Source organism: Girardinichthys multiradiatus, chromosome 14 (genome assembly GCF_021462225.1).
Source record: "Girardinichthys multiradiatus isolate DD_20200921_A chromosome 14, DD_fGirMul_XY1, whole genome shotgun sequence".
In the NCBI taxonomy this organism is placed as follows: Eukaryota; Metazoa; Chordata; class Actinopteri; order Cyprinodontiformes; family Goodeidae; genus Girardinichthys; species Girardinichthys multiradiatus.
Window position 1 is genome coordinate 37055458 of NC_061807.1, and position 144179 is coordinate 37199636.

At 39.5% G+C, this 144179-nt stretch overlaps 2 protein-coding genes and 1 long non-coding RNA gene across 5 annotated transcripts in view; 2 read left to right on the top strand and 1 right to left on the bottom strand.

Annotated features, from left to right (window-relative positions):
• Window positions 1-25643: 25643 nt before the first annotated feature.
• Window positions 25644-26375, bottom strand: LOC124880069. The gene is made up of 3 exons (XR_007041225.1): window positions 26245-26375; window positions 25792-26153; window positions 25644-25713 (listed from the first exon to the last, which is right to left on the bottom strand). It is a non-coding gene; the product is annotated as an uncharacterized LOC124880069 (long non-coding RNA).
• Window positions 26376-34356: 7981 nt separating this feature from the next.
• On the top strand, window positions 34357-91410 carry ndrg2 (NDRG family member 2). Of its 2 annotated transcripts, none has more exons than XM_047385674.1 (16): window positions 34357-34661; window positions 69116-69201; window positions 73421-73465; window positions 76596-76701; window positions 76796-76916; window positions 77459-77521; window positions 77688-77748; window positions 81363-81449; window positions 81671-81727; window positions 81842-81945; window positions 82022-82060; window positions 82137-82188; window positions 82277-82324; window positions 82413-82448; window positions 83700-83751; window positions 88142-91410. In XM_047385674.1, exons 2-16 carry the CDS (start codon window positions 69127-69129, stop codon window positions 88303-88305), a joined length of 1110 nt encoding a protein of 369 aa, XP_047241630.1. In that variant the 5' UTR covers window positions 34357-34661; window positions 69116-69126; the 3' UTR covers window positions 88306-91410. The 2 variants fall into 2 exon arrangements, with proteins under 2 accessions (XP_047241630.1, XP_047241631.1); XM_047385675.1 differs by lacking the exon at window positions 34357-34661 and adding an exon at window positions 35325-35631.
• Window positions 91411-125861: 34451 nt separating this feature from the next.
• The window catches only part of LOC124880150, an 18487-nt gene continuing 169 nt past the window's right edge, over window positions 125862-144179 (top strand). Inside the window, exons 1-30 of one of the 2 annotated variants that reach the window (XM_047385091.1) lie at window positions 125862-126014; window positions 129515-129565; window positions 130118-130171; window positions 130257-131234; window positions 131305-131406; window positions 131524-131646; window positions 132195-132257; window positions 133921-133980; window positions 134098-134133; window positions 134216-134278; window positions 134356-134406; window positions 134495-134563; window positions 134752-134814; window positions 134900-134995; window positions 135136-135195; window positions 135352-135402; window positions 135527-135592; window positions 135675-135725; window positions 135843-135899; window positions 137716-137772; window positions 137863-137958; window positions 138194-138256; window positions 138357-138452; window positions 138558-138602; window positions 138689-138751; window positions 140400-140474; window positions 142363-142402; window positions 142484-142541; window positions 142852-143197; window positions 143350-144179. The exon at window positions 143350-144179 is cut by the window's right edge and continues 169 nt beyond it. In XM_047385091.1, the coding sequence (XP_047241047.1) occupies window positions 125994-126014; window positions 129515-129565; window positions 130118-130171; window positions 130257-131234; window positions 131305-131406; window positions 131524-131646; window positions 132195-132257; window positions 133921-133980; window positions 134098-134133; window positions 134216-134278; window positions 134356-134406; window positions 134495-134563; window positions 134752-134814; window positions 134900-134995; window positions 135136-135195; window positions 135352-135402; window positions 135527-135592; window positions 135675-135725; window positions 135843-135899; window positions 137716-137772; window positions 137863-137958; window positions 138194-138256; window positions 138357-138452; window positions 138558-138602; window positions 138689-138751; window positions 140400-140474; window positions 142363-142402; window positions 142484-142541; window positions 142852-143197; window positions 143350-143754 (3459 nt within the window). In that variant the 5' untranslated portion in view covers window positions 125862-125993 and the 3' untranslated portion in view covers window positions 143755-144179. The remainder of the gene's footprint in view (window positions 126015-129514; window positions 129566-130117; window positions 130172-130256; window positions 131235-131304; window positions 131407-131523; window positions 131647-132194; window positions 132258-133920; window positions 133981-134097; window positions 134134-134215; window positions 134279-134355; window positions 134407-134494; window positions 134564-134751; window positions 134815-134899; window positions 134996-135135; window positions 135196-135351; window positions 135403-135526; window positions 135593-135674; window positions 135726-135842; window positions 135900-137715; window positions 137773-137862; window positions 137959-138193; window positions 138257-138356; window positions 138453-138557; window positions 138603-138688; window positions 138752-140399; window positions 140475-142362; window positions 142403-142483; window positions 142542-142851; window positions 143198-143349) is intronic. The other variant, XM_047385092.1, reaches the window with a different exon arrangement.

Below are 144179 nucleotides of genomic sequence, written 5' to 3' on the forward strand. Positions count from 1 at the left end.
AAACACTAGTCATCAAAGTTTATGACATTAAAAAAATGCTTAGTTTATGAAGTACGAGAACGTTTCCATAAGTTTTGTCTGCCTGTGACTAATTGGAGATTGAATGAAATGTGCTAAGAGCCAAATTTCCAATAAATCATATCAGAGGTGAGACATGCCGACACTATGTTAACACTTCTGCAAACTTAGTAGCATGAAAACATCCTCAGCAGAAGCAAAATATGAGTGAATAAAAGATGGTGTGTTTTCAGGACATCATAGCAATTTTCTGAACCGAGCTAACCCTCTGTTGACGCAACATATCGATACTGTCAGTGGAATTTCAGGTGGGATACAAATTTCTGTCCAGAAAGAAGGATACGACGGTGCCATTAAAGCTGGCAGGCCGTGTAATACTGCTTAAAAGTAGTCGCATTTCACTGCACTGCAAATCTACAGAGGTAGCCTATCTAGAATATACATGGCACAGCTTTTTATTTACTGTAATGAAGAATGGGAGTAGGATCTAGTATCAACAAATCCTAAATTACTCGCATCCGCATCAAGGACAAACAAATTCACTTGTATTAACATACAACCCTCTCCATAATTATTGGCACCAAAGCTAAAACTGTAAAATGTCATAAAAATCATATTTTAGCAACACAATCTCACTTAAAAATGTGAGCTCTCTTTTTTATCTCCCTTACCATCCTCTTCAGCATCTTGTTTGTCACAGTTTCAGTTTGTATAAAGATTTTTATTATTACATAGATCTGGACTAAGTTTTGACATCTAGCTATTTCCTGACTTTTCTCTCTTGTCTTTTCCTTTTTTTAAAGTGAATGGGCCTCTGTTTCAAGCCAACAGGAAGTTCGGTATTACTAATTCAAGGCTCCACATTGATCAACTTTCAGTAGTAAAATGTATTTTTATTTATTTTTATCTAGTTGTAGTTATTTTACAGCAACTGTTAGTGGCCCATTTAGTTTTTTAAAACCACATGGCATTACTTTTGCCCCACAGAATAAATGCATTCAAATAAAAGGTCGGATTTTATAAAATAGCCTTTTCATAAAATTTCACAGCAAGTTCGTCACACAGTGCCTCTATACACATGAAAAGACGGACATTTTACAGTAGAAACTGGTAAATATCTTCCCCAGACCTGCCTGTTTTTACATAACCCTGAAGATAATTTTGGTAGCAGCACTTCCTGAGTTGTAAACAAGAAGAATAATGTTGCACAGGACCGGTTTGTACGCTGTGGACCACAGCTTGACTTCATATACAGTGGTTTGTAAAAGTATTCATACCCCTTGAACTTTTCCACATGTCTCCTTACAACCACAAACATAAATAGATTTTATTTTGTGTGAAAGACCAACACAAAGTGTTATACAATTGTGAAGCGGAAATAAAATTATACATGATTTCTTTTTTTTTTACAAATAAAAAACTGAAAAAGACATTGTGCAAAAGTATTCAGCCCCCCTGAATCAATACTTTGTGCAACCACCTTTTCCTATATTTACAGTTATAAGTCTTTTAAGGTATGTATCTACCAGCTTTGCACATCTAGAGACTGAAATTTTTGCCCGTTCAGATTAGATGAAGAGCGTTTGTGAATGGCAGTTTTCAGATCTTACCACTGATTCTCGATTGGGTTTAGATCTGGACTTTGACTGGGCCATTCTAACACATGAATATGTTTTATTTTAAACCGTTCCATTGTAGCCCTTGTTTTATGTTTAGGGTCGTTGTCCTGCTGGAAGGTTAATCTCTGCCCCAATCTCAAGTCTTTTGCAGACTCCAACAGGTTTTCTTCCATGATTGCCCTTTATTTGGCTCCATCTATCTGCCCTGTCCCTGCTGAAGAGAAGTAGCCCCAGAGCATGATGCTGCCACCACTACAGGTCCTTCTCAAAATATTAGCATATTGTGATAAAGTTCATTATTTTCCATAATGTCATGATGAAAATTTAACATTCATATATTTTAGATTCATTGCACACTAACTGAAATATTTCAGGTCTTTTATTGTCTTAATATGGATGATTTTGGCATACAGCTCATGAAAACCCAAAATTCCTATCTCACAAAATTAGCATATCATTAAAAGGGTCTCTAAACGAGCTATGAACCTAATCATCTGAATCAACAAGTTAACTCTAAACACCTGCAAAAGATTCCTGAGGCCTTTAAAACTCCCAGCCTGGTTCATCACTCAAAACCCCAATCATGGGTAAGACTGCCGACCTGACTGCTGTCCAGAAGGCCACTATTGACACCCTCAAGCAAGAGGGTAAGACACAGAAAGATATTTCTGAACGAATAGGATGTTCCCAGAGTGCTGTATCAAGGCACCTCAGTGGGAAGTCTGTGGGAAGGAAAAAGTGTGGCAGAAAACGCTGCACAACGAGAAGAGGTGACCGGACCCTGAGGAAGATTGTGGAGAAGGGCCGATTCCAGACCTTGGGGGACCTGCGGAAGCAGTGGACTGAGTCTGGAGTAGAAACATCTAGAGCCACCGTGCACAGGCGTGTGCAGGAAATGGGCTACAGGTGCCGCATTCCCCAGGTCAAGCCACTTTTGAACCAGAAACAGCGGCAGAAGCGCCTGACCTGGGCTACAGAGAAGCAGCACTGGACTGTTGCTCAGTGGTCCAAAGTACTTTTTTCGGATGAAAGCAAATTCTGCATGTCATTCGGAAATCAAGGTGCCAGAGTCTGGAGGAAGACTGGGGAGAAGGAAATGCCAAAATGCCAGAAGTCCAGTGTCAAGTACCCACAGTCAGTGATGGTCTGGGGTGCCGTGTCAGCTGCTGGTGTTGGTCCCCTGTGTTTTATCAAGGGCAGGGTCAATGCAGCTAGCTATCAGGAGATTTTGGAGCACTTCATGCTTCCATCTGCTGAAAAGCTTTATGGAGATGAAGATTTCATTTTTCAGCACGACCTGGCACCTGCTCACAGTGCCAAAACCACTGGTAAATGGTTTACTGACCATGGTATCACTGTGCTCAATTGGCCTGCCAACTCTCCTGACCTGAACCCCATAGAGAATCTGTGGGATATTGTGAAGAGAACGTTGAGAGACTCAAGACCCAACACTCTGGATGAGCTAAAGGCCGCTATCGAAGCATCCTGGGCCTCCATAAGACCTCAGCAGTGCCACAGGCTGATTGCCTCCATGCCACGCCGCATTGAAGCAGTCATTTCTGCCAAAGGATTCCCGACCAAGTATTGAGTGCATAACTGTACATGATTATTTGAAGGTTGACGTTTTTTGTATTAAAAACACTTTTCTTTTATTGGTCGGATGAAATATGCGAATTTTGTGAGATAGGAATTTTGGGTTTTCATGAGCTGTATGCCAAAATCATCTGTATTAAGACAATAAAAGACCTGAAATATTTCAGTTAGTGTGCAATGAATCTAAAATATATGAATGTTAAATTTTCATCATTACATTATGGAAAATAATGAACTTTATCACAATATGCTAATATTTTGAGAAGGACCTGTATATCTGACAGTGGGGATGGTGTGTTCAGAGTGATGTGCAGTGTTAGTTCTCTACCACACAAAGTGTTTTGCATTTTGGCCAAAAAGTTCAAATTTGGTCTCGTCTGATCAAAGCACCTTCTTCCACATGTTTGCTTTCTCCAACATGGTTTCTGGCAAACTACGAACGGGACTTCTTATGGTTTTTTTTTTAACAATGGCTCCGTAAAATGTTCAAAGCTTGGGAAATCTTTTTATAGCCTAAGCCTGCTTTAAACTTCTCCACAACTTTATCCCTGACCTGTCTGGTGTGTTCCTTGGACTTCATGATGCTGTTTGCTCCCCAGTATTTTCTTAACCAACCTCTGAGGCCGTCACAGAGCAGCTGTATTTGTACTGAGATTAAATTACACAGAGGTGGGCTCTATGTAGTCATTAGCAATCATCAGGCAACTTCTGAAGGCTATTGGTTGCACTCAGAGTAAAGGGAGCTGAATACTTTTGCGCACCACACTTTTCAGTGTTTTATTTGTAAAAAATATTTTAAATCATGTATAATTTTTGTTCCACTTTGTGTTGGTCTTATAAATGTCAGCCAGTCATTTTTTACCACTTATTCCATAGTGGGTCACAGGGAAGCTGGTGCCTATCTCCAGCAGGAGGCAGGGTACACATCTGGACAGGTCACCAGTCCATTGCAGGGCAACAAAGACACACCTAAGGGATGTAGAGAAACCAATTTACCCAACAGTCATGTTTTTGGACTGTGGGATGAAGGCTGGAGTAGTGAGAATGCCTGCATGGGGAGAAACTCCACACAGCAAGACCAGGACTCGAACCCCTAACCTTCTTTCTGCAAGGCAACAGTGCTACCGACTAAGCCATTGTGCAGCTTATCACCAATGTCTGTCATCAGGATATTATGTGATGCAATGGAGTTCATGATTGTGGAGCGAAAGGAAAAGGATAGATGGTATTCAGTTTTGTTATTAATTAAAAGCAGAAACATGTGACATGTTTTGCAATCTGTCCCCTTTACTCTGATACCTCTTTGACCATTCCCACAGGAAACATGGTGGTGGCATGGAATTGCTACGCAGACCACATTTTGTAGCCCATTTATTTGTAAAAACAAAAATCATAAATAAAAGAACACGTCTCATTTTCCTTCAACTTCACAATTACGCAATGCAAAGTATCACAGAGTTCAACTTCAACTGTTTTTCAGTCTTTGCTGTTGAACAATAGTATTTGAACACATGTTGTCCTCTGCCGGAATGTCTAATTGCATTTATATAACATGCTGCCAGGAATCTTTGGACAACTTGGAATTTAGCAAACAAAAGGGAAGAAGAACAAAAATCCAAGCTGGCTGCAGTAAAAATGAATGCTAAAATGGAAGAACTGCTCGATAAGCAGTGGTCTTCATTGGGTTGGGGGATCAGAGAAGAAGAGCACGGATGAACAGATGGAGGGACAGCTAACAGATGGAGAGAAGGCAGTAAGAGCGGAAAAGATTTCTCGGCCCTTGCTTGGGGGGGACCTAAGGAATGTAGAACCTGTGTAACAGGACTGTGGCCTCTGTTTGTAACACTGCTGGATGCTCTTACACAGTTTTTCACTGTTTGGGTAACCTGACAATAAAAGAATATTTAAAAGAATCAATAGTCTTGAGCATTTGAACACACACACACACACACGTGTCTCCTCTTAAAATCTATAAAAGGTTGGAAATCTTAGTGCGAACCCACATGATAGCAGATTCCTATAACAACACTGTCATATTACACTGTGCCTTATCAGATGACAATATCGCTCCTGCTGCATCAGCGTGGCCGCAAGGACTACCTCTGAAATTATAATGAGCAGACTACGTGCAGCATGAGCATGAACAGCTGCTGATGTGTGAGCGTTCTTCTGTGGGGGTCAGATTTCTGAGTCCAACAGCGTGACTTCGAATGGGGAGCGGTAAGGAAGTCTGCAGGACATTATTTCTTTTCTTTTTTTTGACATTTTAAAAATCATGCAGTTGCCATCAGGTCTGCAATTGTTAGGTAATTACAGTTACACCTAAAATGATTCAACCCTAACTGCAAATGTGACAAAACATACAAATTAGCAGGTGTTTGCAATAAACAAATCAAACAAGAAAACAATTTAAATTGCTTAACACAATAGCAATGGATTCTCCAGATACTTTGGCTACTACAGTTTTTGACATTTTTCAACCCCTTCATGACAAGCATCTTTAGTACATAATAGAGCCTCCTCTGGCTGTTATAGCCTGCTGGAAATATGATCCATAGCCACACACCAGCCTCTGTCAGTTTCCCTGAGGAATCTTGGCCCACTTCTCATGGGCAAAGACCTCCAATCCAAAGATGATCTTGGGTTTGAGTGTCACAACCACCTTTTTCAAATCCTACCAGAGGTTTTCAACAGAATTCAAGTCAGGTGACTATGACGGCCCCTTTTTTACCCTTCGTGACTTCATGGACTACAAGGCTTTATCAAAGACAGCATGAGATTTTCTGCCAGAATTTCCCAATTCTTGAAAGAATCCAACTTTCTCTCCACACAGAGTAGTTTTCATGTCCAAGTGGAAACAATGCAGTTCCAGAACATCACTCTACCTCAGCTTCACTCTAGCCATGGTGTTCTTCTCTTGTTGAAATGATTAAGAACATAATCAATTAAATTCAATAATTCTGTTCAAAAAATAAAAACATTTATTATTTATTTGTTGCTAAAGCAGGTGGTCACTGCTTTAGCAACACTAAATATTAATAATATTAATTATATTTATTAATTTCCATATTAATGGAACATTTAGTGGACGGAAAATTTGTGTTAGGAATTGGTTTATAACATGAACCACTACATCAACAGAGATATCTGCAGCCCTGAGAAGATAGTGAACCAAAGCCCATTTAAGAGTTTCTGGGAGGGTTTATGAACCAGACTCTTAAGCTTATGTAACAATATATCGTCATAAGGTTATTGTCTGGACTTTCAATAGGCCTTTACAACATCTTGATTATTTTCCTTGTAACGCATTCGATTGTAGATTTGCTGCAGTGTTTAATGACAGAATTGGGTCCAATGCTTCATCAGACAGATGGCCTCACATTTGACCCGAGACTACTTTGGTATACAGAGGAGTTTATGGCCGAGTCAATGACTGCAAAGAGTCCAAGTCCTGTAGCTGCAAAACAAGCAGCTTATGTGACGTATTAGGTTCCCATTAAACTTGGTGGACTTCTTTGGAAATTTATAACCACATGTTGCCAATTCTTACCTACCTATTTTCATTTTCACTTTAAGTATTATTGTGGTAAATTTAGGAATTAACCGTAATTAATGCATTACCATTAATTTAATTCAAAAGATGTTTTCTGATTATTTTATTTTAATTTTTACTGATTGTGGTCCTCCATTTAAGTCAGTTGACTCTTAGAAAATGCAATAAATTAGGATTCATTATTAAATCTGAATTACCACAATAGCCATCCCCCACCTTTAGGTGTACTTTATTTTGGGTCATACAACCAAATTTCTTTACAGTTGAGTCGATTGTAGAAAACTGGGCTAAATAATAACCGTAGCTTGAGATGACTTGACATAAAACAACCTGTGGCAACTGTCGACGACCCAAAAAAGACACATATTAAACGACTAAATCTGTAAAATTGCAAAATGGCAAGGAGCAAAAATGACCAGCATCCACCCCAGATACTCCACCCACAAATACATTTTCCTTACAATTATGGCACCATCTAAGGGGAATTCGACAGGCTTTGAAAATGTTTGGTTTATTGCCAAGAAGCATTGTTACAACATGGAACAAAAAGAAGTTTGATCGACCAAAATAAATTTCCTTACTTTTTGTGTATAATAAGCAACACCTCCTACTGACTCCCCTCATAATGGTCAGCTTGTCCTGGTACGACCCATTTAACTGTGCCAGCTGAGCCCAGACATCCTGGCTCAGCTGGCACACATCAAGGTGGCCAAGCCATTAATAATGCTATTAGTAACACCACAGAAATATTCCTAATGGCTTTCTTAGGATGGTTCCTGCTGGGACAAATTCAAACACCCACTGGGAAGATGATGTTGTGGGTCTTAAAGTAATTGGAGATAACCTGTTTCACTGAACCTCTTCCACAGAGTGAAACTGAACATGATCAGATGGTTAAATGATTCTGCATAATAATCATAATGTACTTTTGTTCACACCACACTAGAGAACCAGTTTGCTCACTTTCTATAGCATTAGCATTTTAACTGCTATGTAGCTAGTGGTAGCAATGGTCAACAATCACAGTCCTAAAGTCCTAAGGTTTTGTCAATACCATTCCCATTTCTTAAAGTTTTGTTTTGCTCTATTCTAGTATACTAGTATTTTTTTTTTTCCCAAAAAACAAATCAAAGAAATAAAAAAAATAATCACAACACGCTCTCATGGTCAAGTAGAAGGCCTGGTATAAAAATAAATTAAAGTTTGGCCTTTAGAAGTGAAATGAAAAGACCTTGGCACCATGCTGTTGATAATAACCATTCATCCATCCATTATTTATACCCACTTGTCTATGCAAGGTCACAGGGAGATTGGTGCCTATCTCCATCGGTCATTGGGCCAGAGGCTGGGTACACCCTGGACATGTCGCCAGTCCACCAGAGGGACACACAGGACAAACAGCCATGCACGCACACACTCATACCAAAGGGAAATTAAGAGTATCACATTAACCTTACAGTCATGCTTCTGGACTGTGGGAGGGAGCACAGTGCCTGGAGAGAACCAAGGCATACACCAGGTGAGCATGAAATCCTCATGCAGAACGACCCCAGGCTTGGATACAGCAGCGCACAAATCAATAGAATGAACTTCGTCTGCTTGGCTGTTTGCAGTCCTTTGCCTTTTACCGTAAACGCCACACGGCACAGGCACCACTTGTTAGAACAAGCCACTCCCTCTTTGCAAGCTGTGCTCTGTGTTTTGCAGAGAAAGAATGCACAATTCCTGTGCACATTAGGAAGCATAGAGTAATGAATGACACAGCAATACATCAAATGGCGTCTGCATTTCTCTGCACCACAGGGTTCTCATGAGGTTAGCAAGGGCTGTGTCACAGAGCTGAAGAAATTCTTGAATGAATTAAAAATCTGGTTTCTCACTGAGGGTTAGAAAAATGGATATGACTTGGGATCTGGGAAAGCACACAGATATTAAGGCTGTATTGATCATCTGATCATCAATACTTTGCAAGATAATGAATAAGCCCATTTAGCAAAAAGTCAAACCACTTCCCGAATTGTAAGCTGAACCAGTCAGGATCGATTTGGTGACTTGTAGGTGAAGGGGCATGTGGAGGTTGTGGTGAAAATGGATTGGTTGACTGCTGAAGCACATTTTACAGTTGGTATCAATGCTCATATGCAGAATTATATGGATAGTTGTTCACTGTAAAACTGTTAGATGGATTTGACATTTTTCAAATACTTAAAATACATTGGAAACAATGCAAACATATAGCACAGTGTGCAGCCTCCCGGGGTGGACAAAAGCAGATGTAAAGAGTAGGAGATAAAAGCATGGCTTTAATCTGAGCATCTGCAAGGTCACCGTAGAGATGGAAAGAGGGGGAAGGGAAAGAGCAAAGGATGCAAGGACTGTGAAAGAGGAAAGGATCAGGAAGAAAGGAGCAAGGAGTGTTGCAGGGCTGCACAGTTGTTGACAAAAAGAGAGGAGGGAGGTGGAGAGCTGGAGGTATACAGCCGGAAGCCCCAAGGGTGATTTATCGGCTCTGCTGGGAGCTCTTAGTATAAAGGTGTGGAAGCACAAATGTATGTATGTGAGAGAAATGTGAAATATAGGGGGCTTGGAACAACATCAAAGCATAATGTAGGAGACAGAAAAGTAGCAGAGCATAAGTAAGTTTGAATTTGGCACGTGTGTTCTCATTTGTGCATGGCAGTGTGTAAGAGAGGGTTAGAAAAACAGTGAAATCTGAGTTATACATCAGGGGAGAAAAGATCAATTCCAGCAGTAGATAGCTGCTTAGTTTCATGCAAAACACTTAACCCTGTGTGCATTTAGCTGCATATTTGTTAAAAAAAAACAGCAAAATATTAAATACCAAATATACAGTGCCTTGCAAAAGTATTCATACCCCTTGCACTCAGATTGTTGTCCATTCGTTTTAGTAACAAAGGATCAATATAAGTCATATTGGGTGGAGAATCTCTGTGGACATTTTTTTAGTTTTGCCACAGATTCTCAATTGGATCTATGTATGGACTTTGACTGGGCCATTCAAACACATATCCTATAGCAGCTTAGGATGTATGTTTAGGGTCATTGTCCTGCAGGAAGGTAACTTCACCCCAGTCTCAAGTGTTTTGCAGCCTTCAACAGGTTGTCTTGCAAAATAGTTGTGTATTTAAATCTTTCCAGCTTCACTGTCCCATTTTTAAGAAATGTATCCCCACAGCATTATGCTGCCACCTCCATGTTTCACCGCGGGGAGAGTGTGCGGAGTGTCAAAAATAATGCACATTGTGGGCGCTGTGGTACGTCTCTTTAAACACTTGTCAGTTGGCACTTTTGACACACATTAAATGGACAGCTGAAGTACAGGACACAAAAAATTACTGCATCCCAGGATTGCACTGCCGCTTCTAAACAGAAAGGGTTAAAAAAAGATTGCTGCCCACCAGACACAGTTGGTGTGGGTTGTTTCATATTAAACAATAGGGTCATGTTCTCTGACGTATGTTTGAAGCTGCTCATTGGCATTGCCCTTAAGTTTTCTACCACACAAAACATTTTGTGTCTCATATGACCTGAACTTGCCATGTCCCCTACATGGCTTATACCAAACTGCAAACAGGACTTCTAATGGCTTTCTTTCAATATTTGGTTTGATTCTTGCCTCTCTTCCAAAATTATCTGATGTGTAGAGTACACACCTGAGTTGTTCATTCAACAGATTCTCTGCTCTGAGCTGTGGATTTCTGCAGCTCCTCCAGAGTAACTGGAGGCCTCTTGGCTTCTTCTCTGATTATTGGAGGGATTGAACAGAGCTCTGTGAGATGTTCCATACTAGAAAAAGTGTTTTATAACGTAACCCTGCCTTAAACCTCAATGCCCCCCCACCCCCCCACCCGACCTGTTGGTACTTGATTTTGATTATGAGCTTTGTTTACTAATGTTCACTAAGAAAGCTTTTAAATCCTCACAGAACAGCTGGATTTATACTGACATTAAATTTCACATAGGTCGAGTCTGCTTATTAACTGGGCAAATTGCAGGAAACTGGTTCCACTGGTGGAGTTTGCAGGTTCTCCCGGTGCATGTGTGGGTTCTCACTGGGTACTCCGGCTTCCTCCCACAGTCCAAAGACATGCCTGTTAGGTTAGTTGGTGTATGAATGAGTGTGTGCATGGTTGTTTGTGTGTTGCCCTGCGATGGACTGGCGACCTTTTCAGGGTGAACCCCGCCTCTCGCCCATAGACTGCTGGAGATAGGCACCAGCTTCCCCGCGACACCACTTTGGAATAAGGGGTAGAAAATGACTGACTGACTGGTTCCACTGGATTTTATTATGAGGCATAACAGTAAAGAGAACTAAGTATGTATGCACACCACACTTGAGGTTTTTCTTGATAAAACTATTTGCTTTCATGTAAAACATGTATCATGTCCTTGTATTTCAGGAAGAGGAGGGGAGGTGAGTGGTGTGTTTTAGCTGGACAGAATTGTTTGTATGAGTTTGAATGATTTGATCTTACTTTTCTGAGGTTGAGGCTTGACAATAGCAAGGAACAAGCAGATTCTGGGAAGTGTTGGTCTGTGTGGTGAGCCGACACAGTTAATCAGTGTTACTGATTAAGGTTCCAGCAGAGCATTAAACGGTGGGCAGGTAAGAACTTAGAGGTTACAGGAGGAAGAAGCTGTTAGTTGTTGGTTGTTAGGGTACGTTGTCAAGAGGGTTATTTTGCAGCAGAGAAATTCCAAGTAAGAGCAAGGCAAGAAACCTTGCAGAACACAGAGTGAACAGGGTTCGTCATGAAGCGAGGGGAAAATCAAAGAGATAACTTAGTCACTAGTAAGATTCATGGAGGGTTAGAAGTTATATCGGCTGACAGCCACTCAGGCACCAAATGACCAACACACAGGTCCTCTAAAGCTCCACCTGATTGGGCTTGATGGATTGCAGGTGTGTGGGAACACACTGCTCAGCCCCGCCCTATGGGGCAACCTACAGCTCAGTGGAAAAAACACCACAACCCACCTTAGATCCAGTTAACCCATGTGTATTACTTGTGTGTTTGATCAGTCTAACAGTCACAAAACTTTGCCTTTGTGTATTTTTTTTATTTAAGATTTTTAATTATTGTTATTAGTGGCAACAGTGTCAAAGCAAAGCCATTCCAGCAATTTTTAAATCATTTAGCAAAGTTACTTTAATTATACCAAGTGAAGCCCCACTGTATCAGTGTGTGCTTCTTATGTTTTAACAGTTTGAAAACTGCATTGGTTGCCCACGACTGGGGTGAATATAAATGAGAGAGAAATGTGGCTTCCACTAAACACAAAGGAGCACGAGAGGAAGAAGAAAAGGAAGAAGATGAAAACGAGCAGGAACAACTGCTGTTAGCTGTTTTGCCTCATGGTTCTCTGGGGGATGTGGAGATGAGTCCCCTCACTCATTGTAACCCTTCAAAACATGTAAGACCATTTTTGATTTACTGGTATCCCCATGCCTTATGCTTCCCATTCTCTTAATCCCATCACACAGTCCCATTTCCCAATTTTTGCAACATTGTACTTCTTCTTTTAACATATCTCCCTTCTCCTCCCTTTAAATCTTATCACTCTCATTTTCGTTCATCTGACCCTGCAGCTGTGATTGGCCCTAAGCCTTCTTTCTCATCGGAAATAATCTGCTCTTATTTGCCTAAGGAACAATCTGCTTATACATCTGTCTTTCACTGTAACAGAATCATAAATACATATAAATGCCTTGATGTTAATGCTGCTGCCTTAGAGCAAAAGAACACGCCAACAATAGATGAAATTAAAGCAGCACTATCACAGTACAAGAGTACTGCATAACAAATCCAATTCTGGATTCTGATTTTTCCTTCAACTGGTAGAGCTGCATTACCATTTGGAAGGTTCCAACCAAGAAAGGTGAGTCAGGTGTGTGTCGTAACACAAGGCCCAGGCTAGCCATAGACCAACAAATAGCTTTAATGTTGGATCAGTGTTGAAATGTTGAAGAGAGCTAGCATTTGTGTTCTCCCATCAGCACGCTGTTGCACTATAAACTATTGATTCTTAAATAAAGTGCAAAATTACAAATGCACACTGCTACTGTACTAAGCTGGGCAGGTTTGGCAGTGTACGGTGCTGATTACCAGAGCCCTCATTTTAAAGCTGCATATCTGTCAGGTAAATAAACAGCCTTCTGTTATCAGGGCATTTAAAAACACTATATAACTATTAAAGATCAGCTCAGTGGAATGTGCATGCAAAACCTCCAAATAGATGATTCCATGAAGGATCTTAATCAGGAGCCCCAACCATCTCAACTGATTACTTTAACTGCACAAAAGCAGTGGCTCTACTTTGCAAAACCCCCAGAGGACGAGGCTCCTCATCCTTTCCATAAAGCCCAGGAACTCATTCTTTTGGTAATTTTGGTTAACAGGGCATTCAAAGACACTACATAACAACTAATCGTCAGCTTGCCAAGCCCCAAATGTTACTCTGCTAGGCATTGGACAATAGGAAAAAAGTAGTAGACTATCTGGTCATGGAGACAACAGGTCTAGGAGGGAAACCCAGATGTGCCTCTTCGTAGTAACACCTTCCAAGTCATTCTGCAGGCTTTCCAAGTGTTACCAGGAGCCTAAAGTACAAAAGAGTTTCATACTAAAAGTTTGCAGTATGGAGAAATTCTGAAACTTGCAGCACAAAAAAACATTTTGATGTATGAAACCATGCGTAGACATGTCACCACATACATTGCCTTAATACATCTCAATTTGTGGTGACTTGGGCGAAGCTGCACATGGCGCATGAACTGCCATTATTGTTAATTGAAAACGTTTGCATGGTCTACCGCACACTTTCACACAGTGTTCATTTTTGTACATGCTGAGCTGTGTATGAAACATTGTGCCCCAAGGTTTTTGTGCATACGCATGCTTCGTACATGAGCCCATAGGTTCTCCAGGGTTTTCTGGGTCTGCCCCAGGGGATCCGCTCAGTGGGATGGTAATTATTCATATCTCTTAACCACAGGTGAGGGATAGGAACTTTTAGGGACCAATGCGTCACAAATTTAGCTTTATGGTTCAACTTGTTTTTCATCACAACGGACCAGAGCAGCAACTGCATTATGACAGTTGAGGTCCCATAACATCTATTTATTGTCTGCTCCATTCTGCCATCTCTTGTAAACAAAACACCAAGTTTCTTGAACTCCTCCACTCGAGACAAAGACTGACACCCAACCCAGACGGAGCAGTCCACCTTTTTCTTGTTAAGAATCCACAAACACATGTGGACATGTCCATCCAAAACTGGATTGGACAAGAGTCTTTGTAACTACTTTAGTGACCTCTGCTACGGCGATGGACCCACCTTCTCCTGAGACCTTAGGCTCTGTCTCCTCTACTGAAGGCATGGTGACTGGATTGAGGAGATCCTTCCGCGGCTCTTTCATCAATAAGTTTTTGCAGCTCCCCTTGCAACCACATACTGCCTGGGATGGTCTGTTTTTCCCATTTCTGATTTGTTGAATGGTTTTCCAGGATGTTCTCGGGGTCAACCCTAAGTCCTTCTCCATAGTCTCTCTAAATTTCACCCAAATTATTTCATCTGCAAGCATAGAACCTTCTGGTCAGACAGTGCCTGTCAGCCCTTTTAAGTATTCCCAGAGAAAACCAATACCTAAAGTACTTCTGCTTTGGCAGCTTCCATTACTGCTGGTGTCCAGAAATTGGTCTGCTGGTTGTTGCCAGAAAAGGCACTAATGACCTTCAGGCCACAAATCCTGAAAGCCACATTTGCAGTGGAGGTCTTGAACTCACCCATTGTTATTCCATGTCCCAAACCTCCCCATGAGAAAATGAGAAAAACTCAAATGATCTGCCAAACAGGTTGGATCAAAATGAATCATTAGCCTTAAGTCCAAGGTGGCCTGGTACCAAGCACACTTATGAAACACCTTATGCTTAAACATGGTCTTTGTTATGGACATCTCGTGCCTTCAGAGAAGTACAACATGTTGTAAAACAGTGTTATTTCTGCTCAGAATGATCATACGTTTTTATTAAATTACAGAAGTCATATAATAATTTTAGATAACTCCTAAGAAACAAAGTCTGATTACCCTATTCGTAGTAAAAATATGTCTTGCCATTTCTCACTTCTATAAAAATGAAAGAACACTAAAAGTACATCGAGTTGAACTGGCAGTACCTTTTAAAACTCATGTACCTTGAACTCTTACATTGTCACATTACAACCACAGAATTTTATGTATTTTTATTGTGTGATAGACCAGCACAAAGTAACATATAACTTTAAAGACACAAGTTTGACCTTTATGAGTGAGTGGCACATCAGAGATGAAAGAAAGAAATTAGAAGTCCTGAATGCAGCTTGCCACACGCCATTCAGGGGACAGAGCAAACATGTGGAAGCAGGTGCTCTAGTCACATGAGAACTGAACTTTTGGTCTATGTGTTAAAGAGAAACTTCACACTGAACACACCATATTGTGTGGCACCATTATGCTGTTATTATACACTTCAGTAGGGACAGAGTGGCTAGTCAGAGTTTACCCCAGACAATCTGAGAAAAAAAAACCTGTTGGTGTCTAATAAAAGTGTGTTAGAATGGTCCTGTCAAACTTTGGACCTACATCCAACAATGCATGTCTCAAGACTTGAACATTAAAAGTTTACAGAAATTCCCCATCCATTGTGGCTGAGCTTGAGCCTTTCTGCAAAGAAGAATGGGCAAATGCCTTTGTCCATTTGTCTGAATGTCCAAAACCAGTAAAGGCATCCCGAAAAGACTTACAGCAGTCCCTGCAGATTAAGGTGGTTCTAGAAAATATTGACTCATGGTGCTGTATACAGATACACATTTCATATTGTTGTATTTTTAAAATATATTAAAAACCATATGTCCTTTATCGACATCTCGTGCCATTTGAGCACTCCATTGCTCAAAAGGCACGAGAATCACTTAACAATTAGGAACTGCTTTGTGCTGGTCTGTCTCATAAAATCCCAATAAAACACATTAAAGTTTGTGGTTGTAACGTGAGAAAATGTGAAAATGCTCAAGAGCTCCAAATAATATAGTCCCACAGCCATGGATTGTGTTCTTATACAGTTTTGCACCAGCCTTGTACAGCATGTGGTATTTTTCACCTCCTTGCATAACAGAACAATGTTACTGTCTAACATTAATTTCATACATGTCCACTAGAAATACACACAGCGGCACCAAGTCACACTGAGCAGTGGAACGTTCTGTCCATATGGTGGAAGCTTGCCTCCTCGTTTTGTAACATCTTTAGGGCCAGCGCTGCTTTCCAAGTTCCTGCGCATTAATATTCATCAGGATAGCTTTAATCTCTTGAAAGTGGGTTATTGGCAGTGGTAGATGTTTCTCCTCTATCCTCTCTGCCTCACTCCGCTGATTAACTCAGCTTCTGTGTCTCAGTGGGATTATAAAAAGGGGAGAAAAAAGTGTGTATTCATGCAAATGATGAGGAGGGAGGTGGGGGAAAGAATTGTATAAGAGATTTGAAGTGGGTTATAGCAAACAAGGGAGACGGAGTAAAGGAGACAGCTCTGACGTCACGCTTTAACTAGGTCAGGCATGAAGTTGTGATGTCACTTACTCAGAGCCATCCCACTGGGCCAATCATCAGCAGGGACACATCCCCTTTTTCTCAATTGCACCCCCATCTCCGCTCTTGTTTTCAGCATCTGTCTAGAATCACATACATAAAGATGCACTCTCGCAGCTGCACACACATCTATACAGGCCTGCGGCTGTAAACATGGATGCTGCTGGGGCTTCTCAAAGGACAGAACAAGGAATGATCTACAGTAGTTCTGTAGTTGAGACCTACAGCAGGTCTCAACTACAGAAGCTGATAGAGGGTTTTGGGAAATGATTTCATGATATTATGTTCAGATGATAATGTAATGCTTTCCTGTGATTATTATAATTGTTACTATATTCTCTATAGACACTGCGATTGAAGATGCTATTGCTGCGTCTACCTCTGTTTTGTATCAGGGGTGTAATGGTACATAAATTAACACAGAAGATTTTCAGTACAACCCTTTTGGTTGGATACGCATGCACACCGGTCAAACACAGTGTTGTTTTAAACCTGAATACATGCAGAATATTTACGTGCAGAACTAAATAAGCATTACTGCAGTCCATTGAACAACTTTAAAAACCAACACAAAAAAAGAGTAATCTGGGCTATCTCTATAGTCTGTTATTTGGAAACATTAAGGTTTCTTATTCAGCTACAGTGAAGACAGAGCAAGAACGGTGGAGCAAACCCAAGCATTTTTCAACAGCGATCAGGTAGGCCTACATAAGCTAGCCTGCTCTACACTGAACTTAATTACGCACCTGAAACAACTTCAAGCCGAATGTAAACACCACTGGCACTGGAGATCCGAAGCCATGTGGAATCATTTAAAGAGAAAGTGAAAGTTGAGCATCAGATTGGGAGTTTTAAGAGATCTAGGAAAGCATGAAGAATAAAAGGAGTCAACTCAAGTACTTTTAAATTTATTTTCTTTGCTCCGTTTTTGCATGACTTAATTACCCTAGACCACAATCAAGTCTTCATTTGTTGTCCCCAACAGAGGAAATTTTTCTAGGGGCACAAATGGTACATATAGCTGCAGAAATAAACCCCATAATATCAGTACATGCAAAAAGCAAATGTAAGCAGACTTTTGACCTGACTTGAGAGAAGGAGGGAGTAATCAGTTTCTCAGCAGATTTACTGTGGCCTTCACAGTTCACCCAACATCATCTGTGGACGAATGCTTAAAACTTTTTTTTCTTAGAAAAAACAAATATTATTTGACATTATACTTTCCAAAACCATTTTAACAGTAAGTCTTCTGGAAATCTTTGCTCTATCAGAACCTGGCGGACAATATTCTGCAAGCCTTTATGAGTGTGATGCAGAGAAAAATCTGTAATTCTTTTCTCATGTCCTGTTTTTTTGTCTTCATTCTGCTTCCCTTCTCTCCCCTCTGCTTCATCTCATACATTTCAGCTCCCAACCTAAGCCTCTTCACCATTTCAGACAGCACTAAAAAGGACGTCAGCTCCACATACAGGGAACTATTTCTGATGTTCTTTTGACTCAAAGCATCAAACAAATCCACTTGGCCTTCATCAAGACACGATAGTGAAGCACTCAAGCCTTGGTTTGTCTGGAAGAGTTGGAGTCTGAGCAGGGGAGGAGAGATTTATACAGAGCTGGAGGCAGAAACTGACTCGTCTGTGTAAATACTTCATTAGACTTCAAGACTGTGGAAATGGTGGTGGACTTTTGGAGAACACAACCCCCATGCAACGAATAATCAGTACTGCAGAGAGAATAATCAGGGCTGACCTTCCCTCCATCCAGGACTTATACAGGTCTAGGGTCAGGAAAAGAGCTGCTAAAATCTCTGCAGACCCCACACACCCTGCACATAAACTGTTCAGTTTTACCTTCAGGCCGCCGCTACAGAGCACTGTTTACTAAAACCAGCCGCTATAGAGACAGTTTCTTCCCCCAGGCTGTTTCTCTGTTGAACATTCAATAGAGTACAAAACAATAGCATACAGATGTTGCAAATGCACCTTATTATTTATATAAGTGTATATTTGTATATTGCATATATGTATATTCTGTGATGCAAAAATAAAACCAGAGAGCAGAGTGTACCGGAGTCAAATTCCTTGTTTGTATGTACGAACTCGGCAATAAAGCTGATTCTGATTCTGATTCTGAGATAGGAACATAAAAAGAATAAAAATAGAAAAAACACATTGTGGATGTCATGCCTTTAAGATCATTTAGCTTTTTATCAAAAAGCCAGAAGTATCTCAATGTATCAAAAGAGAACACTGAAACAGGCATCATAATTATCACTCTAAATGCAAAGATCAGTGGATATACTTTCTTTGCTGTGCAAGAAGCTGAGCATGCTCTCACCTTATGTGCTAAATGACAACATTAGGTGCAACAAACACCTCAGTTGATTGGATCAGCTTCACATACAGTCCAGAGGTGATTTGGGGGTTTCACTTCAAGTACCAAAGAATTTCCACAAAAACCTATTTATTTTCAATCTTAAACCTTATGTAGCTGCAACAAAGTTTCAGAAATTTTTTTTTTGGAAGAAAACAGATGATAATAGAGTACAAAAGGCAGAGATGTGCAGTACATTCTGTTGGGAAAAAAAAAACAAAAGTGAAGAGCAAAACAAGAAAACAAAGTGTTGCTCCAGACTCCTGCTCATAAGCACATAGTGATACCGAGTGTTTTAAGTCAAGTTTCCAATTTATAGGAGAGAACATTAAGATCAAATGGGAGTAATGACTGACAAGAGAGAGAATAAGTGACAATTTATTCTCATTTTGTGTCCACCCATCCATCCATCCATCCATTTTCTTCACCTGCCTACTCCTTGGAGGGTCATGAGCAGGTGGTGCCAACCTTTAATTGGTCAATGGCTATTAGGCACAGTGCAGAGTACAGGTCTATTGCAGGGCCAAAAGTATACTATGAAATAATTTTTGTCTCTCTTGTTAGGATGATATTAATGAAGTAGATTTTCCCTTGATCGAGATCAAACAGCACCTCGGGCAGGGGCAGCGCCTGTCACATCACAAGCAGCAGGAGGATGTTTGCTATGAAATCGATGTGTTGCTTTTGGTTAGCAACATTTTCCGACCTGTCCATGTTAAGTCTTTATGATAACCAACTGGTTGGTGTGAGGTGATACTTTCTAATTTCTTCATCACTGCATCAGGTTTTAGATCACACATTCAACATAGCATTAGGCTGCGTTGAACGCACCAGTTGACCATACACCCTCTTCTCCAGAACAAGCCTTTCACAATCTGCTATAAACCACTGAAAGCCATCCTTACTTCCATCAAATCATAAACTACAGAAGCTAGGCATTGGTTTGTATGATAGTATCATGTTCTTTAGTAAAATACATTCCTATTTTGCTAAATACTCATTTTGGGGCTGCATAGGGGCGCAGTTGGTAGCACTGTTGCCTTGCAACGAGAAGGTCCCGGGGTTGTACTCCAAATGGGGGTCTTTCTGCATGACGTTTGCATGTTCTCCCTGTGCATACATGACTGTTAGGTTGATTGGTCTCTCTAAATTGCCCTTAGGTATGAGTGTGTGCAAGGTTGTTTGACCTGAGTGTCTCTGTGTAGCCCTGCGATGGACTGGAAATCTGCCAGGATGTACCCCACCCCCCATTTGGGCGAGAGGTGGGGTTACTGCTGTAAGGTGAGTTTTTTTTATTATGATTTGAGAAGCCATCGATTTTGTAAATTGTCAAATGTTGCAGTACAGTTTTTATACTGTCAGATGAGGATAAGCTCAAATATTTGTTTAAGTATAATCAGAATCAGAATCAGCTTTATTGCCAAGTTCGTACATACAAACAAGGAATTTGACTCTGGTACACTTTGCTCTTTGGTTTTGTTTTTGCATTACAGAATATACATATTTACAATGTACAATATACACATATATAATAATAAGGTGCATTTGCAACATCTGTATGCTGTTGTTCTGTACTCTATTGAATGTTCATCAGAGAAACAGCCTGGGGGAAGAAACTGTCTCTGTGGCGGCTGGTTTTAGTAAACAGTGCTCTGTAGAAGGTAGAAGGTGCGGCCTGAAGGTAAAACTCTGAACAGTTTATGTGCAGGGTGTGTGGGGTCTGCAGAGATTTTAGCAGCTCTTTTCTTGACCCTAGACCTGTATAAGTCCTGGATGGAGGGAAGGTCAGCCCTGATTATTCTCTCTGCAGTCCTGATTATTCATTGCAGTCTGGACCTGTCCTGTTTTGTGGATGAGCCAAACCACACTGAGATGGATGAAGACAGGACAGACTGAATGATGGCAGTGTAGAAGATGACCAGCAACTCCTGTGGAAGGTTGAACTTTTTGAGTTGCCTCAGGAAGTACAGTCTCTACTGGGCCTTCTTCCGAACAGTGTCTATGTGTGAAGACCATCTCAGGTCCTCACGGATGGTGGTTCCTAAGAACCTGAAGTGGTCCACGGCCGATACATTGTTGTTGAGGATGGTGAGGGGGGTGTATTGGGGGTGGTGTTGTCCGAAGGTCCACCACCATTTCCACAGATTTGAGGGGGTTGAGTTCCAGGTAGCTCTGACAACACCAGTGTACCAGCCGATCCACCTGCTGTCTGTATGCAGACTCATCACCGTCCTGGATCAGTCCAATGACAGTGGTGTCATCTGCAAACTTAAGGAGTTTCATGGACGAGTCCAATGAGGTGCAGTCATTTGTGTACAGAGAGAAGAGGAGTGGGAATAGAACACACCCCTGGGGGGCACCAGTACTTATTGATCTGGTTTGGGAGAAGATGCTCCCCAGTCTCACCTGCTGCTGTCGGTCTGTCAGGAAGCTGTTGATCCACTGACAAGTGGAGGCTGGGACGTTGAGCTGGGTGAGCTTCTGGTGGAGGATGTCTGGTATGATGGTGTTGAAGGCCGAGCTGAAGTCTACAAACAGGTTCCTGGCGTACGTCCCTGGATGGTCGAGGTGTTGAAGGATGAAGTGTAGACCTAAGTTAACAGCATCATCTGCCGACCTGTTTGTCCGGTAAGCAAATTGCAGGCGGTCCAGCAGGGGGCCTGTGATGTCTTTCAGGTGCTTCAACACCAGCCGCTCAAAGGATTTCATGACCACAGACGTCAGGGCTACAGGCCTGTAGTCATTTAATCCTATGATGGTGGGTTTCTTGGGAACCGGGATGATGGTGGATCGTTTGAGGCAGGAGGGGACCTCACATTTCCCCAGTGATTTGTTGAAGATCCGGGTGAAGATCGGAGCGAGTTGATTTGCAACAGGCTTTCAGGCATGATGGGGAGACGTTATCAGATCCTCCAGCTTTCTTTGTTTTCATGCGCTGAAAGAGCCTGTTTACATCTTCCTCGGAGATCTTTAGTGCAGGCAAAGGATCTGAAGGTAGGGGCTTGGTTGTTTTACGGGTCAAATTTGTTCCTGAATGGGATGTAGAGGGGATGATTTGAGATGTGACTGGCTTCTTGTCATGTCTGCAGTAGAAGCCATTCAGACGGTTCGCCAGGCAAGGATTCTGTTCAGGAAGGGTGGGGGGGCAATCTCCACTGCTGTGAGCTTCTTCCTTGTCCCTGCGCAGATTCCTGAGGTGTGGAGTAAACCATGGCTTGTTATTCCCAAAGGTGCAGAAGGTCTTGGTCTGCACACACATGTCCTCACAGAAACTGATGTATGATAGTTGGTTTAGGTCAGTGGCTGAGGTTTCAAAAACAGTCCAGTCTGTGCATTCAAAGCAGGCCTGTAGCATCTGCTTTGATTCCTCAGTCCACTTCTTAACAGTGTGAACCTTGGGTTTGGAAGCTCTTAGTCTCTGTCTGTAGGTTGGGATGAGGTGGATTAGATAATGATCCAAAAAACCCAGAGCAGCCCTGGTATAAGTCATCTTATATGGCTCAGTTCTTGTTGACCACTTGGCTTCAACGTAGGAGGACATATTTTGTTTGATATTTTAATGTAGATGTCTGCTTAATGTTTATTTTCTTTTTTTGTGTCTTGTAAGGGCTGGGCACTTTTAATAGTGCATGATACCTAATAGTAAATAAATAAATAAATAAATAGTGAAGGGTCACACTCCATTAATTTTTACACCATGACTATCTGTCTTTTTCACAAACAGAAATGATTGCAAATAGCCAAATCTGTTTTACCTGTGAGTGAGGTAAACGTGTAGTAGGATCATCCAGTCAACACCAGTGTACAACAGTTTGAGAAGGGGCAGTGATGCCCTTCTGTCTCCCTCTTACAGCCAGAGAAACTACTGTCCCCTCTGCACTTTCACTGCCATGTCATTTAAACATGCTTGGAGTCATTCTGTAAATTTCTCAAGTCAGTCTTGGAATAATCAGTCTTGTTACATTACAATGTCAGTAAATAGGCTCCGCGGCACAGCTATTTAAGCTATTTATCACAGATTGCATTAATGCTCAGGGTCTGGCAATCATCTACTACTTTCAAGTTCTTTCTTTTTGTTGTGAATTATTTTCCTACTGGCCCTGGTTTTCTTGGTCCTTTGTTTTATTCTCTTGGGTGTAAATTATGTTGGAGTGGAAAGATCTCTTCCAGCAGACCAGATGGTGTGATTAACATTCTAAGGTAATAAGACATTGTGGTGAGAGAAGAATTGGGCCTCTGCATGTGCATTCAATCTCCCACTCTTAAAATAATCATTTCACAAGTTAGACCACAGAACAGAATGAAATGTTCACCAGTGGAGTTTGTCCCAACCATCCACGAGAAGTGTTTATTTATTCCGGTTACTCAGCTCACGATTTCTTTTTTTCTGATCCCATCCCAAAATAGCTGTGGCTTTGCATAAAGACTAGTTTTATGTTTTAGAATGTCATGTGATGAAGTATAATTTTTACATTTTTACTTTGTCTTCATTATTTTCTTTTATGGTACAGGCTTTTATCCCCCAAGAGTTCTAAGTGTGTCCTAATTTAGAGTTAATGTGAAAAAACATCAAAAGTGTAAATCTGCAGGCAGCAACAATATGCAGATGTTCTCTGGCAATGACTGAGAGCATAATTTTTCTAACAGAATCGGAGTGCAGTGTACATGAAGGTGTGGCCTCAGTTGGTGATTAAATCTGAATGTTGTTCATTTCTCCGGATACCTTTGTTGTGTGTAGTTAAAAGGTTACAAGGATGTTACTGGTGCAAAATCAAAGGATGACCTTTTGTAATGAGTGGATTAAAGGGAGATCCCACCCACCACCTGCCACCCATACAGTGCTGTGAAAAAGTATTTGTCCCCTTATAAATTTTGTTTCTGCTTTGTCACACATTTCAAAACATTACAAAGATAACCTCATTCAATCCAACAACTACTTAAAAAATGCTACTGTTTTGTAAGGGAATGAAATGTTGAAACCAATATGCCTCTATGTGAAAACGTAATTGCCCTCTAAATTTAAAAACTGGTTGTAACCACTAAAAATGTATGAACTGCCCCTAAGCATGACTCTGTAACATCCATGTGGGAAACTTTTGGTCTGCTTCTTGAGCATAACTTGTAATCATCAGAGGGAATTTAAATGTATTTGTCACATCTGGTTCTTTGTATTGAGCTCCTTCTTAAGTCTTAATGTTCCTAGTTTTTATCTATGCACTGTTTTATGAATATTATTCCTGTTATTCCCCATAGCTATTCTAATCATTTCCCCTCAGCTCTGCCTCCTTCTAGTCATGGTTCCCAACCCAGCTGCAGTACATCCAGTTAATTCGACTTACCAGGGTTACCAATCACCTCCCAAGCATTTATAGGTTTGTCAGTTTATGCTTCTCTTGTTAGAGCCTTCAATTGCTATTCTAATTCTTCAATGCCCTGCCTTGTCCTGTTTCTCTTCTTATGTTTTCCTCTCCACTGTGCTCCAGTTCCTCTCATATCGCATTCTGTTGTCATGTTTTGTGGTGGTTTCCTGACCCACATACAGAATCGTATGAGGGACTTAAAGGATGAAAGACAAGGAGGTTTATTTACACAGGGTTCTATAATAAATGAGCATGACAGAAATATTCTGGTGCTGAGGTTTCAGCCAGGAGTAAATGAGGAAGTGAATATTGTAGAAGGGACTAGCGAAGAGCGGCTTATTGTCTGGAGGTGGATTCAAGTCGTTGAGGGGGAAACGGTGATCCCAGTGTTGAGTGGGAGATGATACAATTAACAGTTTTACAAAGTTTACTCTACATTAAGATGCAGGAAGTAATGATGCAAACACTCTTACAAGTGTTTGTTCCAAAAGCAGAATCCCATATGGAATTATTACTTGCCATGTAGTATGTTACAATGTTGATTAGGTCTAAACATGATTCCTGTCTGGTCTTTAAAATATGTGTGTTGCTTTTGAAGTGCTCCCAGTTTGAAAAGTGGGTGTGGACTTGGATCAAGGGAGTGAAAATCACAGCGTTGTGTTGGCTCAGTATATGGCACATTACTTTTGCCATGATGTCACTTTTTATTCTTTTTTTTTAAATGAGTTTCAACTGAACATTCTTGATTAAATTTCAATGCTCACCGAGAGCTCCAAGTGGTCAGATAATTATTACCTGAATTAATCAGAAAGCAGGTGATGTCATTTGATTCACTTCAAGCCTCCAGCATCTTGAGGTGAGTGTACCGTCATCAGTGCATTTGCTTTCCAACGACATTTGCATAATGCTGCATAAAATTAGGTTATGCATTTATTAGGTAACTGCTGCAATGTTTAACAAGCAGCTATGTAAATACTGTAGAAATGGGTGCACATATGTAGTAAACATGGCAAGTGAGAGCTGCAGTGTTTCCTCTCTGGAATTTTTGGACAGGTCCAAAAACCATCTGTGGCAGCCTGGCTTAGCTGATCAACTCATGCATGCTATAGTGTTAAATGTGTGGGAAAAATATGGTGAGCATTATTTACCTGAAGCCTTGGAAGCCCTTCCATCCACCCATGATGGCAAAGGAGGGCCAGTGGACTTGCCAACAATATCTCACATACTAGATCAATTACTTTTCAAGGAAACATTTTTCTCCATAACTGAACTGACAACTTTTGTTTATGAAGAGAGATCCATGCATTAAGGGTTTAAAAAATATTTGGAACTGGGCAACTGTCTTAACTCACAGGACTAATAGTTTCAATAATAGTTCTGCTGCTAATCCAAACACTTGACCATTTCCAGTTGCTTTCTGGTTGTCATGATTCTAGAAACGGATCTGACCCACATGTAGAAATACACGCAGGAGAATTACACAGATTTTAAGAGGTTTATTTTCACAGGAATGAGTTTGTGGCGAGAGAACCAGGACCAGTAGATCACCAACTGCACAGAGAAGGGGAAAACAGGTAAGTCCAGAGTGATGAAATGACTATTGTAGTTAAAGTAATATGAGACGCTTACAGGAGGAGATGACTCACTGCCAGGGGAAAAGAGATGTGGAGCCTGGGAGCACGAGACCAGAGGAGACTGAGGAGGGTAATATCCAAGGTAAATTGGTCTATGGATGCTTGAAGGAAGTTTTCGGGAAGTCCAGTTAAGCTTAGTCCGTGTTGTGAAGAAAGTGGTGTGGTGCTCTGGGTGGTGGTGCTTGCACGGGAGCTCATTGGAGGGTGAACAGGGTTCGCTTCTGATTGTGGCCAGTTGAGCACGGAGCCAGGAAGCTGCCAGCTTGGAGTTTGTCCAGAGGTGGTAACTGGGGGCTTGAATCTGAGATCCAGAAGTCAGGAAACGAACTGGAAGCTGAGCCAGGGCTTGAAAGCAACCTGAGGAGGGGAATACACGATTGTTAGTCGAAGCACTGAGAAAACACAAAACTTAGTCATAAGAGACTTAGGTTTGGTGAGAGTATGTTACCACTGTTGGCACACACTCAGGCGTCAAAGGGCTGGCAGCCTCCTGCTTAAATGCTCCCAGCAGCAGTCAGCAGGATCAGAAACACCTGTCACCTCTGCACTAATGAGCTCCCACGCCACCTATGGACTAAGCAGAGTAAATAGCAGGCAAGAAACAGAAAACAAACATAAACTCCCAGACCCCAACACTGGCCTAATTTGAAGCTGTAAATATGACTATATCTGAGATCTTGGGTTGGCAACATGATACTCTATGTGATGACAAAAGAGTAAAAACTTCCTTCAGTCTGTAGAGAGCAGGACTTTTGTTAAAACTGAAAATCTAATGGGGGCCCCATATCCTGGGGCTGATTATTTGGTCAAAAACTTGGACTTAGCTAAGGTTGCCCACCGTTCACTTAAGCTAAATTCTTATTTAACGTCATTCTGGTAGATTGTAGCACACAGACTAGTATTTGATTGGCACAGTTGATTATAATAGAAGAGTGGGCATAAGCAACCTCCTGCAAAATCAACAATCTATAAAAAATACAAACTGCATTACTAAATTTAAAACAGACCCTGGTGATACAGGAACCTTTAGAAATGTCCTTGTCAAATGTGTGGGAATATTTTCCTGCTTGCAGTGCCGATTTAGCACCAAGATGCACATTGATTGCTCTCCATGGGTCATTCAATTCATTACCTATCAATCTGTGTGTTTTCATATTGAAAAACATGCATGAAGGCATAATTCATTCCTTTTTCCTTATTAAATTTTACTCTATTTTTTCAGTGCTGATTGACCTAACAAATCCCAACCAGTCACATTGGTTTATGATCAAAGGTGTCTTACTGCATAAGAGTAGAGAATCTCATGAATGCTTAACGTTTTCTATAAAGACATTTTTTGCTGTTTCAGTTGAGTGATTTATATGAAAACCAAACTGCATGTAATGTGGAGGAGTGTCGACTTTGTTTTAATAATCCGGTAATTGATTTACTATCAATTTATTAAGAATGCTACAGAAAATGTTTATTACTGATTGGTTTGAAATTCCTAACATCTATTTTATACGTTTGAATTGTTTCATCAAAGGATGCAGATTAAGGAATGAGTATGGAAACATTGTTTTATTTCATTTTCTTGCAAAAAACAAGTAGCATTATGATCAGAGATCACAGTTAAAAAATTATACGTTTTAAGGATTCAAAAATTGTAAAAAAAAAAAAAAAAGCATATAATGGAGACTTCAGTCATTTTCCCCAGCTTTCTGTTATATTTTACTTTCTTTGCTTTAGGTTTGTCTCTTTTTTATTATCTCATTGCACTCACATATTTAGCTGTTCTCCTGTTATCCTCCTGATAATCAGTAGGTGCAGACAACCAAAACCTGGAGGCACCCTTAATTGATGAGTACAATAAAATGTAATGGCCAAACGACACTCTTCTGTTACACTTCTTCATCTTACCTTGGACCATCCTTGGCTACGTGCATTCAGTTCCAGTCGGGGGGGGGGGGGGGTAATTTACACCTACTAACATGAACTTGTATATCAATGTAAACTAGTTTGGGAAGCTGGTTCACCTCTTCAAGGAGGCCATCGAGCTGATTTTAACCACTTCATGCTGGAGAGGAATACGTCACCCGGATGCCCCTTTAATCCACCCTGGCCCACCCAGCTGGGAGGCCAAGATAAGCAGTGAACACCGACAAGTGACTGCGCAAATTTCAGCAGCAGTGCATATCACCACATTTACCATCTCCGCTTTCAGCACACCAAAAAGTGGGACCAATCGCAAAGGTCAGCCAAACAAAAAGAGCTGCTTTTCTTAACCTTCATGACTTACTTCCTCCTTACCTCTGAATTAGAGATGTCAAGTTTAAGCATATGGCAGAAAATGCTGTATGGACACAGCAACAGCAGCACAATAACTCATTTAAATGCCTGTCAGTGGGTTTCTGGTGGAATGAATATGTGGCTTACCACAACTTGACAGCAAGCACAGACTAGAGGATCATTATATAAAGTGGCTCATGTGGGGCTGCAGGCAGAAATACCAAAAAAACAACTTGACCCAATGCAACACAGCGAGTTTTCTAACCCTAAATCAGTTTTGAACAGTTCAGAAAAGCATATAAAATTTAGAGCATACACATGATGTCTAGAGAATTGTGGACATTCAGCAAGAAATTCTACAAGAAAATCCTCTAATAACAACATCAGCATTATTTGTTGTAAATTCTCAAAGGACTATTACAACATGTTGTTGTTTTCCTCTATTCAAACTGTACCGGGCGAACACTTGTAGGAAACAATGCGGTCAGCTAATGGCAAGACAAGTATGACTCTTAAATGTGTCACTTGGGGAAACTCTGAACCCACTTACATAACCCCAGAGCCAATGAGTGATGCTCTGTTTCTCAGCAGTTCCGCTCCTGGATCTGGTCCACAGTAACATGCAGCGCACACTCAGCTGGGATTACACGTGTCATGTTTATGTTTCCCGCTTTTCTCCTACATGAAAAAACTCGCTGTGGAATTTACATGGAAAACAGATTTCTGGGTGTTCACTGGTTCACAGTTATATAACCAAAGGTTTTTTTTAGGAGTTTAAAGTGTAGGTTCAAAATGTAGAGATGTACACCCACGTTAATATAAGGCAAGTTCACAGCAAATGTCATCTCACAGCACTTTACATGATGAACAGACCCATTTTATTTACAGAAAAATAGAATCAGATCAATCTAATCATATAGACAGAATGAACTTCAGTTACCTATATTCGAATTGGGTCCTAGTTATGACACAATGCACTTTAGTGCAGTTTATCAAGGTCTTTGGTAGAAGGTTTTCTGTTAAATGCATTAATTGCATCAGGTCATAGCAATCCCACATGAGCAAAAATTTCAAAAAATTTAATTGTCAGTAAAGATACTCTGAAATAAAAACTGCTTTAGTTACGTTATAATGAAATTGTTAAGGTAGTACATTTAGATATAGCTGATTTGATATGCACACTGATTCTGTAGATACTGGAGAGAATGCTCTGCAATAATATATATAAAACACTCATAGCTGGCTTCCAGTTTACCAAACCAGGAACCAAAGGACGCTGTAGTGTTTGTTTGTTTCTGTTTTTCTCTAACAAAGTTCTGGTCGTGATCCTGACCAGCCTGAAATATTGAAGATTTGTATCAGAGATCATGTTTAAGACTACGTTCACACTGCAGGTCTTAATGCTCAATTCCGATTTTTTGGTGAAATTCAATTTTTTTGCGTGGTCGTTCACATTTCCAAATATACATGACATGTAGTGATCTCCTGTGTGAACTGCATTCATACAACTTATGTGTCCCGTATGCGCAGTAGACGATGCAATGACGCCACATGTAGCAAACGTGCTTAGTGTTTGCAGAAGTAAATATGGATGGAAATGTTGGACTGTATGTTGCGATTTTTAAGTTGTTTTCCAACCGGAGCCAGCACATGCAATATTTTTAAGAAGATCGAAAAGAAAGTGAGCCACGTCCACCACGGTTGTTGTTTTTCTCCCTGCTTCCACGTAGCAGGACCCAGAATAGTGATGTTTGTCGAGTATCGATGACGTACAGGTCGGATGACTGAGACCTGGCCGTACAGACACAGGTCACATTTGAAAAGATCAGATACATATCAGATTTAGGACCAGATATCCAAGTGGCCTGGGTCGCATTTGAAATAATCGGATCTGTGTTGTTCAGACTGTCATGAAAAATTTTGATACAGGTCACATAAGGGCAAAAAAATCGGATTTGTGTCACTTCAAGCTGCATTGTGAACGTAGCCTAAATGTAGCAAAACAAGAGAATGAACCAAGAGCCTAATCTACAATGAATGAACTACAATGACAGCAACTAAACAGAAACAGAAACGTCCAGAGAAGGAGACAAGGAAACTCAAGCAACTCAAACACCTAACACAGAAGAAACATGACGTTTTTATCCAAAACAATTTGTGTTTGTGATATTTAACTGAACTGCCCCCAAGTTAACCTGTTAAAAATATCGAAAGCTCTTGAAATGAAGCTAATATAATCAGACCAGTATTCTTATACAGATCACCCTTGATACTATTATTCAGGAGATCCTTCTAAATAACTCAAAGTTTAATTTCCAACAACAAGGTTGAATTCATATTTAAAAACAGAGAAAAAAAATTAGTCAAAGATCAACTGCAATATGGGTGTACCACAGGGTCTTACTTTCAGACCACTGATTTTTGCTCTTGTATTTGTAACCTACCTAAATGTTATTAAAAAAATAGGCAAAATATGATGTTAGATATTTTTATACTTTAAAAAAGTTATGTTAGTGATAAGGTAACTTGTGGGACTCTCAGGTGGTTTAAACATCAAAGGGAAATACAAAAAGCTTATTTATTTAAATATTTGGGTGTTGTTTTTGATTCTCAACATAAATTCAAGCCTTAAACTAGAACAAAAAGTGTCAAACACTATCATAATTATTCTATGTCTACCTGTAAAGACTGCCAAAATATATTTGCATGCCATGATTCCCTCACATCCTTCTCATTGTGTAACATTTTGGGCAAAGCAACTGAATAAGTTGTAAAGGCTGTGATGCCCTTGTACAAACAAGCTCTGACAGTTTTGGATCAAAAGTTGTTTTTTTACATCTTCATTTGTAAAAATTTACTCTTATGTGTTATTGGCCTTTTATGAATGCCGTTTTAATGCCAGTAGTGAAGGGGCTACGCCAAGGAGAGAAGTTACTAGAGACTGTAACACAGCAAAACACAAAAAATGATTTGGACAATCTCTAATTTAACATAGTTTGCCAACAGTAAAACATTAAAAGGTTAATTTATGGGTGAAACAATGGCTAAAATGACAAATCTAGGAACAAACTATAATGTACACTCAATGAACGAAAACGTTTCTTCTTCTTCATTCAGTGTTGTTTTCTTGTTGTCCTGTATTGCATTCGTGATACACATTCTTGTGTTTTGTCATTGTTTTGTTTTATTACTTGTTTGGTGTCTTTGTAGTTTTTAAAGATTACCTTTCTTGAAAGTCAAACCCTGGATTGGGGATTTTAAATTAGCCACTGGCAAGAAGGCCTATAAACAGGACTATGATTAATTACTTATTTGGTAACATTGTTTCTATGTTCCATCCCTGTTCAAATCAATTTTTAAAAATGTGAAAAACCAAGATCACAAAGTCTAGTTTTTAGAACTGAACTCAGTAAGCAGAAAAACTGAGTTTCCTGTGCGTGCACAATATAAGGCAAGCCTGTTCAATGGACACTAATGTCATTACTCGAGTCCTGAAAAAAATGAAGAAGACAACGGCCCACCAACTGAAACTGGCTTGCTGACAGAGATAATCAGAGGCTCGTGGCCCAGTAGAGATCAAGTCAAACCAATCAGGTTGGCTCCAACACGTGGGGCCCCTGTGCTTCCCATATCAGTCAGTTAATATTCAGTTTAAACATCGACCCTGTAGGGAGCTTTGAACTTTTTTTGTTGCCTTTAAAAGAATCCTCTTACTGTAGATAACCGTAACATAATTTTAAATACATATTTTTATTACATCTCTACACTACCCTGTAAACATCTGTTACTATCTAAATTGTTTAAGTCAAAAAACTGATAAATAAATAAATATTAAGGCCCAGTTATACTATTGGTTTACGAATGCAGAAAACTCATGTGGTTAGAAAATGTTTTGATTTGTCAGCTACTGCTGATTATGAATGTGTTATTTATATTTTCCTATAGGTAATTTATTCAAAATTTTTATTTCTAATTGTTCGGAAATTGGTAAAGCAAATGGAAAATGAAGTAGTATTAAGCTACACATTTTGTTAGGACCAGACATGAAAATAGTAATAAAATCAGTAAAACTTGTCTTGTCCTTGTCCAGTTGTATCGTTGGCCACACAGAGACATGTCTTATGACTCTTTTCAGCAGCTGTACTGATGCAGGTCTTGCTCTGGCTATTCCCAGTAGGTTTTTTGAGTCATTTGAAAATATTTGTTCCCGCCCGACGTTGAATCAAAGATGATAAAATTAATACATTTTAACGTAATTATTACAACACTTTTGAGTAGAATCTAACAGACCATGCAGACAATTTCTTTTAAAAAAAATCTGGAAAAAAATTTTTAAGTGTAGCAGTGGGCAGTCTCTCTTTCAATATGAATATCAGTTGAGAAATACTGTTACAAACATTTTTGCAAGCAGTGGCATGCAAACATAGTCTGTGTTTGCTGAAAATTGGCCATGCTACATGCAGTTGCACATCAGACAGCCAGCAACTGGAGTCAAGTTTCACCGTGAATTTAAAAACTGATTTAAAGGCTTTTAAAATACTTTTAAAAAGTTCTTTAAAAATGTATAGCAGTATGAAACTGGTTTCAGATTTTTTGTGTCATGCTTGGTTGCATGTTTTTCATATGTATTGTTTTTCATAAGGAAATTATATATTTGACCCGTACGTATTTGATTTACTGGTAAGTGTTGGGTCATTGTCTTTTTGCAGGGTCCATTTTCTCATTTAGAGATGGTCCCACATCTTCCCCAAGCAACGTCTGTTACATAGTAGAATTGATGGTGGGTTCCATGATGGTGAGCTGACCAGGTCCTGCTGCATCAAAGTATAGCCAAACCATGACACTTCCACCTCTATGCTTCACAGCTGGCATAGGTATCTTTTTTCTCAAATGCTGCATTTTGTTGATGCCAAACATGTCCTCTGTTCTGATGTCCAAATAAATCAATTTCAGTCTCGTCTCTCCAAAGAACATTATTCCAGAAGCCCTGGTCTTTCTTTCTGGCAAACTGCAGTCTGGCCTTCGTAATTTTTTCCCAGTATAATTGTTCCCTATTTGCACACCTTCCATGAAAGTTAAACTTATGATTGTAGAGGCATGCAATTTCATATTGACAATAGTGATGAAGGTTTAGGATTTTCGAATGCTTCTTTGAGCATCTTGTTGTCCGCTTTCAAAGTGATCTTGCTTGGATGACCAAACCTGAGAATGGTGGCAGGTTTTTTTTTTAAATGTCCTCCACTTGTAGACTAATTTTATGGAAGTGACTGATTTTAAATTCTTTTAAGACTTCTTTAAATCCATTCATAGAATTTTAAGCTTTTTCAATCTCACCATGGTGGTAAACCTCACCTAAAGAGTCAGGAGCAAACCAAACTATATGCTTGATAGTTAAACAGGGCAAACCCTGTTCGATTCTGAGTAATTATATTCTCATCAAGATGGGAAATGCTTGTGTGGTCTATTGGCTATTTTAACTGGGATTGTGGGAACGTCCTAACCTATTCTTCAAGTTTTAAAAAGTAATTTTTCTTTTTCAATTGTTTAGTTTCATTATCTGAATCCTTCAGAGTTGTTCAAATTGATATTAAATATGCATATGTCAAAATATGTTATAAAAACACACAGGGTTTATTTGGGGTGTCTTATATTTTCATGGTTGTATGTTATAGAAACATGTAAAATGTACATCCACTTAATCATAATTAAGATAAGATAAACTTTGTTGTCCCCAAGGGGCAATTTGTTAAGCAGGCAGCAAGTAACAATGCAAAGAATTATGATAATAGAATTATGCATAATGCTTTTACTCTTTTCTGTTTCACTTTACACACAGTGTGTATTCGTAATGTTTTGATGTGGACATCTGTAATCGGGATATTCAGAAGCAGTAAAACACCCGGAGGCGACACTTTACAGCAGAGTGTGCTTGAGGTCGTAACTGCCGTTGTTGGACTCCTAAAAGTGCAGCCATTGCCCTCCTTTTCCACCCCGACTCGATTCAACTCCAGGTGCGTTTGTTTACCTGCCAGCTTAGTCCCAGGCGGGAATGCTCGCGCACCGCAGAGGCTCTGCTTCGCGAGCTCACAAGGACGGGCTGTACCACCGCGTTGATGAAGAGGAGGGGGAGTCAGCGAGTGAAGCAAGGCTTTTTCTGCTTATATTAACTAAACTATTAGTCTGCTCCCACATGTTACCTCTATTTAAAATCATTCCAAATGTTTCTGAAGCAAAATAACAGACTTTGACCGGTTTTAGTCGTTAGCGGTTTGGCAGATAAGTTTTTCTCTCCACGCCTCTACAAACTCCAAAGCTCCATCTTGCCTTTTGATTGACTGTTACATTTATTTTTTTCTGGGTGCTGAATTTTCCCCCTGCTGGAAAGAAGTACAGCAACAGTGGAAGACCGGAAAGAAAAAGGCACAGCGGAAAATAAAAAGAGGTGGAGTAGAAAGTATAATAACAGGAGGTTCGCGGGAAAACTGGAGGGGCAGCTTGGAAAAAGAGCACGAAGAAACTGACCAAGTGGCAGACAAGATTTGCATTATATTTTCTGAAGTCCGTTCAGTTTATTGTCTGCTAGCTTCGAATTTAAAGGTATGTTTTGTCTGCATTTTTCCTCTGGGTGCACGATTTTGTAGGGAACTTGTTCAGAAAGTGTTTTGTTTTGCCCTAAATGTAAATTCTGCTTTAATAGTAAATAACTTAAACGTTGAGTGCTTAACCAGAATGCATTCAATCTGTACCCTATAAAACAAAATATCTGCTTGCAAAAAATAGTGTTTTTAATTAACGCGAGAGCTTGTGACAGAGAGTGTTATTAATAAGCACATGTGGCACAGCCAGCTCTTTGTTGCTCTCTTTCCTCCAGCCTTTTGCAACAGTAAGTGACCGCGGCACGGCAAGATATAGGCCGATATTGACCTTTTTTTTTGTCGCACGAACTTGTGTTAAATATGGAGCACCCCCTCCTCTCTTCTCTTCTCCTTCTTCCATTTCTTTATTGCCTTTCAGCCGCATCCATGCTTTCCTTTGTGCCGTTAAACACTTCACTGCACAGGGCTGCAGCTCAGGCTGTTTAATGGTTCAGTGTTTTTTATTTACACGATGGCGAGGTTGTATTTTTTTTTTCCCGATGGGAGGTGCTGGGAGGGAGCCGCCAAATATGTGTCAATGTCAAATGGAGGTGTGCCTTCGCTGGCCCCCGTGTTGGATTGGATATAACCACACGAGGAACGGCTGGCATGAAAAGTCACAAAAAGGGGGCTTTCGTGAGGGAACCCGCGAATATCTTTTAGATATGGCCTATTTTTAGGGCGCGTGATATGGGTAGGGGGGCTGTTTGATTCGGTTTGTCGTGCGAACCAAGGACACACACATAGAAACGCTCGCGCGCCTCTTCTCTGAGTCATACCGCATTTGGAGGCTCGCGCTGCTTGAGTGAAGTGGAGCCCCTGCTGATAGCGTGCACGCGCACACTCAGAAGTAGGGTTTGTTTTTCTTCTTTGTTTTTCAATTTAAATTCTTTCAGATGGAGGAATGTAGACTCACGAGGAAACAGGAAACGGTACGTTGACAGAAATTATGGATGAGTAGCCAGCAGACACAGCCACACACAGAAGAAAAAGCCCCTGTCACTGGGCGGTGGTATATATTCAGCACTTACATGACAGCAAGAGACAGTTACCTTCTAAAAATGGAATGATTTAAAACGGGTGGACAACTTTTAGATATTCCTTGAACCAATACATCTGAATCAAAAGGCTAAATTACCTCCTCAGTATGCAGTCAAGTTCTCCCCAGGCCTGGTAATGAGGCATACATTTGATTCAGGTGGGTTGAAGCAGAGGCAAATCTAAAAGTTGCAGGGCACTGAACCTTCAGGACTGGAATTGCCCACTTCTGATTTTAAGTTAAAAGATTTTGAATAACTCTGAAGGTGAATCTGGTTTCACCTCTTGCCTCATACCACTTATTCCAAAGCTAATTTCACAAGTCTTCATTTGTAGGCCCCAACCCTACATTTAGCCCTTCATGCTGGGAAGTTAGAGCAGCCCTAACTAAAGGCGGTGTAGCTTTTGACATGGTCTGACCCGTACTTGGAAATTAACTCACAAATGTAATTTTCAAAAGGCTTTTAACTTGATGTCTTCCAATCAGGCATTGAAACTAGCACCTGCTACGGGGCAAATGTGATTGAATTTACAAAGCAGCTGGTAAATATGATCAACCCAAAACCTAAATTGGTCGGGTTGCAATTGGAATAGTTTAACATTTTCTACTGCTGGCAGCTGCAGCTGCGGCTCAGTGGTAAGACTAGTCCCAAGGAATAGATGTAAGTTTGATTCTATCTCCCTCTTCATGTCCCCAGTTTTTCTACTGATTTGTGTATCTGTGTTTGAGAGTGTGAATGTTTGTGAGGGCAGCTGAATGGAAGGAAGGAGACACATAGTGTAACTAGCTTTGAGTGGTTGATGTGATTAGACAAGCACCATATAAGTTCAGTCCACTTACCATCTGGGTAAACAAAGTGCCTGAGTTGACTCTAGATGGATACAAATGTTTTTATATAGTAATCATCTGGGTCACTTTGCGAAAGGACTTACATGAGACAAAAAGAAAAGTAGTAATCAATGTGGACCGACACAAAGAAGTGAGTTTCAGGGTGATTTGTTGGCCCGAAATATTACTTTACAGGCTGAGCACTTTTAACAGACCCGATGTGGATTCTGAAGCATTTTCATGCAGTCTGACACTTTTTCCCCAAGGACTGAATCTATGAAGGAGATTAACACGACAAAGATCAGACAGAGGGGGAGTTGAAGCTGCCAGGGGCTTAACTTTATATATTTGAGCCAGAATATGACCTGATAGACAAGCCATGATCGATGCTAATGGGGATGCTGAGGCTGACAAATGGTGACAAGGATAATGATCCTCTTCAGAAGTTTAACTGGTGCAGTTTATTTATTGTACTCTTTGAAGTTTTGTGTTTTACTGCTTCTCATGCATATTAACCACTCTTAAACACATTATTGAACTTGTATGGCCTTAACTGGTTATGTGACATGCCATAATAGTCATGCTATTGATCTACAAATCCAGTATATACATAAAGTCCGCTGCAAAGTGCCACAGCAGAGCGGAGGACCTAACTTTGTGCCTAGACTGAATAATTGAATCAGGTGCTGCATTCCTAATGTTTAATTTTTCTCTTGCTTACTCAGTTGTAGCACCGTTTTGTTATTTTTACCGTACAGTGGGTCATGCTTCATTTAGAAGTACGGTGGGACTAACTGGTTCAACTGGACCAATTTTCAGTTCTTGGCATTCTTAACAATTTGGGTGGATGGTGCAGCAGTTTAGCATGTCCCAGCAGGATAAATAATTGGTACTTGAAAATTAAATTCTCTTCACAAACAGCTATCAAATGTTTTTGTTGCTAAATCATCCATTAACTTGTGTGGTGTTTTCACATAGAGCTCAGACTCTTTGCTGTAGTCATACAAAACACCACTGAAGAACAAATGTGAATCAAAATGCTTTTAAAAACACAGACAGGTGCTGGGGATAGAAGATAAAATCAATTTTTAATTCATCGAGATGCAGTCATTGATGACTGGAAATAACAAACATCTTAACTGGATTATCTTAATTTAAATTTGACCTAATTTTGAGAAAAGCTAAAACAGAGCTCAGAAGAGCATAAACGTGGCAACAAGACAGATTATGGTTAACACATAGGTCACATACATTTCATTCTACACTCTGCATCAAAGCGAAAATGACTTGGTCAACAGTGACACTATATTAGCTAAAAGAAAATCTTTTAAAGCACAAGCCTGAGGATCTGGGCTACATGGTTCCACCCAGAGGCTGAAGTAAATCTGATCTTATCTGCCACTGTAAATCAGAAGCTAATTCTGTCAAAGATCCGCCTAACTCAGAGAAGGCGAAGCTAAGTATAAAGTTTATTGCAACTGTTCCCACCAAGGATCTGTTGGAAATTGTTGGGTTTATGGGTGCACCGATCAATCGGCCAGCCAGTGAGTCTGCCTTGATTTCCTTAATTTTGATTGATCGGTTATCTGCAGATACCTACCTTTGAAAATGATCTTATTCACCGATCTTCAATTCAATTCAAAAATACTTTATTAATCCCAAAGGGAAATTAAATAATCTTATCTACTTGTCTAACCTGTTGTGTAAGTTTTGTTTGTTTTTAAAATATGATAAATGAAAGACTAAAGGAACTGCAATGTTCTAAACCTTTCATATATATTTAAGAGACCCAGCTCATGTGAAGTTAAAAAAAAGTTTGTATTGTGTCACAGTATTCGATGTTAAAAAAAAAAAAAAAATGATATTGGAACATTGAAGGTGTACTGGGACCTTATAACACCAGACAGTGTCAGTTATAAAAAAAAATCTATCTGCCAAAATCAGAATGGGCAGGTCAGGCTTTTTAAAGATCGTGATTGGCTAGAAAAGTGCAATCGGTGCACCCCTAGTTTTTCTGTGCAATGGAGGTTTTTGGGGTGACCCCCAGGCACTACAACAACACTAAAACAAAGTGATGGGGTCATAAGCAGGTGATAGCTTTAACCTGTGATGCATGGCCAGCTATTGCCACTGTACCTCATGTCATTGTGAAAGTGCATTTTCTGATGACAGCTAGCATGTTAGGTACACCAAACAAGTGTGTAAAGTATGGTTTCTCATGTTTATATTATTTAGCAACATTACTTCTGTTTTTTACACAGCCCGCATATGGTTTGGCTCTTTCTGTTTTTAACTCAATATACAACTCAAAATGTTTCCCATGCCTATGTGCTTAAGTCAACATGAACATCCTATTGTGCTTTACACTTCAAAGGATTTCTGCTCTTCTAATCTGCAATAAAGCATGGGATATTTATTTAGGTCACGGAAACAAGTGGTTCTGCATAGCATCCTTTGTGTTTATTTAGTTATTCCACAGATGCTGGGCAGCATAAGAGGTCCTTTGTAGCATTTCCTCACCAGTAAAATGGCTTTGATTTTAGGAAATGATATCATCAATAGTCCAATCATCGACCATCCAGTCAGGATGACTGGAGGACTTCAAATTAGTTTTAACATGCTTTGGGTTTCCTCGAGAGACCAGGTTTAACCAAGACCATGCTTGGTGGTACTATGAAGCTGGTTACCAACCTGTTCACTTCACCAACGTTTTCTAAGTATCTGTGTGTTCACCTGAAATGTGTCACACTGGAATCAGAGGACCAATGGCAATGAATAGCTCATTAGCTTTTAATAAACGTCTCACACGTACATCTGTCCTAAGAATAACACAAGGCAGTAATAATCATTGTGTTGTTTAGAAAATGAATCCAGGCTTTGTAAATATAAATTGGCAATATTTATGAAGCTAGTTAACGGTGTTTATGGTGAAATGTTCCAGACAATTTGAACTGTATACTGGATATAAGTTATACATACACACATACACAAATGTATAAGTGAGAGAAAATTTGAGAAAGTTAGCCAGTGTGAAACATAAATTATATGAGAAAATGTCAGTGGTGTAATCATATGTTCAGCTCAGAATATAAGTCAATACTAGATAATAGGCTCTTCAAAACAAAAAGTTTTTGTTCTTTTCTTTTTTTTAGGAAAAAACTAATCCCATTTATTTATTTTACAAAATAGAACAAAGGTTCTATTTTGTAAAATAAACCAAAGCTCTGTTTCAATGAATCTGTTAAAGGTATAGAATGCTTGTCAGGCTTCAGTTTAGCTTTATGTAAAGCAGCAATTTATAACTGACACTATTTCAAAGCTCTTTTATATCATAGGTGATTCCAGTAAAAAAAAAAAAATCACTAAAATTGGCTTATTTATTTTATTTTTTTCTAAGTAGAAAAAAGGTTTCATGAATCTCAAAGTGTCTTTTAGGCAAATCATTTTGATGTTAATATTATCTAGATCAAGTTAAATGTGTTTAAGCATTTCAAATTTGAATAAGAGATAATCAAATGCAGTACAGATTCATTTAGAAACTGTGAAATAGCCATTTTAGTTTAAAGTACTAAGCTCTGAAGCAAATTTTAATGTCACTAGTGTCTAACTAACAACCAGTCACACTATTCTCACAGTTCTTACATATAATTAGTTTTTTTTTTTTAGTAACTTTCACAAGTCTTTTTTTTAATGAGTACTCTAAATGCTTCCTCACAAAAAATATAAAGTAGTGGTGTATGTGGTCATCTTCTTTTGGTCTTTTTCTCTCAGCCACAGGGTCCAAACTGAAGAGTGTTGTTTTCAGCGTGATATTGTAGCATTAATGTTGTGTGTTAACAGATTATACAAAGGTCAGATGTTTCCATTTCCGATTGGCCAATCACCGCTCAGAGCTGGTCAAGCCCGAAGTCGTCCAACTCCGGTCAGCAGCCAGTTTCTAGTATCAGATGACAACAGTCCTCCTATAAGTTTCAGAGCTTGTTTCAGCTAAAAACATGGAGGCAGCCATGCCTTTTGCCATCTTCAGTTCTATATAATGCCCACACCTCTATAGTGATGCTGACTGGAGCTCACAGATACATCTATAGTGACCTTATTTCACTTTAGCTGTAAGCTGATGGCAACCAAGACCAGTTCTGTAACTTTATTTGGTAAGAAGCAGAGGTCATTTATCCCCGCTCCTGTTGTATAAGTTTATGTAGGAAAGCAACATTTAAACTGCTCCCAATCACTGCCAGTGCCCTTAATGTGCTGAAATGAATTGTAATAAACTAAAATCATTGCTGTCCAATCTGGTATGTGTGGCTAATAAATCATGTCACCCAGCATTGTTGTGGGTATGAAAAAAACCCAATCATTGAAGAACTGTTAAAGCAGTCCTAGTTAAATATTTTGCCACTTCTACAGGAGACCATTAATTCTTCATATGTTGGTTTTTATGATGGTTTAAGGAAATATAATATATGAATTACTGTAGTATTTCCCTAAAATGCATAAATGTGTGCTCTCAGACAGTAATGAATTCCCTACATGCTTAAATATTACACAAGAAGCATCATGCCAGACAATCCCGTCCACAGAAACGCCGACCAATCACCCTCTGCCCTGCCAAAGCTGTTGTGATGAACGTTTCACTTTCAATGAGCTGGACTGTAGATGCATCACACTGTTGATTTCTGACTTCTTTCTTGAGTGGAGTCGTAAACATCTGTTGGAGCCAAAAATAAACTCTTGAGCTGAACCACTTGCCCTTTTCCCTTGATACTGCATATCTGAGTGTGTGTGCGGTCTGGGCCCACCAGTAATCCAACGAGATAAAACTTGTTGACATCACTGCCTGGTGGTGGAAGGGAACAGTTTGGTAAGATGGTACACATGTTTGAATCCACTAAGAAACCAGGCACAAACACCAGCAGGATAACTGTGTAGGGTGCCAAAGATGGTGACCGTGTTTGTTAACCTGATCAGCCATGTTCTATTGCCTCTGCAGTATTGAACTCAGTGGCTGCTATTGAGCGAACCTGACCTCATTATTGATTGTTGTGACATCATTTGACTTTTCCAGTGTTCATTTTGCACTCCGGGACGGCGAACTAAAGAGCTGACAACCACGGTTCCAAATAAATATGTTTTTTATTGGCCAAAAAACAAATTTACTTTCTCAGGTAGTACTGAGAATTTACATTGCCCCCTTGTCTGTTAACTATATCAATATTAACATTTACTCCCACAGTGTTTGCTATCCATCAGTGTTTTCTACAGGGAGGGCTCAACCTTTTAGATGAGTAATGGTTGTACAGAAGCATAAGGCTGACAGTCCTGACACTGAATACTAAAGTAACTAAATTATACTAGGACATTTGTATGGAAAAAACACCATTTTCTTTCAGTTTCTTCTTGATTCAAAGGGTTAGAGATTTTGTGTGATTTCGCAAAGTTTTGACCTGCCAGCTTTTACATTATGTTTATATTCCAGTTGAATTTTACATATGTTACCTTAAAGGTGGAGAACGGTTTAGAAATAAATAAACTGGCAAGTCTCAAAAACGTTTAACAGGGATGTGTACACTTTTAAGAGCCATGGGAGTGGTTAGCAGGGTTAGCACAATTAGCATTTTCAGCTGTAAACACCTGCTGCTAACATATGTTAATCCAGCCAGTTTCTTGGAAGCAAAAAGTAATTCGTTCAGTCTCCCTGTTATCTGCTGAAGTCTCACTCGGTCTTTACATAGGGACCTGAAGGGACTCTGTCGTGTCTTCGGAAACAATAGTTTCCTTTCTTAAAGCTTCTTACACCTTTGTCATAATTTTTCATTTGTACTGATACTGAAAATCCTGAACTCTGAGTCTTCTTCCTACATTAAGAACTTCCCTGAAGAGAATTGTTGTTAGAGCAACCTTGTAGGTAAGGGGTATTCAGCACAGTGACAGTACTTCAATTCCGACCCCCAGTGGACTTAAAGTGTGCATCTCTACACCAATCTCTAAACCAATGTTAAAGATAGCAATTTCAGTCAACTACAACTGTTAAACTGAGTGTCACTGAAAAACTGACCAAATATCAGGGTGCTCCTTCATCCTCAACTGAAAGCCCCAAGGGTAGATTCTGTCAATGAAACATCAGACAATCACAGTTGAAAGGTAGATAAATGATGACATTAAAGTGGGCCAGTAAACTGCTATAATTGGAGCAGTGTTGCTTCAGAGGTGGATTAATGTCCCAGAATATCAGCAGAGTAAATGTTGCCATCGTCCTGTCTGCTCAGAAATAGGTTTTGTCCTTCTGTTGAGGTGGTGACGACACTGATAGCATTTCTGCTGGAGTATGTGGAATGTCAGCTGTTGCTTATGTGCACCTCTGTGATACTTTCTATATCAGTGGGAGCCCCAGCTCTGGTTGAACGGAGAGCACAAGTGGTCTGTGGTATACTGTAGTGCATGATGGTTTTCCAGTGGTGAACATGGTGCTGAGCAGCATGTCTGTGGGTGCAATTGCTTCTTCAGAGTGTTGAATTTTGTTTACGGAACTGTAGATCGACTATGTAGTAAAGATGTAATTTCCTATTTCTGTGTATCACATCTTGCTAAGAACTGTAATGGCAGCATTCAAATCAGTTTAACTTTCTGTATCATCTCTGTCATCATTCATTTTTTCCAAGACTACTGAAAGTTAGGAATTATGATTAGGTTTTAGGAACCATCATAATCATGTTTATTCCTCTCTATAGGGAGAGCCTGAGAGGAACAGAATATATCTGTATGGTTTTCCACTCTTTGTTTCTGACCCTGTTTCCAGCGACGGAAATGCCTTGTCCATTTAAAAGGCGGACATGACATGTAGTTTTTATGCTCCTGTATTGATTTCCAATAATTAGCTGCTATCCTATGTAAGAATAATGTAAGCTGTTATATACCTCAATCAGAGTTATATATTGGTATTAAAATGAACTGGGGCATTTAATTTATTTCAGTTGAAGAAAACAGTGAATAATCTTTAGGCTGACAGAAACATTGTCAGAATATAAGTAGTAACACCACTGTACTGTAGCTGACCTTTTAATATTATAGCATGGTCTAACTGTTGCTGCAAAGAAATTAAATGTAGTTTTATTCTGTCCCTTCATTTTCTGAGGTTAAATTAATTTTTACAAGGGAAGGCAGCTTTTGTTTACATAGCAGATAATAATTAGGGCTGAACAGTTTATTGCAAATTTGTTATCACAGTATGCAAATCACTAACAATTTCCTTTGCTGCATTGTTTGCTAATTCTAAGTACCATACATCCAGGCTCTCTATGTCTGTAATATATTTGGTGACTTTAAGAGTGATGTCCGTGTTGTTATTACTATAAAACCTTGTTGCTGAGTTTGAAAGTATGAATTCAGTTTTCTTTCTCAGTAGCTGGATAGACTACTGATTATCCGGGGTCCATGTTTGCTGTGAACCCAAAGACATTACCGCTTCTTAATTATTTGTTTATTGCATGTCACATATTACAATATCCACCAGTATTATTATATATCACATATTTTCATATTAAAATGGTGCAGTCCTAACTCTAATATAGCAAGGACGCCCTATCTGTATTTATATATTTTGTCATTAACTGATCTCTATTTTCAGTCAATAATAACAACTGTAAAGTCTAGACACAGTTGCTCAGCTGAATACACACACTTCTTCGCTCAGAATGTAGTTATCAGACTGACAAAGAAATTTTAGCACTGATTTAAAACAGGTGTACTGATACATCCATCTTATGAAACGTAATGAAAAAATACAAATTTACGTTAAGGAGAACAGGCCAAGACAATATCTTGAAGAAAACTGAAGACAATATTCTGAAAAAAAAACTAAGAAGCCACATTTTTGGTTTTTGTGTACAAACAAAGGTTTTACTAAAAACTGTAATCAGTGTGGAATACGCTAGTCCATATATAGTGATTTATGTGTTTTGTTTTAATTTATGGTGGCTATGATCCCAAAAAAATATAGGAAACAAACCTTTTTATCTTTTCACAAACAGTAGGGTCTATAAATCTCAGACTTTGTTTTAAAGAATCTCTTCAGTGTAAAATTATCCAGTCCAAGCATATTAGATTTTGAACTGGAAAAGATTCAATGTAGTCCAGACTTATTCATGAACAGTTAACTATCAATTTTGTTTGGCACCAACAGGAACCTCAAAGCAGATGCCGACTTTATTGACAACGGTCAGCCAGTCGCAGGTTTCTTACAGTGCTTAAGCACAACTACTTCCTTTTTTAACTGCTGGGTTTGATTTATGCTAAAGTTCACAAAAAATGGTGGAGAAATGTTATTGTTGGAAGAGAAAGAATATTCCAGAGCCCACTGGCTTCAAGACCCTGGCTGAACTACTGTGGAAACTTTCCAAGAAAGAGTTTTCCAGAAGCTACGAGGTGATTCTCCTACAACAACTGCTGTTCATTCTTTTATTGTGCATTGCCCAATATTTCCAGTCAGGTAATACGTTTAAGGATGCGATTAAAGTTAAATGGTGGCAGGCATTTGGGGGAACGATGGCTGCGTCCAAATTCAGGAGCTTCATCCTTTGAAGGACTGGTCCACTTTAGGCCAGGCTCTTTGATGGTCGCAAAAACCGCGAATGCCGGAATTGATCGGCTGTGAATTTAAGCGGTCTAGCCTTCAGCAGCTTGTCCCGCCTTTACCTCGGCGTAACTTGTCACCTAGCACCCACGACAGCGTGAAGCACAGAGCTGTGAAGCTGTCAAAATGTCAAGGCGAGCTGGCTTTTAGAGCATCAGGAGCGGTGATCTCTGAACACATCGCAGCACCTTTGCAACTAACCAATATCTTGGTAAACCGAGCAGATACTTCAGGTTTACACAGCTACAGTCTCACCCAAAACATTGTAAAAGTTAATTTTGTTTAACAGAGTGCAATATATCAAACTTTATTCACAGCTTTTCTCTCTCTTCTGGCCATTGGTACTTCCATTTCAACAATCTGCTTCGACCTGCAATGAATCATGGGATAGTGTGGGCCACGGAGGATACACTGGACCCATCCTTCAGATCTGGGGAAAAGAAGGACGAATTTTGACAGCCTTTGTCGCCTTGCTGTGATATAATCTGCCTAAAATGCAGCCTTCAAAGGACCCAGACTGAATTTGGACACAGGCGAAGTAGGCTGCTGTGTCATTGTTTCTCAGGTTTTCCTTCTTAATACTCAATTTACATGTAGAACAGAACTTATAGTTTGGACGTCGTTTGATAGTGAAGAGTGCTTACATTTGTCAGGTTTTGAAAAAAACAGTTACAGAACCTATTATAGGTGTGAACCCAGAGTCGTGCCCTCACTAAAGAAAATACTGAAATGAGCCATTCTGTTTATTGCCCCCTTGTCTCCATTTGGGGTACACTACTTTCCACAAGCAACTTAAAATGAAAAGCCTTTGACATTTTCAATCAGGTTTCTAGTATTGGAATCAAGTGCCAAAAAAATATAATCATCCACAAACATGTCCAAATAAATTAATTAGTGTTATAGATCATATTCAGAGATCCTAAAACTTGTCGAGGTGTTGTAAACATGAAGTCAAACTGTTCCTGTCCCTTATTTACATGTTCCAGTTCAATCCTGTGCAGCCTGTGTGCTTGCAGCTGCTATTTATAAGGACTGTTTAACTTTACACTTCTGGGTCTTTGCTCTGACAGAAACACAGACTCTTCCCTGTTGATACAAGTGCTCAGCTCATTGTGGTAAAACCTGGCCAGCACGACACGAGGAAGCGTCAAAAGTGGAAAAACACTTCTATTTGTGCTCACACACTTTGGCACAAAGTTTCATTTGAAGGAGTGGAATTAAAATGGCTCTTTTTTCCTAGCAGAGGAGATCATAGCCTGCTGGTTACCAAGCAAAACAACCTACAGAAAGTTCAGTTAGAAATGAGTTTTTTTTCAGTAATTCCACTTCTATAGCATAGAAAACAATATCATTTTTAACACTCTTTTAAGCTAGAATACTTTATAGACACAGAAATGTATCTTCTGGTAAAATATTAAATACACAGGGGGACCTAAAAGTGCTTCAACACTCAGATGTTGCCTCTGCAGCCAAACATCCTTACAGCCAATTACTCCGATTTAGAGTCCTCATGTTTCTGCTCGATGGGATCACTTGTACGGGCTTTTGGAATATGAGCTCAGTTGTATATTTACAGTCCGCCCAGCGTAGAGGAGTATATTAGCTGATGACTGAAATGGCTTGGAACAACGATCACAGTGTTGGTGTTTCAGATCAGTCTAGTCGGAATAAATTCTGGCCTTGTGACTAACGTACAATCTTATCAGATTTTCTTTATCGGTCCCAGTCAATGATAGTGTCTAGGATGTTCCAGTTTGAGGAGGAAAATGAATTTTTGTTATTCTTATCCTGTGTAGGTGTAAGTGTGCGCAAGAGACTCGGCAACTGGGTCAGTGGATATGGATTTAAAGCTGCGTAGGTGTATAGGACTGCAGAGGTTTTTATCTGTGAGCATCTATGTGTGTGTAGGTTTGTTGGGGGGACACATCAGTCCACTGGCTGATGGCCAAAGGCCAGATACAGATAGGCCAGGCAGCACAATGCTCCGTCTGTTCCTACTAGTCCAAACAGCCTTTCACAACATCCTATTTATAGGGGAACATTCAGGCCAAACTCCATTCATACTTTCAGGTTGAATCTTTGGAGCTGAGTGTCTTCCGGCGTTCATCTCTGTCTCCTAAATGATCTGTGCCAGGGAGATTTTAGGTTCTAAACCAATGTGTCCAAATATACTTCCAATCTGTCAGAGCTGATGGTACACCATGTGTAGGTGTTTGTGTGTGTGTGTGTGTGTCACATAACCAGGAGTGTTTGTCAATAAATCGTCTGTCTGATGGGAGAGAGGGGGGTGGGGCAAAAGACCAGCAGGCACAAACAAACATGTCCAATATCCATGTTAGGTGTGTTCATACCGGACAGATTGTGTACATGTACATCACAAATCTCCTAGCAACAAGACATTGGGCCGCTTATCATATAACTCTTGCCACTGATGGCCAGGTGTAGAATAACAGAATGACAGCTGTCAGAAACAGTCTGTGGTGCTAAAGGAGCTCTGTTTGATGTTGGTTACACTACTCTGTAAAAGTCTAGTGGTTATAGGGTTCCCATGGCTTCCTGAGAGGCTTCTTTTGGACTTGGCCTACCTATTTAAAAGGCAAAAGCTGGTTTGAGATTCTCCCAGTATGATAACATTAAGAAAGAATGACAATGTTTTCACTGTGTTCTCACAAAAAATGTAAACTAAAAGTGTATAGCATAATGTATTTGCTTTAACTTACCAAAAAAACAACAGTAATGTTCAACTTTTATAATAGTACAGCCTAATACATGCTTATGTCACAGCCCCTCGCGTTCGGCTATAAAACCATCTCACATGCCCCCTGTAGCGACTCGGGTTGAAATTGTTCCTCTACTGCCGCTGCAGTGCCAGCTTCGGGCATCAGTGAATCAGTGCCTTGAGCCAGCGGCTCGAACTGATAAGGTTCAAGCCCATTGGGCCCCGAAAAGCCTCTCTTAACCTCTGATAATGAGGGGAGTGAAAAATCCTCCACCTCAAAAGATCCATCCGCAGCAAAACTACCAGCGTCGCTCTGCTAACTCTCTATGTTTCAATATATGAAATTAAGCTAGCTGACACTTTCCCTCCTCCTCCTGACCACTCTTTGGTGGAATATTTCCAAATTTGTCTGGCAGCAGAGTTATTCTTTTACATGGGGTTTAATTCCACTTTTACATCAACCCGAGGAACAATTTTACTTTTGGCTGTGAGATGTTTAAAGGTTTTCTCTACAGTCTATTTAATTTCACCCCACAGCATTTTGGATCAAGACCTGATCTTTGAGCCTAAGACGTTCTATTTCTTAATTCTCTGTGAATCCTTGGTAAATTTACTTGAACGTTTTGCTTCATGGTCAAGTTGCAGTATCTAGTTCTACTTCAGCTTTTGTAGTCTCACATTTTCCTCAAGCACCCTCTTATACACAGTAGAGTTCATGGAGGATTCTATGATGGTCATCTGGTCAGATCCTGCAGCAGGAAAGCATCTCCAAAGTATGACACTTCCACCTCTATGCTTCACAGTTGGAATGAAGTTCTTTTCTTGGAATGATGTATGTGCTTTTTGATAAATATGTCCAAATAATTTAGGTTGAGACTTATTTGTCCAAATAAATTCAGTCCAGAACTCCTGGTCTTTGTTTCTGGTAAACGTTAGTCGGCCCTTTGATGTTTAAGCCTCAGAGAGGTTTCCTCCTCCCACCCCTCCCAGATAAGTTACATTTTTCTGATTGTACAGGGTGCTCTTTTATATCAGCAGTTGTAGGAGCCTGCTGTAGGTCAGTCTTCTCTCAGGGTCAACTTGTACTTGGACTTCTGTTCCACGAACTAATTATGTTTTTATATTTGGCACCTGTGTGTGTTATTTCATGTAAGGCGGAATAAACTTGAGCTACTGCCTTCATTCACATATAATTGCACAGAAAAGTACTGTTCCCTCCGTTTATGTGACTTTCTGTTGCTTTCAGTTCCATTTGCCATTTGAATGGGTTAAAAGGCTTTTGTTATTTAAAGACTATGTTCATTTTTCTTGGAATATGTTGCAGAATGACCGGAAATTATTATTTTTTATTATTTATATATATATATTTATATATATAATAACAGTTTGTTTCACTGGTTTTCTCCAAATCATCTGTTCTTTGGCCTTTAGTATATTGTAAAATAAGACGGTTATACAAAAATAAACGTGACAAGATTAAAAACAAACTCAAAACCAGATCAATATCACTAAAGTAAAGTACAAACACCGAATATTTCAGTGAAGAAACAAGAAAACATAGATAATATATAAAAAGTATTGTGAGACACAGATAACTGGAGATGCTGATGGTCTTACCTGAGCTGGTGAGATCTGTTAAAAACAAATCTGCTCTTTCCAGTTGTATTGCAAACAGTGGGAGGCACAGAAACTGGGGTTAAATCATAACTCCTAACATTTCAGCCCTAATCAGGATGAGTGGAGCTCAGAACATTAACTTTAGCGCATTAATTTCATTTGCTGTTTCCTGTGTTAGATCTCTACTATCCAGCTGTCACCACAACAATGGAAAAAAAAAGAAATTTTGAGGACAAGAATAGAATAGTTTAAATAACATTTTGGTCTCTTGTATAGATGACTGTAATCAGAGCGGTTTGGCTCCTGCTCCTGGTTATTAACTCATTATTACTTTGTTTTTCCTGTATGACAACAGGAATACCAGCAGAGGAGCTACTTAGATCATTTACTTTTAGAGTGAATCTCAAAAGTTTACACAGCAAAACTCACCGTTTACTGATGAAACGCCAGGTTTTGTTGTTGATGTGATGTGAACACCTTTTTCATGTCATTGTGCTGTTGTTTCTGTAATATTCAACAGAAAAACACTTTTGTAAAAGTATGACAAAAGGAAAAAGCAATAACTTCGTTGCTTTTAACTAATACTATGTAGAAACACTTTTGGATTCATCAGCTTTTAGTGATCTAGGAGGATTCTATCAGCACACCACATCTTGACTCAACAAGATTAACCCACTCTACAGCACAGATGTTCTCCTGATATCTCACATTGTGAGAATCCTCTTTGTTCTGAACTCTGGCTAGGTCATTCCAACAGTGAAGGTGTTTGTTTGAGTATGGATGTGATACTGAAACCTGAAATCTGTCTTTATTCATGTTTTAGGGCAGAACCGATTGGTTGTTCGAATTGTTCACGCTTTCAACCATCTTGACAAAATTCTTTTGAAGACAAACATTCCCAGAGCATGATGCTGCCTCCCCCATGTATCACTGTGGGTGTTCTTTTGGCGACACAGTGTTGTTTTTTGTGCCAAACCCTTTTGGAATTGTGGCCCAAAAGTTAGGTTTGGTTTGGTTTTAAAGGACCAAACACATTCTCCCATAAGGTATTGGGAGATTTTAGCCAAGTATGGAGGTTTCCTTTTGAAGAAAGTGCTTATGATTTTTCACCTCTAATCGCTTAACTTTCATCTATTTCACAACAACAAAAAAAGCTGCCAATTTAAAAGTAGTGTGTTCACTTTATTTCATTTTCCCCCAAAAAATTGAATCCACTGGTTTCATTTTCCTATCTGACCAACATCATTTGATTTCCAGCTTTGTACATTAATGCAGAATTTGCTGTAATGAAGTAACTGTTTCCTCTTATGTCAACATCAGCCACCGCAGAGACAGAGGAGCTGTAAACGATGGATATTCAGAGGGACTTGTGATGGCGCGTGACGCACTCGCAAGAGCCCATCTTTGGGTGACTCATGTAATGCTCATCATGTGACATGTGTTGTGGATGATGCAAAGATGCCTTTGGGAATTTTGGGAGGACTGTCACATTCACTAAATGTCATAGAGGAAGAGAGTTTGTGAGGAAAGGTTTCACTGTAAAAGGGACACGTGGACATTCCTCATGTTGCTAATTTTCATCCTTTTTTATTGTTATTAGGAAAATTCTCAGGGAGGCAGATGTTTGCAGTTTGCTTCCAAAAGAAAAAACAAAACCTTGTGGAAAGCCTTCTAAGCAGATTAGAGGTTGTTAGACGGGCACATTAATTCTTGTGGTTTTGGACTGAGATCAATGAAATTGGGAGAATAAGCAGAATAGAATGTTTTGGTCTCTACATCTTTGTGGCCGGTCATACATGAGTCCTTTTGAAACACATTGAAGCAAAATTTACACTTTAATGATGGACGCATCTCAATATTCTTGTTTCATTGAATATGTAAAACATTTGTCTCTTAGTGACTGCCTGATGTGTTTCTTCTCATGTATTCTTCAGATTTTGTCCTTTTGAGTTCTTTTGTCCTTCTTTTCCATCTGAAAGTGTTTCTGCCACAGCTTCCATGCACTCTTTGATCATTTCCTAGTCAGTGAAAGTCTACTGTACTCACAGTGAACACTCATATGCTAGCTGTTGCGCTGTAAGAGATTGTGTTATCAGCCCTGTAGCTCGCTCATAATGTCCCCTCAGTTCATTTATTCTCCTTGTCCTACAGTCAGACCCAGGCGGATAGCTTTGGTTAAAGTTCTTATGTTTGGTTTAAAAATGTCTCTCTAGATTTCTAATCTTTATAAGTCCAGTTGATTCAGAATATACACACATGGACAAAATTGTTGGTACCCCTCGGTTAATGACAGAAAAACCCCACAATGGTCACAGAAATAACTTGAATCTGACAAAGGTAATAATGAATAGAAATTCTATGAAAATGAACAAATGAAAGTCAGACATTGCTTTTCAAACATGCTTCAACAGAATTATAAAAAAAATAAACTCATGAAACAGGCCTGGACAAAAGTGATGGTACCCTCAAGTTAATACTTTGTTGCACAACGTTTTGAGGCAATCACTGCAATAAAATGATTCCTATTACTATCAATGAGACTTCTGCACCTCTCAGCAGGTATTTTGGCCCACTCCTCATGAGCAAACTGCTCCAATTGTCTCAGGTTTGAAGGATGCCTTTTCCAGACGGCATGTTTCAGCTCCCTCCAAAGATGCTCAATAGGATTTAGTTCAGGGCTCATAGAAGGCCACTTCAGAATAGTCCAATGTTTTCCTCTTAGCCATTCTTGGATGTTTTTAGCTGTGTGTTTTGGGTCATTATCTTGTTGCAAGACCCATGACCTGCAACTGAGACCAAGCTTTCTGACACTGGGCAGCACATTTCTCTCTAGAATCCCTTGATAGTCTTGAGATTTCATTATACCCTGCACAGATTCAAGACACCCTGTGTCAGATGCAGCAAAGCAGCCCCAGAACATAAGCAGCCTCCTCCATGTTTCACAGTAGGGACAGTGTTCTTTTCTTCATATGCTTCATTTTTCTGTCTGTGAACATAGAGCTGATGTACCTTGCCAAAAAGTTCAATTTTTGTCCCATCTGTCCATAGGACATTCTCCCAGAAGCTTTGTGGCTTGTCAACATGTAGTTTGGCAAATTCTAGTCTGGCTTTTTTATGATTTGTTTTCAACAATGGTGTTCTCCTAGGTCGACTCCCATTAAGTCCACTTTGCCTCAAACAACGTCGGCTGGTGCGATCTGACACTGATGTTCCTTGAGCTTGAAGTTCACCTTTAATCTCTTTAGAAGTTTTTCTGGGATCTTTTGTCACCGTTCGTATTATCCATCTCTTTGTTTTGTCATCAATTTTCCTCCTGCGGCCACGTCCAGGGAGGTTGGCTGCAGTCCCATGGATCTTAAATTTCTGAATAATATGTGCAACTGTAATCACAGGAACATCAAGCTGCTTGGATATGGTCTTACAACATTTACCTTTAACATGCTTGTTTATAATTTTCTTTCTAATCTCTTGAGACAACTCTTTCCTTGGCTTTCTTTGGCCTATGTTGACTGTGGTACAAACCATGTCACCAAACAGCACAGTGACTACCTGTAGCCCTATATATAGGCCCACTGACTGATTACAAGAATGTAGACACCTGTGAAGCTAATTAATGGACACACCTTGATTTAAGTTGTCCCTTTGGTCACATTATTTTCAGGGGTACCTTCATTTTTCTCCAGGCCTGTTTCATGAGTTTATTTTTCTGTTGAAGCATGTTTGCAAAGCAATGTCTGACTTTCATATGTTCATTTTCATAGAATTTGTTTCATTATTACCTTTGTCAGATTCAAGTTATTTCTGTGACTATTGTGGGTTTTTCTTCCATTAACCGACGGGTACCAACAATTTTGTCCACATGTGTATAAGGCAGACTGGCCTTACACCTTAGGGAAGTTAAAAGGAAACGCAGGACCTGGAGAGACTAAATTCAACTTTTCTGCACTCCTACAGACTCCAAGTACACAACAAAATGTATTTAAGGGCCAAAAAAGTGGATTTTGCATTATTTGTCCACTTTAACTGTTCTACACAATTAATATTTTAGTGTATGTAATTTCATCTTCAGCTAAGCCAAGTTCCCACAGATTTTCAGATGTGTGGATCTGTAGAATAAGCTTCATACTGAAATGTTTCAAAATGTATATAGGTTCTACCTAGATGTTGCAGCAATGATCTTATGATAACATTACCAAATTTGATGCTACACTGCACACACTCTATCTGCACTGATGAAGATTTATTCCCTCTGGTATACTGAATACTTGAAGTTGCTCAAACTGCAGGCAGTCTAACCTGTTTCTGATTACCCAATAATTATTCGGTAGAGTTTTGGTAGATCCTTGAATTTCTATCCCCATGGCTGTCTTTAAGTATGAAGAAAATAAAACACATCACAGCACTAGCTGTTTACCCTAACACACTAGCACCATTCATTCCAATACACATGCACTGTTCAAATTGGGGCATGTTATAAGTGGCACACAAAGACATGAGAGGACTTCATGTTTCACAAAATGCTCCAAAGTTCTCCATGTTTGCATAGATACACCAACATAGATAGGGTAGAGGCTGCAAGGATGTTCCAAAAAACATGTTAAAGAGAACCTCAGGAGGCCAGACTATATAGTTGGTTATTCTGATTTTATGCTGCTTTACACAGCATGCTGCTTTAACAATTTTTATACAGAATCTGCCAGTTCTGTTCTATTGTTGACACATGTAAAAAATTATGAAAAAAGTAAAAAAAAATGGAAATATGTGGCAGCTACACTGCAACAAAGACATGGTATCAAGATATACTACAAAACAATTCTTCTTTTATTAGTGTTGCAAAACTGAAACTCAGGCCACGATGTCTAAAATATTCTATGCAATGATTTTGCTCTTTTGGTTTGCTCCTGATCATGGAGAACATACTCCTGATGGTTAACGTTTTAGAAACCGAGCAGATGAGCTTGATATTTGGGAAATTATGAGGGACAAAGCTAACATCTCCATCGAACAGTATAGAAAGGACGATACCAAACTGAGCACTCTGATTTTAGGGACAAAATAGGACCAATATGAGGATTGTACTTCTACTTGTTGAGAAGCAGTAGAATGTTTTCTGACGGACATATGCTGTTTAAAAGGCGAATGTACATTGCTGTATTTGCAATACCAGAATAAGGAGCATCTCAGACTTCACATTAACACCAGGACTTGCTCGTGGAAGGACCTTCAGGTGGGGTCTAATGCGCTTTTCCACATTACCTCTCTAATACATATTCATGCTGATTTTGATTTGTCTTATCCATAGCAACCTCCCGCAAACAGTATTTTTTTACAGGTCATCAAAACAAGCATGCTTGTTGATTGTCTTCCTATGCTGTGTGGTTTGACTCTTTTTCTTCTTCAGTTTGTGTTGCGTTTGGCATCACAGTTTGAACGGGAGTTTTACCATTAGACATGCATTGTAGAAAGTTTCAAATATTTTATTATTTCAGCCGTCATCGGGAATGTCTAATTGTTGCTAAATGGGAAAGATGAGTAAAGAACCCTGTCAAGAACTCGGATGGAAATTCAGTATAATGTTTTTATTTTTTGGAACACAGCTGTAGGAAGGAAGACTTTTACTAATCTGCTTTCATACAGCTCTTCTTAAGCTTCATATTTTTTAGCTCTGCCTCAGCTTTTCAAAACAGGACTCTACCTCTACGTTGTAGTTTAATAGGAGTAAAGAGTTTTCTAGAAGAGAAGCTGGTTGAAGTCGGGCTGCAGCAGAAAATCTGTGCACCAGGCTGTTTATCTCTTTCATCTCACATCCAATGGCCTCACAATATCAATTTACCCTGGTTGGAAGGTCAATTAGTGGAAGCCCGTTTCTCTGTGACTGTGTCCATGATCATGTGCTCATCTGGGGCTCATGACCCAGATCCGGAAGATCAATTCAGCTGTCCAAATCTCATTTATTTCCTCTTTTATTTTACATCCCTGAATAAACACACTCCAATCTGAGCAAGACAGGCTGCCATGCTTTGTACCGCCTCAACATTACTCTGAGTATTCACTGCTTCAGCTCATGCTTTGCTTTGATAAATGTTCCAGCGAGGTTATAGAGCGATCCAACTAAAAGCTTGACAGCCGAGAGAGTTTCTGAATGTGATGGATGAACAGAGAGAAGGCAAGGAGCACATGCTCATCATTATTTTCTCTCCTTTTCAATGGAGGAGACGTCTTGGAAGTTACCAGCCATAATTAAATGAAGTGAAGTGCTGACAGGTTTTATCACTATGTTGGATTGCTTCTTTAGATTTTAAATTGACATAAAGTGATTTAACTGTACAAAAAAGCATCTCACAAGCTTTGAAATTAAATGTTGAAGAAAAAAAATCTGTTTTGTGTTGCTCATTTTTGTGCTTTTGTTATATCTGTAATGGTTGAGCTGCTGCTTAGCAAACATTCCACCAAATCATATTCATGTGGCAAGATTTAAAAACTGCTGTTTACTGATACTCTTCATGCAATCAAAGATGAATAGTTAAGACATTTCTGTATCTAGATGTGCAAAGCTGATAGAAACATACTCCTAAAGCTGAAAATGTTCTAAAGTGTTTTTTTGTAGAGCTGCACAATAATATATCAATTTGGAATCATCATAACATTGTTTGCAATATCACTGATATGATGTCATCACAAAGGACTGCTTTAAGTAGGATAAGATATTTCACGTGTTATTTGCACAAATTCTGCATGCCAGTAAGATATTTGGTGTGTTGGCTAGATTTTTACCCCCTTCAATGCAGACAGACATACATCTTTCAGCTTAGATTGGTGGAGACATTGTGATGAAGGGAGAGAAAGAAAATAAACTGGAAAATGTGGCCTGCCTTTCGGATATTGTATGAAGACCAACCATTGTGTCATAGCTGCCTATAATAGATTTGATTTGTGTCATTATGATAAATGACATGAGGAGCCAGCGAGGAAACATGATGATTTGCTGAAGGCTCATTCACATTGACCCTTTTGAGGATCAAGTGAATCATTATCTGCTTTTGACCCATTGTCGCAAGAGAGAGAGAGCCAGTAAGTCTGCTCAGAGGTGAGGTCATGATGGAGGGAATTATGGGCAGCTCGGAAAAGAAAAGCTTCACAGACCTACTGAGTGGTGGACTTAAAAATATTTAGGAGACGGAGTTAGTGAAAGCTTGGCGTAAACAGGGAGATAGGGAAGTTTTGCCTCCCTTCAGGGTCTCCATGGAGGCTACTGTCATGTCTCCGTTCTGCTGACACATTTGTCGCTCATTTTTTTATATCTCGCGCTTTGTTCTGTCCAGCAAACTGGTTGCAAGAGATTATGTGTGTGTGTCTTGAAATGAGCAAAAAATGTCATAGTACTACTGTGGCAGTGGGGTTTGTCCAGCGATGCATTATGTTAATAAAAACAGCAAAGCCAAACAAGTACAAAAACTGAAAATTCCTGTTACATCAGTGTTTGATTGCAGTAATCTTATGCACAGGTTTGGCATTTAGATCAGTATTCACAAATGTCGCAGTCATTTTTAGTCAGATTAATCTGTATCATGCTTGTGACATTTACCTTTGCACATAACCAACAGAGCCTTAGTGAGCATACAGTGAAACCCTGGGCATTTTTCTTCAAGTATTCATTTCCTTCTGTTTGCGTTCCACCCATATAAGACTGTGCTGAACAGTTAAAAAGAAAGTATGACCTCAGCAAGTAATCTGTGTGCATGACTACACCTCCCGGTGCCCTGTGCACATCTAAAACGGTCACTGTGGTGCCCAGATGTGACAGCACTGAGGCCCAGCAGACTAACAGGATTCGCTTCAAGAGAGCAGACAGATAAAAGTCCTCAAAGTGGCTGTGTATTCAACACCTGGGGCTCTCCACTATGTGTGTGAGCCTTGATGTCAGTACCGGGGTAAATCTGTAGTGCACATTTCACTATTGTGATGGGAAATCCTCTGAGGTTTTACTGTGGATTAGCAATGAAGTGCCAAAAAAAAATGTAATCCATGATTTTTTGTTGTTTTGTTTTTTTTGTTTTTTATGTGAAAACCCTTTTTCCATGACTTTGCTGACATTATTCTAAATTTCCAACACAGACACTGAATTTGTTTCTCTTCTTCAGTTAAACAACCCAAAATCCAATACCCAAACAAATACCACATACCCCCCCCCCCCCAAAACACGTACACAAACCGCAGAATATAGGAAATAAACTTTGGTTATTAATATCAGCCCAATTTTACTTTTGGGACCGTATTAACTTTGTTTTTTGCTGACTAACATCAGCCAGTACTGAAGTTAATGTCGATATATCAGTATAACTAATTTCTTGCTTTACAGGTCCTTCTCAAAATATTAGCATATTGTGATAAAGTTCATTATTTTCCATAATGTCATGATGAAAATTTAACATTCATATATTTTAGATTCATTGCACACTAACTGAAATATTTCACGTCTTTTATTGTCTTAATACGGATGATTTTGGCATACAGCTCATGAAAACCCAAAATTCCTATCTCACAAAATTAGCATATTTCATTTGACCAATAAAAGAAAAGTGTTTTTAATACAAAAAACATCAACCTTCAAATAATCATGTACAGTTATACACTCAATACCTGGTTGGGAATCCTTTTGCAGAAATGACTGCTTCAATGTGGCGTGGCATGGAGGCAATCAGCCTGTGGCACTGCTGAGGTCTTATGGAGGCCCAGGATGCTTCGATAGCGGCCTTTAGCTCATCCAGAGTGTTGGGTCTTGAGTCTCTCAACGTTCTCTTCACAATATCCCACAGGTTCTCTATGGGGTTCAGGTCAGGAGAGTTGGCAGGCCAATTGAGCACAGTGATACCATGGTCAGTAAACCATTTACCAGTGGTTTTGGCACTGTGAGCAGGTGCCAGGTCGTGCTGAAAAATGAAATCTTCATCTCCATAAAGCTTTTCAGCAGATGGAAGCATGAAGTGCTCCAAAATCTCCTGATAGCTAGCTGCATTGACCCTGCCCTTGATAAAACACAGTGGACCAACACCAGCAGCTGACACGGCACCCCAGACCATCACTGACTGTGGGTACTTGACACTGGACTTCTGGCATTTTGGCATTTCCTTCTCCCCAGTCTTCCTCCAGACTTTGGCACCTTGATTTCTGAATGACATGCAGAATTTGCTTTCATCTGAAAAAAGTACTTTGGACCACTGAGCAACAGTCCAGTGCTGCTTCTCTGTAGCCCAGGTCAGGCGCTTCTGCCGCTGTTTCTGATTCAAAAGTGGCTTGACCTGGGGAATGCGGCACCTGTAGCCCATTTCCTGCACACGCCTGTGCACGGTGGCTCTGGATGTTTCTACTCCAGACTCAGTCCACTGCTTCCGCAGGTCCCCCAAGGTCTGGAATCGGCCCTTCTTCCTCAGGGTCCGGTCACCTCTTCTCGTGCAACGTTTTCTGCCACACTTTTTCCTTCCCACAGACTTCCCACTGAGGTGCCTTGATACAGCACTCTGGGAACAGCCTATTCGTTCAGAAATTTCTTTCTGTGTCTTACCCTCTTGCTTGAGGGTGTCAATAGTGGCCTTCTGGACAGCAGTCAGGTTGGCAGTCTTACCCATGATTGGGGTTTTGAGTGATGAACCAGGCTGGGAGTTTTAAAGGCCTCAGGAATCTTTTGCAGGTGTTTAGAGTTAACTCGTTGATTCAGATGATTAGGTTCATAGCTCGTTTAGAGACCCTTTTAATGATATGCTAATTTTGTGAGATAGGAATTTTGGGTTTTCATGAGCTGTATGCCAAAATCATCCGTATTAAGACAATAAAAGACCTGGAATATTTCAGTTAGTGTGCAATGAATCTAAAATATATGAATGTTATATTTTCATCATGACATTATGGAAAATAATGAACTTTATCACAATATGCTAATATTTTGAGAAGGACCTGTATTTTTACAGCAGAATAACCTCACTGGAAGCACTATACAATCTTTCCTGTCTGACCACACCTACATGCTTTTTATCATTCCCTCTGATGCACTGATGCTATACAGCGGGTCTTTGTGACCCTTAAAATTAAAAGAGCCATCTTTTACTCCCCTTTTCACCAAATAAAGTTCTTAAAATAAAACTGATCCTCTCGCTTTCAAAAAAGTCGCCCCAGAAAATCTGGTTTGGCTTTAAGTTGTGGTTCACAGTAAAGCTGATGTCAGGAACACACTCTTAAACAAGAAGAACAACTATGAACTTTAATTGAAAAAACAAAAATGCTTTACACAGGATAACAAACTAACACAGACACTGGCTGAAGAGTTTAGGAAAATAGAGATGAGTGGCAAAAATAATATTCAGCAACGCCAGTCAGGTAACAGCTTGGAGAACGGCAGACAAAAAACTAAAGAACGCACAGAATCCACCAAAGAACCTGGAAAAAAAACTTAATCAGTTGGTGGAATAAGTGCTTCAATGAGGAGGTAAAATCGAGAAAGCAAAACTAAGGGACAACCTCATCAAAAATAAGAGATATACAGCCTCTAAATCAACTTTTTTAAGTAAGTACGTTTATTTTCTGCCATTCTAATGTTAAGTCACATTTAGGACTCCTTTCAACAAAGTAAATCAGGGAAGCACAGACGCATGGAAGAGGGAACACAGGTACAATACAAGGAAACTAAAAATGTACCAAAAGCTCACGGCCAGGACAGTGATAAACTTTAGAGACCAATGAAGTTTTTAAGATGGAGCAGCTGAACTGATCTAAAATCCTCTGTCATTATTATACAACAAGCTGTGACATTTGCCTGGCACAGTGATTGGTCCCAAAACAGCTGTCTTTGTAAAATGTCAGGGACTCATTTTTGTTTTGAAGAGGGTCTAAAAGCCAAAATGACCTGAACTATTAGGCTGCCTTCTGCTTCTGACCTCAAACATTTCATCTTCTGTCTTAAAACCCTTCAAAGCAATGGCTCCACATGTTGAAACAGCCGTGCATGTCTGCTGAATGCCACAGATTTAACGTTTTAACATTTTAGCCTTCAGCCGACTTTCTCAATATAGGTCACCTTAATGCGTGACTGTGACTTCAGCCGTCTGTAGATCTGGATGAGTTCATGAGCAGTCTCTGAGGTCTAAAGGAGGCTTATAACTTAGAGCTGGAGGTGGCAGGGAAAGACCTGATCAATGAGACAAGTCTGCCAATCACAATGTTTGCCCATTTTCTGTCTTCACTTGTCGGCTGCTGAAAAATAATAGAGAGCGAGACAGGAAGATGGATGAAGTGAAACAAAGAGCTACGATCTTTCTGAAATCAGCCTGTAAAAACTGATGAGAACCAATGAGTGACAAATGAAATGTCAGCAACGGAGAGAGTCAGGAACAATTTGAGAGGTGTTAGAAAATCTAAGAGATTGACTGAAATAGAAATGAGATGGGGGAATGGCGGTAAAGTTACCCTGTAAAAGCAGCTGGGTGTGTCAAATTCTGGATTGTTGGTGAAATAAACAGTTTTATTCTGTGGCGGAAACGCTTTTCTCTGTTGAAGTTTCTAAAATTTTATGGAGACCAGGAAGATCTGTACACTAAGATATTCTGTTTAATGCAGCTGTCTTGTCCTGGCAGAAACACAGGCTCTTTAAACTTCAACTATTCTATCTCCGATGACAAATAGCTGAATTTAAAGATTCCTTTTCCTCACTCAGTTATGGAGATTACACAGACACCGCCTTTGGCTCACCTCCTTCAAATAAACGTCCTCTTAGATTTGATTTTATGAGATTGTCCACACATCTTCATTTCTTCACATGTGACATGTGTATGTGTCAGTGTAAATCAAGTTTAACACAAAATGAGTAATCCAGTTGGCTGGAATTGGCCTGGGAACAGGTCCCATCCTGAGTTATTGTCACTGTTCACTCTGAGAAGTTGAGATCAAAAGCAGCAGGAAACATTTATGGAGTGGAGATGGTCAAACGTGCTGCCTCTGTAAGTTTGCCAACATTGCTTTTTACAGTTGGATTACGCTTGATTTATTAACATGTTTTTTTTTTAAGCAGTCATATTATTATCTTTAGAGTTTTCTGATGCTTCCTGCTTCCATAAGTGGTAGGTGTGATCCTTTCTGTACTCATGATTCAATAGACTGATGGAAACCTTCATTTTTTGTTGGTCTGAAGATTAAATTTTTGTACTTCAGTTCATTTTGTTTTACTTAAACTTTACCTGGTGCTTGCTTTACTAAGGTTCTTGTTGTAATGAAGCTGATAGTGGTGCTTCAAACCACCAACAACATCTAGAGGCAGAAATCCAGATTTTTCTTTGATCTGCTGTAGTGGCTGGTGGAAATTTTATAGTTTTATTATTTATTTTTTTAGCGTTACATAACCCAATTCCCTTACAGTAGACATTAATAGGCCAAGTATCAGATGATCAATACTGGAATGCCTTTTTCTCCAAAATCCCTTTTGGAGATTGTGCAGTGGGATAGTGAAATCTCCACAGCTCGCTCCAGTTGACCTGTTTGTTTTATTTAACAAATGACTGCTGTGATAGTGGGGCTAGACCATGGATGATTTTATATATTAGCTTAACACGCCATGTTTCTTCAAAATCTGACAGTGGTGTTTGCAGTTTTTTGGCTGGAACATTCAGACATTATTTGTATGTTATTTCAGTGGGCTTTACTCTGTTGTTTTTATTTTTTACAAGGTGATGCCAAGCCTGCAATACGATAAGTCATATGTCACATGATTAGTGTGTTAAAATCAAACTTGGCTGGCTCTAATGTTCAATAAGTTATATATATATAAAATGGGCCAGATTAAATTTCAGTGATAGAAAATTTCCTGATATCTTCACTTGTCAGAGCGGGTACAAAACACCCAGAAAAGATGCTTAAGCAAAGACCAAAACTACAAGGATATAGAGTGGAGATAGGAAGGAAATGACCACAAATGCTACCCATGGGCTAGGTGTTGGATCAGAAGGTTTAACACGTACAGTCAAAACAACTGTTTTTATAAGCTAATGCGATGTGCATAGCTGTAGTGGAGATTAAGCTTATTAGCCACACCTATAAAGTACAGAAAAAGAGTTGTTAAAGATTTCCTCAGAAAAAACTACTTGCTCTGAGGCTTTGTGGATCTTGATAAAGCATGTGATACAAGAGCTGCGAGAGAGTGGTGAGGTGTGTGGTAGGAGTAATGAATGGGCTAAAGCTTGGGTGGGATTATATCAGGGATCAGCTCTGAGCCCTTTGTTTGCAGCGGTAATGGACACCTTGACAGAGAAGGTCAGGCAGTAGCCACCATGGACTATGTTTGAGGTAGACACTTCGATCTGCAGTAAGAATCAGGAGCAGGTGGAGGAGAGCCTGCATAGCTGGAGGTTTCTGAAGAGAAGACGAATGAAATGCGGTAGAATTAAGACTACGGCAGTTTGTGTATGAGAGCAAGACATGCTGGAGGTACTGAAGGTATATGAGTACCTGTTCAAAGCACAGGCATTGGACAAGAGAGATGAAGAAAAGGGCGCAGACAGGATGTAGCAGATGGATGACGTGTCAAGGGTGATTGGTGACAGAAATAAAGCTGTCAGAGGGTGGGTTTATAAGATAGCAATGAAACCAAGTAAATATCTGGTATCTAAGTCCATATATATTGGTTTCTACCAAGAGAAGGTCTGATTGCATATTAAAACAATGCCATTAGAAACCACACAAGATAAAACTCCTGATATTGGAAAAACATTCATTAAACACAATGTAAAAAATATTTTTGTCTTTTGCTGTGGCATTTTTTAAAATTGTCGTAGTGACTGGATTCTTTCAAAAGAGTGACATCTTTTCAGTTTTATGTTACTTTTTTCAGTTAATGAGTTAAATAAATGAATAACTGGTGGTTCTGCTATGTTCACTGCAGCAGCTGGAAGCCCAGTTCCGAGTCGCTGTGTGGTGACACTGCCCCCAAGGACGGGGACATGGAGTGAGCTTGACTCTGCTGTAGAGATCAGGGTCAGGAGGGTGCAGCCTGACAGTAGGCACTGATAAAAACAGACTGACACGTTGGATCGAGGCGGCCTGCTAACAGGATGGAACAAGCTAATATCACTGGGTTAAAGATTATGAACGCACATAAAACTAATTTGGAAAAATAATCGTACATAGCGTGACGGCTGAGACGTCAAACCTGTTCCGTCCAGCAGATGACCCCGACAACTGTCGTCTGAAAGCTGAAACTTGGAAATGCAGTCCAAAGGGATACGAGACTCGCCTCTTTGCCTTAGGCAGCAACATTTCTCCTCCTCCCATGTCAGCGTCCCACCCCTCGTGCTTTCTATGAAAATCACACCATCTTTCTGTCTCTCTTTCTGTGGGGACAGACGATGCCTCCTGTGCAGTTTAGCAATTATTACACGCTCCGAAACACACAGACTCAAGAGAAGCAGCTAAGATAAAGAATAATGGATGATGGAGGGAGTAAGCCTGATTACATGTTGCAACATCAGCAAACTGTATGGGGAAAGTGAGTGTTTGTGAAAGCGCTGAGTAAATACAATGGCTGACTTACTGTAGCCCCATATCAGTGCTGTAAAATGCACTGTTGCCATGTCACTCCATCCTCTGCTGCCTTGTCATAGAAGTATCACTACACCTTGGACTTTTTGTAAACTTTGGCACGTTACAATCACCTACTTGGTGTATTTTATTAGGATTTGATGTCATAGACCAGGACAAAGTAGGTATTTTGTTTGTGAACAAACATCAGAAAAGTGGAGCATGCATGTGTGTTCAGACCTTACTGTGGTACATTGCTTTGAGAAAACATAATTAGTAAATAAAGCTCATTGTGTGTGATTCAATCCCAATCCCACAGTCCCGTGAAGGTTTATTGGAGAATAAACAACATTATGAAGACATCGGGACAAACCGCTTTAAACATCTCAGAGATGAATCCATCATCCCAAAACAGAATGAAGGTGTGATAACTGCAAACCTTCCAATACATGGCTGTCCACCTATTAAGCTGACAGGCTGGATAAGGAGAACATTATTAAGAGAAGCAGCAAAGAGACCAATGGTAACTCTGGTGGAACTGCAGAGATGGGTGGTTCTCCGGACAACTATTAGTACTGCACACATCAATCTTGCTGATATGATGTGCTGATATGCTGTTTGTAACAGATAGGAAGTTCAGTTTGCAGTTTGCCACAAACCAGCAAACATTTGGAAGAAGGTGCTGTGGTCAGATGAGACTGAAGTTCATTTATTTACATACAAAATACCATTTGTGGTGGAAAACTAATATTGTACATCAGCCTTAACACAAAATCTGCATTATGAAGCATGGTGGTGGGAGCATCATGTTGTGGAGTTGCTTTTCTTCTGCAGCAACACAAAAGCTTGGCAGAGTTAATGGAGGATGGATGGAGCTAAATACAGGGCAATCAAGGCCTAACCTGGGGTGAAGCTTCACCTTCCAGCAAGGCAATGGCTCTAAACAGACAGCCAGAGCTACAATGGAATGGTTTACAGTAGATCAAAGCAAATTCATGTGTTAGCATGGCCCAGTCAAAGTCAAAGGTTATGTTTTTGTCGGTGTTGATTTGTCTGTCCGTCCGTCTGTTTGCCAAATATCTCAGAAAGTTATGAGTGGATTTAGATGCTGACATGCTTCAATGACCCTATTGCCTTGGCAGAGGACTGAGTGTTTTTCTAGTTAAATATGAATTAATCTGCGTTACTGATAAATATATTTACCAGGTTTTGCAGCAGATCATTAGAGGTAAAACTAGAGTAGAACAGTCCAGGCAGTCTTATATATTTATTTATTTATTTATTGCTATAATATCTTGTCCAGCTGATTAGATGTGAAAACAGTCGACCGTTGCTGTACATCTGCAACTTTGTACATAATGCTGACATCATTGACATAGAATGTGCATTTTATGAAGTCCAACCTAAATGGTTCATCCTCTAAAAATGTTTTAATTTTAGTTATAGTTTTTTAGTTGTAATTTTAGTTTTATTTTTTTTAATCAAGTGAAAATTATAGAAACGTTTTTCTTGTTTTTTAATTACCTTTTTTAGAAATTTGTTAGTCTAAATAACTAAAGATGTACAATCTCTTATAAACACAACATTCTTCACAAAATATCCGTGCATTGTTTGGACCCGCTTATCCTTGCAGAGTCGCAGTATCTGTCGCTGTATTTCATAAAATATGAGAAAATGATGCATATTCTAAGTATTTAATTTTAAACTACATTGTGCGTACAGTAGTTGTGAAGAGGTGGGCATAGGCCTGTGTGAAGCTGATGGTATAACAACCATCAGAGCTGAACTGATCAGAATTTGGTGGATAATTTCTGATCAACAGTTTTATAAAGCTTTGACCTACTGAGTCAGACTTCCCGACATCCAGGCTTCCTGGCTTCATTTTGTGATTTATCAAGGGGGAATTACCTTTTTTTTTTTTTTTTGGTTCGGATTGCTTTTTTCCCTGTTAATAAATGAAATCATTATTGAAATCTGCATTTTGTATATACTTTGTATTGATCAGAAACATTTTTGTCCTTCTGTCACTTTGTATCTCATTAAATTGATTATATACAATGTAAAGTCCAACCTCTGTTAGTAAGCATGTCACTACAGCTTTTAAATGGCTAACATGCCGAGAGAATAATAATAGTGAGCCTGGTTGCTGAGCAAAACAATTTGTAAAATCTACTCATTTTCTGACACTGTTATGTTGGCTTTTACATCATTTCTATATCTGACTTCTGGCTTCCAAAGCAAATGAAAAGCACCATTATTGAAGGCACAATTTACCATTTGAGTGCATCATAACTGCTGTAGGGCTGAGAAGAGGGACATCCCAGGATAAATCTGCAGAGCTCTTTATAGGCTGTTGGGCAGAACAAAGTCCAACGCTAACCTGAACGTTTTAATCCTCCTTTCACCCCTTCACACTCTCTTCATTTTATGTTTTATCTCCCACTCTGATAGACTTTCCCATTATGCCTGTTGTGCTGTTTAATAGCTCTACTGCTCTGTTCCTGTTTTTGTAAATAGCAACCTTCTTGTGGAACAATTGATTAACTACAGTATAAACACTTCATATCTAGTGGAAGTGCAGCTAGAGATCAGTAAATGTCTTAAGTAATTGATACCTAATGACATGTTCCTATTTTAGTCAGATGAAGCCAGTGGTGTTCAGTAGATTAAGAATGACAGCACATTAGATCAGTCTTCAGCTGAAATGACCTGACAGGTAAGTGAGTATAATTGTTCTATATAAGTACCCTCTTAGGAATTGATGAATTTTTATTTTAATGTTATATTGTTGTGACTTTTTAAAGATGATATTGTTGTAGCAGAGAGGCAGAGCTTGGCATATGGCCAATGTTTATGTGGGTCATGTACATATGCTATCACATGCAAGTGAACACAGCTGAGCTTATAGGACATGTGACATTGAAAAGATTTGCCCTGCTTGGTTATCTAAATGTTGGAAGACAGTAGCCTTTACAACAATATAAAATGGATCTGACAACTGATGCTTCAAATCTGTTTGCATGGTTTCTTTCCTTGTGTATAGCTTTTATTATGTTTCAGCCCTATGTTTTAGATCAATAACACAAAAGGCAAAGGCAGAGAAGACAAATTAGAGCACTTACATAGGCGACAGTATAGGCACTACGAAAACAAATGTAACAGAAAAAGATGAGGTTAAAAAATAGATTGACAAATGTGTTGGAAGCCTATAAAACACAATATAAAGAGGGAAAAGGAGAGCTGCGCATGCTGGCCTTCTCTGGTGACTAATAGTTTCCGCTAGAGACCCAGTTTTCCCCAAGAGGGGAAGCTGTTCAATTGGTGATGCGTGCACACACAGACACACTAACCCGTCTTCTTCTTCCCTCTGATGTAATGCCAGACCTGCAGACACAATACAGTCATCAGTTTCTAAAAGCATGACTTGTCCGTGCTCATTCACAATAAATGTAATATAAACAATAATGCTTCTTCATAAAGGCTAACACTGCCTTCTAAATCATTGTACTTCAGGCAATAACAATTTCTAAAACAATAATAGCCAATTTATAGATAAAATAGCAACAAAGTAGTGCCAAGCTTTTCTGATATGTTTTGCTTCTTATTCTGTCATGCCACGTTTAGGTTTTTCTTCTGTCTCGTCTTATTTTTGTCTTTGCGTGAAAACATTTAGCACACAGAGTATGGAGAAGAACTAAAGTAGTAACTAATGCTAGTTCTGACTTCTTTACCAGACATCATTCTTTTGTGCTAACTTTTAATTACAAAGGGTTTATTATGACTTCAATTTAGCAGTAATAGTTCTGTAATTAATGTCTGTGACTGACTGTTAGATAAACATTTGACTAATTTAGCATCACTGTGACAATGCGGAAGAGCTACATTAGAAGCTTATAATAATCCTAGCTTCAATGTTGAAGAAAAGTCTTAATTTGTGCTTACTGTGAAAACCCCAGGGTTTAAGAAGGGAGTTTTTAGTAACTTTAGACAATTGTAATCCCAGTATATGTTTGTTATTCTAAGTTTTGCACTATTTGTGCACCACCATTTTTTGGCGGGAAAATTGAGCAGACGTGGTGAGGGAGGAGTGCTAAATTGAAAGCTAATGCTAACTGTTGCTTTATTGTTAGAAAACATTCTTAATTAGCGTTAACTTTGACATTACCTTGGCTTTTTTATTACCACCTTACCTAATCGAAACTTTTGCACAATAAGTCAGCCACCATTTTTTTTTTTTTTTACTTGAGTAATACAATTACTTTCAAGCAAAGGAGACACAATATAAGCAGCTAATCCTAGTGTTGGTTCAGTTATCAGACAACGGTGCCTTGTTATTATGGAGTGTTGATCTTCCCATCATGTTGAAACAGTTAAACTGTTGGGAGTATCTGTATGAACTCCAATAAAGCTACTTCTTAGCTATGCCGTTAGGTGTAGTATTTAGCTCATGGCTGTTCTCATACACTCACAGTAACAGCCATTATCAAGCTGTGGCTGTAAAGGTGTTTTTCTCATTCCTCTGGTTTCTCACAATCAGCCATCCCCTAAGGTTGCTCCCATTTCACACAGCAATGTCATTTTTTCTGCAGCAATATTTCACCCCTTTGAGGCGTTTGTACATGTTGCTGCATATTTATGGTAAATCCCTACCAGATGTGTGTTTTCTACATTTTTATGTGGCCACACCTATATTTTTATGTGTCTATCTTCGCTTCCACCCCTTCAATTGGTCCTTTTTGCTGTGCTTTCTCTCCCCCACAATCCTTTTTTGCTCATCTCTGCTGGCACTAATTACTAATTAACTTTCAAAAGGCCCCACAGCCCATTTTAAGTCCCAGAGGACAATGATTGCATGCAGTATTTAATCACTCCCTGTGTATGTGCCGAAATGCACAAGCTACAATCTGTGTTTGTAGGCATCTTTGTGTAACAGACACCTCTGTGGACGTATCACAGTCTAAACCACAGAGTGAGAAATTTTAGAATGGAGGTAGATTGAGATGTTTTGTTTTTCTTTTCTATCTACAGGAGGAGCAACCATGACATCCGAGATGCAGGAAATCGCCATCACAGAGGAAAAGCCTTTACTCACGGGTCAGGCTGATGCTGCAAAGGTCAGAGATTATGCTACATATAATGGACACGTTTTTATTATTATTATTATATAAGGTACACAGAAAAACACGTGTAGTGATCATTTTCAGTCCGAACCGAGCTTGACTGAAAGATGCTGCCAGAACTTGTGTGTGTCCCAGAGTCAGTGTTTTCACTTTTGGGTCGGAGCAAATCCTCTCATCAGACAACCTGCCTTCCATGCATACATGTGAAAGTCTTTGAGCCTGTACATAAGTGAGTGTTTGTGTTCAAGTGTGTGAGCAGAGCTGCAGAGCTGGCTCATATCTACTGGGTTGACGTCAAACCCTGAGGGAGCGAGAGCAGATCCTGCTCTGCTCTGCAGGGCGACATCAGTCTGGCAACATCAGGTGACTTGTCAATGACACCTGGTGGTTGAAGAAGGAATAGCATCAATAAGCAAAATGTAAAAATGTTTATAGTGTTCTTTGATATCAAGTAAGCAGGCAGATCAGAATCAGAAAAGCTTTATTGCCAAGTACGTTTTTGGACATACAAGGAATTTGTTTTGGCGTAGTCGGTGCAATACAGTACAAATTAAACAGTATAAACATATCTACAATATAATATAAATATATGTGCACAGTTTTAAGTGAGTGAGAGTAAATATAGAGCAGTATAAGATGCAAGAGCAATACAACAGTGCAGGTGATCATTGTGCAAGTATGGCAGGAGTCCAAGCTGAAAGTTAATGTAACGCATAGAGTTACAGGTTACAGGTGTCCTGTCAGCAAAAAAAAAAAGGGGGGGGGTAGGGAGAGTGTCAGGGTGGTTTCCGGGCTTTGTTAACCAGGCTGGTGGCAGATGGGAAAAAAACTGTTCTTGTGGCGTGAGGTTTTGGTCCGGATGGACCGCAGCCTCCTGCCAGAGGGGAGAGTCTCAAAGAGTCTGTGACCGGGGTGGGAGGGATCAGCCAGAATCTTCCCTGCCCGCTTCAGGGTCCTGGAGGTGTACAGTTCCTGGAGCGACAGTAGACTGCAGCCAATCACCTTCTCAGCAGACCGAATGACACACTGCAGCCTGCCCTTATCCTTGGCTGTAGCAGCGGCGTACCAGATGGTGATGGAGGAGGTGAGGATGGACTCAATGATGGCTGTGTAGAAGTGCACCATCATAGTCTTTGGCAGGTTGAATTTCTTCAGCTGCCGCAGGAAGAACATCCTCTGCTGGGCTTTCTTGATGAGGGAGCTGATGTTTGGCTCCCACTTGAGATCCTGGGAGATGATGGTTCCCAGGAAGCGGAAAGATTCCACAGTGTCAATTGTGGAGTCACAGAGGGTGATGGGGGCAGGTGGGGCTGGGTTCTGCCTGAAGTTCACAACCATCTCCACTGTCTTTAGAGCGTTGAGCTCAAGGTTGTTCTGGCTGCACCAGTCCAACAGATGGTCCACCTCCCATCTGTACGCGGACTCGTCACCATCAGAGATGAGTCCGATCAGGGTGGTGTCGTCCGCAAACTTCAGAAGCTTGACAGACTGGTGACTGGAGGTGCAGCTGTTGGTGTACAGGGAGAAGAGCAGAGGAGAGGGAACACAGCCTTGGGGGGGAACCGGTGCTGATGGTCAGGGAGTCAGAGACGTGCTTCCCCAGCCTCACGCGCTGCTTCCTGTCAGACAGGAAGTCAGTGATCCACCTACAGGTGGAGTCGGGCACACTCAGCTGGGAGAGTTTCTCCTGGAGCAGAACTGGGACGATGGTGTTGAAGGCAGAGCTGAAATCCACAAACAGGATCCTGGCATAGGTTCCTGTGGAGTCCAGGTGCCGGAGGATGAAGTGAAGGGCTAGGTTGACTGCATCATCTACAGACCTGTTGGCTCTGTAGGCAAACTGCAGGGGGTCCAGGAGGGGGTCGGTGATGTCTTTTAGGTGTGAGAGCACAAGGCACTCAAAGGACTTCATCACCACAGAGGTCAGGGCGACGGGTCTGAAGTCATTAAGCCCTGTGGTCCTTGGCAGATATACTCTTGATCAAAATATTAAGACCAGGGAAGAAATTGTATGTATTGTCATTTTGTGCTAGACTATCATAACCAGGATACAAATAGAACTTTAAAATGCAAAAAGAAGAAACCGAATCAAGAGACGAACAAAGTGGGCAAATTATTTTGTGTTTTATTTAAAGTTGAAACTCAGACTGTTCATCAGCTGGCTTTCATTTAATCTTCTGTTATGACCCCCTGATTGCAAAGGCAAAAGCCTCTCTGTTCTAGAACGTGGAAAGATGTTGAGGTGCACACGCAAGGCCTCTCGCAACGATCGAGAGGCAGAAGTTGGACACACAACACAAGAGATAAACCTAAAACATTTAACTTGTGCTGAGCCGGAGGATCCAGTGGGGATGCCGTGTAGACGGAGGCTGATCTTTGACTCAATAAAGGTCTTTGCTGATCCTGACTGCAGGTAAATAACCATAGGATAGAATTTACAGAAGAGGGACCCAAAGAACAAAAAAACATATTCAACGGTCATGTCTCCTCCCACCCCACATTACATTGGAGCACTAAAATGGGGCATTGAAAGGTGGAAGAAAGTTTTGTTCTGTGAAGAAAAAAGTTGTTATCTTGATGATATATATATATATAGTTTTATTTTTTTTTAAGTAGAATACCATCCCTCTTTTGGAACATTCTACATGTTCCTCTGATCTAAATCCCATTGAAAACATTTGTGGATGGATGCCACATGGTGTCAGTTCCAGGCGATGGATGCCCTACCATCATCTATGATCTCTTGGGTTTATGATCTTTTGAACCTTTTGACCAACTGATGAAACTGTTTGAATTTAGATGTAATTTCAATCACTTGCATCTCTGTTTTTTTTTTTCTCTTGCTTCTGTTTCTTCATTTTAAATTTTAAAATAGCTCAGTTTACAGCCTGGTTATTATCTAACTGCCTGAAGTTTGAATATTTGTAACTTTTTTTTCTTGGTCTGAAGTTTCTGCCTCCACCACATATCAAAGTAGAGTTGATGTGAAGTTGTTAAATGTGTTATTATTTCTAACAATTTCACTTGCCAGTTTTGATCTCTCTGAGCTATCGTAGAAGAAGATATAAGAGCAGCACTGAAATTCTTTTTTCTAACCTCCATACCATGAGCGATCATTAATCATTTATATTAGAAAAGGAGGAGGATGTCATACCATGTACATGAGAGAGTACTCACTACATCAGGGAGTCACTGTTTTGAAATAAGGACAAAATGATCAAGTTGACATTTTAAATTGTCTTCAGCATTTTAAATTAGCAGTTAATGCAATTAATATTACTAAGACAGGACCCTCTGTGTGTATTGTCTACAGAATTTAGATCCCCGGTTTAAATCTGAGATTACTAAAATGCTGCTAACATTTTAAAAACCCAACTTGTTTCATGACAGACAGACCAAACAGAGCGATTTTGCTACAGCACACTCCATTCAGCCTTCATGTTATCTGCTGAATGTCTTGCTCTCTCTCCTTATCTCGCAGCCTGAATGAAACTCAGACACACCCAATGTGTCGAAGAAAATATAGCTTCCTTTAAGGCAGCTTCTTCTGACTTCATTCTTAAACACATCACTGATAGCTAACACTGAGTTATCTTTACACAGTAACACTACCCACACTGAAGAGTGGTGTCAATATAGTGACCTCATAGCCCTTAGGTATGATACATTTAATGTAAAACAATAAAAATCAAACATATCTACTACCATTTATTAAACCTCTAGATCTCTCTGGTTTTCCTCACTTACCCACTCCTTCAGCTTCACTGCTAATTGCTTGAGTAAATGGATTTAATGATGCAATATAGCAAATTATAAAAAAATCACTTCCAGGCTTCAGCCATAATGATCCCTAAGATGCCACAAGCACCGAAGAAGTTAAACCCACCATCTTAAATGAAGCAAGGCCTTATTTACAAGAATAGAGAACATCAACAGAACATGTGTCAGATTTTTAGATTTTTAGCTTCCACTTTTATTGGTGAACACTAAAGTAACTAAAGAATTGTTTTTGTGTTAGACAAAGTAACACAAATAATAGTGATACTACTGTTTATATAGTTTAAGTGCAACCTAACGTAAGCTTTTTCTTTTGTTATTTTGTGTTTCTGAAAATATATCTTTCATCTGTCTTATGACATTCTTTTATTTTAGTCTGTTGTCTTCATGTGTAAAGAGGAAAAATTGATCTATCTCTAAAAAACCTTTCCTGTAGGACGTTGCTGAACTGGCTGCAAGGATACTCCTGGACCAAGGACAGGTAAGACTGTAAGAAATGATTAAATTAGTTAAATCTGGTTCAAAATCAGTCTAATAGGCTATTTGTCAAGGTTTTTGCTTTCACAACAAAGCAACACTCTTACAATAGAAAAAAGTCATTGGGGTGTGACCTCCTGACCAATTAGCTTAAACCTTTTTTTTTGAGTAGAGTCCCTGAGGTTGGGAACAGTACACCAGAGGATAAAACCTGCAAATGAACGACTAAACACAAAATGTATGGTAATAAAACACTGGTTATTCTTCAGTGGCACCGTGTCCTACAACTGTTTACAAATGAACGTGTCTGGAAGTACAAGGTGTGTTCTGATTAGTATGTTATGAAAGGCTGGAATTTAACCAATTAAAATATTTTAGAGCCCAGATACACCAGAGGGGAGTGTTTTAGAGGAGAAATGTACATTTGGATTGAAGGTCCTGCGGGTTGGAGGGCTGCTGCTGGTATGAGCTGTCATTAGGAAGGGCTAGTTCCCCCTTCCTGGTAGAAGATGGACTGTTTACTTCCTGGTGGTGACATTCTTCAACATTCATATAAGAGTTTTAAACAAGACAGACGGCCATAACACGCAATCAGGAAGGCTTTAAGGATCACCAAAATATTACCTGCCCCTGCACTACAGTCATACTGTGCTGTTGTGGTGGAATGGTCCTTTTCTTATCATCTTTCAGACTCAGCATACACTTCAGTAACATACTTGGAGCATTTCCATTGTCTGAGCTCTTTGTCTTTAAAGCAATCAGTGGAGCTTCCTTAGATTTAACAACAATGTTGTTTGGTATTTTATGAACGTATATTCATTGCACGGTATAATCAGATTGAATTGGATAATAACTGGATCTAAATCTAATCATACTTGATTGGACTATATTAGAATAATAGAACAATAGTATTCTGGGACAGGTTAGGTTTATCTCCATGAATTGGATCCCTGGCAGCGATCCGATTCATTTCATAGGCATGTGCTTCATCTTGATACTTCATCACAATTGATCGTGCATATGCTTGAAAATCTATTATCATTGAAATTACACATAACATTTCATCAGTATCATTTTACTCCCTGATGATGATCCAGGCACGGCAGTCTCTGGTTTGCTTAACACCGGTAGATATTTTATCTAACAGGAGTTTCTCCAGGACAGCCTTAGGTTTCTGGGCCAGTATCTGGCTCTGCAGTCTTAAGGGTTAGGCTCTTGTTTGACACGAGTTAATAATTATTAATTCAACTTGTTACATATTTCAGTGCACTTCCCGTTAATGTGAAGACGAAACTCATTCATAACACTGCTTTGCTATGAACCGTCATAAATTTGAATGTAATGTTTCAGCTGCTCTCTGCCACACCAACAGCTGTCTGACCACAGCAAGCAAAGCAAATCACATGACTGAGCTTAATTAAATTCAACTTATAAATGTATCCTTTTTCTTGTCAAGTTTGGGGTTAGAAAGAAACTTAAGTACAATGACTGGCTGTGACAATAAATTAATAGAAGATAGCCACATAGTCATTCTGCACATTACTGTCAACTCTTATGTATTCTTTTCAGGAAGAAGCAAATCATATTTTCTTTTGTTAAATGTTCAAAAACGTATTTTCTTCCCTTAGAGCTTTGTATTTACTCAACAATAAAATGAATCCAGCAGGGTGGGGCAATCCTAGTTGTTTCATGCAGTGTTACATTAGCTCAGGACTAAATTCAATTTAATGTCTGAATAGTTTCGCAGGCCAGGGTTAAATAAATTCATTTGTTGTTCTGCTTCAATACAATACAACAGCAACACAATAGACTGCGCCATTGTTAGATTGTTTGGATTCAAAAAAAAAAAAAAAAGTATTAATTTATTTTGGCTTATTGGAGCAGACAGAGATAAATTATCCAGCAAAGAAGTTTATTTTCTTCTCCTTGTCCGCTGATTATCAAAGTTTATCAGCCAGTTACTGTAAAGAAGCAAACCTTCCAACTGCCTTTTCAGATCAAATCAATTTATTGGCATTTTATGCCAAGCTTATTACACACAAACAAGGAATTTGACTTTGGTTCATCATGCTCTTGGTCAAGACATTTAAAATATAAATATATAAAAAAGAGAAAACAAAGAGAAGAGCTGTTTCTTTCTTGTAAATATGTACACACAGTGTTTTCACAAAAGGAAGACAAGGTTGAATTAGTCCAAACATACATAGCATTGATCTGGGACTGTTAGTTGTTATCAGAGAGACCGCCTGGGGAAAGAATCTGTCGTTATTTCGGCTGGTCCCCACACACACACACACACACACTTTAATACCCATAAATAAAATCTAGTGCAGCCACCTTCAGCAGTAACTATATTGGTAACTATAGAATTACTCTTGGAGTCCATCTCTGTGTTAATTTCAGTATAAATCCAGCTATTTTGTCAGGTCTCAGAAGTTAGTTAAAGAACATTGGTGAACAAATAGCATCATGAAGACTGCTTTTCTTTAGCAGAGACAAGGTAACTGATTTAAATGATTGTAAGATGGGTGGAGCTAAATACGAAGCAATCCTGGAAAACAAATCCTGCTAAAATCTGCAAAACACTTGAGATTGTGGTGAAGGTTCACCTTTCAGCATGAATAAGACCCTAAAGAAACAGCTAGAACTACAACAGAATTGTTTAGATTGAAGCATATTCATGTGTTAGAATGGTCCAACCAAAGTTCAACTAAACAACTAAAAACTGTGGCAAGAAGTGACAGACGAACTCACATCCAGCCTAACTGAGCTTGTTCTGCAAAAAATAATGAACAAAATTGTCAGTCTCTAAATGTGCAAAGATGCTAGAGTGATACCCACAGAGACAAAATATTGACTCAAGGGGGTTAAATACAAATACACACAAATCTTTTCAAACAATTTTTTTTAAATAAAATGACAACTATGTATAATTCTCCTTCCAAAAGATGATGTACTTCTTTATGCTGGTCTATCACACAAAATCCCAATAAAATACAGTGAGGTTGGTGGCTGTGATGTCACTAAATATGAAAAACTGGTGAGAATATTTGCACGTAAAAGCCATTTCAATAGCAGATCTGTGATTAGAAATGTAACATACAAGATTTTGTGCAACCACCTTCTCTGCTCAGGAGCACAGCGTTGAAACCCCGCACGGCGTTCTACGCGTGACCCTCCACGGAACTCGGACCACCCGCAGGCCCGCCATCCTGACCTTCCACGACGTGGGTCTGGACAGTGAGTAGAGCTCCTTCTGCCTCACTTTCCTCTATTTCATGGCTCACTGCTCCCTGCTCCTCACTCCCTACCTCTGTCTGTGTTTCTCTGGCAGGTAAGAGCTGCTTCTCTTCTCTGTTTAAATTCGAGGAGATGCAGGAGATCGTCAAGAATTTCACCCTGATTCATATCGATGCTCCGGGACAAGAGGAGGGGGCCTCTGCCTACCCTCCAGGGTACGACTTCCTCTCATTCCAATGATGTGGTTATTCTTTCTGTGTCCTGACCTAACCCTTATTTTTGTCAACAATCTTCTGTGCAGGCTTTAAAATAATCCCCTCCAAAAATACTCGCTGTTCCCTTCTCTCATATCTCCCCCCAGTCTGTACGTAATGCTATTTTGTCAGAGGTTAAAACAAAATCTGCACTTTTCTTTCTCCAGACTTCGTATTCCCCCTCCTGCTGGTACCTCTCTGTTACTTCTGCTCTTTGTGTGATTGCTTCAGTTTCTCTGCATGTCTTGTCTCGGGATCTAAGCTGTGACTGCTGATTTATTCAACCAGTGGAAGCTCATGCCCCATTTTATTTTAAATCCCAGCGCACAGAAGAGTCAGCCACTGTTTGCATCTGTAAATCTGAAAATCCGGGCCTCCTCGTGGCGTGCATTCAGAACCATCCACTTATTCTAAGCAGTTTAAGAAGATCTGAGTCCTCCAAAAGATAAGAATATTTCCTCAAACATCTGATCACCTCATTACATTTATTTTTGATGTTGTAGTTACCAGTATCCCTCCATGGAGACCATCGCAGAGATGATCCCTGCTGTGCTGCAGTTTTTTAAGTGAGTAGTAGGAGAGCATTTGACATTCAAATACAGTACATGCTGTGCTTCCGCATAAAATCTCTTTAAAGAAAGCTCTTTTTCTAAAAAAGGCCACTGATTTCATTTCTTCTTCACATGCCTAAGCTCTGCGCTGTCCTAACAACTTACTGTCTCCGTCTGTCAGCTTCCGTACCGTCATTGGAGTGGGGGTGGGCGTAGGAGCATACATCCTCTCCAAGTTCACAGTGAGTAGCTTCTATTGTTTGATGGTAAAAATGACGGCTCTGTGTCCTCTGAGTAGTCTAAAGTAGCTGTCAAAGTCTGATGCCGATTTTAGCAGTCAAGCAGATGAAGAATATAAAGGAAAGTCCTGTTGAAAGACTGAAATACTGTAGAGACTGTTGAGCTGGTGCTTTAAGAGTGAGTTAAGAATGAGGTAAGATGAATATAACAGTACTGGTGCAGCCTCTAACCACAAATGAAAATAGAAATGCTGTAAATGAAAGCAAGCACTCCTGCATTTACAGCGTTCCGTTCCTTTGAACCCAACTTTACGCATTTTGTCTCGTCACAGTGACAGTCTTTAATGGATTTTATTAGTGTTCGATTCATAGAGCATCACCAAGTAATGCATGATTGTGATGTGTGTTTCTAATGAGCATCTGAATACGTTGCCTTCCCTCCAGGGTACGACCTCCTCTCATTCCAATGATGTGGTTTTCTCTCAGTGTCCTGACCATTTCACTGCAGTCACATCTGCAAGTCTCTCTTCACCAACTTATGACATCTAGTTTTGTGCATCCTCCAGGATGTTCTTTTTTCCCGTTATTGTCATGGTTTTAGCTCCATTCCCATGATCTGTGACCACTTTCCCAGTCCTTGCTGAAAAAAGGCATCCACACAGAATGATGCTGCCACCACCATGTTTTACCATGGAGATGATGTGTTCAGGTTAATTTCGAGTGTTTTTGCCACACAAAGCTTACATTTTGCATGTAAGCCAAAAAGCTACATGTTTTCATGTGACAAAATGCGTAAAAGTTGAAGGGGTACAAACTGTTTTGCAAGCCACCCTACCCTGGCCTCCGTTTCATCGCAGAGAGTATAAACTAGACTGCTTTTCAAAATCCACAGTTCAGCTCATATGACAACTTTTCAGTTTGGTTTAAGTTTGTTTATGATGGATAATTGGATGAGATAACCCACTATTTACAATTACGTAAATGCCATGTAGAATGTAGACATAAAAACTTTTGCTTTGACAGTCTGGTTAAAGCTGGCTGTGATTTTTATTTTTTTGATAGTAAATGTTGCTAATTTGAAAATGTTTTCATTTATTATTCTGAACACAGTTTTTTTTATTGCTAAAATACAGTCTTGACACCACCTTTAAGACTTCATTGAGATGATCAGTATTCACTTACTGGAATTTATGGGTTGTAATTACTAATGTATTAATGTTGTAGTGATTTTTAAGTGGAAACAAGAAAAAAAAAATTCTATCAGATTATAGGTAAAGGTTATTACCATTTAGTGGACCATTTAAGATAGGCACTTAATAAATTTAATAAATAAAAACAACTTCTTTGATTTTCAGTTTTTGATTACTTTTTCACTTGCAATTAAAATATAGTATTGTAATATTATTAAATTACGGGTGTTTCTTATCAGAAGTAAAGTGTCACTGTGATGTTTAAAATAAATTAAATAACAAAAATTTAGAAACAAAAAATCTAAAATCCAGCATAGCTGGCCCAAAGGTTTATTTGCAGTTCTACTGTTCGTTTTCACCACAACACATGGTGTTTTCTCTGAAACCATTTTGAAAATGAGTTGCAGAGTATAACGTTTTGAAAACATGTAGATGGGAAAAACTGAATCTTTCTTATGGGGAAGCATGGCTTATGAACATGACTGAAATCAGTAGAAATTAATGTGCACAATGTAACCCACTAGTCTAAAACCCACAGAACAGGAAGATTTCAACAATAACATTGGTGGATTGCGGAGTACTTACTTGTGCTGTTGACTCTTTTGAATCTAATGACGGTTCTCCAACAAAGTGTCTGTTTTGGATGGAATTTTGTCGTGTAAACATGGGCTCAGGCTCCTTGATCTTTACCCCTTGACATTTGCTCAACTGACCCAGCTGCTGCACCAGACAGAACAATAGTTGATTGACAAGAGATTTTTCATAAAGTATTCTATCCCTGTTTTTTTGTCAGCTTTGTTTCATTTGGTAATATATTACACACACACTACCAGTCAAACGTTTTAGACACAGATGGAATTAGGTAGCGAACTTTAAATATGTTATATTTTAGATTCCTTAGATGACTGAAGAATTAACCTTTTGGCCGTCTCTCAATGAACCTCTGAGAAGTTCTTTCAAGACTCTTTGGAAAACCATTTCAGGTGACCACCTCATGAAGCTCATGGAGAGAACGCCAATAGAACAAAGCAGTAATCAAAGCAAAGGGTGAAGAATCTAAAATATAAAAATGTTTAGAGTTATTTCATCGTTTGCCATATAATTCCATGTGTGTTCATTCATACCTTTGTTGCCTTTGGTGAGAATCTACAATTTAAAAGATAATAAATAAAGAGACCCATTAAGTAAGAAAGTGTATCTGAAACCTTTGACCGTTGGTGTATATACATGCATTTATTCTCATAAATGGTGGTGGAGGACCCAAACGCAGACAGGAGGCAGGTAGGATCTTGTCCAATGATATTTAGTGATAAAACTAACAAAAACTGGAGATGACACAAAGCGGAAAATCCAACAAGAAAAAAACAATACATTTGGTGGATAACAGGTGGATCCAATAAAGAGCTAACTAAACTGAAATGTATTTCTGCTAAAGGGCAATTCTAGTACAAGCAGCAAGTGCTTGATGAGTAACAGGCTGCAGAAGAGGAAAGCAGTAAGATACAGTAAAGTGAGCAGATCGCCTGGGGGATGACACTAAATGAATGCACAGAGAACAGGGAAATGTAACTAAATGGAGAACAATAGGATCTTGGCAGGAAAAACTGAAATCAGACAAACCTCCCAGCAGAGGAAACACTGGGAAAAAATAACTCAACATGACTGAAAACTAAGGATGAACTCAATTTAACACAGAAAAGTCCCACAAATCATCAAGGCTGCAATTAAAGCCTAAGAGACATTCCAAATGGGAACATTTAAGGAATGAAACAAATGTACCTTTCTTTTATTTAAAACAATTAGTATCAAGTATGATGTCTGTTGTTACAATTTTCAGCTTATAAATGAATGACCTGGAAGCTGTGAATCAAAACTTTGGGAACCTTCATAATTCTAATGTTAAAGAGCAAAAGCTCAACCTAAGACTGGGCAATTATAATTACCGGTAATATTATTAATCAGTGTTACATGGTCAGGAGATTATATTAGGAAACCGTTGTTTGGTGCTTTAGACTAAAGAGAGCAACACTTAAAGAACAGGATCAGTGATCTCATGTAGTTTAATTAGTGCTCTTGGCAAAGCTTCTCTGATGGCAGCGTTGATTCATAAGAACACAGGAAGGAACTATACTGCTGGAAAGCTTTTACAGGAGTCTGCATGGAGTTTCTTAAAGGTTGTGAGATTGGGTTTCAGTAGCAAATGTTTCAGATAATAAGAAATCTTAAAAGTAGACGTGTGTTTGAAAGACTGGCAAATTACTATGAGAGAATGTAGTGAGCGTTACAAGGTGGTATAAAGTTTCTTCTTAAATCTCTCTTGTTTTAGCCTGAGGTGCAGAAAACTCTAAAGTATTAACAAAACAAAGGAGACCTACTCCATGTTAAAGTCGGGGTTTTATTTGCCTTAACCTTGATTTCTGTCCACAGCTTGCAAATCCAGATTCAGTGGAGGGTCTGGTCCTGATTAACATCGACACTAACGCTCGAGGATGGATGGACTGGGCCGCTCACAAGGTTTGTTTGCTCATCGTCTGACTTGGTGCCTGCTGAGACCCGGACGACAGAAACGGGATATTTTAATGAAGTCTGGCCGCATGAGGGCTGTTCATCAATTTAAGGATATGACATTAGGCGTGTTCTGTTCTGTTCAATGTTGTTATGTGCAAGTCTATGAGATGAGGCTGTATTAAATGAGGATCAGTTTAATTGATCTTTGTTGTTTGTCTCCTCTGTAGCTGAGTTCTGTGACTTCCTCCCTCACAGAGCAGATCCTGTCTCACCTTTTCAGTCAGGTACAGTGACACCAAACACCTGTGTAAACTAAACACCTGGAAGAAAATCCTTCATTTTACATCATTTTGTACTGACTTCTGTTTTTAAAAAAAAAGGTTTCATCCCTGTTGTAGGAGGAGCTGTCATCAAACACAGACTTGGTGCAGTCTCACAGAGAGCGTATCTCCAAAGCACCTAATCTGGCCAACATGGAGCTCCTCTGGAAGACGTACAACGGGTAAGAGTCCTGCAGAGGGCAGTGGACAAACCAGAATCAAACCGAGACTAAACCCCGTCTTTCTGTCTACCTGCAGCCGTAGGGATCTGAACCTGGACCGCAACTACACCTTCAAGTAACTACACCCTTCTTTATTTGACATGAATCTCTTAAGCATTTTTAATGCAGTTTGTAATATGCGTCTTTCTCAGGTGTCCAGTGATGTTGGTGGTGGGCGATCAAGCTCCGTACGAAGATGCTGCTGTAAGTTTCTTGTCTCGTAAGCTTGCTCCTTTGTTCTGTTATTCACACTGACAGATTGTTTTGACATTGTTCTTCCTGTGTCCACCAGGTGGAGTGCAACAGCAAGATGGATCCGACATCAACTTCCTTCCTGAAGGTGAAACGTTGTCTTGTCTCTTAGTTTAGCATCTCTTCTTGGATTCAGTTTCTTTCCCCCTTACTCTTGTTATCTGGTCCTCCCACAGATGGCTGATGCAGGCGGCCTCCCTCAGATCACTCAGGTAACACAAACCCCTGAGAGCGTTAGAAATATCCCACACTGCTGGTTTTCAGCATGGCTATAGAAGCAGAACAAGGATTAAAAAGACCAGTTTGTCAAAATGAAAGCTTCATTACAAACAGCATGGATTTATGGTGAATCTCATCTAACAAATGTAAAAAACAAAAAATACGTCACAGATTAACTGTTTTTGTGCAGATGGATCAAAGAATATGTTTCTACTGTTCTGCATATATCTTATTCTTTTGTAGTAAAAATATATAAAGCAGAAAACTCAGAATGTGTGGCTCTGCTGGTTTTGATGTTATAAGGAAGAAAAGATCCATAGCTCAGTCCTACTTTACAGTAGAGACCAGTCTGAGTTGAAAAAAGCTATAGAACATGGAAATGCACCTGAGTAAGCTGAATTTTAAATGCATTTGATGGTTTTTATACAATCCCTGTTTAGGTTTGAATGTAATTTTAGGATTTTACCCCAAAAGGTTGAGCTTAGGGTAATAATGTGACACTTATTTGGATTTTAAAGTTTAGACACCAAGGGGCAGGCATTCTTTACCTACTTTTTACCCTTAATGTCTCCCTCTGATGTAGAGCTTCTGGTTTTCTATGAAACCATCCTGAAATGCACTGTATGCACATCCAAACCCTAACAGTTATTGAGCACAGACGTCACTCTGCATTGCATTCTGGGATTGTTCTTTCTACTGTCAGCTCAGCTAAAAAGCGTTCTATAGGCAGCAGCCAGAGACATAGAGAGGGTCACAGTTTCAGGGAACATGTCAGTGTTTCATCTCTGAATACAGATGAACACGTTTATTCCCATGACAACAAGAAACAAGGCATTAAGACTAACTGACAATGTTTTTTGGTTGATGCTGGGATCTTAATGTCAGCACACATAACTCTTTACGCTTCTTATACTCCGATCTTGAAGCCTGGATCTACCATAGATGTACGCTGTAGTGAAGCCACCAACGAGATGTGCTGCACGATCTCACTGATCTGTTCATTCTGTTATATTTCAGCTCAAACTTATCTTTTAAAATAAAAGATAAACACTGCTGACACAGAAACATGTACATGAGTAGCTATCAGAACAATCTTGCACTTAGTGTTTTTTTTTTAATATGATGTTTATATTATTTATGCAGAGGAAGTTAATGTAGGGTGGCTTTTCATGAAGTAGCTGCAGCATTTTAAAACCTGTCCTGAAATGTTTACGTTTTTATTTAGCTGTTTTTTGTGTCTGCAGCCCGCTAAACTCACCGAGGCTTTCAAATATTTCATCCAGGGCATGGGCTACAGTAAGTTACCTATTCTGAACATCCATCCATCATTTCGAAGTTAAACATCCTAGACTCAGGATCCTTGATTATGAGTCTTTCCTGTTGGCATGTTTCTTGGTTAACAGAGTATTAAATATGTGTTGTTGTACACATGATATGATTTTTTTGTGAATATCATGAATATGATTTTTTTATTTTCACACATGGGAAAGGTAAGGTTGATCAAAATGGCATCAGATCCCCAGTTTTTGCATCTGAGGGTCAGTAACTAAAGGTATTTTTAACATATCTCTAGGATTAAATGGCTAGATGCTTTAAAAAGACCACAGAGAGAAAAATGAACACATCGCTGTAGTTGTTATACTGTTGATTCATTCCACATTATTATTTGTGGGAATGCAAGTTGATCCTTTTATTGCCCTAAAAAATACAATTCAAACCTCTTATAATTTTCACATATGGTCACCTTACAACCAAACTTTAATACATTTTCTCTGGATTTGATGTGATAGACCAACACGAGGTAGTGCATAATGGTGAACATTTGTAGAACCACCATTTCCTGCAATTCCAGCTGCAAGTGTTTTATAGTTTCCACCAGCTTCAGACGACTGAAGACACTCAGTCTTCTTTGCAGAGCATCTAAAGCTCAGCTTGAGATTGTTTTATAACATAATCCTGCTTGAAACTTCTCCACATCTTCATCCCTGACCTATCTGCTGTGCTCCCGGGTCTTCATGATGCTGTTTCTTCACTAATGTTCTCTAACAAATCTCTAAAGCCTTCACAGAACAGCTGGATTTATACTGAGATTGAATTACTCACAGAGGGAGTGATTACCTGACTGAAGGCAGTTGGTAGCATTAGATTTTATTTAGGGGTATCAGAGCAAAGGGGACTGAAAACAAATGCATGCCACAGATTTTATCCAAAAAAAAAGTGAAACCCATGTATCCTCACATAAAATCCCAATAAAATACATTGGAGATTGTGGTTGTAATGTGACACAATGTTTTAGGATATTTTTCAAGCCAGAGGAAGTTGGTGGGCTGTTCAGTTTGTTTCGGAAATGCCTTAAAAGATTTTGTTTACATAAACTTTAGATTTTAAGCTCTAAACAGATTTGATTAAAAAATAAATGATATATTTATGGGAAAGTTCTACAATGTGTTGTTTTATTCACATTTACTGTGGGGAGAACAAGTATTTGATACACTGCCAATTCTGCAGGTTTTCCCACTTGCAAAGCATGTAGAAGTCATTAACTGTGAGTGACGGAATAAAAACAAAATCCTGAAAATCACATTGTCTGAGTTTTAAGTAATTAATTAGCATTTTATTGTATGACATAAGTATTTGACAAAACTTAATATTTGGTACAGAAACCATTGTTTGCAATTCCAGATATCAGACGTTTCCTGTAGTTCTTGATGAGGTTTGCAGACACTGCAGCAGGGATTTTGGACCACTCCTTCATACAGATCTTCTCCAGATCCTTCAGGTTTCGGGGCTGTCGCTGGGCAATACAGACTTTCAGCTCCCTCCAAAGATTTTCGATTGGGTTCAGATCTGGAGACTGGCTAGACCACTCCAGGAACCTTGAGATGCTTCTTACGGAGCCACTCCTTAGTTATCCTGGCTGTGTGCTTTGGGTCGTTGTCATGCTGGAAGGCTCAACCACAATCCATCTTCAATGACCTCACTGTGGGTAGGAGGTTGTTGGCTAAGATCTCCAGATACATGGCCTCATCCATCCTACCCTCAGTACGGTGCAGTCGTCCTGCCCCCTTTGCAGAAAAGCATCCTCAAAGAATGATGTTTCCACCTCCATGCTTCACGGTAGAGATGGTGTTTTTGGGTTTGTACTCATCATTCTTCTACCTCCAAACACGGCGAGTAGAGATTAGACAAAAAGTTATATTTTTATCTCATCAGAGCACATGACCTTCTCACATTCCTCGTCTGGATCCTCCAGATGGTCATTGGCAAACTTCAGACGGGCCGGGACATGTGCTGGCTTGAGCAGGGGGACCTTGCATGTTACTAATGGTCTTCTTTGAGACTGCAGTCCCAGCTCTCTTCAGGTCATTGACATGGTCCTGCTGTGTAGTTCTGGGCCGATCCCTCACCTTCCTCATAATATTGATGCTCCACGAGGTGAGATCTTGCAGCCCCAGACTGAGGAAAATTGACCGTCATCTTGAACTTCTTCCATTTTCTTATAATTGCTCCAACAGTTGTTGTCTTCTCACCAAGCTGCTTGGTTATTTTCCTGTAGACCATCCCAGCCTTGTGCAGGTCTACTATTTTATCCCTGATGTCCTCACACAGCTCTCTGGTCTTGGCCATTGTGGAGAGGTTGGAGTGTGTTTGTTTGATTGATTGAGTGTGTGTGTGTGTGTGTGTGGACAGGTAATGAGTGAAGAACAGGAGAGCTTCTTTAAGAAGAACTAACAGGCCTGTGAGAGCCGGGATTCTTACTGGTTGTTAGGTAATCAAATACTTATGTCATCCAGTAAGATGCTAATTAATTACATAAAAATCACACAATGTGATTTTCTGGATTTTTGTTTTAGATTCCATCACGCACACTTAAAGAGTACCTATGATTAAAAATCAAATACTTCTACATGCTTTGTAGGTGGGAAAACCTGCAAAATCTGCAGTGTATCAAATACTTGTTCTCCTCACTGTACAGGTCCTTCTCAAAATATTAGCATATTGTGATAAAGTTCATTATTTTCCATAATGTCATGATGAAAATTTAACATTCATATATTTTAGATTCATTGCACACTAACTGAAATATTTCAGGTCTTTTATTGTCTTAATACGGATGATTTTGGCATACAGCTCATGAAAACCCAAAATTCCTATCTCACAAAATTAGCATATCATTAAAAGGGTCTCTAAACGAGCTATGAACCTAATCATCTGAATCAACGAGTTAACTCTAAACACCTGCAAAAGATTCCTGAGGCCTTTAAAACTCCCAGCCTGGTTCATCACTCAAAACCCCAATCATGGGTAAGACTGCCGACCTGACTGCTGTCCAGAAGGCCACTAATGACACCCTCAAGCAAGAGGGTAAGACACAGAAAGAAATTTCTGAACGAATAGGCTGTTCCCAGAGTGCTGTATCAAGGCACCTCAGTGGGAAGTCTGTGGGAAGGAAAAAGTGTGGCAGAAAACGCTGCACAACGAGAAGAGGTGACCGGACCCTGAGGAAGATTGCGGAGAAGGGCCGATTCCAGACCTTGGGGGACCTGCGGAAGCAGTGGACTGAGTCTGGAGTAGAAACATCCAGAGCCACCGTGCACAGGCGTGTGCAGGAAATGGGCTACAGGTGCCGCATTCCCCAGGTCAAGCCACTTTTGAACCAGAAACAGCGGCAGAAGCGCCTGACCTGGGCTACAGAGAAGCAGCACTGGACTGTTGCTCAGTGGTCCAAAGTACTTTTTTCGGATGAAAGCAAATTCTGCATGTCATTCGGAAATCAAGGTGCCAGAGTCTGGAGGAAGACTGGGGAGAAGGAAATGCCAAAATGCCAGAAGTCCAGTGTCAAGTACCCACAGTCAGTGATGGTCTGGGGTGCCGTGTCAGCTGCTGGTGTCGGTCCACTGTGTTTTATCAAGGGCAGGGTCAATGCAGCTAGCTATCAGGAGATTTTGGAGCACTTCATGCTTCCATCTGCTGAAAAGCTTTATGGAGATGAAGATTTCATTTTTCAGCACGACCTGGCACCTGCTCACAGTGCCAAAACCACTGGTAAATGGTTTACTGACCATGGTATCAATGTGCTCAATTGGCCTGCCAACTCTCCTGACCTGAACCCCATAGAGAATCTGTGGGATATTGTGAAGAGAACGTTGAGAGACTCAAGACCCAACACTCTGGATGAGCTAAAGGCCGCTATCGAAGCATCCTGGGCCTCCATAAGACCTCAGCAGTGCCACAGGCTGATTGCCTCCATGCCACGCCGCATTGAAGCAGTCATTTCTGCAAAAGGATTCCCGACCAAGTATTGAGTGCATAACTGTACATGATTATTCGAAGGTTGACGTTTTTTTGTATTAAAAACACTTTTCTTTTATTGGTCGGATGAGATATGCTAATTTTGTGAGATAGGAATTTTGGGTTTTCATGAGCTGTATGCCAAAATCATCCGTATTAAGACAATAAAAGACCTGAAATATTTCAGTTAGTGTGCAATGAATCTAAAATATATGAATGTTAAATTTTCATCATGACATTATGGAAAATAATGAACTTTATCACAATATGCTAATATTTTGAGAAGGACCTGTATATCAGTATGAGAAAATGCTGAATGATATAATCCATTAAACACCTGATGCTGATTCCATCACTTCCCTCCTTCTGAATATACGAACATCTTTCTCCACAGTGGCTTCCTCTTGCATGACCCGCCTGTCCCGCTCCCGCACCACCTCCCTCTCCTCCTCCTACTCCATGGACGGCTCCCGCTCTCGCTCACGCACCCTGTCCCAGGGCTCGCAGGGGGGCCAGATGCCGCCTAGTCCCTCCCAAACCATGGAGGTGTCCTGCTGAAGAAGACCCCACAGGGCAGAGCGCAAAGCGAGGGGGTGAGAGCGGAGAGCGAAAGGAAAGAAGGGAAGGGTGAAGCATAACGCAAGAAAAAAGACGAACGGCTTTCTCTATTTGTCACTAAACGACTCCCATCATTCCCCGCAAGAGCAGAGCAGACAGAGGCGGAAAGAGGGAGAGGGCCTGTCCTCCATGTTGGTCCAACAGAGATGCAGTCTTAAAGCAAAAAGAGATTAAAACTAATAGGAAGGAGGTGCAGAACAGGAATCAGCCCTCTCTCCCTCTGTCAGCCTGTAGATCCCTTTAATCTAGATCCAGAGTGTGGCAGGTAGAAGTTGCAATCATTACAATAACCAGTAGAAACACTTCAGGAAGTAGAATTGATGGTGGTGTTGCCGATAGTGATGCTGAAGCTAATGATGATGTAATAGAAAAAATAAACTGTAACACTTTTCTCTTTATTACATAATGATTTTATTATACCATAGAATAAAAAAAAACTAGAGCAGTTATACTTAATACAGTGTGTGTTCTCTTCAAGCTAGTTTTTCATGTGTTTTTCTGATTTCTTACCTGTCTCAAGTAATGGCTGAACCTACAGATGTGATGCCAGCTAGCAACTACATGTGCATCTCAAAACGTTGAAAAATTGATTTCAGCTGTTTAATTCAAAAAGTGAAACTCATGTATTGTATAGACTTATGAAACAGTGATTTATTTCAAAAAGCATATTGTTCTATCTCTTTTGATGATTGTGGCTTACAGTTTATGAAAATCAAAAATTCAATTTTTCAGAAATCAATTTCTTCCCCAGGTCAATGAAACAAAGGTTTTTAATATATAAATAACTAACTGAAACGTATGTACAGTATCTGGACTCAATAAGTGGTTAGGGCTCCTTTTGCATGAATTACTGCATCAATGCAGCATGGCATGGAGATCAGCCTGTGGTTCTGCGGAGTGTAATGGAAGCCCAGGTTTCTTTAATTGTGACCTTCAGGTCATCTTCATTGCTGGGTCTGGTGTCTCTTATCTTCCTGGTAGATGATTGCACTGATCTTAGATTGGATTGTGAAAACTTAACACTATATCCCAAACAACTAGGATTCTATGCCTCTCCACTCTTCCTCCAAACTCATGGACATTGATTTCAAAATAGGACTTTGGACTAATGAGCAACTGTCCAGTCCTCTCACAGGTACAGTTTATCTCTCTTGCTTGTTCTAATCCTTTGGTGTCACAGTTTTTCCTTCTACATAACTTTCCATTTATATGCTTGGATACATAACTCTGTGAACAGTCATCTTTTTTAGCAACCACCTTCTGTGGCGTATAGAATGTGTTGGTGACTGAAGGACTACAGTCAACAGTCTTCCACATGATCCCATAACATGGGTCTAATACAACAATTAAAGAATCCTTGGTAATGGTCTTATGTAATATCCTAATTTTCTAAGAATCACAATTTTGGGTTTTCTAGCTGTAAGCCATAGTTAACGGGAATAAACACTTGAAATACATTAATCTGTATGATATGTGATTTTTTAGCTTTTGAATCGAATGCCTGAAATAAATGAACTTCTTAATGGTTTTCAAATTTTGAGATAAATGTGTATTTCCACCTCTGTGTTGCCAGGTTTTTTGTCTTCCATTCGCTTTGTTCCCATCCTCACTATTTTAGTTTTGTTTTTCTGTTGGATGTCGAGAGGTTGGCAGTACATGTTTTTTTATCTATTCTCCTGAATCTGCATGCCTGGTATCAGCCCATGTTAATGCTGACCTGATATTTTTCTTTCATATTCTGCTAATCTGTGTGTGTGTGTGTGTTGTTCTGACTTTAGATTGAGAGTCTGAAAGACGTTGCTGGCATTACCGAGGGTGTTTGTTTGCTTCAGCTAAGCTGTTGTCAATTGGAGCCGCACATTATAAGTAGTGCTTCCAACCTTTCTGGCGCATGATGCTTTGGCTGTGTGCAGATACCTCCATATAAACGCAGCCGGCATACTTGAGGTCTACAAAAACACACACTCCTGCTTAAATTCGGCTGCTTCTTTATGGAGGACAGCTGCCTGTGTGTGTGACTGTTGTGTGGAACTAAATGGGAAGGGAGTGGGAGTGTTTGTGTCCAGTTAGCAGACTTAACTTAGCTGAGTAGGAGGAAGAAAAACAGGAGACTGAAGGGGGGAAAAAAGCTCTGTAAACCAGCCCTTCCACTGCCAAAACATGCCAAATAAAAACCACCTGAACCTTGAGCCACACTCTTACAGCTGGTAGGAAACAGCAAACTGCCAAATTTCCTCAAAATAAAAGGGCAGATTTTCAAAATAAATGTGCGCCTTTTTGCCTCATTTACCTGGTGTCAGTGACTCAAATCTCTGTCCAAACGTAAATATTTCAACACGAAGCTGTCCACTGCCCTATGAGGTATTGCCAATAGCCTGATTGTTTTTGTAAAAGAACCAACAGAATATCTGGATGCAGCCCAGAGCATTTTGCATTTGGTTGTATTTAATACGTGATTTGAATGTGTCAGGTGGAGGCAGCCTGTTTCTTGTTTGTGTGATCCAGTTCTGTTTATCCAAAGCTTTTTAAAAGGGACTGAGCTGTGATTGGCTAAGCATGACAGGAAGCCCGTAAAGAAAAATGTAACATTGATTCAGAGTGTTGTTGGTTCTGGGGCAGGCTCTGATTTCTGTCACATAAGGAAATCTACCAGGAGGAATCATGAAGGTAGAAAGCTTGTACAGAAAGTTGAGCAGTACTTCTTTCTTAAGAGTTGAGCAGGCATGTGTGATTGTAAATGCTTGTCCAAGTTGTCTTCTGTGTGTTTCTTTAATTTTTATTTCAATCTGTATTTTGCCTCTCATACATCTCATTTTTTAATTCCGTGTGAAGTGTTAGTTTAATGTCCCAAGTTAGTTACCCGTGTGCTAGTTCTTGTGTAACTTTTTTAGCATTAGCGCCTATAAGGGAGAGTAATATAATTAACAATCAAAAGATTCAAAGTAAAACAAAAAAACTGAAATTGTGTGGCTAATTTCCCTGTGTAATACAATGAGCATCCTTAAAAAGCAAACTTAAATATCAATAAAAGCTTAAGAGGAGCAACTTGTCTTCTGTCTTTCTTTTAAAATCTCAATACATGCAACAATATAATTACTCATTTGTAGATTTCTCCTTTTATATTCAAAACGTCGAATGAAACGGCGGAAGAGAAACTTCCCATATGTCCTTATGTTCTCTACACATTGAAATATAAAGCCACGTTCTTCACAAGCTTTTAGAACATGGCTGGAAATGTTTGAAAATGTCCTTTAGGCCATCATGATGCAACTTTATTGTAAAATATTCACAAGACAGGTTTTTGTCGCATCCTGAGCCTAGACTAAAACAGTTTTGTGCAGAATAAATTGTTAGTTTTCTTTGCAAAGTAAAACGGCACAAAACAAATCTCACTGTGTATTTAAGAGTAAAAGCATAGTTTTATCAACTTTTAAGACAAATATGAAAAGGCTGTGCCTTTGTTGCAAAAGTCATTGGTTCATAAGATTTCTTGATTTTACTCTTTGTAGCCAATTATCACAATTACCAAAAAATTACCACATTAATGTGTGACTGAATATGATAAACATAACTGATTCAACAAATAAAACAAGTCACGTTCCGTTCCCATTCAACTCAAATGTTCTTCATTAATGCTTGTAGGAAAATTTTCTTTATTGCTACTGCTGGTAACATCATGTTAACATTCTAATAGTGGAGTTTGCATCATTTTCTTAAATAATTTTCTGATAGTCATAAGTGCTGAACATCTATTGCATAAATAATTTGGGTTCCAGGGTAACCACAATTCTACATTTGACCACTAGGTGACGGTAAACACGCTTCACCTTGAAAGATTAGCCTCTAAAACACTTTTCCTCCAACACTGTATTAGGAGTTTTCCACAGTGGTGTACTGCAATGCCATTATGGTGTTTCTAAATACGTGTAAATATAGCATGCATTTCCTTTTTATATTTTCACAATATAAAATATATCCAGGTAGGTTCTTGGGAAACAATTTAATGATATATTTCCATAAATGAGATTATATATTCCTAAGAAAATAAGAAATGAATCTTGTCACATTTAAATGAATGAAATATTTACAAACACAAATGAAAATCATCTAATATCTCAGTCATTCAGTTCCGAGAAACTACATGTACTATAAAAACATTAGTTAGAGAAGCGCTGCTAACATCCAACAAACAGCTCCACCCAAAAACATTAATTCTTGCCCGATCAAACAATCAGATCAACCATTGACCATTAATTGAAAAATATATATACTAACAAAGCTCCTTCAATGGATACAGTTTCCTACTAACTGTGCAACATTTCCATAATTTTCAAAGTCAGTCAGTCAGTCATTTTCTACCGCTTATTCCGTAGTGGGTCGCGGGGGAGCTGGTGCCTATCTCCAGCAGTCTATGGGCGAGAGGCAGGGTACACCCTGGACAGGTTGCCAGTCCATCGCAGGGCAACACACAAACAACCATGCACACACTCATTCAGACACCTAAGGGCAATTTATAGTGACCAATTAACCTAACAGGCAAAGTAATTAAGATATTAAAAATAATAAAATAATACAGTTCACATGCCTTTGCCTATTGTGGATAGTGACATCATCTAAAAACAAGTAGAATCAGGAGGCCAAACAAAACAGATCCTTAAATGACGTATTATTATCTTCTATTGATTTAAAAAAAATATGGATAGTTATGTTTTAGTTTGGTCAAATATGAATGCATTGTTAGAGATTTTCTTTTGAGATAGTGCATACTAGTAGAATAGCAGTAAAATAAACAAAGGAAAACAATTTTTTTTAATTTAATATCTCAAAACCCCTTGGTTAACTAGATTTTCTGTTATTTAACACCATCAAATGCTCTACGTACATTAGTACCTATCTTTGACAAAAAGCCACCCAGAGAGAACAATGAGTCTAGGACATAAATATGAGTCAGGCCCATAGATTCTAGATTCTTGATCTCAATAAAAATGTCAAAGGAGGGATGACTGATGACTTGCTGTTTGTTGAGAAGGTCACTGGAATAAACTTCCCCCAATGTCATCATGTAGCAGATAAAGGGCAGAATGTGCTCTAGAGAAAACAGGAAGTAGACTAGATTCTCTTCTACTTTAACAAAACCACCTGTCCTTTCTACCTTTGCTATTATTTGTATAGCTTGATGAATATTTGATTTCAAAGAAATGAGAGCTGTCTCTCTGGCATGTAGGTGTATATCAAATCTAGTGATCTGGCTGTGGATGCTGTGCTTGAATTCTTGTCTGGCATATTTCTGTGTGACCTTAAGTTGTTCAATGTAAAGGTCAAGAGACTTAAGAGCTTTTAGCAAATCTTCCAGAGCATCACTGAGGCACTCAGGGTCCTGACTCCTATTCTTCCGGGTTAAAGATGCAAAAGCACGATTGTAATATGCAACAGCAGCCCAACAGGGGTCTTGATTTATAGCTTTAGTGTACATGTCGATACTTTCTGAAAGCTTTCTCTTTTCTCGTAGCTCACTGCCACGAACAGTGTAGTAGTGCAGGTTTGAAAAAGGAGATTCTCTCTGCATAAGTTTTTGTAAAGCTTTTTCCAGGTCTGCTTTAAGGCTATTCCTCAGTTCAGTAATGGACTGTTCCATTTTAAGTTTTGTGAGAAGCCAGATTCCCCAAAACTCATTGAGTGCGGACACATCTGATTCAGCTGGCTTGTTGTTGTAGCTTTTATAGAAAAGATCCAGTGTTTCCAGATACTGACAGAAGAGCTCCTCCTTTTTCTTTATTTTTGGAAGATGGCACTCCACGTAGCTGGACAGTTGTTCAGTCACTGAAGCATCTCTGATCTCTTTAACCATCATCATATCTAAGTTGGAGTTTTCAGCCAAAATATGGCACAACAACGAGGAAATGGCTTGACTGTCCTTCCTGGTGTTACTTCTCTTATAAAGCCTTAAGTGCAGAAGAAACAGGTTTTGAAACGATGGGGAGAGAATGTTTTCAATGAAGGACAGAAGGTTTCTTGTTGAAATCAGCAATTGAAGGGGCTCTGAAAGATGGTTGGAACAGACAATCAGCTGACCAGACCCTGGAGATCCTTGTCTAGCAGCACGACCAAAGGCCTGAGCCTCCACACGAGCATTCTTAGGCAGGAAAGTTTGCACAACGAACAAACCTCCAGCTGCCTTTACTGAGTCAGAAACCTGAAGGTCTGTTCCACGACCAGCCAGGTTTGTAGCTATAATGACGTCTCCTGCTCCCAGCTGCTTGGTAAAGATTGCACTGTTGTTCCTGTTGTTGTTTACATAAAGCTTTTTGTTTGGGACTATACATTTTAAAGCTTGATCAAGAGTATTTGCTAGTTTGATAGTCTCACAGATGAGCAGTACAGCTCTTTGACCTTTCTCAGTTGTGGACTGGCTTTGTTCAGCAACAACTTCACAGATTTTCTCGATCCATTTTCTTTCATCCTTCATGAAAACTCCTTGAACCTCAAACAGTTTTCTGCGCTTGAATAAGGGGATTTGGCAGGTTTGGATACCTTCATATATTCTCTGCAAAGTCTTAATCTCTGCTTCTTGCCCAAGAGTCCCAGACAATCCATAAATCTGACTTTTGTACTTTTGAAGCAAACCAACATTGGACATGTAGTTGGTGACGACGGTCATGTCACTCAACTTTGACTGATGTTTCATCTCCAGAAACTGCTGTAGGCCATCACTAAATGTCATGAAGTTTTCCACAATGCCCGTTGAGCTGTAGTCAACAGGCACAACTCCATGGTCTTCTAAGACATATTCATGATCTTTTTCCATGGTTTGTGCAAGGAATGCATTCTGAATCCAGACTTTAAGTTTAGATTCTACCAGATCTGAAAGGAAACCTGGGATGTAGCAGCTGCCTTCAGTCTTGTTCAGGTCACATGGTGTGAAATGCAGAGTACGCCTTATTTCTCCTTCTGCAGCTCTCAGTACACTGTTTGTATCAGGATACATGTATTGACAGAAGCCACCATTCAAAAGCAGAGACACTTTTCTCTGACCACTTTCTCCTGGAGGTCTTCTGTTCAGCTCTTCTACAGATCCGTCTGTGTTCATGCTGTGCAGAGCAAACTGGCATGATGAGAATCTTGTCTCCACTGTCCTGAAGAACTCAACCAGCTTGTCAGCTGCAACATGTGCAGTTTTCTCATTTAAAAGACTGGGTTTCCTCTGTATTTCCCTGATTGTGCCTTTGGCCAGTACTCCTGTGTCCTCAGCTATTTGTAGAACAGTCAACTCATCGAATCCCTCCTGCTTGATCTGTTCCAATACAACTTGATGAAAGGAGTATCTTCGTCCAACAGTTTTACCTCCTACCTTGCTGTACTGGTTAGCGGTGGCCCATATTAATGCTAGGAGAGGATTGAGATGCTGCAGAGCAGGCATGTCACTGCTTAAGTAGACAACATGGTGGCCCTTGTCCAGCATCAAAGAATCCACCTCATCCACAATTGCACACTGGAATGTCCTCTGGCCAAATATGTCCCTCCTAAGAACATGGTGTTTCAGCCAGTCTCCAGCAAACTGTTCCACAGTACCATAAACAATCTGGCTCTCATAGCACTTTTTTGAGTCTTTGTCTTCCTTGTTGATGTTGCAGTCCACACTGAACTTTAAAACATCATAGAATTTTCTCCATTCTTTCATGTCTCTCTCTGCTAGAACTGGTGAACTTGACATAATGTCGACTTTGTCTCCCCTCATAGCTCGAAAGGCTGCAAACATGGCCACAATGCAGGACTTCCCCTCTCCAGTGCCAACCTGAATAAGGCGCCCTGTTTTGGAAAGAGCCATCAGACACCAGCTCACCATCTGAGTCCGCCGTGGTATGAAGTGAGTTTTTCCTGCTGCCTGACAAAGACTCAGCAAATCTTTCTTAATGCCACTAAGCTGTGATGCTGAACTGGGTGACGTCAGAGCTGCTTCAACCGATGACACAATATCTCTGACCTCAGCTAAAAGCTCATCATTAACTTGGTTTAACTTTTCATCTCGGATTTCTCCAATAATCTCCTCCAGTGTTTTGTCTTCATCATCTGCCAAACAGACCTTGAGCACTTCATTGGTCACTGTTGTGTCTCTGACTAAGTCCAGAAGTGTTTTTCCTGATTTAGATTTCCAGGTGGGTGTTATGTAGTTAGCCTGGATGCATTGCAGCATTTTGAGCATCCATGTGAGCAGATGTGATCTGTCATTTCTGTACACAGACTCAAATCGCTGTAGAAGGGCATCAAACAGGAGTGAGACGTCATCAGGGCGGCCTCTATGCTGTGCGTGCTGTGGCCTTTCTTTGCCTCCCTTCTGCTTGTTGGGCTGGTGTCTTTCCCTTGGGAGCGGTGGTGGGCGGGGTGGTGCATCGTGGGGTCTGCTTGACTGCCTGGCTGCCCCGGGGGGTCTCTAGTTGATTGTCTGTAGGGCGGGCATGTGCCTAAGCTGGAGCTTGCATTTGGGTGGGCCTGCCATTTTGGGTCGGGTGTTTGTTGGCAGCCTCAGTGTTGGTGTGGGACGTGTTTTGTTGCCCCACTTGCCTTGTTGTGGCTGGGGTCTGGTTCCGGGCATCGGGACAGGGCACTCTGTTGGCTCTGCCCCGTGGTTCGGGGGTTGTTGGGCATGTTGGTCATGTGCCCTCCTTTGTGTGGCGTATTCTGATTGCACTGGGCCGGCTGATCCGCTCTTTTTTCTGTGGTGGGGCCACACTCTTGGTCGATGCTGCACATGCTTCCGGCTGGCTCCTTTTTGTTGGGGATCGGTAGCACCTTTGGGCGGGGGACTGGGTGTCGGGAGGGTGGCCGGCATCCTGGGACTCCTCCGGGGTTTGGGTGTGGGGTTGGCGGGGTGCCCGGTTCTTGGCGTGCTGTGGTGACCCGGAGTGCTTGCCGCCGGCCGGGGACCTCTTGCTGGGTGAGTTTGTCCATTCTTGGTGTGGGGTCGGGGGCTTCGTTGTTAGCTTGGTGCTTGACGGTGTCTGCCCTGTTGCGCCTGTGGGCGGGGGCGGGGGCTGGGGTTGCGTTCCTGGACCCCTGGGCTCCATCGGGCCTGTGCGTGGGGAGTGATATGTCCCGGTGTCTCGGGTCTCTGGGTCCATGGCTGGATCTGCTTGGGCATGGACAGTTGCCGGCGGGGCCTGTGGGCTCGTCGCTGCAGTTTCCTGGGGCTTCTGCACAGTGGCTGCTGGATGGTTCCCCTGGGATTCTCCCTTGCTCCTCTCTGGGGGGCTAAGGTGGTCCCGATGGTGGTTCTCCTGGGGTTCCTGTGTTCTGGGGGGCCTTTGGATGTCTGTGGCTCGGATCTCCTCCGCTCCTCCGTATCTGTCCCGGGTCCAGGGTTGCGGGTCTGTGGCTCCTCACACTGGCTATTGCATATTTTTATGGAAAAACTTTGTATACACAAGCGGGCTCACACTCAGACCCACAAGCGTTTAGATTCAGGTGTTAACAGATACACAAATGTTCTATATTGAGCCGCATTTACCGTGCCCCTTTCAGTAAAAAAGCTGGTAATATGAACATTTCTGCAGGTGTAGAAGCAAGCAGGGTGTTATCTTGAATTCTCTTCATCCTTCTTTCTTTCCTCCATTCTATTCTCCTTCTCTCCCCTTCTCCTTTTTGCCCCCCTTTCTCTGTTTCGTGCTTCTTTTTTTTCCTTTCCATTTCTGTCTCTGTGTCTGTAACAATTGAAATAATCCCAAAGCATTTTCTAATAAAGTTTTTTATTATGAATATCAAGCAGAGCTTTAAATTGTTAGCTGTAATGCCAAACTTGTGAAACTAAATCTGTTGGGCTTTTTCTTGGCACTCAGACTACAATTCTGAGTGCTACTCTGCCAGACAGGACACAGTAAAAAAAAAAAAAAATTTAAAAGAAGGAATGTTTTAACGGTTCTAGTTAAAGACCAAGGTTATGTAGTAAATCCAACTGAGATATTGTGACATGACCTTAAACATGCCTCTCATATTTGACAGCCTTTAAGTGTGGCTGAATTAAAACAAAACAGATACATTTTTACATCCATAAAGTAAGTGTACATTGTAAGAAATCTCTAAGTGGTAAAGTGCTTAGGTTGAGAATTAAGTCCCTGGGTTTACTGTTCTCCTCCCTTGACCTTTGTGCTTTGGCTAGTTATGGCTGGTTCACATAACAGCAACAAATAAAAAGCTCTGTGTCCTGTCTGATTGGCACACCTCATTTCCATGTCCTGTCAAACCTGTTTCTTCGGATACCAACAATCTGCTGATACAATATGACTTTTCTTTTAATTTTCCAAACATTCTTGTCTAAGCAGTTTAGTGTCGAGCTGAAATGTGATCCTCAGATGCGCAAATGTAAATACAGGTCCTTCCTTGCAGCTTGTTTAGAAGAGTCAGATATTTATCATTTGAGGACTAAGTGTGAGAAGTAGTAAGGCTGTCAAACATTTGTTTTACTCTGATGTTTAAATTAGTTTCACCCATTTTGCAGAAAACCATATAATCTTGGCAAAAAAAAACAATGTTATTAGTTCTGAGATTACACAAAAAGCCAAAACGTATTTTGTGATGCTATGTGTTTAGAAAATAGCTCTATAGAAACATACCATGGAGAATGTTCCTCCAAAGGCATCTTTATTAGTGCCACAATAAAATTGAATATAACCCAAATGGACAAAATGCGTACTCCTGATGCCAGCAATCATAGCTGTCGTTTTCTACATTTGTTTTGGTTTCACCTTCACCGTCTGTACCTGGGCACAGAGGGAGTTTCCAGCTTTACTTACTGTAAACAAAGTAACTTACCGTACATGCAGATGGCATAAAATACCATGATCAGTCCATTTATGCAGATGATGGGCTGCTAGATGATTATCAGCCCATGTGGGCTGCATTCTATAGTAATGGATAGAACAGCATCATTTCTTAAAATGTTTACAAGCTTTGTCCTTTATCACAATTATCTCCAGAGGTTAGACCTAAAAATGTACACATGGAGGTTAATACTTGGTCCTGTATTTGAATATGTTTTTAGTTCCTCTGCAACCACTTGATATTGCAGATCATTATCTAAAACGTTTTGTACTCATTTGTGTCAAAAGGGAAATTGTTGGAAAATTAATAGATGAGGCCTCAGAAACACAATCTACTTCTCCTTTGAATGTTTCTAAGAAAATGCGTTCTGAAATTATGCTTAATATGAAAATGAAGCCTAGGGCCATGGACCGGTGTGTGAATGCATGTGTGCGTGGTTGTTTGTATGTTGCCCTGCAATGGACTGGCAATCTGTCCAGGGTGTACCCTGCCTCTCGCCCGTAGACTGCTGGAGATAAGCACCAGCTTCCCCCGTGACCCTCTACAATAGAAGCAAGTAAAGAAAATGGATGGATGGATAAACTTGAAATAAATAAAAAACAACAAACTCTTCTGGTTACCTTGAACAGCACACACACACAAACAAAATAAACTGCAGATTGGAAATGAAATGATAAGAGTTTTTAGCTACAGCAGATAAGATGTTTGGATGACTATATTGTGGAATTGTCTTAGTTCCACAAAAACACAAAAGGCTATTTACAATAAGTTTATATGAAGTTTCCTAATAGTGCCTCCTTTTAGGGTTATTTTAACGTGTGTAATATACTAGCTAGCATAACTTCCATAAACCCTAGATTTTAAAAGTCTTGCTCATCTACTTCATCAAAAGTCAAATATAAAAGAGGAACACATAAAGTTAAGGAAAAACACATTGTTTTTGCATTTCAAGCTGTATGTTGAAAACAATGTTGCAAGAGGACAAAACTATGTTGCTAGCACAGTGAGATGTATGATGGATTTGGGATTTTTTCATTAAAACCACAAGAACAAAATTTGTTTTTGTTTGCTTATTTGTTTTGTTGTAAATATGCCAAAATACACCAACTGATCAGTTTCTGTCATGTATGCTGAGCAAACCCCCCTCTACTTCCAGTGCTGATTCCAGTTTTAGCCTATAGATTCCCCACGAATTCATAGTAGACAATCATGCTGCGAGCATATCTGAAAGTGTAAGAAATCAGTCTTACGATTCTCTAACTAAATGTTAAATAGGAAGGGACCGAAAAGCAAGCTGACACAGAGCCACATCAGCAGGAAGAACCAGTGCTGTGCTCTTAACTGTCATTATGCGTCAATGAATAAATAAAGAGTCCCAAAACATAAAACCACCGCAGAAAATGTATATCTTTGCTGAATACCTTTCATCTTACACAATAATTAATACAAGTAACACACTTATCTGGATTGTCCAGCAGTTGGCTGCTCAGTCAGCTCAATCTTCCTGGTCTGTGACTGATATATGTACTGCTGCACCCTGTAGTGATTCCAGAGAGCCATATTAACATTATCTTAATCTCCCCCAGTCTGCCTCAGACAAAATGCTTGCAGTGTCCTGACAGAGGACCCAAAATTTCAGCCTGAGACACAAAGCAGAGTTAAAGATTTATTCAGAGTAATGAGGCCGGAATGCAGGAGACCATCATCCAGGGGCCAGGAACCACTTAGCACAAAGAGGCAGGTTAGTGGCTTGAAGAAGTCCTGACAAAAATAAGGGAGTCCTAAAAAAAGACCACTAACCTTCTCTGAATCCGAACAGCACAGGGCATCCAGTAATGGCTCTTGAGCAAGGTGATGGTTCAGCAGGAGCCGGCCTGGGCTGATCGTGCAGTAAACACTGCTTGGAGATGTCGGACTGCTGACAGAGGGATAATCCGAAACTCGGTGGTCAAGGGGCAGAAAACCAGGGAGGCAGGCCACTTGACAGGGGGTGAGGTGAGGAAGGGGCTTGGAAGGAGGCAGAGGCAATGGGGGCAGGCTCAGGCAGAACAGATCCAGGGGTGAGGCTGGAGGCAAAAGTCGAAGGCAGAAACAGGGTCGTAATCCAGAGGCAAGAAAAATCCGATGGGGGCCAGGCTAGACGAGGAAATCTGAGAGCGAAAAAACGTGGTCAAAAAACATGGTCGAGCAGAGAAAGAACGCTGGATATCTACTCGCATGGGACTTTCAAAAATCTGGCACTGTCTGCCTGCCAGGGAGCTCCATATAACTGCTGGGAAACAGTTGAGTGGCATGAAGCTGATAGAGCTGCAGGGCAGCAGCGAACAGGTGGACTAGATGGGCTTGATTACTGGCAGGGAGAGCAAATAAATAACCATTTGGTCTGTCAAGTATTGTCCTGTGAATACCAGCCCAATGTTGTGATGGTATTAGAACAAAATATGAAAGAATGATTTGAGCAGTGACATTATTGAACAGCAAATTCTGCACTCTGTTGTTGCAGTTTGTGCAAATTCTGCAGAAACTCTGCAACAACCTCTTAAAATATAAGAATTTATTAACAAAAACATTCAACTTCAAGTTAAACATATTTCAGTTAGCTAACTCTTTACTAAGCTAGCAAAATTCAACTAAAACTACCTAGCAGAATAAAGGAAGAAAACTAATGAACTAAATACAAATGAAGAAACAGGAACATTAATAACAACAATAACAAATAAGAAAAGATGCATTATACCAATATTACCACTCAGTGTTATCTATGTTTGAGAATAAAGGTTTATGTTGAGGAATTTGGAAATGAGAATAAATTAGTTTTAGAAGTTCTGAAACCTCACTCAACCTTCAAGTATGCTTTCGGTTTTGGTTTGGAAAGACTGGTTCACATGACACTGATGGAAAATCCACTGTTTGTTTGGCAAACATCTTAAGCATCTCCTGGCAAGCTTGTTATTCTGGAGATAACTAAAGTGGAATATTCTGAAACCGTTGAAAAATCTTTAAAAAATCTTTTTTATTTGAGCTCTCCAAAGACTTTTAAAGGATTTGTAGGTCATATTTCATCGTTGGCCTATTCAGTCCATCTTTTTCTTTAATTCTCCCATGCTGTTTGTTTTAGAAAGCTTCTAGCTACTAGACTAGGCAAAAATAATGTCTCCATCATCACAAATTGTAAGCGCCACACAATGATGGTTCAGATGTGATATTCTGTTCACTATTGATTTAGATATTTTAATAAAAAAATTTTTTGGTCTGTAATGACATTTAAAGAATGAATGTAAAGATATAGAGCGAATCTGAATACAAATACACAAATTAGAGACCAGAAAGTGTGGGCAGAAGGTGTTACGCAAGAAAAAGCAAGAAAGAAAATCAAACAAGGTCAGCAGTGATTTACTACACAAAGTGAAAACACAAAATGTAAGCAGAACTATTTTTGTATGTATTTTGTTCTGAGAATAGATGCTTTTCATTCCTAATGCACATTTAGTGTCAGCACGTTTTTGATTTAGGGTTATTCAGTTCACAGATTTTATAAACCATGCCTGCATGTGGGTTTCCTCCTGGTTTTCTCCAATCGATAGAAATTGAAAATCTTTATAGTTACTGAATCAGTTTAGTTTTTTCTCTAAATCAGTTTGTCCAGTATTAATTTTATGAAAATCTGTGCAGTTAAAACCTGAAACTCAGTGGTTTCCTGGTGTATTTAAAAAGTTTTTGCCACCTAATGGACAAATGAAAAACGTGCCTTGTCACTTCAGACAGAATCCGTACTTACTGTGCAGCTCTGGGTGTGAATTACAGAAACAAGGAGGGTGAGTAAATTTTCTTCACAGTGTGAAAGCAGTTCTATATAATGCAGGTGTGTGTATATGTAAGCTGAAGTCTCAAATTCCTTCCAGTTTTTTTTGCATATTTAACATAATTTAAGAGAAGTGCATCCAGAACACAAAGTGTCAGGTTAAGCAACCATAAGAAAACGTCCAATTTGTGCACAATTTTGAACACTTTCATGCAAACAATCAACATGTTAATGATTTGATTTGCCAGGAAATGGAGCAGTGACTGAGGATCACCAGATGCAGACAAGGAGAATGTTTTTTTTAGATACAGTTTTATCAGTACATGATAGAGTTTGATAGGAGCTGCATTTAAGGTTTGCATTAGCCTGGGTTGCTAGTAGAGATGGGATTTATGGCTCTTTGAAGGGTTCTGGGAACTGATCCTGAAGATCAGTTCCCAGAACCGTTCAAAATCCATTTCTGACAATGTTCATATTTCAAAGATTAAACCATTTTACACCTAATAAGGTCAGCCAGTCTTTTTCATACCGCCTCTTCCATAATAGGTCACAGAGGAAGCTGGTGCCTATCTCCAGCAGTCTATGGGCGTGAGGCAGGGTACACCGGGGACAGATCGCCAGTCCATCGCAGGGCAACACACAAACAACCACGCACACACACACTTTCAGTCGGGTCGCACACAGTGTCACATGTGTCTGCCTCCATGACACGTGACAACAACGTACAGTGAGCAATGAGCATGCGCTCTGTAATAAATATATTTTATTTGAGATATTATTTGAAGTGAGAGCAGTGCATGCAGAGCATCGTTCCAGGTAAATAGCCGTATGAAACCAATGGTCCCTCTTACAATCAACTATTCTGCTCCAACAATTTTCACCTAATTAACCTCTTAAGCCCAACCCCAAGTACTGGGGGCAAATTTAACTTTAGTTTTCTTCTACCTTCTTTACTGCTAGTTTCATTAGTTAAACATAAACACTTTAGATTGACTTGGAAAATAGAACAAAATTAATAAATGGTGAAGCCTCCTTTGGTCCGTTGATGCTTCTTGATTGAAGATTGTCAGCTAATAGAATGGTAGAACCAGGCCAGCTCGGACGCGGTATACCGCCCAGCAGCCGGACTCCTTAGCCACTAACAGCTGATAGCAAACTAGTGTCTAAACAGAGGATCATAAAACTCTGAGCGGGAAACCCATGGAAAAATACAGGGCCACAAACGGTGTGACAATGGAGATGAGCAAAACTCAACGCAAGGCTCAGATCACAGCCTCAGCCTTCTTTAAAGTCCACTTTAACTCCAACTGATTAAGCACTCAAGTAAAAAAAAAACACAGTGAACACACTGATATTGAAATGTTGCTGTGTGCAGCTGCGCTTCACAGTATTAAAACAGCAAGCAGAGCAGTTCAATAAAACATTTCATGCACATACAGTTAATAAATTGAATTAACTGGGCGATCCTAAATCACCTCAATTACCTACAGCTTATCCTGCCCAGACTAGCAAGAAAATTATTAATGAAAAGAATGAATTTACTCACACTTGGCTCCTCTGTGAGGATTGGTGTAGACGAGTGGGCTTCCGTTCGGCAAGAATGAAGTTGTGAGGGTTGCGCGTCCACAAACCACAGATCACGTTTACTCCAATATTAAGCAGAACAGTGCATTTGCCTCACTTACAATTTTGAGGCTTTTTAACTTTCTTACTGCTAGGCCTACCAACATACATCACGCTCAGTAACCAAGCCAGAGATGAGAACCATCAGAACCTGGCCAACAGGAGCACTTGCACAGATGTGATTGGTTTGTATTTAAACATCAGGAACTGGAGGAATATAATGAAGCTGTTCTCTTTTATATTAAGAGTTGCACTTAGATTGTGACTTCATATACACATCTGTGTTTATTTAAACTCAAAACCTTGGATGAATGAAAAGTGAGGTCTCTGTTGAAAGCTTGCAATTCTGCTTTCGTTCTGGTGACTACACTGTGTAGCACGACTAGATGTAAGGTGACACATCAAAGCAGCTTGGGAGAAATATGGGAGGAAAATAAAGGAACAGCTCACCAATAACGGGGGGTGGGGGGGCTGGGGTCACCAATAACAACAGCTGAGCACATACACCGTAAACTCGGATAAGTTGATTGTACTTAAAGTTTATTGACTCAAATATGTCTTAATGACGCTCTGACATAAACATTTTATTTTCAATAAATAACCACCCATTCACCTTTTACACCTGCTTCTTGCATACTGGGTAGCGGGGTGTGCTGGTGTCTATCTTCTGCGCTCTACAGGTGAGAGGCGGGGTACACCCTTGACAGGTCACCAGTCCATCACAGGGTAACCCAGAGACACATATGACAAACAACCACGCACACATCCATTCACACCTAAGGGCAATTTAGAGAGTCCAATTAGTTTTTGGACAGTGGGAGAAGGCTGGAGTACCCCAAGAATACCCAGGACCTTCTTGCTGTAAGGCAACAGTGCTACCAAATGCACCACCATGCAGCCCAGAAACTCACCTCATTGAGGCAGAAAATAAACTGCTTCTTCTTTTGATGTTTATTGGCTGTTGGCAAAAACTGAAGGTGCGCATTACCACCACCTACAAAAAACAAAGAAAATACCCAGATATTTGAAGCATTGGGACAATCTGTAATACCTGAAGGATGAGTGCAATGTTATGTCTGGATATAATTTACACTTTTTATTGGTGATAACCAGTGTTGGGAGTAACAGCATTAGTAACTGCGTTACTTTGTCGGTAACGGAATAATCTAACTAATTACTTTTCTCATTTCCGTAACGCTGTTATGATGTTTACAATGTAACGAGACACGTTACTACAACTCAGTAAGCGGCGTTTAACCTAAAGGGACCCTCAAAAGAGGACTTGGCCTCTTTAGCTCGTAGCTGACTAACTCTGAGACTGACACACACTTAGCATATGTCCGGATCTTCATCTGAGACTCCTCTACAAACGTATCTACTTCATTCTTCTATCCACTGACCACAGCTCAAACGCCATGCAAAAAAGCATTCAGATTGCCAAAATGCACCTTGGGTCTGAGAACTGTTTTGCAGTGTGGCATGATTCAAAGTGAATTGTTTTTTGTTTTCTCTGTTCATCCTTTTTCATTATAGTTTGTTTGTATATATAGTTTGAAATTAGAGTGTGAAAAGGAAAGGTGGTGCAAAACGAAAAATTGTCTTGTTTTTTTTTTAACTCTAGTTTTATGATCAAATAACAGCAACCCACATTTTCAATTTCAAGAATAAATTAAAATTTTCAATAATTGGGCCAAACTGTGCCAAAATGGCACAGTAGGGGTCCGCCTGGATTTTCAGGCTAAACATGTATAACTTTTCAATTGCTTGTTGTGTTGACACCAGACTGGCTACAGATGTCACTCGGATGTTGTAGTTACAATTTATTGTGTTTATTTCCTTCTTTACAGAACGAGTAAGAGGTTTTGTATTCAAACATCTGTTTTCTTAGGCGGAAATTATATTTTGGGCATTTAAACCTCATTTACTCAGGTCCAGAAGAATTTACTCTCAAATTTTCACATCCACATCCTGCTCCAGGACCTTTCTGTTAGTTGATACCAAGATAAGCAGTTTAGGCATTGTACAAATTGAGAAATGCCTTGTAAAGTATGAGTGCATTTTTTGGAAAATAGACCCTCGGGCCTAAGAGGTTCATAGGAGCACAGTCTGCTGCTGCGGAGAGATCTGCTTTTCTCCCGCAGCTGCAGTGAGGGTTTTTTAAAGCTCTTTAAAGAAAAAGCAGGAGGTGGGGGAGGGGGGCACGGACAGGTAGCGGCGGCATCAGGTAGGCGGGTTTTCACCACACAGACAGAGTAAACCAACAGCAAGAGAGAAACATGATGATGGAGGGGAGTCTTGTAAATTCAAAATCAGCGTTCGAAAGATGAAGGTATAGAGAATATGTCACATTCGCCGAAGGGCAAGGCAAAATGTGCCTGTGATTTGCAAGGTCTGTCCGGGAACAAAGAAATGATCCACGCCCATGACCAGTATCTCCAACCTTATGAAGCACTTTGCATCCTCTCACCTTTCATAACACTTGGCTAACAACCCAAGTCCTGCTGCGACCAGCGCAAACTCTGATAATCCTACACCATGCAAAAAGAAAACGCTTGATTTTTCTGGTCAGCAACTAACTAACTGTAACATTTTAGATTCTAAAAAGTAACAGAATAGTTACTTTGCCTAGTAACTAGTTACTCTGATAGTTAGGTAACTGAGCACTAACTCAGTTACTTTATGGGAGAAGTAACAAGTAACCTTAACTAGTTACTTTTTTAAAGTACCGTTTCCAATACTGCTGATAACTGACCTGGTATTAATATTGGGTCAGTTAAAATGACAAATCTTCACATAACTCAGGCATGACTTATGGTTGTCCTCTCTTAACCTTTAAGGTTACTTTCGGTTTTGGTTTGGTAAAACTAGTTTACATGAAAATACCAAGAAAATTCCCAACCGATCTGTTTGGTTTAAACATCTTCACCATTTCCTGTTCAAACTTGTTATTCTGTAAATAAAATTTAACAATCATCTGAGGTGGCATGGTTTTTCTTTCATTTTTTTTTACATTCATATAATTTCTAAGAAGTGGTGTGTCAGTGTGTATAGGACTGCAGCTAAACGTATGATCACCAAACAGGCAAATGCAAAATTGGTATGCAGACATGTCTTGGTAAAAAAGTATGTCAGACCAGTCCCTCCAGCATTATGTTCATTATGCTTTTCATCACCCTGAAATAAATAATGTTTTTAAAAGTTGTTTATTTGAGCTCCGTAACAACTTTCAGGAGTTTTGGATAACCAGTACATCTTTTACTTTTCATTAGAGCTGCTGGTCTCAGATGGGTTTCATGCTGGAAGAGTAGAAGTCATTGTTTCATCACAGAAATAGTGAGCACCACACCATAAAGGCTCCTTTATTGGGTTTCACTATTGATGGGATGTTCTGTTAACTAGAGGTTTCGTTTTCTAATCTAAATGAAATAAACCTAAGTTGCGAAATGCAAGAGTTTTTTGCTTCTGCAAGTAAAACATTTTATGTAACATTTTTTACAAAAAGGTTAGTGAAAACACTGATCTCTCTCTTTGTGCCATACAGATGCACGTGGGTCAGTTTTCATACAGAGGATTGTCTGCCACCTGCTGGACAAAAGAATATCTGCTTGATTTGCTTTTACTTCTTATCGAACTACCAATGTTCTCAGCCATTTTCTTTGCAAGTCATAACATTTTTATTTTGCAGATGTGCATTTTAAATGAAAATTTAAATTTCAAATGGCATTGAGTGCACTAAAACAATAAAAGCTAAATATAGTAAGATGCAAATAATCCACAGCTTGATATAAAGCCACACAGTAAAAGTAACAATATGTTTACATCAGGCTGCTCTCCATGTTTAATGCTACTTGTTATTAGTGATGTTGTGAAGATAATAAAAATTGCTTCGACCTGAAAGAGCAGCCCCCCCAAAATAGTTTTGTCTTGTAAGTATCTTTTAGTTATTCCACAGTTAGGTTTTAAAGTTGTATAGCAGTTCTTCTCTATACATGTAAATCCAAAATAGATATACTGAATAAAGACTCCACAGCCATCACTGATTATGAGGTTTTTATTTTTAAATGAAAAAGTCAATTCACAAATTTTAAAAGGAAAGTTTTGATACATCACTTTGTAGTTTCCCAAAAAATTATAATTTTTACCCATAAAAGCGATTACTGTAAGATTAAAATACACATTCTAAAATGAAATGATTAAATATACGACCATTACTGGAAAGAAATCCAAGGCTTAATCTAATAATTATGATAAAACACATACAGTACTAGAAATGCTATGATTCTCTTAGTCTTTGTCACACATAATAAAGTTGTACATGATTACATAAAATATGAAGTTGGCAGAGATCTTAATGGTATTATAGGAACAGATTTTCAAAAAGTACATTTGGGGCTGTTAAAACTATGAATTTTGTACATACATAGAAATAAATGGAGGATTAGTTATTTGTTTCTGTGAATGCATAGATATAGAGGAAATAATAATAGATTTCTTCTAAAAACAAGCTAGTGTCCCCATGTAAACTGCTCTGTGCATAGGAAGTCAATTAAGAAACAACATTTTATGGTAAACAAAGTTTGTCAGTTTCCATTACTTTTTATAAAATATGTCAAAGTTCAAAATACAATAGAGAAGATAGAAAAAAAACGTATTTGTCAGTAGTGGAAAGTCGATGGTTTGGGCAGAATATTTAACCACTGACTAAAAGGGACTGACCTTTCTCATGTAATTAACAAAAAGTTCTGGTGGAAAGAACAATATTATGACATTTCCTTAAACCTGCCTATATCACTCACCACCTATCCAAACCTTTATTGTACATTAATTAAACTAATCAGTGAGGGGATCTTGTCAACAATACTTGTTCAGTTTCTTCACTATAAATCAGCCTACTCAGTGTAAGGGCCGAGCTATCTTTGAAAAGAAGGCTACCAAAGAAAAGGGTGTATCTAAGTCATAGATGTGAGTAAGGCCCATTGATTCAAGACTCACGAGTTCATAGAAAATGTCTAAGGAGGGGTGGCTGACGCGTTGGTGCCTCAACAGAGGGTTTCTGGAATAAATTTCCCTGGCTGATTCCATTAAGATAACTGGCAATGGAAGAAGATGCTCCAGAGAAACCAGGAAGTAGGCAAGAGTCTTCTTCACTCTAACAGATCCACCCGTGACCCTGGCCCTGTCTACCTTCTGCATCGCTTCATAAATGTTTGATTTGAAAGACACCAAAACTGTATGCCTGGCCATGATGTGTTTGTCAAATCTGGTGGTTAAGTTGCCAGCGGGGTCTGTGGTTTGCTGTGTGACATATCTATAAGTGACATCAAGCTGAGCACAGTAGTGCTCAACAGACATGAGAGCTTTTTGCAAATCTTCCAGAGCATCACTGAGGCACTCAGGGTCCTGACTCTTGTTTTTCTGGGTTAACGATGCGAAAGCACGATTGTAATATGCAATAGCAGCCCAACAGGGGTCCTGGTTTATGACTTTAGTATACATGTCAATACTTTCTGAAAGCTTTCCCATATTTTGGAGCTCACTACCATGGGCAGTGTAGTAGTGCATGATGGATGAGTGGGGTTCTCTCTGCCTCAGTTTTTGTATGGACTTACTCAGCTCCGAATTCAGGATTTGTTTCAATCGAACAACAGAGCCTTCCTCGGTAAATTTTGTAAGGAGCCACATTCCCCAAAACTCATTGAATGCAGACACATCTGATTCAGCCAGCTTGTTGTTGTTGTTGCTTTTGTAGAAAAGATCCAGTATTTCTAGATACTTACTGAAGAGCTCTTCTTTCTTCTTAATGTTTTGAAGTTGGGACTCCACATAGCTAGACAGTTGCTCAGCCACTGCAGCCTCTCTCATCTTTTTCACCATCATCATATCTGAGTTGGAGTTGTCAGCCAAAATACGAGGCAGTAGTGAGGAAATCTCTCGACTGTCTTCCCTGGTGTTACTTCTCTGATAATGCCTCAAGTGCATAAGAAACAGCCTTACTAAAGATGCAGATACTTCTACAGTATTTTCCATGATGGACAGAAAGTTTAGTGCCACAATGAGCAATTGTAAGGGCTCAGACAGATGGTTGAAGCAGACAACCAGCTGAGCAGACCCTGGAGATCCTTGTCTAGCAGCACGACCAAAGGCCTGAGCCTCCACACGAGCATTCTTAGGCAGGAAAGTTTGCACAACGAACAAACCTCCAGCTGCCTTTACCGAGTCAGAAACCTGAAGGTCTGTTCCACGACCAGCCAGGTTTGTAGCTATAATGACGTCTCCTGCTCCCAGCTTCCTGGCAAAGAGAACACTGTTCTCCCTGTTGTTTTTTACGTAAAGCATTGTGTTGGTGACTCTACCACTAAAGATTTGGTAGAGCACCTTTGCTAGTTTGATGGTTTCACAAATCACCAGTACAGCTCTCGGAGACCTGTATGTGGTAGGGGTGATTTGTTCAGCAACAACTTCACAGATTTTCTCGATCCATTTTCTTTCATCCTTCATGAAAACGCCTTGAACCTCAAACAGTTTTCTGCGCTTGAATGAGGGGATTTGACAGGTTTGGATACCTTCATATATCCTTCTCAAAGTCTCAATTTCTGCCTGTTGCCCAAGAGTCCCAGACAATCCATAAATCTGACTTTTGTACTTTTGAAGCAAACCAACATTGGACATGTAGTTGGTGACGACGGTCATGTCACTCAACTTTGACTGATGTTTCATCTCCAGAAACTGCTGTAGGCCATCACACCATTTCATGCAGTTCTCAACTACATCTGTGCAACTGTAGTCCACCAGCACAACTCCATGGTCTTCTAAGACATATTCCTGATCTTTTTTCATGGTTTGTGCAAGGAATGCATTCTGAATCCAGACTTTAAGTTTAGATTCTACCAGATCTGAAAGGAAACCTGGGATGTAGCAGCTGCCTTCAGTCTTGTTCAGGTCACATGGTGTGAAATGCAGAGTACGCCTTATTTCTCCTTCTGCAGCTCTCAGTACACTGTTTGTATCAGGATACATGTATTGACAGAAGCCACCATTCAAAAGCAGAGACACTTTTCTCTGACCACTTTCTCCTGGAGGTCTTCTGTTCAGCTCTTCTACAGATCCGTCTGTGTTCATGCTGTGCAGAGCAAACTGGCATGATGAGAATCTTGTCTCCACTGTCCTGAAGAACTCAACCAGCTTGTCAGCTGCAACATGTGCAGTTTTCTCATTTAAAAGACTGGGTTTCCTCTGTATTTCCCTGATTGTGCCTTTGGCCAGTACTCCTGTGTCCTCAGCTATTTGTAGAACAGTCAACTCATCGAATCCCTCCTGCTTGATCTGTTCCAATACAACTTGATGAAAGGAGTATCTTCGTCCAACAGTTTTACCTCCTACCTTGCTGTACTGGTTAGCGGTGGCCCATATTAATGCTAGGAGAGGATTGAGATGCTGCAGAGCAGGCATGTCACTGCTTAAGTAGACAACATGGTGGCCCTTGTCCAGCATCAAAGAATCCACCTCATCCACAATTGCACACTGGAATGTCCTCTGGCCAAATATGTCCCTCCTAAGAACATGGTGTTTCAGCCAGTCTCCAGCAAACTGTTCCACAGTACCATAAACAATCTGGCTCTCATAGCACTTTTTTGAGTCTTTGTCTTCCTTGTTGATGTTGCAGTCCACACTGAACTTTAAAACATCATAGAATTTTCTCCATTCTTTCATGTCTCTCTCTGCTAGAACTGGTGAACTTGACATAATGTCGACTTTGTCTCCCCTCATAGCTCGAAAGGCTGCAAACATGGCCACAATGCAGGACTTCCCCTCTCCAGTGCCAACCTGAATAAGGCGCCCTGTTTTGGAAAGAGCCATCAGACACCAGCTCACCATCTGAGTCCGCCGTGGTATGAAGTGAGTTTTTCCTGCTGCCTGACAAAGACTCAGCAAATCTTTCTTAATGCCACTAAGCTGTGATGCTGAACTGGGTGACGTCAGAGCTGCTTCAACCGATGACACAATATCTCTGACCTCAGCTAACAGCTCATCATTAACTTGGTTTAACTTTTCATCTCGGATTTCTCCAATAATCTCCTCCAGTGTTTTGTCTTCATCATCTGCCAAACAGACCTTGAGCACTTCATTGGTCACTGTTGTGTCTCTGACCAAGTCCAGAAGTGTTTTTCCTGATTTAGATTTCCAGGTGGGTGTTATGTAGTTAGCCTGGATGCAGTGCAGCATTTTGAGCATCCATGTGAGCAGATGTGATCTGTCATTTCTGTACACAGACTCAAATCGCTGTAGAAGGGCATCAAACAGGAGTGAGACGTCATCAGGGCTCCATTTAACATTTCTGACTAGTTCTTGCAGCAGGTTGAGAAGAATCTTTTCATTTTCATTGGGTGAGAATATATGATGAGCAATGTAAGAAACTAGAATTTCATCCATTCTGCAGATGTTTTAAGTCTGGTTAAAACACAATGAAGAAAACGTTTAGAGAATTTGGGGGAAGAAAATCCTTTAATGCAATCATCAAAATGGTAAAATAAGTAACAAAATTAGGTCAAATGCATAATATTTGCTGTACTTCACATAATTATTATTTTAAAAGCTTTAACAATAAGACATACACAGACCCACTGCATATTACGTTAAGACATCTTTGTCTAGTAATTCACTACATAAACTACAATAACAGAAGAAGACTCACCTGTTATTAAGATGAAGAAGCTGACTAGAAATGTGTTCCTTTAGGACAGCCTAAACAATCTGCACCCAATGAGAATTCTTCTCCTTTTTATTATCTTTGATTTTGTTTCACTTTTGCCATGTGGACTGGTGAGTTACCTCACGGGATTTCCCATCTTCTAAGTTAACTTATTGTGGAAGTGTCGTGTTTAAAATGACTTTTAATTTTCCACTTTGTTTAATCCATTTACAGCACCAGCAAGATATTAGTGTTCCCCTTGTAAAGCACTCTTCTTTTATATATAGTTAAGACCACAATTATTCATACGCCCAGCAGATTTAGATTTAACCTTTTTATTCAACCAATGAGTTGTTTTTCTAAAAGGGAAATGAGAGGGGTGTCTTCTAAAACCATAATAAAGGAATGTAAACATAGTACCAAATATTGTTTTTAGTTTACATTTTATTTAAAAAAATAGCATGTCAAAAATTACTTCTAACCTTTTTAATAATTATTGGAACAGTCTTTATTGTTTATGTATAGCGGAATCCAAATTTCAAAAATGCTTTTTCATATTTTGCAGATGCCGGATAAAAGTAAAAGGAACCAGGTGCCATCTGGGAATCTATGTTTGTGTGTATATACAGCAATTAAAGAAGTACAAACAATTTATAATTGTAATTATTTAAACGCTAATATGTGTCAACAAAGTCTGGTAGTGAGTAGCAGAACAAACAATTAAGTCTAAAACAAAGGTTGTTTTACCTCATTATGCATACCGAGTTGGACTCTCCTAGAAAACTAAAATATACATTCAATATTCATCCATCCATTTTCTATACCTACCTTTAAAGTATTGATTCTTATTTATCTTCAGGCAACATTTATATGCAAAATGCTTTTTTTTTCAGTGTAACGTGAAAAACCTGTTAGTTACAATCTTAAAACTAGCCAGAACAGGGCCAAATTAGATGAACCACATGCCAGAATTAAGTTTTGTCTTTGAGTGCCAACCGACCACAAGCCTATATGAAACTGGAACAGCAAGAACAGAAATTTCCTCACCCAGCTTCCCAGTCAAATGAGTGAACGAATGTGACAGTCATTAAGGAAGTGCAACTAAAGCCTAAATGTTACTTAGTGTTTATTTCATTTTGTCCCAGCTCCACTATATATATACCAATCAGCCATAACATTATGAACACTGACAGGTTAGTCAAGTAACTGCTATTATCTCTACATCGCCTCTTAATGAGTGGTACATATTATGCAGCTAGTGAGCATTTTGTCATCAAAATTGGCGTGCTGCGAGCAGAGAAAAATTGGGGTAGATGAAAGGATTTCTTCGAGCAAGAAATAAATTGTGATGAATGGATCAGAACATCTCCAAAGCTGCAGCTCTACAGTGGCAAATGCGTTGCTGACGCACATGAGGAGCGAACCCACCCAAGAGCCCCTCAAATTACTGGAGAAGTTACTCAGACCAGCTTTATTAATAACCTTGCGCAAGGGAGAAAAGTTTAACAGTGTCAGACGTGTTGACAAGGCCCGCCAAACTGCTCTGATTGGACAAAGGAAAAAAACCTGCTTATAACATCATTCCACGCTAACTCTCTGGATACCTGGGTCCCTAAATGTCTGGGAATTCTTCCCAGACATGTTGATAGAACTCAGGGCCTAGAATGGCATCCTTATCTCATACTCTCCAATCTGAGAACTATCTCTGAGACTGCAGCAGCAGAAGGAACAGGGAGGGGAGTGAATACTTTTATCAGGTCAGACACAGTATTAGGCGACATAACAAGCGTATTTTCTGAATTTTCCACCACATTGTGCTCTGCAGTTTCTTACTCATCGGGTTACACAGTTCCCATCCTGACCCCTGTCCACTACCTAAAGAGCCAACAACGGCCATGTGACCATCAGAACTGGACCACGGAGCGATGGAATAAGGTGACTTGGCCTAATAATTCATATTTTCTTTAACATCACGTGGATGGCCAAGTGCATTTGTGTTAATTGCCTGAGAGTACGTCACACCAAGATGCACTATGGGAAGAAGGCAAAGTGGTGGGGGCAGTATTATGATTTCGGAAATGTTCAGCTGGGTCACTTGAAGTACTGTTATCCATGTGAATGTAACTTATTATGTACAACCTGCCTATGCATTGTACCAGACTTAAATCACTAATCGGTATTCCCTTATGCCTCTAAACTCTTGCAGCAGAACATTGAACCAAGCTAAAAAGTCAGTGTTTTATGAACGGTTTAAGGAGCACAAGTTTAAGACGTGAAGGTGGACACCAAATTCACCAGATATCAATTCAATGACGCATCCATTGTATCTGCTGGAACAACATTTCCAATCATGGACCTCACTTCTCACAGCTTACAGGGCTTAGGGGATTTACTGCCACCATATTGGTGCCAGATAACACAGCTTCAGGTGTCTAGTTGAGGCCTGTTGGCCTGGTGGTAAAAAATATTATACCTGATCAAAGCACTAAGTTATTACAGCCTGCCAAAGTCTAGTTTGTGTAAACTAAGGTCAAATTATGTGTTTAAGTGTTTAAAATTATTTTTAACTTGCTTTTAAACACCTTAAATTGTTATTTAAAGTTTTATTTAGTAAACATTCAACATAACTTAATTATCATTAATATGATCAATACATTTTAATATGAATTTGTACATTTTCAAACAGGACACCTAAACAATCATCAGTGCACTGTGTCAGCCTGTAGTTTTAGTCTTTCATTGGTGGGAACCAGGATAACAAAAAAGCATAGAACATTTAAATTACATGAAAACTGCAACACAGTGTAGTGTCTGTGTGATTTAGAAGGCAGCCCTCCTCCGTCAGCGTTTCAGGAATTTATGTTCCTGCTTCTGCAGGGGGTTTTCACGTGGCATAAAAGTCACAGATTCAGAATGCTGGATATGAATGTGGCAAACATCTCCTGGCAAATTGTTTTTTTCCCCAGACATGACTCAGCAGTTTCAACATGGTGTTAGTTCTGTTTTTTTGTTTTGTTTTGTCAATTTCCTTGAAAAAAAGACTTTTTTTTTTTTCTTTTCTCAGAAATAAGGGAATTATGCATATCAACGCAATATTATTTGATAAAACAAAAGCACTGCTTTCCTTAGGTTTAGGCACATTTTATTTCACCTGGCTGAAAGTAGAATTAATATTTAGGAGTGGCCCAGCTAGACTCCTGACTATCCTTTCAGGGAACTAAAGATTAGGGTGACTGAAAGGACTTCAAAGTCCAGGAGCTCATCACCAAAAAGAAATGGTCAGAAACAAGCAGCTGGTCAGCAATCATAAGAATGGTTTGTTCAGTGATTTTTGAGAAGGGTGTAAGGAATTTTTGACAGGTAATTTTTCAAAAATGTAAAATAAATTTTTTTTTATTTATTTATTTTTTTCAAATTTGATTCTCTAACATTTTTCTAAGGAATTCCTGTAATTTCTTATCAGAAACAAACTACTTGGTTGAATGACAATGATTTTAAATCTGAATTTGCCAGAGATATGAAACTTTTTGGGCTTAAACGTATCTGGTATGTGAAACAATATTTCTTGAAACTGTTGCATTTCATAATCCTTTTCAATTATTAATAAATTTTTTCAATTTTTCTCTGCAGGCCAATCTTTATCTTTCTCCTTTGTCCTATTTCTCTTCTGAAGTGAAGACAATGAAAAGAAAGGCTATATATTTTACTTTTTTTTTATTATTGTCCAGTTCATTGGTCAGTAGTTCATCCTGTAACCGGTGGGTTCCCAGTTCGAATCCCCGCTCTGTCCGTCTCAGTCGTTGTGTCCTTCATTCACCTTGCCTGCTGATGGTGGTCAGAGGGCCCGGTGGCGCCGATGTATGGCAGCCTCGCTTCTGTCAGTCTGCCCCAGGGTTGTGGCTACATTGTAGCTTACCGCTGTCATTGTGTGAATGTGTTAATGATTGGGTGGATGACTAATTGTAGTGTAAAGCGCTTTGGGGTCTCTGGGGACTTGATGAAGCGCTAAACAGGTTCAGGCCATTTACCATTGTCAGTTGGTGGTATTTTATATTAAAAAAAAAACATACCAGATTTGATACTTCCATCATTTAAATTTGAATTGGCTAAAGAAAAAATAAATATTATACAACAATTGCTTCAGATTGTTCAATAATATCTCAGTGACACTACATAGGATATAATAGTCAATATCCTGAATAAGATCCGTTTTAAACAGTATTGTATGATTCCTTAAAACAAATAAAAGGAAAAAAAGGAAACAAAAGAATTAAAAAAGGAAAGATTAAACTTGTGCATTTGGAATATTTATAAAACCTTTATTACGTTGTGGAGTATTGTTATATTAGTATTTATGATTTAGAATGGAAGATTTTAGCTTTGTATAAAGCTTTCTATTGTATTTAGCATCAAATCTAAAATTTGTCAAACCTTTTCTGTTGGATTCTTGCCTCAGTTAGTTTTCTAACAGAAACATTTAACGTCTCCATGACTAGAAACAGCAGAACAGTACACCGTGATGGCTCCCTCACCTGATTTCACTGTAAATGAGACGTTCAGTTGTCCTAAATATTAACTTTCTGCTGTAAAAAGGAGAGGAAAACTAGTGGCACACTGGAACCCAGTGTGAAGCAATTAGAAAACATAAAATACAAAATTGTAACCATAAAAAAAGGGTAGAAAAGAATCAAACCTTGTCCCAAAGTGAAAAAAATTTTAATATACAGATGGAAAGAAGCTCAGTACTAGGACTGTTTTTCAGCTTTTCATGCTATATTTGAAAATAATTTCCACAATACAATGGCACTGATGCAATAAATCATTTTCTTGCTTAGTCCTTTCTTTTTGTCACTGGGCTGCAAATTATAGTTTTTGTTATGAATCTAGAACATTTAAAAACATAATAGAAAATATTAAAATTAGATATAAAATTGTTAGGAGAGAGGGCGAAAAAAGGTTATTTGGGTTGTAATGGTTGCTGCCATCTGCTGGAAAATGTAAATCAGTGCTGGCATGTCTGCCCTCTACATACGGGCACATCTTAAAGAAAATTGAATATCGTGAAAAAGTTCAATGTTTTTTGTCAATCACTTTAGAAAGTAAAACTCATATTATGTAGATTCATTACACATAAAGTGAAATATTTCAAGCCTTTATTTTCTGTAATTTTGATGTTTATGGCTTACAGATAATAAGAATAACAAATTCAATGTCTCAGAAAATTAGAATATTGTGAAAAGTTAAGTTCTGGAAACTCATGGTGTCACAACCTAATCAGCTAATTAACTCAAAACACCTGCAAAGGTTTCCTGATCCTCCAAATGGTCTCTCAGTCTGGCTCAGAAGGCTATACTATCATGGGGAAACGGCTGACTTGACAGATGTCCAGAAGACAGTCATTGACACCCTCTACAAGGATAGTACCAACAAAACAAAATTGCTAAAAAAAGGTTGTTCACAGAGTGCTGAATACAAGCATATTCATGGAAGGTTGACTGGAAGGAAAAAGTGTGAGAGGAAAAGGAGTCAGCGCATCAAGAGCCAGTGTGCACAGACGAATCCTACAAATGGGTTGGCTGTGGTGTTACTGTGCTTGATTGGCCAGCAAATTGGCCTGACCTGAACCCAATAGAGAATCTACAGTATCTCACATTATTTTTGTAAATATTGTATTATATATTTTCATGGCAAAACAGTGAAGACATGACACTTTGTTTGACACAAAATAACACACATCCATTAATGTCTAAAACACATGCAACAAAAGTGAGTACACTTGTCCAAAGTGTCAATATTGCGTGGCCACCTTTATTTTCCAGCACTGCCTTAACTCTCTTTGACATGTTATTGAGCAACTGAGAAATATCTGTATTTGGGGAATTACTGTGGTGTAATCTATCTATCTATCTATCTATCTATCTATCTATCTATCTATCTATCTATCTATCTATCTATCTATCTATCTATCTATCTATCTATCTATCTATCTATCTATCTATCTATCTATCTATCTATCTATCTATCTATCTATCTATCTATCTATCTATCTATCTATCTATCTATCTATCTATCTATCTATCTATCTATCTATCTATCTATCTATCTATCTATCTATCTATCTATCTATCTATCTATCTATCTATCTATCTATCTATCTATCTATCTATCTATCTATCTATCTATCTATCATCTATCTATCTATCTATAGTTCTTAAGCAAGACAATGGTTGTCTTGGAGGTGCATGTTTGGCATCGTGATCATGTTGAAATGCTTTACTTCAGTGTGTCACATTATATTTTGGCATTCATGGTTCCCTCAATGAACTGTGGTTCCCCTTTGCTGGCAGCACTCATGCAGCCCCAAACCGTGACACTCCCACTACCATGCTTGACTGTATGAAAGACACACTTGTCTTTGAACTCCTCACCTGGTTGCCGCCAGACTCTTGACCTTATTTGCACTAAATAAGTTTATCTTGGTCTCATCAGACCACAGGGCATAGTTCCAGTAATCCTTGTCCTTAGTCTGCTTGTCTTCAGTAAACTGTTTGTGGTCTTTCTTTTGCATCATCTTTAAAACAAGCTTTCTTCTGGGAGTATACCCATGCAGACCAATTTGATGCAGTGTGCGGCATGTGGTCTGAGCACCGATAGGTTGACCCCCATCACTGCTGGCAGCAATCATTCATCTACTTTCAAAAGATATCCTGTGAACATGATGCTGAGCATGTGCACTTCGTTTCTTCGATTGACCATGGCGAGGTCTGTTCTGAGTGGAACCTCTCTTATTAAATCGCAGTATGGTCTTGGCCACCGTGCTGCAGCTCAGTTTCAGGGTGTTGGCAATCTTCTTATAGCCTTGACCAGGGTCATGTAGAGCAACACTTGGTTTTCTTTACATCCTCAGTTAGTTCTTTGCCACGATGTGCAATGTGGAACTTCTAGTGACCAGTGTGAGAGAGTATGAGAGTGATAACACTAATGTTAACACACCTACTCCCCATTCACAACTGAGACTTCATAACACTGTTAGGAATAACCTTGCTTAATATTACTTATAGATGAGTTTTCACACACAGACCGGAATGCTAAAGTCAGTCAGTCATTTTCTACCGCTTATTCCATAGTGGGTCACGGGGGAGCTGGTGCCTTTCTCCAGCAGTCTATGGGCGAGAGGCGGGGTACACCCTGGACAGGTTGCCAGTCCATCGCAGGGCAACACAAAAACAACCACGCACACACTCATTCATACACCTAAGGGCAATTTAGAGTGACCAATTAACCTAACAGGCATGTCTTTGGACTGTGGGAGGAAGCCGGAGTACCCGGTGAGAACCCATGCATGCACGGGGAGAACATGCAAACTCCTTGCAGAAAGACCCCAGGTCGGGAATCGCACCCAGGACCTTCTCGCTGCAAGGCAACAGTGCTACCAACTGCTCCACCGTGCAGCCCGAATGCTAAAGTATAAATGTTAATATTTTCACTTTTCTTAGAATAGGATAATAATCCTCAGTGACCTACAGTTTGACATAGAGTTTAGTGCACAGGGTTGATGTGTGGTACGTACTGTAGCAGGAGTGATTAGATTGCAGCAGACACATTTAGATTAAGGGTTGGACACCTGCTATTACACTCTATCAGGTAGACACCAGAATGGTGGTCTAATGATAAACACTGAGGGAGTGTACATCTCTTGCATGGAATACCAAACATAAAAACCGTGCGTGACCTTCTTTCGGGGCTGTTTCGTCACTTTAATCACCGAACTGAATATTTAAAATGTGGGTGGGGCAGCTTTTCCACTCGACCTTTCGGGACAAGGCCTGGGGGGTTGCTATACTGATTAACAAAAATGTTCCCTTTATACTGTCCTCCATGTGGACATTTTGTTATTGTGACTGGTAAACTCTATAATGATGTAATATTAGCTAATGTATATGCTCCAGATTCTTTTCTCGCTTTATTAAAGTGTTTCCTTGTTTGAACTCATATCAGCTCATTATGGGAGGGAATTTTAATCTCTGTCTGAACCCTGGAATGGATCGATCATCAACGAGACCAGGTTATGCCCTATCGAAATCAGCATCCTATTAACAATCCTTTCTTGCAGAATATGGCATCTCAGATATTTGCCATTTTTCACACCCCAACAATAGACAATACTCCTTTTTTTCCTCATGCTCACCATAGCTACAGCAGGATTGATTACTTTTTTATGGACAATAAACTGATTATGGATGTCCAAGCATGTGAATACCATACTATAATAATATCTGACCATGCTCCATTGGTACTTAAGTTTCATATACCTAAATCAATGACACACAGGAGGCACTGGAGATTTAACCCCCTCTTACTATCTGATGAAAACTTTACAAAGTTTATGTCAAATCAAATTTCCCTGTTCCTGGATATCAATGTGACCCCTGAAGTTTCCATTTCAACTGTATGGGAGGCGCTTAAGGCATATTTACTGGGTCAAGTAATATCTTTTGTAGCCAAAAAGAAAAAGAACAGCTTGGCCAAACAATCGGACTTGGAAAATCAGATTGCAGACATAGATATAAAGAACGCTCAAGCTCCATCATGGGATCGATATAAAGAACGTTTGAAATTAAGCACAGAATATGACTTACTTACTTCACACTCTATAGAATACCTACTGTTGAAAAATAGGAGTAACTTGTATGAGCATGGTGATAAGGTCGGTAATATATTGTCAAGACAACTTAAAGGCACCAGAGCTAAACAATGCATTAAAGGTGTAAAATCTCAGCATGGTAAGGTCATCTCAGATCAGCAGGGGATAAATGAAGCTTTTCAACAGTATTATGAAGAATTATACAGTTCTAATAATCTATGCAATCCTGATCTTTTACAGATTTGTTTCAAGGATTTACCTATTCCAATTTTGTCTTTAGATCAGGTCTCTGCCTTGGATGCACCAACAGCATTGCAGGAAGTCGAGATGGCAATCAAATCACTGCAATCTCGGAAATCTCCTGGGCCAGATGGTTTACCTAGTGAGTTTTATGTTACATTTGCTACACAACTTGTGCCTGTGATGGCCGCTATGTACTCGGACTCTTTTAAGAAAGGGTCTCTCCCTGCCACCTTAAATAGGGCATGTATAACACTTATACCAAAAAAAGATAAGGACCCCCTGGACTGTGATTCCTATCGGCCAATATCCTTGTTAAATTGGGATTATAAAATACTAGCAAAGGTAGTGGCCCGACGATTGGAGAATGTTTTGCCCAACATTGTGTCTCTAGATCAAACAGGTTTTGTTAAAGATAGACGCTCTTTTTTTAACATACATCGACTGCTCAACATTATGTACTCCACATGCCAGGATGACTCTGAATGCCTTCTCTCCATGGACGCAGAAAAGGCATTTGACAGAGTAGAGTGGAAGTACCTTTTTGAGACATTGGTAAGATTTGGATTCGGTAGTACATTTATCGCATGGATTAAGTTATTATATGCCAGCACTTCAGCCATGGTTCTAACAAATAGTTTTTATTCTAAACCATTCAAACTACATTGTGGGACCTGCAAGGGTTGCCCTCTTAGTCCCCTTCTTTTTGTACAAGCGATTGAGCCCTTGGCTATAGCCATTAGAACTAGTGGTTTAATCTATGATATCACCAGAGGCTGTGTAGAACACAAATTATCCGTTTATGCTGACAACCTCCTCCTTTTTATTTCCAGGACAGAGACAACTACTCCCTCTATTCTAAATCTTCTCACTCAATTTGGGAAAATCTCAGGGTACAAATTAAACCTGCATAAAAGTGAGTTTTTGCCATTAAATGTGGATAGTACTGTTCTTGCAAATATTAGGGTACCTTTTAAGATTGCTATACATAGCTTTATTTATCTAGGTGTTTCTGTAACCAAGCTCTTTTCAAATCTTAAAAAAGAACAACTTTGATAAACTATTACTTAAAATTCAACAACATTTGGCTAGATGGTCCCCCTCCCGCTTTCTATGCTAGGGAGAGTGAATGTGGTTAAAATGTCGGTGCTCCCCAGGTATTTACACTTGTTCCAGTGTCTCCCTGTGTTTCTTCCAAATGCCTGTTTTAAAAAACTTGACTCTACTATATTGGCATTTATTTGGAATGGGAGAAAGCCACGCTTGCGAAAAGACCATCTCCGAAAATCAAAACAAGATGGTGGAATGGCTCTCCCAAATCATATATACTATTATTGGGCAATTAATCTGTGGTGTCTGTCATTCTGGGCCTCCGATAAAAGAGGCCTTATTTGGGCCGAACTGGAGAAACAATCTTGTGACTCATTTTCTATCGTCAGTAATAGGAGCACAGGTACCCATTCCTACGAACCAGATAATTGTCAATCCTGTAGTTAATTGCTCCATTAGAATTTACTCACAATTTAGGAAATACTTTGGCCTTCGAAATATGAGCCTTTCCAATACAACATCATCAAATGTTTTTTTCCCCCCATTCGATGCAAGATGCCACTTTTAACATTTGGTTCAAAAAGGGCCTGAGGTATTTAAAATATCTTTTTATTGAAGATAAATTTGCCTCTTTTGCACAGCTGTCCTCCAAATATAACCTCCCCACATCTCAGTTCTTTAGGTACCTACAAGTCAGGCATTATGTTTCAGGTTCCATCCCAGGGTTCCCAGATAAACCAGCTGACACTGAAAGACCCAAACCTCTTGGAACTCGCTGGTTGGCAGCCTCCTGAATTCCTCACTCCTTGCAGACCATTCAAGAACCTTGTCCACCCTCCTCCTTTTCCACCGCGCCTACTTCTGAAGACCTGGACCCGTTAATCATTCTGGCACACAGTTACTCCACCCTCATCAGTCTCACGGATAAACAACATCTTGGTCTCTCCACTTCTCACCCTCTGGCGGATCTTTCCATTAACCCTGTCAGACTAACTCTTTATTCATTAGTTCAGGACCCTGAGTTTACCCTGTTCATCATCCTGTCTGTTTTGCAGTTGGTTTCCCAGTTCCTGTTTCCCTGCTCAAGTCACTTCACTGCAAATAAACACGTTACCGCAAAACTTTAACTCCTGAATAGCTTTTCTGCATGTGGGTCAGATCCGTAAGAACCATTATGACAGTTTGTATGTCTATAATGAAAACCCTTCAATAAAAAATATAAAACACTATAAAAGAGTGCAAAAAAATTGCAAAGGAGTAGTCTGGACACACCTTTTGAGTGAAATTTATGTCCATATATCACAACAACTCATTCATTGTTCATTTCAGTGGCATGAAGTAACTTTTTAAAATATTTTATCAATGTTTCCTTTCCATAAATGTAATTGCTTTATCATAAAAATTCAATGTCACGGGCACTTTAACAGAACTAGCAGCTCCATGGCACGCTGCATTGGTGCAGTAATTCATGAAAATACTTGGCCCAACCAAGTATTGACTGCATAGAAATGTATACTTTTCAATAGCCTGACATCTGTTTAAGTACACCTTTTTATTATTAATGTACTATGTAATATTCTAATTTTGTGAGACAAATTTTAGGCTTTCATTATCTGTAAGCCGCAGTCATAAAATTACAAGAAATAAAGACTTGAAATAGTTTGTGTTTTGAATCTATATGAGTTTCACTTTCGGAATTGAGTGACAAAAAATATTGAATATTTTGAATTTTTCCATCCACCATGCCTAGACCTTGTAAGGAAATGTTTCCTTTTACAAGGAGTTGCAGACTCTGCTGCATCATCGTTATTTGACACATCTTCAGGGAGAGTCAGGAAAACATACCTGGACCACTCCACCCGGTTAAGCTGGGAGAGGACAACTGGTCTGGCAGCATTGATGCGAAGTGACTCTGGATGAAAGGTAAAGTGAAATAAAATTCCTTTAGCCTACAACCTCAGGAAAACCGAAAACAGCCCAGGTTTGCCTTTCGAAATAATGTACTAAAGCGATGTAAACATTTCTGATGCATATTTTTACAAGAGGTATAAGTGTTTGAAGTTAAGAAAAAACTTCTGCAATTCATTTGGCTATAATTTAAATTAGGCTTTTTACATAGCCATGAATATATTTAATTATATTTAACTGTTTTAATTTCAAGTGTATGACAATAAACAGATTTTGGGGATGCTACTTTTCATCATGTAACTGTAAATGGTGCCCTAAACGTCATTACACTAATTTAACTAAACAAATTTCTGTTTGGCAAATATATTCTCAACCATATTTGAACAATATTGTTTCATAAGCCTGTATGTATGAATGTGACAAAATTGTGATCTGTAGTAAAATAGCACATTTAGACTATAATAATTGGTGAATACGGGCTGCTCTCTAATAATATTTTGCACATTTTTGTATTGTTTTGTTATTAAAATGTTATATTGTATTGTGCTATTTAACCAAACAGATATGGTTACAGTTCACAGTATGTTTCTCGATGTAAAAGAAGCTTATAGCTACTTAACGCTAACGATAGTCTGGAGAAAGGATTTTATTTTGAAGGTTTTCCAACAGGAAGTTTAATTGTTGCACTCAGGGCCCGCAGGTGTGTCTAGCAGAGATAATTACAAACCAAAACCGTCTGAAAGTCAGTGATGTGTTTTAATACGAGAAACGTCTGCTTTGTTCTGGAATAACATACAGCTGTGGGGACATATTCTGCTCTAAACTCAAAATATTTTTGTTAAAATAATTGTAGGAGGGACATGAGAGGAGAAACAGCTGTGGTAAGTCTTTAGAAAATATATTTTAATAAAAAGTAAAGATAAAGGGATATGAAGGGGAAAAAACTTCCCCGTGTGCACCAGATAATTTCTCTAATTCTTGTGTAACTCACACAGTATTTCGGGCTAATGTGTAAATAACTAACCTAATTGTGCTTTATTTCTAGTTTGGGTTATAATAAAGTAACATTGCTGCATTGCTTGCCAGACGTCACCGCTAGGCGCACGTGAAAGTTATTTTTATTTTTGCTTTAATGGCCCTTTGCGGGCTCCGTAAATTCATGTTTGTAGAGAGAACATAAGAAACATTTAAAAGGCTTTGTTGTTAAGGAAAACAGAGATTTTTCTTAGTATTTAATTTCTAACTATTTAGCTCGTTTTAAGTAAAAAAGAAAACTGGAGTGGGTGAACATGGAGGAGCAGCATCACTAACTACTTCACTGGAGTGGCTACCTGCGAGTTCTTTAAACTGGTTTTCTGGTACAAATATATTTAATATATAAATTTGGCCCTGTTTGGAGTTTTTAGTTCCAAAGTATGAAATTACATAAATCCTCATCTTTTTCAAAAATACGATGCAAAGCTAAAGTGGCAGATACAACTAAAGCAATGATTTCCTGATACACAGACCTATTATATTTTCTTGTACAGATGCTGTTTTAGTGATATAATGAGTTACCAAACGTTTGTCGTGACAAACAAGCTGCGCTGCCAAACGCAACTGCCATGGCAACCATTTGTGAATTCCTTCTGCATTGTTTTCTTGGCTGCTCTTTGACGTCACCTCTGAAGGCAAAATCCATTTAAACATAACAGGTTTGTTCAATAGTAAAACTTTATTTGAGTTATTGAAAGTACACAATTGTGACTGTAAAGACGAATTCACTTCAGAAATCTCATTTAGTTACATAGAATGGAACAGTATTCTGCTCACAAGTACATATCTGAGGATGAATATAGGTTTCTCTGCAGTCTTCTTCTGCTTCAAAGGTTTTCCATGTTTAAGTAAGTATGGAAAAAGAGATAGTAAAAAGATATTTGCATTTCCAAACCTTTTTTGTCCTATTGTCTAAATATTGTCTCAATCCATCCATCCCATTGTTTTTCCATTCATCTGTTAATCAATCTATTCAGCGGTTCATCTGATTTCCCATCCATCAGTTGTCCATTCATCATCTGATTGTGCACCCTATGGGTTGTCTGTCCATCCATCCTTCCGTCCAGTTGTCCATTCTTGCAATCGTCCCTCCATCAATCCAGCCCTTCCTTTCTTTCCTTACTGTTTTTATGGCAGAATCTATATTTAAAGCCTCAGCTTTCCAGAAGTTTCTGTACTTAATCCATTGTGGGCCTTTATTGACTTATCCTTAAAAATTTAAATCAAATGGACTAAACATTAATCTAGTTTGGGTACAATACTTGCACGCGATCTTCTGTTCTAGCTTCTCTTTACAAAAGGTTTCAGTGCTTGCATGTTACAGTTGTTCAGTCTAGTTTTTCAGGTTCTGTTTTATTTGTCTGTCAAATCACCTGCCAGTTGAGCTATGTTAGGAAATGAACGTTTCGATTTTGTTTTACTCGCCTTGTGACTCTTTGCTGTGAGAGATATTGAGATTTATGTAGCCAACTAAGTTGAGCGCTAAAACCAAGCAATAATTGAAAGCTTACCAGAACTGAAATAAAAATCTCTAATTATGTCATGATACAAAATAAATCTGTACATTCTTGGTCAAGCAATGATCTGTCTATGCAGAGTTTCGCAAAACATGCTGGAAAAGGTTTCTCATGACCTCTTTCATCATCGGTACAATGTAGGTGGTTGCACAAATATACAATGGAAATTAGAGGCAGTTTCAAAAGGAACGGTGTTCATGCAAACCTCCTTTTGACTGTTTTATGTTTTTTCCTTTAAAAGAACATTACATTTTCTAGCTTTTTAAACCTAACATAACAAATTAAGCTGAAAAAAACATTTTTGTAGTTGGAAAAACATACTGGAATGTTACAAAAGCCAGCTTTTCTGCTTTTACCATATTTAAAGAGGAATTAACAGCTAGGTACACTCTTTGTTTTTGTGTTTTTTTTTTTTTTATCATGTAGCTAAGAGGAGAAATGAAGTTGGGGTGAAATCGGAACCAGTTGTTGTAGTTCATTATTTTGGGAGTAGTAAGAAAGGCCCTTTCCAAACAACTTCAGGATATTTTACTCTGCATTGCAAAAGCTTGGAAAATGACTTAAACTGGTTGGTCATGTGTCCAGGTGTGGATTTTCAAGAAGTTTACCCCTGTATGAAAGGACTGTGCTCTAAAAGTGTGAAAACGTGAGAGCTGCATTTCCAAATTTACAGGGCCCAGTTTAAATATTATAAGCAATTACAAAACTTCTGGAACAAATAAACTTAAAAATGACCTGAGGATTCTGACCTGCTTGGGTTATTAGGGCAAAAACACTATTTTCTTCTAAAGAATATCTTACGTTTAAAAAGTTACATTTGAACTAACACATTTTTAAAACGATGTCCTTTAGACAAACAAGACTGATGTTTGGCTGTAATGCACAGCAACATGTTTGGTGAAACATACACACCAACGCTCATATGCATGGTGGTGGTGGTGGATCGCTGATGATTTGGGCTCACTTTGTTTTCTGAACCGGTCTCTACCACCTCCTTTTACAGAAACAAAGTCCAGATGCAATGACCCAGTTATCACTGAGATCCTAAACCAACTGAAATGCTTTAGCTGAGATTTGAAGAAAAGTCCTCACAAATAAATCCCCAAAAGTGAATCATTTTTTGAGTAATGACAGATTGATATCATGCAGCTCATTAAGAGATTGCTTCTGAACAGGCTTTAACATGATCATGAAAACTTCTATATAGACATTTTGCCCCAGTGTTCGTTAAATATGGATAGCGTTGGAATTCATGGGGTTCTCTTTTTGTAATGTCTGTAAGAGGAAACAGTTGAATAAGAAGGATTTGTAAAATTAAAGACGTGGGTTAATAAGATTGAGAAGTGAGACGCATGTCTGCATGCTATGCACACGGCGGAACAGATCTTTGAATTGCTGTGATCACGAGGTGCTCGGAAAGTGATTTACCAAAAACATTTTAACTCAGGTTTTGGCATTACAATGTCTATAACTGGATTCATAAAGTTCCTCCTGTATGCCTGAGGTCATTTCAGACAAACCTGGGACAAGTCCAACATCCTCCTTGGAAAATGTGTACACTGCATCTGTTGGACTAACACCTGGATCACACAGCAGGATTTTAAAATAGTCGGTTCATTTAATTTATAAAACCCGAGACACCCAACACATCAAGGGTTGTCTCTGGTCCTCAGTTCAACATCTGTGATGCTGTAGGTGTACATAAGTGTACGTCCCTTTTAACATGCATGAAGAGTTGATGCAAGGTAGTAAACACAACCGTTATACATACTACTGATGGTAGTTCACTTTTTTTTAACAATTGATTTGATTTGACTTTTGCTTCATAGGGAGGAGAGTGGTCAGCGGCTACAGATATGGACAGCCAGCACTTTGGACAGGTGAGAGGAAACAATAAATAAATTGTTGATCAAAGGAATTGTCTGCCTTTTTTGTAAGAATCTAAACATTCATCGGTGTTGCTGCTGCTGTTTAAACTATTGCTGTCATTAGAGTTGTATAACACCCCAGGATAAGCATTTTGTATAGAACTGGTTAATCTGCACTTTTGTTTTGTGATCTATCTGGAAGTCTAATTGTTGTCTTAAGAGCTTAAGTCGTAGGTGTGTCTGTGTCACATTTTGTCCGACTAGAATTTTCTGTTCGGAAACTTCATTCTTATTGTGATTAATGGCTAAATTACGAGACTAGAATCAGCACTTTGAAATGCCTGTTTTGTTGCCCTGTTTTGTATTGGTGGTGTTTCATGATGCAACAACTTTTACGTTATAAGAAGAGCTTAGAGCGGTGTTTAAACTTCTGTCATTTTTCAGAATGGAGAGCCAGAAGAATTTCCTTCAAGCCATCAGATTTGATTTTGAGTGATTGCCTGTCACAGTTCTGCAGGTTTAACACAATCTCATCTCATATTGCATTCTTGTTTCTTTAAATAGAATGGAGGCTCTGAAGATCCGATCAGAACGAACCCTTTTTATGCATATTACAAGGTATTTACTTTACAGATCTATGCCTAATGACACGATTAACTGCTTTTAATGAATAAATTCCAAATAAAGTTCTGTTCTGCACTAGGAATCGACCAACAAAACTAATGGAATGGAGAACGCTGGAACAAAACCTTCAGCACAAGCAGATGTTGATTACATCCTTATGCCCCCTCTTGAATTCCTAAACTCACCTCAGGACGTTGGTTATGGAATTGAGACAACAGAAAATGGAGTTAAACTTTCTGAACATCTTAACATGCCTCAGGCGTACGACCCTAAAGATGAGCTCTTCCTACCCTCCTCTCCTAGCCTCGGTGCCACAGCCAATGAGGATGCTCATAACACGGCTCTGAAAAATAAAAATTTAGCTCAAACACAAAGGTTCCCTAAACCCAGACAGAGAGGTGACTCAGACATCTTTAGAGATGCTTTGTTCAGGTCATCAATCAAAGGGTATGACTTCATCCACTCTCCACAAACTGTGACACCAAGCCCATTTTACAAAACAGCCTCAGAAGCAGATTTGTTTTCAAATAAAGGTAAGGAACACTTCCATGTGAATGAACACCAACAAGGTGACTTCATTACAGACAGTGACCCCTCTGGCAAGTCTTTTGAGGAAAAATCTGACCCGTTTTCATCATCCACACATACTGTTGATCCATTCCCTAGTCCGCTTGCAAGGAATTCATTCAATGTCTCTAGCTTGGATGATCCTTTTAGTCTGACTCCCTCTAAGCAATATGACCACCTCCAGGATGTTTTCAGTAGTGTAAATGAGGGCAAGGATATATTTGAGATAACCCCCTCCAAGACCACTTTCTCTCCACCTTCAACCAACAGTCCATCTGAGTTTAAGTTGGACACACCAGCATCAACAGACCTTTTCAAGAAAAGACCACCAAAAATTCCTCCAGTCATTCCACCAAAGCCTCCAAACCAGCCAAGAGATCTTTTGACAACTCCTCAGGGAAGCAAAGAGGTTATTCCTTGGCCGACCCTCTTCAGTCAGGCCAGCGGTCTGTCCCCCTCACCCAGCTTTTCTCCAGCTGATATGAATCACGTATGTAACTCTTTTATATGACAAGTGAAAGAGCTTTAAGGCTTCTACAAAGTCATTTCATGTTGTGCAGGTGCAGACTTTCAAGCGACCACCAAGACCCCTTCCGCGAACTCGACAACCCAAGGCAGAGGAGCCCCCAAAGCCAGAGACTCCTTCGCCCTCTGTACTCAATGTAAGCCACAATAACTCAGAACATTTTGATGTTTTGTGGTGAACTTAATCATGAGGACAATTTTGTTTGGTTTTCATGTTTTTGCTGCATATCTTTTTCTGTCTCTTAAACTCTTAGACTGCACTTGAACCAGAAGTGCCTGAACCACATGTTGCTGTGCCAGAAGTTCCAAAACCTCCCCCTAAACCAGTCTTCAAACCTCTCGCCAAACCAGTCCTTCCTCGTAAACCAAAGAAGCCGGTAAGTAGTGTGCTTTAGTTATTTTTATGTTCAAATAGTTATTTATGGGTATTGTGTGCAGCTATCACCACACAGTTGTGGATTCATCATTTTCTTTATTTTAATTAACCAAACAAATGCTATATGACACAAAACCTCGGTTCAACTCCATTTGGCCTAAAAACAAGAAATGGTCACCTCTGCATTTAAGGCAAGACTGACTGCCTAACCCTGGGCCTTGACCTCATATCTTGAACCTGGTTCTTTATCCATGAAAATAGTAATGGACTTCACTTCTTATTTACTGTGGAAACCAGATGTTTGCATACACTGAATAAATAGTCATGTTTTTCTTAATGGCATCAATTCAGATGAAGTTTGTATTTTTATACAGTGAATGTAGTTTTAACATTATATTGTAACTCTTTGTGTGTGAAACCAGTCTCAGATTTGTAAATTATCATAATCTAATAATCCTGTAAGAGTGCTGATTTCATTGTTTTTGTGATGTTTGGTACACAGATAGAAAATAGATTACTGAGGATATTTTTATATATATTGTTTTACAGGAGAACAGACCTCTAGAACCTGAGAACTATGTTGTCTTTGAGGACATCCTCCTTATTGGACAGGTGAGTTGCAGCTAGGAATATGTCAGCTGTAAACTTCACAATTTCAGTTTAAGTACAGTACAATCAGATGTTGGGTAGAATGAAAGATATGATGCATGTTCTAAATACAAAGCTACAATATTAGGGGTTTATCTTACAATGAATGCACACTTGGGTTACTGGGTTTTGGGGTCACAGGTCAGTATGGTGATGGTACAACAGGAAAAGAAACAAATACTAAATGAAAGATTTATTTTGATAACATTACAAGAACACAATAAGCTGTACAAAAAGATTAACATTTACAATATTCAAAAAGTGCTCATTAGCTTTGAAAGGACCTGTGCCAAACAGATCAAATATTAAAGAAAAGGTTTGATAAAGTCTAAAATGGAAGCACACTGCAAAACTAACAAGAAGCTTTTTATTTGCCCTCAACCTAATGCAAATTAGCACTGAATCAAATCATATCCACGAATGTGAAAATCCAAAAAGTGTAAAATGTTGAACACTAATCAGCCAGGAGGTTAGTTAACACCAAGTGAAGTTAAGTACAACCCCACCAACAGCCCCAACCCAGCTTGCTCACACACTCATGCATTCCAGCGGTTGTCAATGGTATTAATACATGCTTGCTAATTGGTTGGCAAGATGTATACAAGACTGTGTTTATTTCCATCTGTCGGAACAGGTTACCAGGTTGTTTTTATTGTGCCAGGAGCTAAAGGTCCTGTTTACATAACGTTTTTGGTAAGAGCGGAAAAGTTTAGTTGCATTTCTACTGTTTGTCTACACAACAACGGAACAATTTGAAAACAGATTCCACACTGTAACATTTTGAAAAGGTCCCAGTTGTATAGACAGGAAAAACAGAATCCTGCTGTGCAGTATGTCAGCAATCAGAAATTAATGTGCACAACATATCTGATGCTAAACACTTTAAAACCTACAGAAGATATCAACAAAAACGATGGCGGATTGCAGAGTATTGTTTTCAATCTAATGACGTTTCTCTAAAGTGCTCATTTTCTACAGCATTTTTAAGCAGGGACCGTTTTCAAATAACATACCGCCTACTAGTGGCGTAGGTGGGGAATTACTCCATTTTCACGTTTCTATGTGTCATCTGCACAGAGATCGTAATTAAAACAGTGTTTTGTAGAAGTGTGTAACAGAAATAGAGAAACTATCCCGTCTATTATACAGTTGTGTGCATTGGGCCATAAACTCAATTACGCGTGGTGAATGACCTTAACACTCAGTTTGGTCAGATTTTCCTTTGAGAATCCAAAGTTGTTTCTCATCAGTCTTCTGGATTGTTTTTTTTCACTCTGAATGAGCAGAGTTTAACAATAAGTCATAAAAACAGACATTTTCTGTTCTGAATAACAGTGGTGATCTGGAACTGACCAAATCATTGTCTGATTGCTTGAAACTGTCTTTGACATCTCTACGATGTTGGTTGGGGACAATTACATGTTCTCCTACGACCCAATAAAATCTCAGGATGCTTCAGCATGACTGGGCTGGATGAATGTGACCAGAGAGCTTAACCACGATTGTCTTACCAGAACCGATTCTGATGCCAATGAAGAAATAAGTTATTTTGGCAGACATGTTTTGTGCTGATCTAATTTAGGATATAGAAGCAAAAGTCAGAATTTTCTTTTTTCCTTAAAATCAGGAGCAATGTGTGGAAGATTGGCCTGAGGATAGTCCTGAGCTGGATCCAGATTTTAAGCCAGTAAGAAAATAAATCTTTTTTTTCTTATTATTTTTCTTTACCTTTTTTTCTTTTATTTTTTTTACAACAGATTTTAAATGTAAAAATCTAAATTTATTTCTGTTTGGATTCTCAAAGTCTGGAAAATTAAGACTACGGAGAGACTCATTAAAGGTCAGTCCCTTCAGTTTCTTCTTTTGAACTTAGCTTCTTCTCTGCTTAAAAGTTAGTAAAAGACTTAAAACTCTGTTTTTAGTTAAAGATGGAATCGGACGGAGGAAGCAGTGAAGACCCTGATGGCACATTTGGCCATAATAAGGTAAAATATTAACTTCTTCCTGCATGTTCTTTTGAACCAGCTGGAGCTTCACCTCCACTGTGAACATTACTTTACAGAAAAAAAACAAGAAACTGAGAATGTCGCTGCTATCCAGAAGAAGCTCAAAGGTAAATCTGATCTAATAAAATCATATTTCATTGCTTTGCATATCTTTTGCTTTGTGTTATTAAAATGGTAATGACTTTGACATTATAGGACAAATACTCTGATGATACGACTGAGGGAAAGAGTAACACACTGCCCATCCGAGGAAAATCATCCAAGGTGACGATTCTCACACGAGTTAGAAAAACGCTTGCCCTCCTCTTTTATGCAAACAGGTTTTATTCTGGTAACGACATATCCTTACAACAAATGTTAATGAAGTAACTTGCTGTTTTAGAGAAACCTATTACTAAACGTTGAAGATTAATACACTTATAATTTATTTTAACATGGCTTCTGTTTTGCAGGAGTTTGGTTCAAATGGGCATATTTCTACAGGAGATGATGAAGATTATAGTTTGGACTATAAAGTATGTTTTGTTTTTTTCAACTATACAAAGTCTGGTTATAAACACAGTTGATAAATGGCTTTTATAACGTATTTAATGCCTCCAGAAAAAAACTCCAAAGACCAAAGTCGGTCATATGTTTCGGCGAGCTTCGATTGCTTCCTCCAAATACGAGAAGGACATGAATGGGCATTCATCAAAGGTAGGTTTAGGAAGCTGTTTGGAGATTGGCTGAGGGATTTGATTCTAGCTTTCCTTACACTCCTTCCAGCCTGGCCTCTATAATGTTAAAAAGCAAACTGATGTGTAAATATTTCATTAAGTCAGTCCTCTGTGTAACAGGACCGTGACTCTGGTAAAAGCAGCAAGAGGAAAAACTCCATTTTACGTCGGCAGTCTGAGGTAAACAACTTCCATTTCACAGGCTCTAGTTAAATGTAGAAAAGCGGGAAGGAGTTCAAGTATTCAACAGAAAGTGAAATTAGAGTGAATGTACAAGTTGATTTTTTTTAAACAATCTGCCTTTACTGTTTAAGCTTGAAACCGTTACTTTTTCAGGGCTCTGTGTTGGATGAAAGAGATTATGAAGAGGCAATGAAAAGTGGACAGGTTGGAAGATGTTTCTTTTTGTTATTTAGAAAAATGGGACAATTTAGACCCATTTCTGATGATATAAAACCACAACTTTGAATGATTCACTGTGCCTTTGTTAAATCTAATCTGTTTTCCACAGAGGAGTAACAACAAGGTGAAAGTAAAGTTTGTGCCTAAAAGAGGATTTGCCATATCTTTAGAAAAGGTATAAAACATCGGCTACACTCTGATTATATTGCTCTTCAAATAAAAACCATCCCATCTCATTTCAACTTTCTTATCTACAGCCAAAGGAACCAAAAGGAGCTTATGGATATACTCCTTGCAAGGGCTCAAAGGTATGGCTGCAAGTTGTTATTAAAGTGATTGTGACAGTGAGCTTTTTGATAATTTTGTGGTATGAGGATGTCTGAACTGGGTCACATGTTTGGGATGTTTTACCCCACCCCCCACAGGACAAATCACATGATGAAGATTCTGGTGCACATGGCTACACACCTCGTGACAAGCAGGTAACGATCTGTTTCAGTTTGAGCAATAACAATCTGTCTGATATGAGGGTAGATATGTTAACTTGAGATGCCACAGTATGTTTTTTGGTCAGTTTCCCAGAGCTTGCAGTGCTTGGCAAAAGTATTCATGCCCCTTGAACATGTTCACATTTCTTCATGAGACATTAACTTCAATTTAGTAAATAAATGTTATGAGCCCCCATAATAAAACCCAGTGTTTGATGCAATCTTGGTCAAATCCAGCTGTTGAGTGAAAGGCTTTAGAGGTTTGTTACAGAATATTAGTGAACAGCATTATTTAGACCAAGCACCACAACAGATGGGTCAGGAAGAACATTGTGGAAAAGCTGAGTTGGGTTTTAAAGCAATATCCCAAGGTTTGATCGATTCTTGGAGCATTGTTCAATCCATCATCTGAAAATGGAAAGAGTATGAGAAGACTGCCCCTAAACTGAGGCCCATGGTGCAGCAATCTGCAGCTTATGTAGGAGTGTCTGTTGACAGGAAAACCACTAGTTCACTCCACAAATCTTACCTTTATGGAAAAGTGGCAAGAAAATCATAAGAAGTTCCATCTACTGTGATGCTGCAACACATTTAGGGAACGCAACAGGTGCTTGGGTCAGATGAGACCAAAGTTTTTGGCCTGCCTTCTGTGCAGTGGGAAAAAAAGTCACCATCATGGGCATCTGATTTATGTTGTAAAATGGCAGGGTAAATTGTGAACCAATAATGGAAACCACCAATCTCAACAGCTCATGAAACAATGGTGTTTTATTTATTTCTCCAGGGCTAGCTTTGCCATGTTATTAGCCCAGGCGAAATGTCAGAAGTATGTGACTTCTGGTGTCTTAAGAGACCTTTTTGTGCTAGAGATCACAAGATCGATCCATGAAACCTCCAAAACGAATCACCTATTTTTGTTGTTTTCATTTAAATGCTGATTAATAAGACTTTTAAGAGTTTACAGCTAGATGTGGTTCAAAAATAGTCCCTTAGATGCTGTTTTTGACTGAGAAACAGACACCTGCATCTGTTTGTATGTTGCTGCAGCTGCCTTCACCTGCAGTGCCGTGAAAAGTTATCAGAAAAGTTTGAGATTTATGGCGAGTGAGAGAGAAGTTGCACAAATATAACACAAATTGATGGGATGATGAATAGAGCTAAATACAGGGCAATGCTTTACGAATATTTGTTACATGCTGCAAAGGACTCTGGGGTTCTGGAGGTCCACCTTCCAGTAGGATGACAACCCTAAACATACAGCCAAAGCTGCAATGAGGGGTATAAGTCAAAGCATACCCATTTGTTAAAAAGACCCAGTCAAAGTCCTGACTTAAGTGCAGTTGAGAAACTGGCAATACTTCATCCAACCTTACTGAGATTGAGAGAAGACTGGTCAAAAATGTCTCTCTAAATTTGGAAAGCTGGTAGATGCTTCAGAAGCTGTGGTTGTAACCAAATGTGGTAAATGCATACTGACTGAGAGGGGATGCCACACATTTTAGGTTTTTCTTTTGATTTTCCATAAAGACATTGAAGTTTAGTGTTTTAATGTTACAGAATATGAAAACGTTCAAGGTGTTATCAAAACTTTTTGCAAGGTGCAGCAATACTTTAGCAGATGTGAAAAGTCTAAAAAAAAATACAACTTTTGACTTCTGCAACCAAACCTTATTCCTGCAGTAAGACATGGTCGGGGGAGCGTCATGCTTTATGGTTGCTTTGCAAAGAAAAGATCCCCTTATTCTTCTAGTACCTTTGTGCTGTCTGTGTTTTGTTTTTTTATTTTGGTGGTTTTTTGTTTTTGTTTAAGGATCAGGACTTTGAAGACTTTAAGGAGATGGAAGCTCTCAGTCTTCATTCAACTAAGGTAATAGATTTCTTTTCATCAGCAGGATGCCATCAGTGCTTGATTGACACATAAGAGACTAAATGAGCAAACTTTAAATGTTACATTCAGGCTACCATCATGGATGAAGAGAAACAGCAGAAATCTCACCGTTATTCACCAAGTCTATATGGAGACGACAATGACGGAGCCAAAGAACACAAACATGTAACTTCCTGCCTTTTTTTTCTTAGGAATCAGATGGAGATTTACCACAATAAAAGTTTTTCAACAGTTGACTCTACTTTTTCAGAGACTGTGGAAAACACAAAAATGAGCATTGATTATTATTGCTTTAACTTGAATAACTACTTATTATCTTGCTAGAATTTGTTACGTTTTTTTTTTTTTTTACTTGTAACATTTTAAAAGTACAAATGCAAAATGATCTTGTTTCTGGCAGAAAAAGTCCAAACATAAGCTTTCTCTGCCACACAAATCTAAGGCAGCACATGGACCGAGTGAGGCAAGTAGAACCAGCTCCCCCTCAGTATGTGTATTTCAAATAATTAACATGTAATAATTATTTGGTCGTCTGATTGGATTACTGGCTTTTATATTTTTAGTGGGACTCTGATGATGATGAAATGACAGAAAAAGATTTGAAAAGAACTGAAGAGGACTATGAAGAAGATCCAGATGAGACTGAAATCCTTAAAATGGTATTCTTTGTTCTTTGCAGTCTGTACTTTATTCTAGACTAGTGTTTTTTCTTTTTTTTTAAGTGATCATAAACCTTTTTTAAAATGCTTTCTTCTTTCCAACAGAAAAAGCAATTTAAATTTAAAGTTCCCAAAAAACACAAGCACAAAGTAAGTCTGTTTGGTCAGCTCTAACCAGGCAAGCTCATTGTTTTCAGATTGATTGACAGATTTTCGGCTTAACTGTCTTCTAACAGAGCAAAAAGGCCAAGAACCAAATGGAAGGCGCATCTGATGAGCACTTCTCAGAGGCTGCTAAGGTACGTCTGCAACTTTTCCACTGGAGAAATGTTTCTCCTATAAAACAGTCTCTGACACTGATTCTTCAGTGACGTCACTTACAGTTTATTATAATGTACAACTGACTTTAAGAGGGCAGCAACTCACCAAGCTTCTTAGTGCCTTGTATTTCTTCTTCACGTCCTTTTAAACTTTATTAAATTTTGTCACATTACAAACACATTTTACTGTATAAAGATTTTATGTGATTAAAGTAGTGGAAATTACATTGTTTTTAAAGTTTTACAAAAGGAAATGTGTAAAAGTGAGCTGTGCATTTGTGATCAGCTCCTCATGACTCCCTTCTTTGCAGAACCACCTCTCACTTTTGGGGTCTTATTGGATGAAGATCTAAACTATGATGGATCTTAAATCTGTTGAGGCCTCTAACTGGTTTTCTTCTAAGATTGGTCCGAATTTAGCATCAACATTCCATCAGCTTTCCTGTCCCAGCTGAAGAAATATATCCCCACAGCATAATGCTGCCACCACCATGTTTCATAAAAAGATTGTTTCTTCATAGTGAATTGAACCACACATATGTTGCCTGCAGGAATTAGAACTTTCTTCCACATGTTTGCCGTGGCCCGTACATGGCTGGTAACAAATGGAAAATTGGAGTTCTTGAGTCTCTTTCAACAATGGCTTTCTTCTTGTCACATTTTCATAAAGAGCTGATTTTTGGAGAGCAGGACTAATAGCTGTCCACATCAACAGTTGGTCCCTCCTGAGCTGTGGGTTGAAGCAACTCCTCCAGAGTTACCGTGGGTATCTGGGCTGCTTCTGATTAATCTTGTTTGTTGGAAATTGTTCCGTACTCTGGCCACTTTCTGATTCAGTTTGGTTGATTTTTGGAAGACGTAAACGATGCAGGATTAAAAACAAACGCTTCACTTTTAAATTTTCATTTGTGAAATTAAGAAAACCATGTATGAATTCCCTTCTGCAGCACAATTCAGCTCTGCATTGCACCGGTATACAACGTAAAATAGACTGAAATTTGTGGTTGTGGAAACGTTCTAGCAGTATGAATAGTTTTGTAACTCTGTACTCTAATCTTTACTTTGTTTTTTCAGCAAATATCAGTTTATTTGCTTTAGAACTTTTCCCAAACTCTAAACTGATTGCTTTGATTGGGAATCTTGACTTTTATTACTCACACAGAACCAAATTATGTAACAAATGTCATTCATTTCGTTTGAGACAGAAATGGGGAAAGTTAATTCCTTGGGACATAAATCCCAGTATATCAATGTTTCGCCACTCAACATGTTTACCATAAAAGAGAGAGAAGCATGAGTACTGAAATATACAGAAAACACTTATTTAGAAAAAGAAAACCTTTTGGTATTGCTGGTCCAATTGGTTGATGTTAGCTGACTGACCATCACAAGCTGTGGCTTTCACCTGTTTGCTTCCATTTCTCAATTGCTCCTTGAAGCTTCCCTGTAACATGTTACCAGACTGGTTCAGCTGCATAACGTCGTCGTTGACGCACCAGCTCCCGCTAAAAGGTTTCACGTGTATAAAGCCCTAAGTAGTGCTGACATCAATACCTAAACTGTATGAAAGTAAAGTAAAGCGTGTTGCAAACACCGGCTGACGTATTCATCCTCACCCCTCATTCAGGCGGCCTGGGCGGCAGCTCAGATGGACGAGCAAGCTTTCGGCGGTGCGGAAGATGAGGAAGATGAGGAAGAAGGGGTTAGTTTCTTTGGTTATACAAAAATGTCTATGTAGATATGTTCCTTTTTACTTTCTCTGCTTTTAGGAACAAGTATTACAGATTTCTCCTGTTTTTTGTCACGCTTAATATTTTTTTAATCAAACCAGACAAGGATAACCTCAATAATAAAAACAGCTTTTAAATGTTGATTTCACTCAGTGAAGAAAGCTATCCAAACTGACCTGTTATGATTAACCAGTCAACTGCTGAGTTAAATATTAAACATTTTTAGTAAACTTTCTTTACTAAATTTTCAAAAAGCAAAACTTAATGCCGTGGCGTAGAAAAATTCAATAACTGACGAGAACCAATCATAGAAGACCATCAGTCAAGTGGTTCCCACTTTGCTGGGCTTACACTGCAGGTTTCCCCCACTTGAAAAGGCAGCTTGCTTCAATAGGATTCAAACTGGATTTTACTCAATGACCCAGAAACACTCTTTTCTTTTCTTTCTTTCTTTCCTTTATTTTTAAAGTTTACAGGTGGTCACAATAAGTGAAAAACCTTAAACACAAAGAAAACACAAAAGGGTTAAGCAAAAACCCAATAAACCACATTTAACTATGATCAAAATAATTAGCCCTTTAAATGATTATAAATTATTCTTGAAGCTAAGTATAACATTCCAAATTAAACACCCAAAAATCAAACAAATATTTAAAGCATTAAATATCAGTTTCTACATATATTCAAGTACAGTCTGCTGCTCACCGGCTCCTTCCTTTCCTTGAAACAAACTTTCTCAGTCCTGCTGTGTCCATTTTCCAGCACCTCTCTCACACATTGTCAGCAGCTCATGTGTTAGAGAATACCTCCAAACAATTTATTTAATCATCTCCACCTGGAGCAAACAGGCTGCTGCCACCAGGGTGGGAGACACACTCAGACCTGCACTCAGACAGAAAGGGGCGGGGTCTGAAGCTCAGCTCAACACCATCAGTCTGGGAAGAGTTACAGAAGGTATTTCTAAGGCTTTTGGACTCTAGCAAACTATTTGGAGAGCCTTTAGGTCACAAATGGAGAAAACATGGAGAACTGGTGAACTTTCCCAGGAGTAGCTGGCCTACCAATATTTCTCCGAGAGTGAATCGACAGCTCAGGTAGTCACAAAAGAACCCATAACATCTAAAGCAAGCCTCACTTGCTTTAGATGAGGTCAGTGTTTGTGATTCGTCAATAAAAGAGACTGGGCCAAAATGGCATTAAAGTGAGAGATCCATTGGTAAAATAACTGCTGACCAAAACGAGCAGTAATGCCTGCCTCTCATTTGTCAAAAAACACTGATCCCAAGACTTCTGGGAGAATATTCTGTGGACTGACGAAACAAAAGTGGAGCTTTTTTGTTGAAGGTTTGTGTCTCGTTGCTTCTGGTGGAAAATTAACGCAGCAATTCTGGAAAGGAAGATCTTATGACCAATCCAACAGGACCTGGACTACTTGCTATATATGATGGAACCATAAATTCAGCTCCCTACCCAAAAGTTCCTGAAGGGTTGTTCCGGCCATTTGTTTGTGACCTCAAGTTTCGGTATTATCGGTCTATGCTACAGGATACTGATCCAAAGTGCACCCATAGGCCTACCTCTAAATGACTGAAAACAAACAAAATGAAGGTTCTAAAGTGGTAGTCAAAATCTGACATCCTGTCATTCATCCTCATTTACTATTTTCCTATAGGGCCAGGTTAGTTTGGATAGCTTTTGTCCCCTTAATAAAGGAAGCCATCATTTGAAAACTGCATGTTGTATTTACTGAGGGTCTATAGAACATTGTTATATGTGAAACAACACGGTGGGTCAAAGAGAAGACCTGTGCATGGGGGCAAATATTACTTTACAGCATGTTTTATATCTTTTTGTATGTAGGACACTGACAGTTTAATGGAGTGGTGGTACACAGTAGAAAGTGAGTTAAAATTCAACTCCATTCAAAATCAAATGACTAAATGGTATTGGTTTTTATTCACCTGCTGTCTTTGCTTTTCAGAATGGGATGAACTGCTATCAGATGAAGAGGATGCAGCCCTCAAAGAGGATGAGGCAAAGTGCGATCATTTAATTAATTAATTAATTTATTTTTAACCAGCCTTTCTGAGTGGAGTGACTGGTCATTATAGTATAGCGTTGCAACATGGAGCAGATAATCACTTAATAATAATTGGGTACAAGGAACAATTTGCAATAGGAATTCAATGATTCCAAATCCTTATACTGTACCCATTGGAACCAGGGCTTTTTTGTTTTGGTGCATTTTAGTTTTGGCAGATTTACATTATTAGAAATGTATTTATTAAAACAACAAGCCAAACATTAAGAAGAATAAATATACTTTATAAAATTGTGCTTTGATTGCAGGTCATTCAGCATCTTGGCAGACAAGGTTGAACATGGCATGCGTCTCTTCAACAAGGTGTTCACCGAGCAAGCCGAGATCCTGTGGGGGTCCATCGTCTCGCTCCACGCCCTGGCTGACGACCTCAATGAGTTCCATCACAAAGCTAAGATTGCTGGTATCGGTGGCGGCACCACCACTGCAGTGGGCACTGTGACAGCCATCACTGGGTTGGTTCTGGCTCCCATAACCTTAGGAGTCTCTCTGGTAGTTACAGCTGTGGGCGTGGGGGTAGCGACAGCTGGTGGGATTGCTTCTGCTTCTGCAGCCATCTCTGATAATGTCAACAACAAGAACGACCGCAAAAAGGTAAAATGGCTTTTTGATGGAATAAGACAAAAGGGTGGAGGATGTAGTGCTTGATTGGACACTTTCCACATGTTACTTTTTCTGCTTTATTAGACTCTGGATATTTTCTTCTGTGAAACATCACTTAGTGCTTATTCCCTGTCCTTAATTAGATCGAGGCAGTACTGCAGGAGTATGAAGAACGACTGTTGGAGATCTCCAAGATCCTCCACTTCATCAATCAGGGCTTGTACAGACTGCGTGGCCACCCTTTCCTCAGGTCTGGCACCCAGCATTATTCACAGGACTGGGAAGTTCGCAAGGCGGTCCAGATAATCAGCACAGTGGATTCACCTGTAATGCGAGCAACGGAGATAACTGATGATGCTGTGGACTCCTTGCAAGGACTCTTCAAAGGTATGGACAACTACTTTGTCAAGGAAACCAGAGAGCTGAAGAAAAGCTGCATGAAGGAGCTTGTGGGTGCAATAAGACAAGTGGCAAATGGTCTGAATGACTGCATCATGGAGCTGAACACCATCAGAGAGGAGCTTCAAGATGCTACGGGAAATGTATGAACAACCTTATGATCTCTCTGAGCATGGATCATCACTGACATCTCCTGGCAGAAATGGAGAACTACAGCTTAGTTACAAGCATTTTGATATTTGTATTTAAACACAGCAGTTTATCTTCCATATTGCATTATTTTTGAAAGCGTTCTACCACTGTGACGCTAATGAAGACTTTGTTGGGATTGTGGAAGAGAAGTCCAGCTTTTAAGGATTAGATGGGGTTTCTGTATTTGTATTGTAAAACTTTAAAGCACAAAGGTTAGGTTACTTGTTCATGCTCCATTTTGTTCAGCCTAAGGTATCAACTTTCTGTGTACATGTCAAAGTGGGTTTACTTTGTTGGAAATTAAGTTTATTCACCAAACCTTGAAACCGATCATTTTTGAAAGACTTCATGACCCAATCTTGACAAATAAGGTCCAAACATG

What these genes read in the sequence shown, in the direction of transcription:
- ndrg2 (XM_047385674.1), top strand. Translation starts at nt 69,127, where the DNA reads ATGACATCCGAGATGCAGGAAATCGCCATCACAGAGGAAAAGCCTTTA. An exon ending in GTCAGGCTGATGCTGCAAAG is followed by an intron (nt 69,202 to 73,420) that starts GTCAGAGATTAT and finishes CCTTTCCTGTAG; the next exon opens with GACGTTGCTGAACTGGCTGC. An exon ending in TGGACTGGGCCGCTCACAAG is followed by an intron (nt 81,450 to 81,670) that starts GTTTGTTTGCTC and finishes TCTCCTCTGTAG; the next exon opens with CTGAGTTCTGTGACTTCCTC.